Source organism: Pseudopodoces humilis, chromosome 2 (assembly GCF_049639895.1).
Source record: "Pseudopodoces humilis isolate 2021_Gansu_Grassland_sample_001 chromosome 2, ASM4963989v1, whole genome shotgun sequence".
In the NCBI taxonomy this organism is placed as follows: Eukaryota; Metazoa; Chordata; class Aves; order Passeriformes; family Paridae; genus Pseudopodoces; species Pseudopodoces humilis.
Window position 1 is genome coordinate 29,835,079 of NC_142201.1, and position 144,179 is coordinate 29,979,257.

At 41.8% G+C, this 144,179-nt stretch overlaps 2 protein-coding genes and 1 long non-coding RNA gene across 4 annotated transcripts; all 3 read left to right on the plus strand.

Moving 5' to 3' along the window:
* Positions 1-14,318: 14,318 nt before the first annotated feature.
* CHST10 (carbohydrate sulfotransferase 10) lies at positions 14,319-32,584 on the plus strand. The gene is made up of 6 exons (XM_005516536.3): positions 14,319-14,422; positions 19,214-19,348; positions 22,135-22,232; positions 24,869-25,103; positions 27,312-27,417; positions 29,258-32,584. Exons 2-6 carry the CDS (start codon positions 19,249-19,251, stop codon positions 29,793-29,795), a joined length of 1,077 nt encoding a protein of 358 aa, XP_005516593.1. The 5' UTR covers positions 14,319-14,422; positions 19,214-19,248; the 3' UTR covers positions 29,796-32,584.
* Positions 32,585-38,226: 5,642 nt separating this feature from the next.
* Positions 38,227-52,388, plus strand: LOC148184827 (uncharacterized). The gene is made up of 5 exons (XR_015772063.1): positions 38,227-38,463; positions 46,668-46,832; positions 47,688-47,842; positions 49,649-49,776; positions 50,765-52,388. It is a non-coding gene; the product is annotated as an uncharacterized LOC148184827 (long non-coding RNA).
* Positions 52,389-53,098: 710 nt separating this feature from the next.
* LONRF2 (LON peptidase N-terminal domain and ring finger 2) lies at positions 53,099-88,189 on the plus strand. 2 transcript variants are annotated; one of them, XM_088051835.1, is made up of 13 exons: positions 53,099-53,858; positions 68,603-68,721; positions 71,975-72,097; positions 73,013-73,174; positions 73,623-73,848; positions 75,823-75,919; positions 76,280-76,394; positions 77,637-77,758; positions 78,580-78,738; positions 81,703-81,865; positions 83,820-83,969; positions 84,318-84,485; positions 84,842-88,189. In XM_088051835.1, the coding sequence occupies exons 1-12, from the start codon at positions 53,099-53,101 to the stop codon at positions 84,474-84,476; spliced, it is 2,355 nt and encodes a 784-aa protein (XP_087907961.1). In that variant the 3' UTR covers positions 84,477-84,485; positions 84,842-88,189. The 2 variants fall into 2 exon arrangements, with proteins under 2 accessions (XP_087907961.1, XP_014104390.2); XM_014248915.2 differs by having other exon boundaries at positions 84,318-88,189.
* The last annotated feature ends 55,990 nt before the right edge of the window (positions 88,190-144,179 follow it).

A 144,179-nucleotide genomic window follows, 5' to 3' on the forward strand; every position in this document is an offset into this window, starting at 1 on the left:
CATAGCTCCTTTTTGCAGAGGCCCTGCTTTCTACCCAAGCCCATGAAATCCTGGAGTGAAAGGACTCTCTGTGCTTGTTAAATTTGCTCATAAAAGGAGGATGGTGTTTTATTTTTGATGGCAGCGAGAAGCAAGTTTGTGTTTGGTGTAATTTAAGCCAATGTAGTCGCAGAAATGTGAAAGCAGAGCCCCACTAAGTGTGAGTTGGGTTCATCAGAGGTAGACAGTAAAATGAGAGAAGGTAAAGATACTCTGAAAGATTGCATATTTCATATTAACTATCTTCTTTCTGTCTTTCAACACTTTAACCAAACTGAAAATAATTGTTCACCAGCAGTGTTTCCCTCACCCTGCTTATCACAGATCTTGCATCTAAATCACTCCCATGCTGCAGAAACATAGGATCTTAGGGAGCCATTATAGATTCACTACTCAGTCTCATATTTACATATGAGATACCAATCCTTTTAAGTCCTGATCATTTTCTATCTTTTAACAAGAGAATATTATTAAATTATGACCAGATTGCTAGTGATTGTTCACTATAATAGGAGTGGTTCTCTGGATTTCCCTATTTGGAGAGAAAAGCTGAGTCTTCTGCTTTCTGCCTGTTATATGGTAGCCTCTTTCAACTTTTTTAAACACATTTGAGTTTAGGAGTGGGATTTTTTTTTTTAATTATTTTTTTTGGTAATAGCATGTGATCATGTTGGGTAGGTAAAATCTACTTCTACCTTATATAAAACACTGGATGCTTTCCTTCGTCTGTCTCATGCACAATAAACATCTGCTGCTTTATTTCACCCTTTACCAGGGAGTACCCTAAGTGTACTCTGTGCCTTCTTTCAGCAAATTTTGCCTACAGTGAAGCCCATGGAGCTATTCATTTACATCAAGTGAGGCTTAATACTTGAAGATGAGAAAAAATTAACTCATGCAAGTTCCACTAAAAATATCACAACTTATGTCCTAACTGAAAATAGTATTTTATCACAGCTGTGCAGTATGAGAGAAGAATGGGGAAAGTGTTGAAAACTAAAATTTCAAATCTATGAAGGTGTTATACTGTGAACACATTCAGCTTCCTTAAATCAGAACTTCCTTTGCTGCTGGATGTTTCATTTCAAAAGTGTTAGCTGCCAACTGATATATCAATACCAAGCCACATTAATGAGCCATACTTTTACTGCATAAATAAAATTTCTGTTTAAAGTCCTAGGCTCTTTGCATGAAGAGAGAAAAGCAGGACACTTTCAGTGTCCTCAGTGATTCACAAGGAAGTTAAAAATGAAGATTTAGTGGGGGGTCGATGAGAAACAAGAAGATTTTTTTATTGTGAGTAAGGAGACTTGGCATATATATAGCAACAGCAATATTATGACACCCATAATTCTAGAATAAAGTATGCCATGATTGATAAATGAATAAGAGGAAAATTTGGCGTCAATGGGCAAAAAAGGGTGAAGGGCTGGTTTCCTCTTTGTAAATGATTTCTGCTATGAAATCAGTAGTTATTGAAGGCATCAAGGACAAAGTGCAAAATGTCACCATTGAGCAGTTCCTGAGTGCATCTCAATTCATCCAAGCTGATTCTGCTTGCTCATGCCTCTCCCAGCTCAGCAGTACTTCATACAAAGCCTTATCCTGCTCTGAGGGCTTTCAATACCTCACCCATGACCTGTTTGGAAGGATGAGGAAAGCTGCAGAAAATGGAGGGTACTCATTAGGCAAACCTGCCTCAGAGCCTGCAGACATCTCCCATTACTCATCTTCTATTACACATGACAGTGCCTACTTATGTTGAATACAAGGCTGTTTGATGTGGTTTTAGTTAATATTCATTTACCTTTCCAGCACAAACAAGTGGTCCAAACAGTGGGAGCTTGTCTCATTTTTGTTTTTACTTGGGCAAGGCTCTACTTGGCACTCAGAGCTGCATGCCCAAACATCACTTTACCAGCACATATCGCACTTTTGTAAAATTGACATCTGCTATAGGAGCTGCTTTGGTTGTCAGAATGTCAAGTTAATACAGAATAGTCAATCTCATGCTGTTGTTTATGATTGGGTTGCTTTACTTCACAGCTATAAAGCCACAGTCATAAAGATGAGTAGGCCAGCAAGTAAATATTTCAAGGGGATCAGTTAAAAGCCTGTCCCACTGGGCAGGAGTTCAAAGACAAGAGTTAACCAAGAACATTAAAATGGAGGACAGATGTTAATGGTGAACTTAGGGAACTAGACCAGGAATCTGAGTATTTGCATTCTTTTGGATAGTTTGTTGGCTAATTTTTGGAGAAATGTGATTTTATGTCCACTACCTTCAGCCAGAGAAGGGTAAATTCCTCTGAAATGGAGCAATTTGCACCTCCCATGTTGTGCTGTGTGGAAACAGTGCTGTAGCAATGGGCTGTATTTGGCTACAGTGGGATGGATAAAGGATCAGTATAATTTCTAGATTTTGAGACATTTGAAAAGATCTTTAACCTGGAGCTCTGGCTTGGCTTAATTTTATTTAGCGTTGCCCCAGCTGGACAGGGAAGCAGTATGTTCCTTTGCTTAGGCAACTGGTGGGATAACTCAATCAGTATTTGCAGTTGAGCTTTCACCAAGGATTTGTCCAGAATGATTCATTCCTGGCATCTTAGGCCTGCCATAAATTTCCAGGTGGTCTCTGAGTCAAATGCTGGAGTGGCTGACACATACTTCCCACCACCAGCTGAACAAATTTGATTTTAATAGCTGAATTATAATGCTGACACTCATTCATCCATGCCTCCTAAGTCTGAACGATTTAATCTGTAGCTTTAATTTTATTTGGGTATAGCTATATGTAAATCATAATTTTATGTTTATAGAGAGATCACCACAGTCTGTGGACACCTTGCACTGAATACTAGAGTAAAGGATTTAGATTAATATGCGTACCATACATCTCAAATTTCTGGCAAATACCCAAATCCTACATCTCCATTACTAAATGAGAAGAGAGTAGCCGAAAATATATGTTTGTCTCACCAAGAACTGACTACAAGGAGAGCCAATCCCAGACCATTTTTACTACCTGGCCATGTTTCCTCGAAGATCACTCACTCTAAACTCACCAGCCAGAGAGAAGAAATCACTAGACTATGTTCATCCATTTCAGTATCATATGATCCATCAACCCTGTGCTGGTGATATGACCCATCATCTGCCTGACTTTAACATGATACACAAAAACCAACTCATCTGGGAAGCACTCATCTTGAGTGCTTAAATAACTGGAACTCAGGCCTCTGGATGCTCCAACTTATGTGTCACATCACTGAGTGAGGAGCAAAGACTTTAAGCCAAAGCTCTGTTTCCCTTAGCCACACTTAGCAGCATTTAATCCTGTCATATATCTGAGTTGAGTATCATTCAAAATGAGTAAGTACTCAAACAATGCCACTTACAGTTATTGCCAAAGATATCTGTATTTTTCTTCTTAAGTAATTTGACTTACTTAATATGAAAGCAAATAATTTTCTCATTCTGTTTCAAGTCAACTGTATCTTTAAAGAGTATTGCTGGTATTGAAAATTAAGTGATTGCTTCTTTGATATATTAAATGTCATTTGTATCAGCTGTTGTATGCCTTCTGGCTCCTGACTTACACTGTAAGACTAAAGCTAATTTTTATGCTGTCCTTTGGCCAAAGCAGTTATGCCTTCATGCAGACTGGCCTATTTTTTAATCTCAGATTGTATCACTCCACAAAAGCTTTACTGTAGTAAAATGAAAAACTTTTCAGCTGTTAGAGAATTTAATAGGCATGAAAATATTGGAATTGTAAGTTTCATGGAAATGGCCACTCCTGGGTCTAGCAATCAGACCAGACTGTAAACCAACAATAAACTAAGAGCCATTAATACTAATTCTACTACTTGGATTAGAATCCAAACCTGTCTGTCAGTAGTGATGCCTTGTCCATAGCCTCTACTGAGAATTGCTCAGAAGTTATTTCTCTCCACACCCGAGTCCTAGAGCTCTTCGTGTATAGAACACATACATCTTTTCACTGTGGCAAAAGATCTGCCTTGTCTGCCTGTAAGCAGCTGTCCAGAAGAATCACAGGCGAACAAAAGGCAGGTTTTCCTTCAAAGGAACCATTTTACAGTTGAATGTCTTAAAATCCTTTAATCTCCTTCTCAAATAAATTTCAGTGAGGTTTTTTTAAAATTGTTATACTTTCCCAAAGGTCTGTTTGCAGATGCAGAATTAATTTGTATCCATTAACACCCTATTTACATATTATCTTCTTGAGTTTAGTTGTTCCATGTGAGACAAACCTTGAATTAAGAAAGCTCTCCCTGCTTGGGGAAGGACCCCATGAATGAGCCATTCTGCTCACTTGATCTCTGCTTTGGGAACTGTGTGTTGCTCAGCCCTTTCCAGGCCCCACAGGGGCCAATGTTGCAGTCAGTCCAAGATCTAGGCACACCATTAGACATAAATGTATAGAAAAAGACCTCCCATAATATGATGCACCAGCTAGACAAGACAAGACAAGTGAGGGAGAATGATAGTGTGATGGCAGGACTACAGATATTTTGGAGTTCCTATCCTCCATCTGTACCTACTTTCTCTTCTTAATAAGTATTTTTTGACAGCAAAATATTGTGTGGCTTTTGTGGACCACCCTCAACAAAATAGCCTGGTAAGACAGGAAGTTGAGTGTCAACAACACACATCTCAGAAACTCTGAGATGATGTTTGCCCAAACTGGTGCTGCTTATAGATGAAGACCATCACCAGGATTTAACAGTAACCAGGAAATTGAAGTATTTTGAAACAAACCGAACTTGAAAAGAAGTGCAAAAGATGCACCAAATTTTGCAACAGAGGGTAGGGCCCTGGTGATGGAGAAGGGTTGGACAGTGACAGAAGCCCTGCTCAGCATCAGTACTGCAGCACCCATGTGGATTGGGGGACACAGATGCACCAGGAAGGGTGACCCAGTGGATGTAGTGCAGATTTTGAACTTGTGCTCCAACAGAGCTTACTTGGGGGCATGAGGGTCCAGGGAGTGTTGGGAGCAGTGGGGGATCACACATAGCTAAGCACACACACGCTCCAAAGGAGAAGTGGGGAGGAGGGAGCCCCTTACCCTGGAGAGGTAGGCACTTGTCCCTCCCTGTGCAGAATTTGAGCATTTGGGGATTAGTTATACAAGGGTATTAAAAAATTTCTAGTTCAGTAACAGTTTGTGAGTGTCTTTTGTTGATGTTTATCTGTTGGTATGGCTCTTGAATACACTTTTCACCAATTGCTGGTCAATTATGTGCTGTTAATAACTCAATAAACTACTTCAGTCTTGAGTTGGTTTCAACTATGAGCAGTTTTTCTCTGTGATAATCAAGCACCTGAACATCCCTCAGTGCTAACAACATTGTGCATAAAATGCAGCAAGGCCAGCTTGCTTTTCCCCTTTATAGCAATGCATCTTGAGAATGAGTCTTGTCTGTCTTCAGTGGCAATTGCTGTACTATCTGCTGGCTCTGAAGGCTCCAAGTTAAACAAGGAATTACTCCAAAGCCAAAAAAGAAGGGAAAAAAATTGAGAGGGAATTTGAGGGAAATAATGACAAAGAACAGAGTGGAGAGCTTATCCACATAGAAAACTACTTTCTGACTCAGCAGAGGACCACTCTATCCCTCATGTTTTGTCAAATGCAGCCCCTGCCTCTGTCAGCCCTACTACACAAAAATGTAGATGCTGGAGCCTTTCTAGCATGTAAGTGGAGAAAACAGACTTTTTTTTTCCTGCAGTATAATTTGCTGTAAGGCACCCCACTCAAAAGTGAGCAGAGAACTTAGGGGTTTTACCTGACTTAAGTATTAAAGAAGGAGGAAAAGCCAAAACAGGCAGCCGCATCAATAGTTATATCAGGTACTTTTCTCCTAAGTACATGTCACTGGGGAGAGGTTTAGCAGAGATGACACATTGGGACCACATCTCATAATTTGTTAATATAAAAAGATACAGTGCAGTAACTGGCAAATCCTGTTTGGTTTATCATTATAAACCTCAGAGATTCATGATGGCCAGAGGTATGTGACTATCATGAAGTCACATGAAACTGGAGATTATGTTATGTTTATTTCGCTGGATGAATAGTCCTGAGACAGGAGAATTAATTGCATGCAATTCCAATTTTCTTTTTCCTTCTGTTGACAGTTATCATATTCCCAGTTGGCAACAGACTGTCTAAAGAAGATAGTGTTTAATGGAATAGTGAGGAATGATGTAAAGTTGAAATCAATTAATCTATGACAATTTACAGTGAGATAAGTGAGTACAATGTTAAAGAATACAATAAAGAGCATGATAAAGCTTCAGGAGGCATAATAAAGTTACAAAATATTCTAGAGAGTATATTAAATATATTTCCAAAACCCAAGCTATCATTTGAAAAATATTTTAACTGTCCTCTGTTCTACATGAGAAACATATTTGTGTATCAAATTTCTGCTGGTTTTACATTAAAAAAAATACACATTCACTTTACAGTGTTGTCTGGGAGGTTCTAACAATTTGCTGAGTTTTTAGCATAAAACGGTGATGCTGCTGCAGTTCCTGGTCTTCCTTGCAACTCTGAAAGGCAGTCTTGAATTAACTTCTGTATCAAATTACCATTAGCAAGCACTTTTTAAAAGCAGCTTTGTTTTTGCTGCAGAATCAATAATACTTCCCTTATCCAGTTGTAAAATCCTAGTGAGGAAAAAGGATTTTTCCTGTGTGAAGGAGTTGGATAAGATGAAATCTGTGTGCAATGGCTTAAGGATAATCTCATAATGACTACAGTGTGACAATAAAAAAATAATTAAAAAATTTAAAAAAAGAAAAAAGAAAAGAAAAAAAAAAAAGGAGAAATCAAGCAAAGGTCCCTGCCTTCTGTTTAGGGAAAACATGGCCAAAATGAATTTCCCTCTCCTGTTCTAACTCCAGCAATATCCAGAGAAGAGCAGAGGCTGATATGACCCAATAACTTCTGTAACAGGAGCACATTTAGACAACAGCAGTGCAAGGCACAATGTGGCACCATGGGTTACCCAAGAGAATGAGGCTCAGTGTGTTGCTGTTGTTTATGATTCCTGAAGGACAAAGTAATCTGCCCTCGTTGCAGTGGCTGGATCAGCTGGTTTCCTTAACGAGGTGAGTGCTCAGTGAAGATGTGTAAGTTAGGAAATAAGGATGTCACAGCAAAGTACATGCTAACTTCTCTGGTAGGTTTTTTGTTTTTTTTTTTTTAAACCAGGAAAGCCCACTAGTTAAATGATGTAAAATAAAAAAGGACAGAATGTCTAGAGGGAATTGGTAAGTGGGTGGATGGATAGCAGCCTCCTTTTCTGGGGATACAACTTAAAACAGAGATAGTGTTGCTGTGGAAATATGCCTGCCTAAGTGGTGTGATGCTTCCAAATACAGGGCTGGGGTGTTCCTTATACTAAAAAAAGAAAGAGTTGTAATTCTCAAAGATTATTGTGAGCAGAGCCTGAGGATGAATAGAGGATCTAGTGCCCTGCAGCAAAAGCTGACAGCCTAAGAAAGGCTTGGCTCTGAATGGTCAAAAAAGATTGTATTTAATAATAATTTATGATGTTATATGGTAAGAGAGGAATGCTCAATGCAGCTGATATGGGCTACTCACAATGTTTTTAAAGGAACTGAGAAAAGAGTCTGTAAGATCTGTGCTACAAGATGGTGTCTTGTACTCACAATATTTTTAAAGGAACTGAGAAAAAGAGTCTGTAGGATCTGTGCTACAAGATGTACCACTGAACCAATGTACTTTTTATGATAATACTTAGTTCACACTTGAAAACCACATCTCGGCTTGGCTTACTCTTTTTTCATTTAATTTTATCATTTTGAGTTCAGAGTAGATTTTGCAACTTAGAGCAACATCATCTGAAAAAACACATCATTATACTTTCTTAAACACTACAGTGATGAATATAAAGCATTAAATGATGACATTTTTCTTTGGTTGAAGTATAAAGCTGCAAACCGCAATCTTGCCTTTATCAAATACCAATTGCAATATTAACAGGTGACTTCTTAATGTAACTGTATGCTTTGTAACTGAGTATCTTAAAATAATTGTCATTGTGAAGGTGAATTTCATGTTGTTAGCCTTCTTTCATTTAAGTTTAATACATAGCAAGAAGATGTAAAATCATTCTCATTCTTTTTAGATGAAGAAATTCTGGAGATAAAATATAATTCTTTTCATGGTTGATCTATCATGGCTGGTCCTGACATAAGGTTAGATAAATGATTGTTGGTCCCACAATTCCAAATCATTAGCTGCTCTTTGGGTGAGCTAAATAAATGGAGAGGCTAGTTGGTAACCATCAGTTATACTTTGGGAGATGTAAAAGCTTTATATTAAATGTTGAAATCATCTTATATTCTCAAGCCCTTTCCTTGTAGTGAGGCTGAAAGCAATGTCACTAAAACTTTCCATATTTACCCTACCCCCCCCATATTTTCAGGGTTCTTTTTGGTCATGGTTGCCATAAGTGGTTAAACTACACTTATTTTAGAAACAGGCATTTTCAAATAGACAATCTCCCATGTATTCTCACCTTAGTGATTTTATTGTTGCAGTGCATGACTGGCTGTACGCTACTATCTTGGGAAACATTACGCTGAAGGAAATAAAATTTGCCACAGAGAATCAAGGTAAAGCTAGGTCTTGTGGGCCTGATGTTTCTGTTTTTCAAAGGCAAGAACCTTCAACATAAGTTTCACTCCAGGACAGGGACTGAAGAGCTCACCTCAGGGTTGCAAATCCAAAGGCCACATTCTTCAGAACAATCCAACTTCTCCCTTTTATTCTTCCTCACATCCACCAACATAGTGGCTGGGGAAGCTCCTTGTCCCTTTATTTCTTTTTATTATTCTGGCATCTGAACATGCATGGTAAGTTCAAGGATACATGGTAACATAATTAACAGCTCATTTTCAGAAAGGCAGCAAAAAAAAATCCCCTAAAAACACAAAGAATTTTCATCCTGTGTTTCTGTTCTTTTGGGGTGAGGGGATTTTTTCTTTTTTTTTGGCTTTTTGTTTGTTTTTGAGAGTCAAGGAAGCTATGAAGTAGGCTCCAGATTCTGTAAAATGATGGACTCCTAGTTTCCACTGGAAACAGTCACACTGCAGTGCCTTGGTCAGGAGGACGTGCCAAGAGCTGTGAACTCTCACCTCTCATAGATTTGCCCTCCTGAGTTTGGATTGTAGCACAATGCCTGTCATTTTAGGACAACCCTTTTAGACTTCTCCTTGAATTTCTGGCACAAACACTTTTTTCTTGCCTTCACAAGAGTGGTGCAGTTCCTAGTTATTTATTAAGATATAAGGGTATGGGAAACAAATGTTCAGAGTCCTCCTGATAGATACCACATCTGCCATCTCCCAAGAGCCAGCCCTAAACAGCAAGTTATAAATTATTTGAAGAACTGTGTCCCTGTGAAAGCTGTTCCACTTAATGTAAAATATTCTAATCCTACATACATTCATTAGGAAATGGAACCCAGATTCTGTGCCTGCCTCCACCTTTCTTTTTTTTTTAAACTTACACCCCCATGACCCAAGTCACCCCTCGGGTGTTTCTGCTTACCCCAAAACTGGTCAGTTTTCTAACCTGTGGATAATCAAGCAGAAGACAACAGCTCTCCCAAGCCTTGTTTCAGCAGCACAACTGGTATCAGACACATCAGGAATTGTGTCTTCTTAGCATGCTGTCCTTAGGTGTTTTTTCAATGTTTTAGAGTGTAATCTCAAACACTGGTTGAGAAAAGTATTAGTTTAGAGAAGCACAGCTGCCTCCACTCAATAATCCTTTTTGTGAAACAATTACAAAAAAAAAATAATAAAAAACCAAACTCAAAAATCTGCCTTAGCTCTTTATCTGAGCCTAGAGCAGCTCTAGTGCTCTCTATCTGTGCAATGCCAATCTTGCAGCTCCTCTCAAGTCAAGGCACAGCACTGGCAGGTGCATGGGTACATGCAGCCTGCCCACACTGGAGCCTAAGTTACAGATGCAACTGTGAGCACCATACTTGCAGGGTCACAGCAACTTTTTCACCTGGAAACAGCCTGGGAATTATTTATCCCTTGGGGAATGCAGAAAGTGAATTTAAGACTCACCTGCTTGCCAGTTTGACTCTGCCAGCTGAATCCAGCTGGCTGATTTGTGCAGTGGGGAAAGGGGAAGCTTAAAAGAGGGTAGCAGGTCACTGTGCAACACAGTAACTTGTTTTGAAAACTAAGTGATTCGGTCAATTGTTTTAATTTCTCTACTTTGGAAAACACCCATAACTGGGACTTAAAATTCAATTGTTATTTCAGATTTTTATTTAAAGAATTGACTTACCTTGCTACATTGACATGATAATTTGCTGATTGGTTGCACTCATTTTATGACCCATATAATTAATTTTGAATCATTAGGTTCAATTTTAATTGACATTGATTTGATAATTAAATGTGTTTCTTAGCTACGTTAGTCCATTCCTAGCAGCACGTTTGGTTTTTTCTATTAATAAACTTCAGAGATTTGTTTTCCTTTTTCAGACTATCAACTCAGACTAAATGTCTGAAGAATATAAGATAAATTAGATGGTTAAGTTAATTACCTACTTACCTCAATCTAAACTTTTTGTCTCCTTCTCAAAGGGCAATCAAATGGTGTAATGATCTGCAAAGATTTAAAAATTCCAAGGCACCCATCATGAGGAAAAACTTGCTTCTAACCCAAAATAAAAAGTTAACTTAATCTTCAAATGAACACATCTCATTTTCTGCTTACAGATCTGATTTTACCCCTACTACAGCCAGTGTGATTTTGATATAGATAATACAGATGGCCATAAGTCCCCCAGTCCCTCCACACACCTCAATCTTTCCTATGCAAGAGCTGTGTTTAATGTGCACTTTATGCTTTGTTAAAGTTACTTTATGAAAACAAAATAATACAGGAAACACACGCTACTTTATATATTATATTTATGCTGTATTAGTAAATCCTGTGTCTGTATGAGGCTGTACCTCCCTGAATTCATTGGCCTGCCTTTTGGTTTTTTTATTTCCACAGTGTCACTTAATAATGTAGAGGCCACAAAATATTCTATATGTTCTATCTTGTATCAACCCAAACTACATTTAAATAGGCTACTCTAAGTTCCAGAAAGCTACAGAATCTGGTGATGAAAATCACACCCTAATAAATGTATTACATACCAAAGGTGCCATGTCTGACCTGTAAATCAAGTATCTTGTAAAAATCTTGTATACAAGAGATCTCCTCTGGTGATCAGTCATGCCTCAGAAATGCAGTCTTGAAGCAGATAGATTATTTCATTAATAATGGCACTGCACTAGGAAAAGTGTGCCTTCCTGCTAATTTAAGTAAGATTTATTTAAATCTTTGTGAGTACTTGAGGCTGAGCAGGTGACTTGTCTTAAGGTCAGCTCTTATGGAAACAAAGCATGACCAAAAAGGGCTACCAAGACTAATCCTAGTAACTGGCATTGGATTAAAACATGAAATAACAGGAAAAAGCAAAAAATAAACATAGCATAAGTTTAACAATATGGGCAAGCCTAGGCTTCTGCTGAATAGAATGAGCTTGGAAGGTCAAAGAAAATGAAGGTTCTTTCAGTGTGATTAGGCTGGATGTGTTCAAATGTAAACTACAGTATGGATGATTACTTATCTTGTCCAAGACAGGGGCTCATTTAAACATTTTGGTATGCTTAAATGCTATTTAGAATTCATTTATACTAAGGGCAGTCAAGACAGCAAGCCACTGACAGATAACAACTTTTTGAGATGCTTGAATGAGCCACACCTGGTCTTCTCTGACTGGCCAAGCTGCAAATGTGGATCTTTTGTAAGACCTTACCAGGAGAAATGTCAAAGCTGGAATAAAGATACGCAACAGTTATTAGGGCATACACCCCTTCTTTCAGTGGCATAAATATTCAAGATGTTATTAAGATGAATTTTTTAGGTTTGGGCACATATCTTTACATAAAAAATGGGTATATCACTTCCATTTGCTTTAGCATCATCTATCCGAGAAAGATATTCTAGAATATTCCAGAGAGAGCAGGGTGACTTTTCACCAGCTCAATTATCTTTTACATTGCTCTGGCAATGTAAAAATTCCCTAGTATTAAAAAGAACCCAGACCCACACATTAATTTTGCTGCCTATTTAAAGCACTAAACCCCACTACAGCTTAGCATTATTAGTAGCAAGAATCCTGTTGGCCTGAACTAGCAACTGTATAATCCAACAGTACAGTTGCCTATGAAACACATTCTTCAGCTTCATCAGACACTTTCAGGCCCGATTACTGACAACAAAGCTTATTAACTGGGCTTAATTTGGAAAATTGGTGTCTTTTGTACTGGATTAATTATTATACGTGTCAGTAACAACATACTTGAAAGGTTAAAATTCCTAGGTTGAGCCTGATAATCTGGTAGGAATTGGTTCCACAGCTGGAGACTGCTTATTAATAAATCTGTGCATAGCTGCAACTGTAGTTATCACTGAAACTTGAACAAAGGAGCAGTTTTCTATCCTGTGCAAGACTCAGACTGGTGACAGCCATGGATTTCCAATGTGCTTTGCCGAAAAGGTAACTGTCACAATCATCATTTCTGCTTCAAAGGCAGAGAAGAAGGGATGCACAAGGATGTGGTGTCCCAAGGTGCTGATACAAACACAGTCAGGCAGAGAATTGGGTTTCTGATTACTGGCCACTGGTTCTCAGTGAGATCTATATTTCTGCTGCTTCACTGGAGACCAGCAGACATCAGCATAGCACTGAACACATGGTTGCTAACACATATATATTAGCCTGTTCTACTCCATAGGTTGGCCATGGTATCCGTACCAATGACAGAATCCTTGGACTTCCTTGGTCAGGCTTCGGCAAAGTGCACCACAGTAGTCAAGGTCTGAAAATGCGTGGATCAAAGGCTCTAAATTCTCCTCTAACAGGGAGGAGTGCACCGTAAGACTGCAATATGTCCTCAAGAATACCTGTTTAAACAGTTGTTAAAAAGAGGCACATCACCAGCACATGGTTTTGATGGGGTTTGTGGGTATCAGAGTCCTGTAGGTGAGCATTTTGTTTGTCCAGTGAGCAGAGCACTGAGTGCACAGCTGTGTGCAGTGACTGTGTGCACTACGCAGAGCCTTTGGAGGAAATGGAGCCTGGGCTGGGCTACCGCAGCACTCAGACCACACCTGCCATCACACTACAGCTGTTCTTCACAGTGCTTTAGGGCAGCTTTCTTCTCCTGGGGCCTGTACCCAAGGTGTGTGGGCCAGGCCAGGGTGAGGGGTTGCGGAATGCCTGGCTCTACCATCTGCTTTTAGGTGTACTGTTTCATTCCTGCCTGACCAAGGGCAACTTTCCTGCCAGATGGTGGGCTTCAGAAAATGGAAGAAATAATAAGAGGTGTTTGGAGAAACACGAGGGAAGAAGAGTCTCATGGAAAGGGACCCTATTGATCTTTTCAACTCCCTAACAGGAGGTTGTAGCCAGAGAGGACTGATTTCATGTCCCAAGTAGCAAATGATGGGACCAGACGAAAAAGCCTCAAGTTGCACCAAAGGAGATGTAGGTCAGGTTTTTGGGAAAATTTCTTCATGGAAAGGTTGTCAAACATTGGCACAGGCTGCCCAGGGCAACGGTGGAATCACCTTTCTGAAGCGTTCAAAAAACATACGGATGTGAGCCTCGGGGACACGGTTTAGTGGTGGCCTTGGCAGTGCTGGGGGAACGGTTGGACTCAAAGATCCTAGAGGTCTTTTCCAATATAAATGATTCTGTGATCTCCAGAGACATACTTTTTTTAAAACATGAGCGTTAGTGACCTACGATATTTTAACAGTTAAAAAACCCAAACGTAGCACCACAAACACACGCATACAAGCGCATACACACGACTCCAGCTGGAGCGCCAGGCTCGAGGGGAAACAGGGAAGAGGCGGGGCGGACAGGGAAGGGCAGAGCTCCCCAGCCCGCCCTCCCTTCCTCCCGCCTTCGGGCGGCCGGGTGCGGCGCTGCGTCTTCTCGCAGCCGATCCGGGCCGTCCCCGCGGCGGCCTTCACCTTCCTCCCCTTCCCGGCGGCAGGGCTGGGGCCTGCCCGCGACCCCGGGAGGAAATGGAGGCGGCGGCGGCGGCAGCCGTGCCGGGCGGCGGCGGTGGCAGGGGCTGAGCGGGGCCGGGGAGGCGCCCCCGCCGCCCGCAGCCGGGCGGGGGGATGCGCCGGCAGCCGGGGCCGCCCGAGCGGGCCGGCCGTGCCGCCGAGTGAGGCGGGACCCCGCCGCCGCGGGCCGGGGCTGCGGGCAACGGCGCTGGAGAGCCGGTAAGCCGGGGAGGGGCCGGGCAGGGCCACGGGGGAGGCCTGGCGGCCGCCAGCCCCGGGAAGAGGCTCCCCCGGCACCCCGGGTCCGGCGGGGAAGCCAGCGGGCGCTGCGGTCGTGTGTTGTGCGTCTCTGCCGGGTGAGGGGAAGCCCGCCCAGCTTCGTCCTGCTCCTCCAGAACGGGAAAAGTTTATGTCTGTTCATCCCAGGTCCTTGCGCCCGGAGCCGGGCTGGGACTGGGGCTGAGCATTGCCTCGGCTCGTCTCCTGCCGGTCAGAGCACGGCCCTGTCCCCTCCTCTTGGCGGGGACCGCTCTGGTCTTACGGAATGCATGGAGCACCCATGAAGCCTGGCCGCAGGGGAGAGAGGAGCCGCTGCCGTTCCCAGCTGTGAAGAGCGCGGGGTGCCCGCTGGAGCGGGAGCTGGTGTCTGTCAGACAGGGCAGGGAGGTGAGGCAGCGTCCCGGCCTCAGCCCGGGGCCGCGGGATGGGCGCACGCCGGGCCTGTCCCGGGCCGAGGCGGTCACGGAGCTGCGGCCGGCATTGCTGCTGTCCCGGGCCGAGGCGGTCACGGAGCTGCGGCCGGCATTGATACTGCCCTGGTCCATGGTTCACATCCCGATGACAGGTGAACTGCGTGCTCAGGGAGTGCTTCGGGCCCCAGCAGGAGCTGGAAGAGCCGACACACGGGCCTGTCACTTAGTGCCCTCGGGAGGAGGAGAGCCTTGGGAAGGAGCCTGTTACGATGTATGTTACAACGTTTAGTAGCACCACACAACTTGCCAAAGGCAAGTCTGTGATACATATTAATCTGAAATTTCAAGTATAACAAATTGGCCAGGTTTTCCTACCTGTAAGAAAACACAAAGGAAGCATTGATGAAAATGGATTAGTTAGCTTTTGCTTGGCCTTCCTTACCAGTTCCATTTCCAGTGATGTCAGCCATCCTGTGCTGATGAGCAAGCAGTTGGGAGTTCGAGCCTCCTGGTGTGTCACTGCCATTGATGATGTGTGCGGGGACTGTCCTGCCAAGGAGCTCCTGTGCAAGCAACAGAAGCTGCAGAGCAGAGACTGTGCACTGAGTTTTAATGGTGCTTACATATTTCATACTTTGTCCCATCATTCACTTGAAGACATCAGTCTTGTGCAAAGAATGTTTATTCGAGGTAGCAGGTTACTTGCCACCACTCAAGCCTGCAACTCTGTGTCTTGATCTTTGGTTCACGTTTGTGTTGGGTGTTGGTGTGTGTGATTGGTGATCCCATTTTTTCTCATGCAAAACCCTTAATCTGGCTAACCTAGAGCTTATGTGACAATTTGTCTTTGTAGTAGTCCTGAGAGGGAAGGACAGAGGAATGGGTGGGGACAGGAGTTGTGAGACCTTGTGCTCCTAAAGTGTAGAATTGCAGTAAGAGGGAGAAAGTAATCAGAAAGCTGTGTACTTCATTGTGAGAAAATGGACTAAACCTTCAACATTTTTCTTGATTTTGTCTACTTGTAAAGAAAAATTGTGTTTTAGACAACCAGAAGATTGTTGTGGAAGTTAAAGGAGCCTTTTAAAGAGAAGAAACAGAAGCTAGTATATGTATTTACTAGAAAATAAGTGCAGAAGAGGCAACAGAAATGCAACAAGGTTAGAGATAAAATAGGAAAGGCAATTGCCCTATGTGAGAACAATAAAAATATTAAGAGAAACAACATAAGCACATTATTTTTTTAAAAAAATACTGATCATTGCATTTAAGTGAACATAATGGTTGAATAGTTCTGCTTCTTGAGATCAGTGATGAGCTCCTGATACAGATGTACTTTAGGATGCTAGAATGAGTAACAGTGTAGTAACATCATAATTACATTATGACAGAACCTCTGACAAGATTCTTACATTCACGAGTATGGTTGCAGGTTTCCTGTGCACATTAAAAAAAAAAGTAGACAAAACTGCTTAATGTGTTCCTCTCAGCTTCCAGGTCTTGAAGGGTAAAAGTGGTGGTTTTTACAGTTGTGGCTGCAGTTCTGACCCCTTACTGCTCTCTAAACCCTGTCCTTAAGGTGAGAATTGTACTGCTTGTAGGTGACTGGCTGAAATGCTCTCCTGTCCCTACAGCACAGGACCTGGCAGCAGATCTCTCCACTAACTGCATTTCAGGTCAGAGCACACAGGAACTGCATTTCCCATGTGATTTAACACAATTTCTTAGAAATCCAATACATAAATTACATAAGGGGATATAGATCAATAATCCTTACTGAACGCTGTGCATCCATCACTGTTATAGAAGTGGGCAGACTAGCAGGGATGCTATGAATGTTGGAGGCCATTTCTACCCTACTTTATGTAGAACAAATAGACTGGGTTGGGCAGAGAGGTTTGGCCCAGACTTTTCATTATATCTCTGAAAAGCCCATAGCTGATGGTTAAAGATTTTCCTCCTGCAGTGCATTGCATTCTCTGCAAGCTTCTGTCAGTCTGCTGCATTCAGTGTCTTGAATGTTAAATGGTTCTCACAATTTTAGCAGAGCTACCTAAAAAGTAAAAAATGTCATTGCTACAGTTCTGTGTCTTAATATCTGATCTTAATTTTTGTCTTCTGTGAGAGCTGGAAATGAATGTGATGTCTGAGAGTAAAGGTAACAAATCTCAGTGCTTAAGTGGAAGATGGTGCATTTCATGGCAGACTGAAAAATTAGGACCTTTGAGACCTGCTGGTTTTCAGCGTGAATCCTAGGGTAGGTTTACACTAGTGCAGTGGTAGGACGGGAATAACTTTTGAACTACTTAGCTGAAAAGAGGCCAGTCTGATGGAATTCCTACGATATTTGCCTTTCCTGGTCAACAGTTTTCCAGATCATGAAGAATAAACATTTTGGATGTTGTGTGATCAGTTGTCAGACAGGGAATTGCAGCAAAAAACAGGAGATGACAAACACTGTCTTAATGGAGGTCACAGCATCTGTAACTGTCCAAAATACAGTTGATACCAAGTTATGGTGTTTTTGGAAGTACTTAAAAACAGACTCATGAAAGAAGAGGGGGAAAGAAAGGAACTCCCAGAAGCCAAGCTGAAAAATGACGCACTGAGAAGATAAAAGTAGGCCTGAACACTGCCATCCTAGCTATTTTTTTTTCCCCTTTACCTGGAGATACTCAGTTATTTTCCTTGTCTTACCCATTTTGCATACATTGTTTAGGTCCCAAGTCTGTTTTGAACTGCTTGACTGCCTGCACATGCACAGACTTCCAGCATCCCAAAGATGGTCCACTACTGTCAGCTATGGAGAGAATTCTTCCTGAAAACATTTGCATTGCTGGAAGGCAAAAGCTTGTTGGAAAAGCAATTGGCACCTGTAGCAGTAGTAGTGATGTTGCAGGTGGACATGCTGAAACAACATCAAAACCAGGCTTACTTCTGTTATTAAAGCTTTGTGGGAATGAAGAAGGTGGAATACTGGTATATGAGTGAAAAATTTAATAAACACTTCCTTAGAAGTATTAACTAACATTTTTTTTGCACCATAACTGGCAATGAGGGTATTTCTTGTATTCCTTGTCAGTTGATTTAAATGGCTGTATAGAAATTATGGTCACAAACTGTGCAGATGTGACTCAATGAAGTTGCATGTGCCTGCTTTAGGACTGAGTTTGATCCTACTACTAGTTATAGAATTGTTGTGAGGATGTCATCGTATGAGATTTTTGTATTAGATCCTGTTTGGTTAAATGTTCAGATGTTATATTGTATGTGACCTCAAAAGGGAGCATTCACTCTTTTCAGCACCTGAGTTCAGCCCCTCGTGTCTTATCTCTTCAGCAACAGTAGGGACAATAGTGCTGTATTTTTGTAGGTTTTAGATGTAGAGTTTTTTTATTTGCAGTGGAGCTTTCACAGATACCTGGTGTCCACCCCCATGTATATTGCCATCAGAAGTTGGATATTCAGCTAAAGATACAGCTTAAAAATTTCCATTTCTCTTAGCGGCTGGGAACTTCAATCTTTTTTATCATTGGTTTCCTTATATTTGATCTTGCAGTCATAGAAAACAATTTATTAAGATAGCAGTTTCAAAAATTAGGATAGTACTGCGTGTATTCAGTCAGTTCCTGTGAGTGTTTTCTTTGCACATTAAAACTGCAGTCTCAGTTGCTTGGGTAGCCCTTCCTGCACTCCTGAGGAAGTTCTATCTTTGAGGCTTACCTGCAGGGATACAGCTACAGGTAGTAGGCTCTGCTGCAAGGATACTGAAAAGTATTTGGCCAGCTTAAGCTTAGTGTTCCAACTTGGTAGCTTCCAGCCTGTAATTTCTGTAGGCTGGGCAGGGGAAGAATCCTTGTTCTATGTCATAAGTTGACTTGGGATAGCCAAGCATAGTGCTAATGTTATGTCTGCCACTGAGAGCACAGCTTTCTTCATTCTCCCTTACTTTCCTACAATGGGTTGTCTTGCTAAGCTGAATCAAAACACAAACTCTTCTTTTAAAAACTTGGGATTTTTGCTAACTGGCTAGACTAATTTTATGACAAGCCGTTAGTGCTATTTGCAGCACAAGCAGAGGGCTGGGTATGTGTACGTGGGGGTGAAGGAATGAAGCCTCTGATAACAGCCAGTGGTTACATTGCCTCATCCTTAACATTGGTTAAAAATATGGCTGAACAGACAAAAAGTAAAAAGTGAAATCTACTGCTATGTTTTATGACACACGTATTATTAAAGCTTTTTCTTTTTGGCTATGGAAAGTATTTTTCTAAGCTGTAACAAAAATAATTAATGTGTCAATCTTTTCTCTTTCAAACAGGAAGTGCCAACTTTATATGGCTCATATCTGACAACATGCACCACCAGTGGTTGCTGCTAGCTGCATGCTTTTGGGTGATATTCATGTTCATGGTTGCTAGCAAGTTTATCACATTGACTTTTAAAGACCCCGATGGTAAGTTTAGCTTTAATGTTCGATGTGAAACAGAAAATTGAATATTGCTTCACAGAAATACTCTTTTCTATGAAAATTAGTTCTTGGCATGTTATCAGTTCTTCAGTAGGACTGAGAACAGAACAACTAAATTTCTGGAAGTGACAGTGCTGATATCCAGCTCCTTTTCTTTCTATAAGTCTGCAAATCTAACATCACGGGAGATTTTTTTGTTGCTTAAGAGCAGAAGGGATCATGTTTGGTAGTACTGTCTTGGTAGGTCTGCTTTTTCAAATACATTTAGTTCCAGTACTGTCATCTGCTAGGGGTAGAAGTTACGTGCAAAAACAAAAGAGCACTATTACCTGTTCTAAGTCAGAAGAGACTCAGAAGGTACTGAAGAGTTCATTTCTCAATACTAATTTCTGTCTTTTTGTCACTGCTTGTCTTGTGGCTGAGGCATCATGTAAAACTTGTGGAAAGTTTTATTTCATTTGCAATGCACTTCGTCTAGCCACCTCTGTCCTCATTCTTGCATTCAGTTTTATCCCCTGCTGTTTGACTTGTAAACAGCTTATAGGCTTTTGCTTAGCTTAAGTGGCCGAGATATTGTTAAGATGATGAGGAATTTAAGCCGTTTGATGACACCACACAGCATGTTAGTTTTGTGTCTGCTGGGGAGCCACTCTTACAAAGCCATTCTACTGAGAGTTTTGGGTGAAGGTGATGATATGGCTTTGGGTCTGAAGAGATCTGTGTTTCTTCATCTTCCTAAGACATGCAAAAAATATGTAGCTTTTGAAGCACTGACACTTGTGCCATATTTTTCAATAACTTGATAATGGGTAAATATATTAGGTGTACCTTTATAAATAGTATGCATCTATGTGAAGATTTATTCGGGAAGTCTTACAGAGGATAACTGTAGACTAACTTAGCTTTCCTTGGACCCAGCTGTTCTGTCCTGGTACATCTACAAACCAGCTAGTCTTATGCTAGGTAGTTCTATCTTCCAGTATTTCACTCTATGCCAACTCTTGTTTCCCAGCTCAGGTATTCTTTGGGTGGTTCTTTTCATCAGAATTTGTCAGGAAAATTAAAATGTAGTTTAAAAATAATTACTAGAGCATACCCTCTGCATTTATTTGCTTTTTATTACCTTGGCTTGCCAAGTTTTTTTGGTTTTTTTTTTCTGTGCTGAATCTTCCACTCCTTTTGAATAGTTCTCTGAGCAGATGATGCATAAATTCTTAAGCTTGTCCTGCAAAGGCATGACTATGTAAGTGTATGTATGTGTTGGAGTGTTTTTAATAAAACTAACGAAGGGAAATACTTTGAATATGTGAACAGAATTTTGGAGGAAGTCCAAACAGGATGGCAAATCCTGGAGAAGCTCTTCTAGACTTAATAAAATATGACTTGTCAGAAATCTTTCTTATTTGGATGTATCTTCTTAGCAGATAGAATTGAGCAGATGCTCAATGAATCAATGTTCTTTTGTTTAAGCCTTTTACTGATGTCTTGGGTGCATGAGCAATAGCAACTTCTTAAGGAGTAGGTTTTTGTCCATCATTCCTAGTAGCATCTACAGGCATGCTTTTATACAATGATTGTGAAAAAAAATGTAGGTACTCTTTCACTGAATCAGATTACTTGTATTTTTCAGAACACCATGAAGTAAGTATGTGCACAGCAATAATTGCCATTTCTGAATGCTTGAATGCCTACATTGCTTTCAGTTTTAACTTGCTTTTCCATGCATTCCCTTTGTTAAAATCCAGTGTAGGCAGAGTAGAGTGCTCCCTTAAGAAAAGGACATAGGCAGTGCACACATTTTCTCAACCATGAAACAGTATGCCCCTGTGGATGCAGATGAGAAAACATTATTCACAGAAGAATCTAAATGAAGGGAAAAGCAATCTAATATGGATGGAAATAAATTTTCGGGGAGAAATCATGGTCTTTTTGCTTTGTAGTTAGGGAAAGCTGTTTCAAATTATTTTTGATCTTTCTGCACCGTGTAGGCTAAAGCTAAAACCTTGTGTTATTTTTTGGTTTTTCTGTACCGTACTAAATGCAAAAGATGAAAAGGGTTCTTCTGTACATGCTTTAATTTGGTCTCAAACTATTAGCTGCCCTGAGATCACTAAAAAAGAACAAGAATATCAGCTGAGTTCATTGTTGTTGAGAGAATCTCTAAAGAAGGCCATTGGTCCAGTAAAAATGGAAGAGGGGATCTTTCTTTATTTTTGGTTATAGGTGCTTACTTAGAGCTCCACAGAAATAAAAGGGTGTTCATAATGACACTTTTCTTCTTGTAAGTTTAATAGTCTACAAAAGAAGAAACATTTCTATTAGTATAAGGAGAGAGAAGAACCTGATAAATTTAAGCTTATTTGGACATGGTTTGGCAAGTTCATTGAAAAATAGAAATCTTCTATGCAGAAGTCCACATAGTTATACCAAATTGTCTACCAATTGTGGTATTTCGATTCAAGACTTTGGTGCCTCTCTGCACACTTTCTGGAAAAAAACAAAGCAAACAACAACAACAAACCAAGTAAAATATAATGGATATGTTTCTTTGATAAAACTCAAATGAAGTTGCATCCAAAATTCCCACAGAGTACATCCTTGAAAATATTCATAGTCTGTGTCTGTCTTCTCTGGTATCTTTCCATGTAGAAACAAATCCTAATGTTCTGTAAGCTTAAAACAGCAAGTAAAGTTCATGTTTTAGTTGTAAAGCAGAAATAGTTGCCTTCCCCTCACCTTCTGTAATGCTATTATCTCTCTTCCTTCTTTAGGCTATGGTGCCAAGCAAGAGCCATTGATACTGACAGCTGTGACAAAAGTAGAGGAGGTACATGTGCCAGAGGAAAAACATTGGCCTGAAGAATTCCAGGTGCATACTGTTGAGATAAGGGTTATGTGTATTAACGAGTAGAAGAAAATAAGAGATTAAGGAAGGGCTTCCTGTTGTTAAGATGAATTGCTAGACAGGAATTATTTATTCAGACTGTTCTATTTAGATAGAGCCGGCAGAATTCATTTTAACTTCACAAAGCTGGTTTGTTATGGTAACCTGCTGTCTTGTTTCATCTGAATGATTCAACTTAATGTGTTTCCATTTCCAGGAGAAAATTGTTACAGTACTCCTTTATCAAATCAGGACAGTCATTTTTGTTAGCCTTTTTAATATAATGGCCCAGTTTTGGATTACTTTGTGTTCTGTCTTGCCATAGCAATCAGGTTTGTTGTTCTTGAGGGCAAGCCTGTGTCTTCTCTATTCTCTTAGATTTCTGCCCAATCTCTCTGTTTCTTTTTATCAGTGTCAATTTCTTTTTCATGTTTTGTGCTCTTTGTGTTTCACATTTCAGCATTTTTCCAAAGTAGAACATGAACACAATAGTAGTCAATACCAGTTGATCTTTTAGATGCATGGTTCTGTGCTTTCAGCAAATTGACAATGAAACGCTGAAAATCTTTTTGTACAAATGTAAATTTCAGACCAGTTGCAGAGTGGGCTAAATAAAAAAATTTTTTTTGCATTAGTACATAAGTCATCTGATGTTTAAAGTGTTTTTGTGATGCAGCATGGAAGGTAGGTTAGCTGTATAACCATGACTCCTTTTGTTTTCATTTTTCAAAAACATGAAATTTAAGTTACCTTCAAAATGCTTGGGAAAAACACTTTGTTCAGTGGAAGGCTGGCAGATATGTATAGTGAGTTTTAATAGCTTTCTTTACTAGTATGGAAGAGGATAATAAGTTTTCTGATCTAAAATAATTCCCTCTTGATTTTCTGACAATGTGAAATGTAGAATAACAACATTAATTTTGGTTGCATGCAGTAAGAATTGTTTGGACAGATAAAATAATCTGACAGTCTGTTCAGATTACGTTCTGAGCAGGGGGTATTGGAGAAGAGTAACAAAGAGAAAAAGTAGAATTTTTTTTCCCTTATGGAAGGTTGGGACAAAAAGTAAAATAATTCCTTTTTTTCATCTGTATCTTGGACACTATACCTAAAATCATAGAATCATAGAATGGTTTGAGTTGGAAGGGATCTTTGAAGATCATCTAGTTCCAAGCCCTGACATGGACAGGGACACCTTTCATTAGGCCAGGTTGCTCAGAGCCCCATCCAACCTGGGCTTGAACATTTCTGGAGTGGGCCATCCCTAGCTGCTCTGGGTAAACTGTTCCAGTGCCTGACCCTCATAGGAAAAAATTCCTTCCTAATGTCTAAACCAATTTTTTTGTTGAAAACCATTCCCCATGCCTTGTCACTTCGGGCCCTGGTAAGAAGTCTGTCTTTCTTACAAACCCCTTGTGAAAATTGAAAAGCTGCAGTGAGGTTTTCCTGGAGCCTTTTCTTCTCTGGGCTGAAGATCCACAGCTGTCTCCTTAGGAGGTGTTCCATCTTGGACCATCTTCATAGCCTCCTCTGGACCTTCCCTTAACAGGTCTATGTCTTTCCTGTGCTGGGTCTTCAGGTCTGCAGGCAGCACTCCAGGTGGCAGTAGAGCAGAGTACAGGGGGAGAATCACCTCCTTTGATCTGCTGGCCACAGTGCTTTTTTTATGCAGTCCAGGGTGCAGTTGGCTTTGTGGGCTGGAAGTACACACTGCCAGCACATACCAAAATTTTCACTCATCAGTATCCCCAAGTCCTTGGCAGGGTTGGTGTTAATCAGTTCATACCGTAGTCTGTATTGATACTGGGGAATGCCATTCAGTTAATGAAAAGGTGGAAATTTGTCAGTTGAAGTTTAAACTTTCCCATCACCTCCTAATTAGAGAAGGTCCTTTTTCCTTTCACTCCACTAGTTGTGAGGCAAGAGGTGGTTGTGGTTCCTGTCTTAGTGTCAGAAAAATGAGACATGTGAAGCAGCTCATCCTTTTCTGGGGAGAGGTATCCTGCTGCTACTTTTATTTGTCACACTGATGCTCATTGTTCACATTTTTATTCACCTGATTTTATTTCAGCTTGAATAAATGGATGCCTACAGGTGCTAGAAAACAACACAACACCACAGAACTTTCATAATAATTTTTTTTCCCAGCCAGATGAGTCACAAAATATTCTGAGTTGGAAGGGACCGACAAGGATCATTGAATCCAACTTCAGACTGCACAGGATGTTCCCAAGAATCATACCATGGGTCAGCCCCATCTTCTCAGAGCTTAAAGCATAATTTATGTTGAAACTCTTGTCCTAACCTCTCAGAAGCTTTCTTACAGGTTGTTGAAACTCTGTGAGAGTTCCAGTATTTGATCAAGGCATGTTTTATCCACACAGATAAGACCCATCTGCTGTGCAGCAGACTTAAATTGTTGTATGGAAAAGCTTTTACTACTGTATGCTACCATGTAATGCCTTAAGAGTAGGCTACTCCTTTAGTTAATATGTAGGTAGCAACGTTTTAATCATGAATCTGGGAGCCATTAGGGTGCATAGTTTGGGGATTTTTATACTTTAGAATTTGATCTGAAAAATTAAGTCTTTAACTTTTGTTTTTTTCTCCATTTCCTAAAGCCAACTGGAAAAGCTTTTTCAAGAAATCTGATCCACCAACCCCTGGTTCATATGGAAAGACTTGAGCTTCTCAGGAATGTCTGCAGAGACACTGCATTGAGAGATCTCTCTCATACCGCAGTTTCCAAATTCGTCTTGGACCGAATATTTGTGTGTGACAAGCACAAGATCCTGTTTTGTCAGACGCCAAAAGTGGGCAACACTCAGTGGAAAAAAGTCTTGATCGTTTTAAATGGTATCTACTTTTCTGTGGGTGTGTGGGTTTCTTTGAGGAGGAAACGGAATTGCTCTAACTGGGGCAACTAAAATGGATTCTTTCTGCATTTCTGTACACTGGTACTTAATTTCAATTTTATCACAGATGTTTCTAGTCCTTTCAAAACATCCTTTAAAATGAGTTCTGTTCTTTCTGTAAGAATAAGTATTGCTATTACTTGGCTTAAAAGTTATTTGAGTCATGACAGAGTACCCATATGCATATGGTATGTTGGTTTCTTTTCTTTGAAGGGGTGCACTAATTTATAGAATTTGAAAGTATATGATGAGGTAAGTAACATTAATATGAAATTTCTGGCTAAAGGCCAGTGACTTGTAAGTAGAGATTTTAGCCATGAAGGAAGCCAGTTAAAACTTGGCAGCTGTTGTTGGTCTATATTGCTGAAATCTTGTGTGTGTTCTATCATCTTAAGAGTTATGAAGATTCTGAGGTGCTTAACACAATATTTTGGTCGCCAGAGGTATGTTAGAGAAGATGGTGAAAGAAGGAATAGAAGGACTAGTGTGTTTGAAAAATTAGCTAATGAACTGTGTCCCTCAGCAAATTTTTCTAGCAAGGAGTGCTAACATTAAAAAAACTTCAATGTTAATTTCATCCTTGATCTATGAATGTGAGCTAAAACTCTAGCAGAGATATGCCCATATGTGTGTGCATGTTTCTTAATACCTATGAAAGCCACACTTAAAGTACTAAATATGGAACTATATGAGGGCATTTGAAATACCTGCTCTTACCAGCATTTGAGAGATAACATGCAAAGAATGTCTCAGGATGGGCAGGGATGTATTTGCTATGATGAGTGGAGGATAACTCATGTCTTAACAGCAGGGAACTTTTCACCTTGAGTTTCCTAGTTCTGTCATGTTGGATAATGACAGAAAATTCCTTCCTCATAAACACCGGTCTCTTTTGCCTTAAGCTGCCAATGCACTAGCACTTCAACCGCTGATGAAGGCTACTGCTGTGATTGACCTAACTTTCTCCTCTTTGGGTAGTCTCAGAAGGCAGGGCTGATACTTGAGGGGGAATTATTTATGTCCAAATATCTAAGTGGTATTTGGAGGTTCAGGATGGGGAAATGCAGCTGTGGCATTGTGGGGGAGCTAACTCTGCTACTGCTTCTACTGAATGTGTTCTCTGAATGAATGCAAGGTATCAGTTTCTGAGGCTGTCTAATCTGACACCTGTTGTCCACATGCGATTCACCTATGGTACCAAAAAATACAATTGAAAACCTGAAACTGATAAAATACAAACGCAGACCCCACCCCTCACCCCTGCCCCCTCCAGGAAAAAAAAAAAATTGGAAAACTGAGCAAGTGAATGGTGTGTATTATTCCAGAATTCAGTTCTGGAAACGAGAAGGCTGTAGAGGCTTTCACTTAATTGGTTTGTTTCATAGCACCCTGTGCTTGTTGCAGGTTGATATTCTGAAATGATGCTGTTGTGTGAAGGCTTATGCCTAAAGCCCAAGGGGCCACATGAGATTTTTCTCAAGGTCATAAAACTTTCCAGGATCTGAATACTAAAATGAATGCAGCAGAGTTAAGTGGCGTTATTTTTCTTGTCAGCTCATGTGCTTGCAGAAATGAATATCTGGAGACTTCTGTTGTTAATTTTAGTGCCTTTTAATCTGTGGAGTATTCTATGAATGGAATTTTTGTTTCAGCACAGCATACTTGTTAAAAACAAAACTTTATGGATCCTGAAAGCAAAGTACTTTTGCACTGAAGCAGTTTCAGAAGCAGCTCATCGCATTTATTTTTGTTGGTTGAAGCTCAGCCAAAAAGCTAGTTCCTTCTTCTGCATTAATCCTTAAAGTCTTCCTCCATTTGTATGTGTCTCTGCAGGCAGAGGGAAAGAGAATGGGGACACTGACATGTGAGGAGTTACAAGCTTAGACATAATTACTGATGAGATTTGCATAATATGCTTTTCTGAGAATTTTGGGGCCATTTGGTCTTGGACCTTGATGTCACATATCCTAAAGAATTTTAACAGTTTTCAGCTTTGCAATCAGAATTTAACAGTTTTAAACATAGTAACTTTAAATGGTAAAAATAAAGAGAAAGACATAAAACTGTCAGCCAAAGGCACACATGCCTACTCATACTCACTGTTTTTTCCCTTGAATGAATCATTGCTCTCTCATTTTGATTTGTCTAGGAGCATTTTCTTCCATAGAAGACATCCCAGAAAACATTGTACATGATCATGAAAAGAATGGCCTTCCACGCTTGTCCTCTTTCAGTGACTCTGAAATTAAGAAACGGTAAGTGCCAGTGAGTGTGGGAGGGGTTTGAGGTCAGTGGTGTTATGAGCAATCAAGGATACAGCTGAAGTCTGAATCTGAAACTGAGGGTAACAGGGTTTCTGCTCCACCACTTGTATCATGGCACTATTCTGTTATCCTCACAGATGTCGCTGTGTCTGCCTTCCTACTGGCTTTGAAGGAGAACACCAGTGTAATTTGTGATATAGTTAGGTGAGCCAACCAGCTCCCTGGGATATGAGTGCATACTAATGTACTAATTAATTCAGTGCATACCTAGTTGTTAGATAGCTGACCTTCAGAACTGAAGGTTTAATTGGACAGCCCATCCTGATGTCTTGTATTATAAAACCGTACTGCCTACAGGTAAGATTGTCATTGCAGCAGACTTACTGGGATTGAACTGGTTCGGTTTAAATTGTTAGTGCTTCTTAGCCCCAGAATATTTTCCATTTAGCTGAGCCATTTTATCTTCCTGTTTAAGTGCTTCTGGTTATTTTCAGAGCCAAAAAATACTCTGCCATAGAACTTCTACATTACTTTGGTTAGATTTTTCACTGTGCCTGCTCATCTCTACTAGAGCCTATGCCATATATAATCCCTGTAAGGGGTGGCAGCATGGAGAGAACAGGACATAGGATGACAGTGGACACTTGTAAGCGTGTGCTTGCATGGGTTTGTGTGCATTACACCACTCTGAAAAGCCAGCCCTTTATACATGTGTCACATGCCAGTAGAGCTCAGCCCAAGGTATTCCGTTGTATGCGAGGGCACAAGGACATTTATCACAGCTGTGCCTGTAGAATTGGGGTCACTTGATTGTGTTGATATTGTGCAAAGGAAAATATTGTCACTGTTTTCTTGAGAATGTGGATCTGTTCTCCCTCCTTGTGAGCAGCCCTGCAGAAGAGGACTGTTCACCTGGTGGTGAGCCCTAGTTAGGATAAGTTGAATCCATTATTGCTTGGGTTTGCTGCGTTCTGCTCAGCATGGAAGCTGTGCTGGAGGTGTGTAACATGGATTTGGTTGGGATCTGAAATTACTAGAGTTTTAGGTGTGGAAAGCAGGATGGTGTGGATCTGTTGATTTAGTTTGCTGACCTCTATCTAGACCTGCCAGGCTAGGAATAAGTCAGGAGTATGTGAAGTATGATTCAAGTGCTGTACAGGCTGAAGAGTCCATCCACATCCTGTTCATCCTGATTTCAGTGAGGGTTGGTATCTCAATCTCTTTTCATAGCTATTTATTGAAATAAACTTTGTTTTCAATGTATTCCTCATACACATAATCTGACTACATAATATTACATATTATGTATCACAGTAATACATGAAATTCTGTTGAAAACTGAGGTCTCATGTTTCAGTGGTGCTCTCAGCCACTATTGAAAGCATGACAAAACATCAAAATAAAATACCATTCTTAATTTTTTTTGTGTGCTTAAGCAGCAATCTAACTGCCTGCCAGTGAAAAATACAGCCTTTTATATGTATTTTGCTGCACCAATGCACTTTTCCCTATGTCCTTATGTATTTTGCTTTTTGACCTTGATCACATGACATTACAAATATCTTTAACTTGGAGTTCTCAGTGTCTTTTGTCTCCTGTTTGTTGTGCATTGAGATAATATAAGCTCCTCCAATGTGAATAAAATGTGAAAACTAGGATAAACTATGTAAAAACTGCTAGTAAGAAGACAGAAAGTGTATTTCATCCTATAATATTGATGCAGGTGCTCTAAGATTCACGTTGCTGTGTCTATGGTGAGAGTTTATGTACATTTTGTAAGTATATGCTAAACACTTTCCTTAATCCTTTAATTTTTTCTTCCTCTATTTAGACTGAATTTATACTTCAAGTTTTTTATTGTTAGAGATCCATTTGAAAGACTTATTTCTGCATTTAAAGACAAGTTTGTGCACAATCCTCGTTTTGAACCTTGGTACCGGCATGAAATTGCTCCCGGCATCATTCGTAAATACAGAAAGAATCGCACAGAGACCAAAGGGCTGCAGTTTGAGGATTTTGTGCGCTACCTGGGGGACCCTAATCACCGATGGCTGGATGTTCAGTTTGGTGACCACATCATTCACTGGGTAACATATGTGGAACTTTGTGCTCCCTGTGAAATCACATACAGTGTGATTGGACACCACGAAACCCTGGAGGATGATGCTCCATATATCTTGAAAGCAGCTGGCATAGACCACTTGGTATCATACCCCACAATCCCACCGGGCATAACAGTGTACAACAGAACAAAAGTAGAGCGGTATTTTTCAGGAATTAGCAAGAGAGACATAAGACGCCTCTATGCACGATTTGAAGGCGATTTTAAACTCTTTGGTTATCGTGAGCCTGATTTCTTGCTTAACTGACTCCTGGGATAAGATCTGAAAGTGTCCCATGGATTAATTTAAACCTGTGTGAATACCAGCTGCAACACCGGTAGAGCTGAGAATGACCATATGTTTTCTAGCTTTTTGATGTTGCTCCACTTTCCAGTGAAATATTTGTCATATGAACAAGTAGGGGCTTATAGTTGTTGTTTCCTGACCATGTTTTCAGTACATGACATTGCAATCTGTTAGGAATTATGTCTCTGTTATCTAAAATACAGAATTTGACTTCTCCCCTCTTCCCTCAAGGAAAAAAGAGAGAGAACAAATGGGCTATGATCTTCCTCTCCTCCCAAACAGAATGCCATTTTTGAAATGTTGTGAAGTATTTAAAAAGATGGCAATTTCACTGTAGGTTAACCCTGACATGTGGATAAACATAATGATTCCTGCTCATGAGAGTCCTGTAGTCTCCCATGAGCTTTGTAAATGAGAGGCCAGTACAAGACTAGAAATTAATTAAATGCTTGACAAATATAACCATCTAGGTACTGTCATGTGACTGCTACAATAACCCTGATCTAATCTCATTCTTGTTTGTCAAAAAATGAACCTAATTAGACAGAAGCTTTTAGAGATGCAAGAAAATTAACTGGCTCCACACCCCAGTTTTCTCTGTACTTTTGTCAAGTGTTTACTGTATTTACTACTGATGTATTGAGCCTCATAATTCTACTTTTGGTTTTCAAGAGATTATTTAACTCCTGGCTATGTAAGTTATGTGAGAACACCAGCTGCAAGTGGAGCATAGAAGAATACGAAACTGCTAAGGAAACTGTTAAGGAAAATTAATTTAAAGTATCAGTTGTATTTGTGGGAGCACATACAATAATCACAAGATGCTCTCACACAGTTTAACTTGTCTTTTCTTCTAACAGTTAAGATTAATAAAGAAGTTACAAAAGCAATATGTTATATTAAAGAGCTGCTTACTTGGATTAACAATCCACCTTTTTATATCCAGCCTTGCTCAGTTTAGTACCTTGGAGAACAGAAAGTTTATCCCCCCTCTGAAAATACATCTCCCTACTGCTAAAGGAGAGGAGGAGTCAAGATGAATCCCTGATTTTTCCAGTGATTCACTGCCATGGTGTCCCAAGTCAGAAATAACTGGTATTTATGGTATGGACATGGTAAATTGGTTATTTACCAAAAGTTTAAATGCTATCTAAATTTGGGTATCCATTTTATGCATAAAAAAAAAAATAACTGAATTGAGTGGATGCAGCCGTCATACTTACTTGTGTTTGTATTGTGTTTTATAAAGAGCAGTCTCTTGTCTGAGTTCACCAGCAATAAAAACCACTGTGCTGCCACTTCATCCCACAGGCCATGGAAGAGAGAGATAGACCAAATATCTGAAATACAGGAATTGCTCTGTTGCAGTGGGCATGTGAACTGTATTTTTTAAATCATAGTCCCAAAAGATTTATTTTCAGGTTGGCATAATGTTGCTGGCTAGAAATGCTAATTGATGGCCAGTGCTATGGAATCTGCTTTTAAATCCAGCCACTGTATGTTTTTGATAGCTTTCTGTATTAACACAAGGAAGCATCTTGCACTTGGGTTAAAGGAAAGCTGTGCTAAGCTGACATGTGCTGCTACCCCCAAACAGGAAGCCCTGTTGTAGCTGGAAGTGATTTCTGAAAGATCTTGCAGATGAACTGAAATAAAGGAGAATCATTAACTGGGTACTGTTGGAAGAGAATAATCCAGGGTGGTAAAGTTGGAAGGTAGGATATTTTTCAGGTTTGTTTGTTTTGTTTTTTTTTTTTAACAACAATTATAGTCCCCTAACTTGTTAGTTCTTAACCAATGATAAAAAGATGTTAACAGCTCCAGGTTTTTCTGTGGTTTTCTTAATACGGAAACTTAGCAAAATGCACTGATAAATGCATTTTGGAGCTAATAACCTGATTGATTACCTTGCTGCCAATTTAAAATGTAACAGTGAATAATGTATAGTAAATTCAGGCCTTAAAATTTAATAAAGTAGGATTGTTTTCCTCTGAAAGTATAAGCTACTGATCACACAGAACACCAATGTATGTTTTTCTTTTTCTTGGCAAATAACATATTGATTGCTTAAAAATTTCCAGATAGAAAGTGCTACATAAATATTAAGTACTCATAATTTTTTCTGATAGCTTTCTCTGCATTGAGTTCTCTCAGCCATCTATGAACAGAGCTATGGGCTGACCTAAGCAGAGGTGTATAATCCTCTTCTATCTCTGTGTTCCTATGCTTTTCAGGCTGGAACTGGAATGCATGTTACCATTTCTTCAATTCAAATGTGAAGTTTCTCCTTTCAGTTATATGTTCCTGAGCTATATTTTCTTTCTAGAAGTGTGGGGTTTTGTTTCCCCTTAAATGGCTGAAGTAACAATGGTGCAATTTTAGCACATCTCTTGAGGAAACTTGTATACCATGATGGTCCTTGGCAAGGTGTGGTAGGGCTCTCCTTAAACTGGTGCAGTACAGGCAGGATGGTCAGAGTATGCTGTGTTAGGGAAAAGGCTCTTGCCATGCTGGTTATGATAAATTAAATGCTTGTGGTTTGTTTTAGCTTGATTGTACTCTGCACAAGGCTTTTACAAATATAGTCTCAGTGGCATGCACAAACATCATTTAGCTGTTCAGATGTTATTTGCATACCACTTTCAAACTGCAGATGATACTTATGTCATATTTTTGGAACTGCTGGTCCAGATTATTCTTTCTCCTTTCTTATTATTGTTACAGCTTCAGAAAACAAATTCATATCCTTACTTTGTGTCTCTGTTGTCTCTCTTTAGCAGCTTTTGAACTCTTTGGCCCATTTTAACCACATTTAGCAAAGGAAAGTCAAGAGGTAGTGGTAGTGGTCAAGAAGCAATTTTCTTGAAAATAGGAGAAAAAACACTCCTTGTACATCAGAGAGTCCATGCTGTATGTCAGCTTTAGCAAAAGTACAGACAGTAAACAGTTTTACAGTACCTGCTTGTATGGAGCTCCTGGTTTCTAATGGACTTCCTTCCTTAGTGCTCCTTACAGTTTGGCCTCTTAGCTAACAGGCAAAAAATTAAATTAAAGTGGATTCCATGGGTCTGTTATCTTCACATTCCTAATAAAATTGAGCTGACTGGGTTTTTTGAGATATTGGGAGTAAGAGAGTTTGTCTTGTGAAAATGGATTAAGAATTTACTTGCCTGTGAAACAACTTTATGGTAATGCCTATCCCCTTTCCTTCTAACTTCAGCACACAGTGCATTGTCACTGCTGTACTTTCTGATTGCGTGCCATGAAGATGTTTTTCTGTAGTTAAAAATACATGTGTATCTTTTTTTTTTTATTATTTTGGGAACTGTTCTGTCAAAGAAAATGTCTTGAAAATATGTATTCTTCCCAAAAAAAGCATGTTGTTTTCTGATTCATGTGCAGATGCTGCCCTGTTTGTACTGGGAGTAAGGCTCCCTGCTGCTCTGTGTGTCTCCATCCTCAGATTAGGAAAGCCATCAGACAGCTCTGGCTTTTGTGCAACACTACTTTTTTCTTGAGGTGCTAATAACTTTGTTGGCTGGGAAAGCAGCCTTTGATCTTATCTGTGCTCCAGAAAGTTTGCTGAGAAAAAGAGTAATTATATAGGGAGTGCTTAAGCTTATGTTCTCAGATGAAAAAGGATGTCTTGTCAGTGTGTCTGCCTGTATCTGATACCTCATAATTGACAGAGAGAGGGGAAATGATCTTTCTGCTTAATGGCCTTGTAGTGATTTATGCTAAGACCCCATCCTATTTTTTGTTATAGCAGCATGAAGAGGACCTGGAAGGAGGTGTGTAGTCAGCATGTACTTATTTGGAATGTGAGGGTGCAAAGGAAACTCGACATGGGAGTTGGTTGCTCGAGATTTATCGTGTCAAATTACTTGTTACATATCATCTGCAGAGGCTGGTGTGGATTCTTTGTGGCCTGTGCTTGAGAAGATTTTATGCAAGGTAGAAAGAGGCTTTGTGGGTGGTGGAAAATTCCCTTTCAGCCTCAGTTAGCTGTGCGTGTTCCTGGGCTGCTGCCGTGGGGAAGGTTTTAGAAGGAAATGATCCTATTAGCAGCAAAGCCTGCAGTGCTTGGGCTGGTGAACAGAGTGCCTCCCTCCTGGAGGAGGAGTGACTTCGGGCTCACACTGATGCGTGCAGCCAGCTTTGGTGCTGTCTTGTATAAATCTCTATTTTTGTGCTTTTAATGCAGTTGTGTGCAGCTGAGCTGTCAGCTTGGTTTCCTGCATGTGGCAGTAGCCTGAGGTGACTCATCTCTTCGCCACCAGAGCAGCTTTGAAAGGCCTGCCGCCTGTTTTGCTATGCAGTAGGAGACATTCCCCTTATGAAGAGAGCAGCATTAAGCCTTCAGCCATGCAGCTGGTGGCAACTGGCTGGTGTAAGCATGAAAATGGTGCTGTTTGGGGCTTCCTGCTGTAAAATCATCATTTTCCCTTTTAATCCAGGCAGGAGTGAAAGGGAACAAAGATATGTGTTTGCTTTGAGTCACAAAAAGGAGCCATGCTGTTAAAAATTCCAGACTGGTAAACCCAAGGAAGGCAAAGTCTGGGAGAGCAATGCTGAAAAAAGCTGTGGGCAGTTTTTCTTAGGCTCCCAGAGATGCTGAACCTGTTGAAGGAGAGTTGCTGAAGCTTCCTGGGAGGTGTCAGAGGAGCAAGTATGCTCCCTGTAGCATGTACGTGCATGCCAGAGGAGCAGATGCTGATGGGACAGCATGCACATGACAGGCTGAAAGTGTGAAACATCTACTGTGGGTATCTGTTTGAAATCACAGAAAGGAGGAAATAATAATAAAGCGAGTGGGAAGGAAGTAATGAAAAAATAATCCTGAAGGCTGCACCCCTGGAAATGCAGTGCTCACTCTTAACTGCCAGAAACATGCCAACTGCCCTGGATGTGTACCAAAAATTTCTGAGCAGTTTGCAGGACCAAAGCAAATCTGCGAGTGGGAGGGTAAACTGCGATCATAGGGCATCTGTATGTGCTCTGAAAAGTGATCTAATACTGAGAAGCTAGCCAAGGCTCCCAGTTGTGCCTAAGTAAGTGGATCTCATATAGGAAAAATGCATAGCTATAGTGGAAGCACACAAGTAGAAAAAGCTCTTGTGGGATAATTTGCTGTCTCAACAGCCAAGAGTTACACACCTGCTGTGATTTAAGAAATAGGAACATTTTCTCTTTAACATCTTTTTTTTCCTCTTCTCTGCAGCCTTTCTGTTTTTTTCAGTTTACCTTCCTGTGTCCTGAGAAATCTTTGGATGATACACTGCAGTAGGACACAACATTCTTTTGTCAGAAGGATGGAAGAGGCTGTAGGAAATACAAAATAGTCTCCACAGTTTTGAGAAACACAAGAAAAATGCAGTTTTTATCAATCATGAAAGATTTAGTGAAACACTAAATCTGCTAGGCATGTCACTTGAGTTAAAGGCACAGAAACTTGTGGTGACTGAAACATTAAGATTGCATGGGTTGCTTCTTAGATGTTTCATGTGTTGGGCAGAAATCCACTTAGGGAAAAATGATTGCAGTTCTGTTTGGCATCTTTGTTCTTAAGTTTTAAATAACTCCTAGTAAGGTTTTACAACAAGTAAAATTTGAAGTTTGCCATAACACAAAGCTTCACTTTGGATCCACTGATTTTGCTCTCATTCCCCTGTAAGTATTTTGTAGAGTACGATTTGAGTCTGTTCTTACTCCGTTTCTTTGATTTCTGACTGTTCTTTGCAATGTTGTTGCACTTGTGCTTGTGAAAAGGAAATGAGCAAGAAGAGTCACAAATATTCTGGAGAGAGTATTTTCTCTCTTTGGAAAGAGTACCTTTCCAAAGCAGACCTTTATTTGTGTGCTGCTTCCATTTACAACATCTGCTTTCATTATCTTTTCAGTCTAGTTCTTTGCTGTAAAACCTATTGGGGTACATATTTGTTGTTAAACCTACGGATTAACATGTGTAATGTTAATGAAATGTGTAAGAGGAAAGGGATTAGGAAGAGTGTTGCAGCAGGAAAGAAAGAAGCAGCAGGAGGAAAGGGCTTCCACACCCCCTTTTGCAGTTCCAAAGCTTTAGCTCCATCTTACTCTTGTTTGACAGCTTTTAGAACATAGGTTTTTGGCCTTATGGGAGACATAGCGTGTAGTGTAGCTGCATGTCTTGGTTGCATGCTTGCACACACTTGCTCTTCTCTGATAGAATCGGGAAACATTCTCATAGGTGAGACCTTTGTTCCATGAAGTGTTACAGTACTGCCTAGCAAAGATGGAGCAAAGATATTATTTCCCCTTTCTGAGCAGTAACAGTGTGTTCCTTAATTCTCTTGACTACCAGAGAGTATAAACATTATTTCACTTTTCTGGAAGATGACCAGTGATAACAACAGTGTTTTTATCAGGTTTTAATCTTAGAACACCATTTAAATACATCTCGGTGTGACAGAAAGGTACTGCAGTAAATTGTAATTGGTTTTTGTGGATTTAGGGTTGACTTAATAGATCATTGGAAATGCCATTCTGATGGAAAACAACTTAGGTGCATTGCTTCTGTCTCCATGTAAGGACCTGTCATATGATTGCTTACCAGTCAGAGGAAAATAACTTCATTAGATAGCGATGCTTTTTTCTGTAATCCTCTTACTTGTGGATTTGGGTCTTAAAATACAGCATGGTAGATTTGTCTTGTGTACGTACTTCTCTCTTGTTCTAAAGTAGTATTGGCAGAAATTTCATACCTCTGTTATTTTGGCAACTCTTTTCTGTAGCTTCTAGTTGAAACTGTTTCAGGTTTAAGCACTTTGCCTTGGAGAGTATGTAATTGGACTGTGGATACACCAGAAGAACTACAAGCCAGCAGTGTAACATGGCCGTGAGAAAGGTACCACCTGATTCTGCATGCATCCAGGTAAGTATTTCCAGTAGTGGCCATAAATATGAGTATTGTGACTAAGGCTGTGGATAGTTGCCTTGACCCCATTTCCAGTTCTCATCAGCTGTGACTCTGGGGTGCTGGCAGAGTTGCAGAACTGCTGGTCTTTGAGCAGAATGACCAGAACTTGTTCAGCCTAAAGAGAAGGGGGTATAATAGGTATCTAAACCTGTACTGGGACAAATGAAGTAGCAAGAGAACCTCACATCCAGAGAAGGAGGGGAGCCAGAAGACAATGTAGTCACAAAGACAAACCAGTCTGAGCTGGCTAGGAGCCAGCTGAGGCTGGAAAATAGGTGGAGGCTTCCTACCCTGAGGCTTTGTGTTGTCATTTTGGTATCTACAAAGGGAGCAAAATGATAATGGGCTGCTATGCCACTGCCTATTCAAGCAGCAGAGGCCTTGACTTTGTAGACTTTGTTTAGGTTGGAAAAGACCTCTAAGGTCATGGAGTCCAACCATTAGCCTAACACTGGCAGGTCACCACTAAACCATGTCTTGAGTGCCACAGCTTCATGGCTTTTAAAAACTTCCAGGGGTGGTGACTCTACTGTTCCCTTGGGCAGCCTGTTCCAGTGCTTGACAACCCTTTCAGTGAAGAATTTTTTTTTCCTAAAATTTATTCTAAACCTCCTCTGTCAAATTTGAGGCAATTTTCTCATGTTCCGTCACTTGTTACATAGGAGAAGAGACCAACACCCAGCTGCCTACAACCTCCTTTCAGGTAGGTGTAGATAGCAAGATGGTCTCCCCTGACAACCCCAGCTCCCAGCTGTCCTTCAGGTCCTGCCCAGTGACCTGTGAGGACAGCAGAGCAGGGCTGGTGCCTGAGGGCTGGGTGATCTGACTGGGAGGAGAAGGCTCCACAGAGGCAAGGGGGGCCCATCTTGCACGGCCACATACATTCAGCTCAGTCTTGTATGCCATGACATGGGTTATAGATCTGGGGAGATGTTGCCATCTCCTGTCTCCTTTTCTTCTTCAGCACTTCTTAATCACATTTGGAGATGGTGAAAGAAGTGTCAGATTTTGAAAGAAGCCAAGAGCACAGTGTAAATTCCCTGAGATTTTCTTTAGTGGAAAATTTATGGTTCCTGTGGAAAGCTTACGGTACTTCCCCTGTCCATGTTTGAGTTGATGTTTGATAAAAACAGAAATGATAATAGAAAATGTTATGAATGAAATTAGACAACTAGGTCCATTGAGTTAACAGCAATTTAATTAAAAATGAATACAATTTAGTGAATTGAATAGCAATTTGGTATAAATTAATACAATTTAGTAAAAGAATAAGATTTAGTGAATGCATTCAAGTATGTATATATATATATATATATGTATATATATATATATGTATGTATGTATGTAATTTGCCAGTAATTAAGTATGATTAAAACAAGCAAAACCAACTGGGGCACAGAGAGGGCTTCTCACCCTACCTCATGTACAAAACAAAGCAATTCAAACTAAACTTTATATACTGTATGTTATACATATTCATTAATGTTTCCTGTAAGTTTCCTCCTACTTTCAATTCTGCAATTCTACGTCACTGTACTTCATGGCACATGCCTCACTTGTTGCCAGGGGATCTGCAGTCTTCTTTTAGTGGTCTTTGGATGAAGGCTTACACTCATCTTTGTTGTCCTCTGCATATCCTCACAGGTTGCACGTGCGTACTAAGCGTTGTGTTACGTAAGTAAGCATTCTATTCCAATAATTAGCCTTGCATTTCATAGATAAAACCATCATTTCAGACCCTAAGCTTGAAGTCGTCCCAACTTTGTCCATCTCAAGGTCGATTCCATCTTGAGACATTACTTATCTTAAAACTACATCCTGTATCCTATTTTTAACATGTAACATCTGCAAAGGGGTCCATCTACCTTGTAACACAAATTCCCTGTATGGCTTTATAATAATAACTTTCTAAATAGTTACAGTTTAGTTAGCACGAATCATCTTCATTTATCACAGAAAATATGAGGGGAGGTAAAGAGTGTCATGGAGTAAATTCTTCATTTAAAGTTTTTGAGATCTCTGGCCTCTCTCCCTTCCTAATCCAAGGGAGAGGTTGGACAGCATGCTGCAACCAGACTCCAAATCCAGATATCCCATCTCTAACTGGCCAGACTGACTTGAATGTCAGCATGGCAGCGTGCACACAGATGTCATTGCTCAGAAGGACCTGTGCAAGGCATCACTGCTGCAGGCTCTGCTGATCCCACTCATACAGGTATCTCCTCTAGAAAATGAATCATGAATCTTCAATCCACCTCCCCTTTGCTTTCCCTGAAGAGGAGTTTAAAGAGCACTTCCCTGCAGCGGGGTTCTGCCATCATCAGGCATGAAGCTATTGCTGGGGGGGCAGCACACCAAATAAGCTTTATTGATGACTGAACCCTATAAACAAAGCTTTTGCTATTAGGCAAAGTCCTGAAGGTATTTGTAACACGTTTAGAAAAGGTGAAAAGTTCCCGTAGGAGACACAGCAGAACTATAATATTTATGGCTTTATTATTAGCTGATACCTGTAAAAGAAAATTGTAACCTCTGAGTTCAATCATGCAAAATGAACTTAGCATGTAGGCTGCCAGTGCTTAGAGCTAACACAGAATATACAGAATACTGTCAAGCACTTATTTTGATACATGATTTTAATTTTTCCCTGACACATAAATCATCAGGGGTGTCTTTGCAATCTGGAGCTAATGCTCCAGACTGTGAGCAGTACTTTGATTTGCCATCTGAAACTGTAACATGTATTTGAGGGCTTTCTTTGTAAAGCATTATTCTGAAACACACTGAATCTGCCAGGCATTTCACTTGAGGTAAAGGCACAGAAAGATCTAGTGTAGTCTCGACTCCAGCTGAGAGGGCAGAGTGTCAGGGAACCTGGACTTCTATGCGCGTTACTTGAGTTTAGCTTGGTTTAACATCTGTTACTTGGGTGAGTTCTGCAAGGGCAGATCATCCCCTCTTCAACTTGGAGGAGCTTACAAGCAGTTTAGGGCATTTGGCTGATGTAGTTACTTTTACAGGCTGTAGAGCTGATACTGCCAGGTGGAATTAGGTTTCTGAAATGATTTCTTTATAAACCTCTGGCTTTGATTACTTCTAATTTTGCTGATGGTATCTAAGAGCTAAAGTGGTTATGTGATTTCTGAGAATACCCTTAAGTAAAGTTACTTAGGTTGTGTTGTGCCCTTGAGAGAAAAAAATCTTGTGCCACACTGATCTCTTGCAAGGGATGAAGGATTTAAAACCCTGTAAGAAGGTAAGTCACTCTGGTGCTTGAAATGTCCCCTTGCTGTCTGTGGGATAGAACCACTGGAAAAATGACAAACTTTTGAAGAATACGGGCCGTGCAACTTGGTAAAGTCCTAGAGCTTGCTGGCTAAATCCTTCATAGAGGGTATGTCCAGTCCTGGTCTGCACATGATGAAGAAGACTCTTCCATCAATCACTGCTCCTCACTTCAGCAGCCTACTGCAACTTCAGGTGCTAGACCCACTAGTGGTGGGGCAAGGGTTGTTCAGGGGAATTCAGCATATAGACTTGAATAAGGAGAGCACTTAAGAAAGTTTTTTGAGGGGAAGGATAATTGTAGTGAATTCCATCAAGGTGGGAGGTGGAGTAAAAGCCAAGGACTGACTGTGCAAGAAGTCTTGCAGTAGAAGAACTTGGAAAGGATCCTGAGGCTGATGGGACTTGCTTTGCTTTTTCCCTCTTTTTTTTTGGCCAATGTCTAGAAATTTACATTCTAGATGCTACATGCTGAGTTTGCAACAGTTGGTACAAAGGGCTGGGAAATACCAAAATTAGGGACTTTCCCCATGCTCTTCTCCCCCACACTTCTTAGCGCAGAAGTTATTCTCATGACACTGTCACATGCTATTTTTTCCACAGAATTCATGTCTCATTTATTGTACTGGAGAAATGAGGCTCCTGGCTTGAGTAGGTCTTGAAGATGAGTAAAATGCCTGTTGTTCTGCTTTTTTTTTACCTCTTGCAGAAAATAGAAGGTGGGTACTGAGAGAGGGGAGAATTGCATAAAGAAAAACAATCTTATAATCTGCGAGCAGTTGCCACAAAAGTTTTGCATAATGCCAATTATGTGACCAAACCATGAGTCTCACAAATCCTGCCACTGGTTACAGGTTCCTCATTCTTTAACTGCAAACCTTCAGCTATGACTTGTACAAGCCCTGTTTGTTCACAGCTGCAACTGATGTAGAAAAGGCTGGAGCCTGAATAGGACGTTTAGGTACCTCAGCTGACAGTCCAAAATGGATTGTATTTTTTCTTTAGGCTGCCATACAATAGCTTTTGACTTACAAACCCAGACTGTGCTCCATCTCAGAGTCTTACTTTTTGAGAAAGTAAGTACTGGCTAGAAAAAGAAAACATAGGGAGTTTCTCAGTCTTGCTCAGGACAGTGCCTTATAAATATGCCCTGGAGGACAAAGCTAAGAAGAGAAAAGCTGCTCAGCCACGAAGGAGAAGCAGGCACAATACATAGATGTGAGGGGACAAGTTAGGGAGCCAGGATTAGCAAGCACATTTCCTGAGAGACCAGGGTTTCTGGTATTAATGTTGGCTATGAAATCATAGACTGTCGAGAGCACGCCTTTGTAGAAGTTATGAGGCAGGCAGGAGCATTTCTGTGAAATAAAGCTCTTACTGGCCATTCCTTTGATGCTGTTGTTCGAATGTCTTGTTCATGTGGTGTGAGAACTGGGCTCCTCACATGAATGTGAACACCTAATGAGTCCTGCTGAATAGAAACCTCTCAAGTGTGGATGTAGCATACCCATTTAGGGACAGACTTTTTTGTCCATCTGATTAACATTACTTTCATCAACCCCTTGGCGTGCAAGCAAGACACCTTGTAGAATTCCTTGCATTCCAAATCTCCTCTTTGAGACTCAAAGTTAGCTTGGCTGTACTCTTGACCTCCTTACCTTGTTCTCCACCAGCACCTTCGTACCCAGGCAATGTGATCTCCTGTCACACGCTGTTTTCCAAGTAACATAGACTGGGTGTGACATGCTGGGCAGAACACAAACAGCAATTTCACTTGTCAGGGAGTTCCTCTGGCTTGACAGCTCATGCTGTTGACTCACTGGGAGGCTTTTAACCTGGAGCACTACTGCTATGGGCCCCAGTTTTACTGGAGAGCAGTCCCTCTGGCACACCTGAATGGCTCTGTGTGTTTACTGTGCCTTTCAAAGATACACAGTAAGTGTTTGATGGCTGCTATGCATTGCCTCGATTGAAGCCTGACACTCACGTAACAACTGGGGTGTTCAGTGTATGGTGGGAAAGGAAACCACTGCTAGTAATCCTTCTACAGCTGCAGAAGCCGTAAGATATTTGTGTGAAGGTAATGAAATGTGCATGGAGAAAGTGATTGTAAATGGGTAATGATTAGCTCACATCATTTTTACTTATTTGGCCTATCATGAGGGGTTTTGGTCATTTTACAGTCTGGGAGGAGGCCAGGGTCAGACTTCAGAAACAAAGAGAGTATTTTTTGGTAATTAAGAAAAATTATGCTTGAGTTCTAAATTAAATCAGAATACCCTTAAGCTGCCCTGCTGCGAATGCTTTTACGCAGATCATCTGGCACCAAGTCAAGCATTGTCACCGCTCCTGTGCCTACTATTTGTTATTTAGGCATGTATGTGGGGATTTCTGGTGAAGACAGGGCAATATTAATGCTGCTGTGCAAGCCCTGAGTGTAACTTCATCCAAACATGGGCAAGCAACTCCAAGAGAGATTTCTGAACCAGAATGAGTGCAGAGAAGCTTGGAAAAAGTTGTATTAGGGATCTGTGGCTTAAACTGATTCATAGGTTGTACAGAGACTTTGTAGTCATCTTTTCTGACTTTCTATATTACACAGCCACTAAACTGTACTCCTGAGTGGACTCTATTTTGACCACAGGTGCATGTTTAGGAAATAGGAGGAGGAAGGAATTCTGACCTGAATTTACAAAGGTTCATTAATGTAGAAGTCATCACAGCTCTTGGTAAAAGGTCTTAGTCTTTATTACCTTCCCAGCTAATTACCTTCCATTATCATTACCACAGTTAAATGTTTAATATTAATTTCTACTCTAAACTTTCTTCAAGCTTCATATGTTCAGATGTGGGATGCTTTAGTTTGCTACAGGCAGAGATTCGATGTGGTGTCTGTTCTGGCACAGATGCCAGTGAAGGATCCTGCACCTTACCAGAAGAATCATTAGAGGTGGGAAGAACTGGGACTGACTTGTGCAACCTAGTATTCTCACGTACGTCACCACTCCAGTAACCCTCATGGAATAAGGCTCTGGTCCTGGCATGCACTGCAGAAGCACAGTCAGCTTTTCAACTTCTTTGACCTTGTATGTCAGCCCCATGATATGTGGGATCAAGAGAAATTTGCTTTAAGGATCAAATCAAGCTGATGGAGCCAGGAATTAACAAGAGAGGCATTAGGAGCTCGTTTATTTCCTCATGGTGTAAATCTAAACCCCTGGCATGGTATCCAGAAGACATTTAATTTTGTAGCTGCATAGCAGCAGTCTGTATCTTTCTGCAAATCACCTTCATCTATTCACACTTAACAGCACTGTTCTCTTTGACCTGACAAACCAGAGATGAGAGGATTAGGTTTCCAGACACTGTGAGTCTTTTTCATAGTGACCAATTTGAATTTCAGGCTTAAGTGAGCCGGTTGACTGCCTGGTGAGATATGGCACACCTTGGAACTAATGAGGCTTGACTATAGTGGTAATTCATCAGTGACACCTGCCTGTATTACTTTTCCTGGTTAGCTGGCATTGGCTCTGTGGTATGTGAAATCTGCTGACTTTATTGAAGGATTGGGCAGGCTGCCCCAGTTAGAAAACTAAAGACGCTGAAAGACACCATCTAAATAAGGTTTACAGAGGACCTAAGTCAAGAAGTCTGGAAAGAGGGCACTGCTGGAAGAGATCAGATTGGTGTGTAGTCTGCTGATTACTAGTTTAATAAAACCAGAAAATAGATGTGTGTATGTATGCAGGGAGAATTAAGGTAGACTGTGTAGACTATGTAGTGTGCACAGGTTACTTGAGAGTAAGCTGGAAAAAGATTTATTTGTGTAATAATCAGTAATTTAATGGTCAGCTTTAGCAGTCAGCTGTGGCTATCCCATAACACTAGAAGGATGACCATTTAAAATAAACCTCCCCTATAGGTCTTAAAAGTAAGTACCATGTATTTCTGAGACTGAGAAATTACACATTTTTTTTTTATGTCATATGGATAGAAGAATGTGCTTTATGTATAAGCTTCATATGCATTGCATTGAAAGCCATATTTGGTTCTGCATGATTCTACTAGCTGTTCAGAGGACATTTCACTGGAAACCTCTAACAGCTTTCAGAGACCTCACTCTAAATATCTTGATGGAAGACATTCTTAATGCGTTCTTACTCATTCTAATCATGGGTGCTTTTCTTAAAAAAAATTTTGAATGAAAATGGCTACAAACTCCCTACACCTATTTTTGTACTCTTTCCATATACAAAATATTTTCTTGCATGCTAGTTAACACACTTCAATTGCAATTAATCACAGAAGTATTTTTCCCTTCTTGTCTTATTTCTTTCCAGATAATTAGTTTTAATTAGGGAGATGGTGATTATTACACAAGCACTCACTTCCAGTGTTCTTTAGCTCTTGGACTGTGATTCACAAAATACCCATTTGTTGGTTATGGAGCCAATACCTACATGTTGCTTTTGATACACAGGGTTGTGTTCAGATACTTCATTAAAGGGGCTGATCCTTTGAAGTTTTACTATTGGCTTCCTTAGATCTGGATCAGTCTTAAAACTAATCAGTTCTTAGCTGGATTACACCCAATGAATCTGGATGGTGAATAAAGCAGCATAAAGGATATCTTTGTTGCAACTGAGACAACCTATGTGCACATAACCTTATTTTTGGCTGCCAGCTTCCTTAAGTGATCTTGTTTTCTTCAGTAATTAATGATTAATTCCATTGACATAGGTTAAAAAAAAAAATCTAAGCAAGCATTTTATCTTTTTCTCCTCTACTTTTTCCATCCTTCTAGTCGTGTGGCTGAATCCAATCTTTTTTGTTCAAAATGCTCTCCACTTGGAATCTTGCTCATTTCTTTAAGGCTAAAAGACATTTGAGAAGAGATCCCAGCTTTTTGAAAGAGCCTTTTCTGTTTCATCATGTTTCATGGGCTTCATGGATGTTTCATCCTCCCACAGCTCTGCTGTTGTAGAAGCTTAAAACTTCTTGCCTTCTTCAGCCTCTCCTTCCTTAGAGACTGAAGCCTCTCATCTCCTGCTTTCTCTTACCCTTTCCTCATGCTTCCCTTTATCTTCTTACCAGCCTATGTGGGAAACATCACTTCTTGCAGCTGTCACACAACGTAGCACTGCCCTTTACTGCCTGCTGCCCCTCACCTCCAAATGTCATCAATGTGCTACTCGAATTCTACTTTAGGTCACTCCAGTATTTTTTTGTGTCCTACCCAATGTGTTTTTCAGTAACATTCTGTCCTTTGTGGAAACCTTGGGACCATTGCCTCCTGATTCCCTTCCTTTCAGGTCTTCAGGCAGAAGAGTGCTGTCCCTGAGAGCTTTCCTCTCTGATGCCCCTCCGAGCAATGTGAGCCCCAAACACAGCTTCAGGTGTTAGCTTTGTTCTGCCCACAGCTAACTCCCCACAAACAGGATGCATGCTCCTTGGTGGGTGCCTAGCCCTTGGCTAGCCCACTTGGTCACAATCATCAGTATCATTGTATATTTTATAAATCAGACCGGTAATCTTGGCTTCCTATGGTTAGATCCTAATGTTCTGGTTTTGTCTCAGTATTTTTATTCCTGCCCACCCTGCATTTTCCAAACGAGATCTCATGTCTCTTCTCTGTCCTGTATTATTTTCTTGGTCTCAGCCATGCTATTCCCATATGACTGAATAGCCTGTTCTCCCTCTCTGGCCTCTTTTCAGATGATGCTCATTTGTCAATTGTTCAAATATCATTCCCTTCCTGTTTGTTATTCTCTTATTTCTCCTTCAGGTAATCTTACTGCCTCACATCTACCTGAGAAGAAAACCCCCTCAGACTCCTCCAAAGATTTGTTCAGCCATACTTGCCTGGCTTTTTGGCTTCTGAAGCAGTCTGCTCTGCTATGGTGACCCAAAATCAGCTTTTAATTAAAATATGAGAAACCGCTATACTCTTCTTCCAATCCTTGCCTTCCCCGCCCCCCCCCCCCAAACCAACCAACCAAAATAAAAAGACAAACACTCACTGCTTAGGAGATGAAAACTTGCCTTGTCCTGTTTGCTCTTGGCTGGCAAAGAACAACAGACATTATAATTTTGCTCTCTCCGAATTTTATCATCCAACCTATGCATTTTGTAGACTGCCAGACTCCTAGTACCAGGGATGCCATTGAGAAGTTTCTAGTGCTTGAGCTGATAAGAGTAATGTGGCTCAAGGTGACTGGTCCTCTGTGAGGGATCCACATTGAACACTTTATCAGGAATCACTGATAGCTGTAGCAGGGACTTCCAGAGCATTTCTTGAGTGAGAACGTGAAGACAGCGATTAGCAGTTTCCAGGGGAAACAAGGCATGGTACTGCTCCCCACCTGTAAGAACATGATCTCTCCTCTGCCTTAACACTGTCAGCACTTCACAATGTTTTTCCCATCTGATCCACATTTAATTTTGCTAGCATAATGTCTGGGAGTTTTCATGAAAATGTGTCATAGGCTGACTCAGAGTTAAGAAGCAATAAAAACAGGATAAGAAAATCTCTTTCAGCAAAACTGTATCTCATGTATGCATCTAACTGATGTTATTTGCCTTTTTCATACTAGATTGCCACTGAACAAGAATTTCAAAGTTAGGAAAGAAATTTGTGCTTGAGGTCCAGCTTTTCCTTCTGTGAATCCCAGGCATGGAAAATGAAAGCCCTCACTCCTCTGTTAATAAGGGTAGTACCTGGACCTCAGCACACAGAGCATTGGGAACTGTGACCACAGGTAGGATGCTCAAATGCAACACCAGGATGTTCTCCAGTCTCCTACAAACCTCATTCCAGAGTGCAGTATCAGAGAAGGTTTGCTGGCATGTGGTGTCATGCCAACACTGTAAAACTACACGGGAATTGCCTATTAAATGGATTAAAAGTGCTTCATGTCAATGGATACTTTTCCTACTAATAGTAGTAGCCAAAGAAAAAGATAAAAAAATGCCATTTGAAAAGAGAGATGTAAAATTATATGTACTCAAAAGTCAAGTGTGACATGAATGAGAGAAAACATAATGGTGTCCTAGCAGGACTGGGAGAGAAGCTTTTCCCCGACCACATTTTTCTCCGTTGAGAAAAGCTTCTCCCCAGCCACATTTCAAGGCAGACCATCTCCTTGAAAAATGTTTGTGTAGGGCTGCAGAAATGGAAGAGGCCCCTAGATACCAATAGCTGTCTCTTGTCCCCATGGAGATGTCACTTGTGGTGCCTACCATCTGGCTGGATGACCACACCACTGGATGGCTGGCACCAGAGGGGATTTGGGATGCCATGAACTGCAACATGCTATCCTGCTTTTTAGAACAAGCTAAGTGCCAGATGCCAGGAGAGTCCCTTGCCAGGGTGTGTGTCATCTCACTGAAGTTCAGGATGCCCTGGTGCAACATGAGGTGGAGTGACAGTGCTTTCCACCCATGCAGGGTAAATGCACCCTGGCTGTTGCCTTTTAGCCTTGGCCAGGTGCTGTTGCACTTCAGCATCTGCAGCAGCCCAGAGGAATGTGAGATGTGCTTTGCTAAACTACAGCTCAAACAGGGATTGCAAGCAAGTGTAACTTCACCCAATTTCACCATGGATTTGTTTGCAGAACCCCCTCCCCTCAGTGGGAAAACTGACCCCCCAGGTATCAAAAGTTGGATGGAGACCAGTCATCATGAGGACATCCTGCTTCAGCCCTGTGCCTGACAAAGGCCCTGATGGTGCCAGCAACAGAGAGAAACACAGGCCTTGACATTTCTTCAGGTATGCAAACCAGCACAGTGGAAAATATCTGTGTATTCTGAAAATCCAAGCTGATGTTTACTGAACAAGACGAAAAAAATTCCCTGATTCTATGCTGGGAGGAAGTAAAGCAGCTGGGACTGGGCTGTCCTTTAGTTTGTTTTACTTAAGCATGAACAATACCACCTCATTAGATTACAGTGTATAATGTGAACTAATACATAAATTGAAAAAGTTAATGCACTTACTATTCTATAAAGACTGATTGTTATCATAGCTGGGGAAGGAGATTTTCTTAGCAGTGCTTATCTGAGGTGCTATTGGAAGGGAATCCAGTAGTACACTTTAATTGGCTGCTTTTGCATCATAAGATGTGTTAATGATTTGTTGGACAATTATTAAGCTGTTTAATCTTCCCATCAGCCCATGCAGGATGTAGTTATGAATAACATCTTTCATCCACAACACACGTGTGACTCTGGAAAGATGAGATCCATCTCCCTCTTTAAGATCTTGCTAAGAAACATGAAAATCTCCAGAAAGTCCTAGCTCCTGCAATTCACAGCAGCTGGATTAGTGTATTACATGTCTTCTGAGGGAAAAAAAAAAAAGATCTTTGTTATGTTTAACATTAGCAGATTTTAGCTGGCACCTTTTTAGTCACTGGCACTACCCTGCAACTTTCTTACAAAAATAGTTCTGAAAGAATGCTTTCTTGAAAAAAAAGAAAAAAAAAATTTACACTATTGCTATTTCAGTTGGGGCAAATTAATTAAACTGGCAAAGACTTCAGTAGTAATAATTATAGAGTGACCTTTTCTTTTGAAAGCTGGAAAACTTGTAATAAATGAGTCAGTGATTAGGGAAGGAGAAAAGCAGTTGAATGCTGGCTGGAAGGACTGAATTAAGCACTCTGCTGTGGGTTTTCTCTGTGCCAAAGTGTAAGGCATTTACACCATGCCTCGGGAGGTGGTGGTGATGCTAATTGTATAGCTCTTGTTTGTAGAGTGTTCTAGCTGAGGCCCAAACACAGCCTGAAGTCTCAGCACCTCTGTCCAGTTGCAGCCCAACCAAAGGAAGATATACTTCTGAAATAATCTGTATATCTGAAAAATCATATTCTGAAATTTCATCCACTAAATCCAGTACCTCAGATTAGTGGGCACTCTGGACTTGCCTCAATTTCACAGCTATCAGAGGGTGAACTATTATTCCTTTTGACTTATACTCTTGTTGAAAATATAAGTGTGTGCATATTTGTGAATATTCCAGTGCTGTACCCTGAATTTTACAGAAAAACACACAAGGAAAATTATAATTCTGCTACTGCAGCAAAGTATGACTAATACAAATTAAAAGGTGCAAGGGGACTGCACAGTGACCAGGGGGAACATTACAGTTTGGATGCCCATTAATTATCTTCTTTCCTGTGACTAAACCAAGCCAGGCATGCATCCTGAAGAGAAAATAGTATGTCATTAATTAAAATCACATCAGGTTAATGCATGAAGGAGATATTTAATAACCCTACACAGAATTAATTATAGTGTATCCCAATTTTCATGTCTTTGACTTTACAGCTTCTGTAATGTTTTAGCATGGTACCTGTATGTGTGCCTATGCATTGATTATATCCTAATTAACTTACTCTGAAACAATGAAAAACAGATTTCTTTAGGGAAAAAAAAAAAAGTCTTCAAAACAAACTGGAGTTTAATACTTCAAACTACCTTGGAACCAAAAAGTGTTAGAGGAATTAAAAATGCCCTCCATATATGTACATGCTGTCCTTTCAAAGTTACATCATCTTTTCCTTTCTTTTTAAAGCTCCAAGTAAATTCTACCTCGGGGAAGACCCTGTGGAAGCTGGGCCTCAGGAAGAAGTTGAAAATTAGGCTATGAACTTAAAGGAAACCTCATGACAACAGTAAAGTGTGTAACCATGACTCATTGGAGTAAGTACCTGTAATTCTTCCATTGGGAAGTGATTGGACCTCTACACGTTGCTTGAGAGTGCGTGATGAAGCCAGTCATAAGGGGAAGCACAGTATTAACAGAAAAATATTGCTAACAGAGAGAACCTCTAACAGCCTTCCATGGAGTAGCCAATTCTCCATGATGGGGCTTTTTAAAAAATGGTGAAGCCAGAAGCAGTTTTGCCATGTCAGTACAAGAGGTGGTCCTTTATTTCCCATGGTAGGTAACATTTCAGTCCTATGCAGTAGCTATATGCTATAGCTTCACTATTTGAAGCTTTTCTTCAGATAAAAATTATAAATCAACTTGGTGTTTCTGTCAGCTTTCAGTTCCTTTATGGAAAATCCATTCTGTTTTGTGGTTGTTGCAATCAGTTGCTTGTAGTTCATCCAGCAAGAAGCCATAAACCACATGACCACATCATGAGGCACCTGTTCCACTGGACTTTCTTGGCACGAGTCCCCGTGTCACGTTTGCTGTGTGACTTGTAGGCATAGTACTGATAATTTCAGTAAGAAGCATGAGCTTCTTAAGTATACATTTTTAATAATTTTACTTTTGTTTCGTTCCCCTGGTTCTTGCTGTTTCTTAGTCTATCATTCTTTCCTGAAAATTTTTAATACTTTGAGGTGGCTCAAGTTGTGAGTCCACATTTTCATTGTCTCTCTGAGATCTGCAGCTCAGTGAATTCTTACCAATTTTGCAAAAGGCAGCGGCATTAAAGTGGCTTTGTTGCTCAGATAAGGAGAAAGCAAATTTGTGCAGCCAGATGTACAAATGAACCATGTTCTGAAGGAAGAGGGTCTGTGAAAGAACATGGCCCCCAAAATAGGCATTGGGGAGAAGAGTGGCGCAGGTGTGCTCAGGCACAGGTGGCAAGTAATTCTGCTCTTGGGAAGCAGGGAAAAGATGGTACACTGTGCCAGTTTGAACAGCAGTGAGGTAATTTTTTTCCCTTGCAAATAGATGTCTTGGAAAAAAGAAGAGGCTGCGTGCCAAGAGGCTATTGATCACGTTGCTAAATAAAGTAGTACCCTCACTTCACGGGAAGTTCTTCTAGAAGCACCTGCTAAGCATTGATGAGGAAAAGACTGAAGCCATCCCAGCACACCAGCCTGGCACAACACATGCACAGCTGCAAATGGAGGCCAGGTCCAATACCAGCCCTGAGCCAGAGCCTCCCAAATCACCACCCATCAGAAGGCACAGATGGAGCTGAAGGGCCATCACACAGCTGTCCAAAGACACGTGGGGAAACGTGGCATGACAGGATGGACTTGCCTGCTGTCTCCTTCCACAGGAAAGCAAGGAGGGCTGCTAGGGAGTTCCCAACCAAAGAGCCTAATCACCAGATGAGTGGGCAGTCAGCAAAAATGTTTCTGCTCCTTACTGGGGTCATAGGAATGAGAGAATAATGAGAGAATGAGAGACCCACTGTGGGGTCAAGCAGTGAGTCCATATTTTCATCATCTGTCCAAGATTCTATGGCTTGTCCTTGATACCACAGAATAGAATAAACCACAGTGTTTCTGTTCTCTATGCTATGAATAATGTCCCTAAGTGACTTTGGTAACATGCCATCCCATCTTAATTCCAAGTGAACATGTCAAGAAAGGGAATGAAAAAGTACCAAAAGGATGCCAAGGTCATGTTCTGGGTAGAAACCTTGAGCCAAGGAGGATGGTACGATTATTGAAGTGGTGAGCACTGCTCAAAGAATTGTTAGAAACACAAATAGTGCAAAAAAGGTAAATCATGGAGCAACCTAGTGCAAACATACATTACTGTTCTGAAAACCAACAATAGTTCTACAGCCATCATCCACCTGCTTCTTTATTGATCTAGACATCCTGGAGTCAGTCTTGCTACAGCTTTTAATCTATGATGAAAGGTAAGAGGAGGGTTTCACAGAGGTGCTGGAGGGAGTAGTCAAGGGGTATCCTTTATCTGTCATGAGTGGCTTTGAGGATCTGAAAAACAAAGGTACTGTTCCTTGCTGTTAGCTGGGGTCCTTTGGTCATGCTTACTCCACCACGAATACTGATGCTTACTTAAGCCCGACTGTGCTGTATACTACGTCAACCACATACATCTAAAGAAAGTTAACACCATACTATTTAGAAAATCAATACACTTTCATAGTATAAAGACTATTTGGTACAATAGTTAATGAATGAGATTTTCCTGATGTGGGCTGAGGCCATTAGATGGGGACCAGAGGCCTAGCAAGAGAGAGGCAAAGCCAAAAATACCCTTTGCTGTCCAGCTGCAGCCCAAAAAGCAGCTGGACGTGGGTATCTCCCCATTGGATTGACAGGCTTTCCGCTTCTCGGAGCGTTTGTTTACAGCTGTGTCTAAAATAAACGTTGCCTAACTTTTTTTTTCTGCTCCTGTTATTCCTGCGGAGCAAGTCGGATTCCTCGCTGACTCACGCATGATTAACTAACTTCCAGCTGCATTATCTTTATTGTTGCTGCCGATGCACAAGCCAGTGCTCAGCACGACTCGTGGATCCCAAGCTGTGCTGGCGAGGCTGCCACTTACAGAAATGGATTTTTTTTCCTAACAGTTGTGGGGTTTGGGAAATGTTACTATTTTTTATTTGTGTACTTATTGATTTAAGAGACAGCATGTACCGGCTTTCTCGGGGACCAGAGAAATAGAAATAAACAAGCGATAACGCTCTCCCCGACCCTCCCGGTGCGGTGCTGCTGGCGGAGGGGCCGCGCCCGGTGGCGGGGCGCCACCGAGGGGGTCCCGGCGCACGACGGGAGGGGATGGAACAGGAGGGTCCGGCAGCCCCGGCGAGGAAGCGGTTAACACCGGGCACCAGGAAGCGGGAAGGAAGAGGCTGAGCTCGGCAGGAGCCGCACGGCGGAGGCCTCCCCGGCCCCGCTCCCGCTGAGAGCCGCCGCCGGACCGGGCGCACGTGCGGGGCGGGCACGTGCGGCACCGGCACCTGGCAGCGGCGGCCGGGCGGACACGGAGGGAGGGACGGAAGAGGAGCTCCCGCCGCGCCACCGCTGCCCCCGGGGAGGGCGGGCGGTCTGCCGGCCTCGGGTGGTTTTATCCAACCGCTCGCCCCTTACATAAGCCGGGAGCCGGTCCGCCCCCCATCCCCGCCGCCGTTCCCCCTTCCCCCTCCCGGGAGCCGCCCCCCTGCTGCAGAGATGTGACACGCCCCCTCTCCATCCCTCCCTCCCTTCCGTCGCCGTCCCCTCCCAGGAAGAAGCCGGAGTCGGCAGCGCCGCGGGCCCAGCATGGAGTAGGGCGGCCCGGGGCCGGCGGCGCCGCGCGGGCATGGAGCTGGGCCCGGGGCCCTGCGCGCTGCCGCCCGCCGCCGGGGCCGGGGCCAGGGCGGCGGCGGCGGGCGGACCCTGCGCCGAGATGCTGCGGGGGGCGGAGGAGGCCTTCCCCGGCGGCACCTTCGAGCTGGCGGCGGAGACCTCCGGCCCGGGGCGGGCGGGGCGGCCGCAGCCGGAGCTGGGCCTGTGCCCCCGCCGCGCCGACGCGCTGGCCAGGGCCGGCCGCATGGCCGAGGCGCTGGACGCCTACGGCGCGGCGGCGCGGCTGGCGCGGCTCCGGCCCGAGGAGCTGCGGGAGCTGGCGGAGAGCGTCGCCCACAGCATCCGCGACAAGGAGCTGCGCCTCCCGCCCTGGGGGAGCGGCACGGGCGGCGGCGGCGGGGCGGAGGGCGAGAGTCTGGGCGACCCGGCGTGCTGCCGCCCGCCCGAGCTCTTCGCCTGCCCGCTGTGCCGGCGGCTGCTGTGCGGGCCGGTGGCCCTGCACTGCGGGCACACCCACTGCCGCCGCTGCGCCGAGCCCGGCGACTGCGGCCGCTGCCACCGCCCGCGCCGCCCCGCCGAGCCGACCCCTGCCGCCGCCGCGCTGCCGCCGGCCGCCGGCCGCCCGCGGGTCAACGTGGTGCTGGGCAACCTGCTGCACAAGTGGTTCGGCGCCGAGAGCCGGGCGCGGCGGCTCCGCGCCGAGGGCGACGCGCTGCGGGAGCGCCAGGAGCTGCCGGCCGCCCTGGAGAAGTACAACCAGGCCCTAGAGATGGGTGAGTGGCGCCGGCGGGGAGGAGGAGGAGGAGGGGGCGCGGCAGGGGCAGCGCTGCCCGCCGGCACCGGGCTGGCTCCCGCAGCCGGGAGGGGAGGGGGCTTGCGGTGAACGGTGGAAGAGGGCACCTGGGGGAGGTTACGAGCGGGAATCCTGCCAGCGGGTCTCCTCACGCCCGCCCCCCGCTCCAGTGAATGGCTATTTTTGTTCCACTGGTATTTCTGTCCTTGCTCTGAAGGTGCCTGGCGTTTAGCTGTTCGATGCCGATGACTCATTATGCAGTATTTCTAGAAAACCCGCTTTCCTATTTATGGGGAAGCCATCATTCAGTGTAGGATAGGCAGTAGTGGTCGTGTTGAGCCCCGCCGCGGCTTCGTGGAAGAAATGAGTATGTGGATCGGATTCATTCAGCTACGTGCAGCTGCACCTTCAGCAAGATAAAAGCTTTGAAAACACCTAATGAGATATCAGTAAGTGTAAAGGCTCAGAAAATTTCCTTTATCTTGCACTGTGCAAGATCCTTGAGGTTAATCTATGTTTAGCCTTGGAGAGATGGTCCGCCCGTGTTTTGAGCGTAGCCTCTTTGTTGACACGCAGGATTTCTGTGTGCAGGGTGTTCTCTGAAGAGCTTGGCTTTAAATAAAAATGCCTGCTTTCCTCCTCTGCCAAACCGATGGCAGCCTTAGTTTATCAAAACTAGCTTGTTTTCAGGCTCTGCGCCGAGTAGTAGGTGGATTCTTCTCGCTCGGTTGTAGCCTTGTAGTAGTGGATGTATGCGTGCGTGCTCTCGGCTTGTTTGCCCTTGCGAGCGGTGGGGGTGGTACAACACCGTGAATGTCTGAGAGGCGTGGAGTGGGGGAGAGCCGCGATCTCGGCAAATCCCCCGGGATCTGCCGTTCCTCCGGTCTCAGCGTGATGGATGTCCGGTTTAATCGAGGAGGAAGCGGGGAGAAAGCCTCCGTCTTTTTAACGCAGACCAAATCCTGCGGGTAAATGTCTTTGAAAGGCAAGTGTAGGGAAAACTGTGCTGCTCCTCTGTCAATGAGCACCTTCCCTGCATTGACTGAAAATCGTGTTCCTTGATCCTAGTTGTTACATGTAGGGATATATGGCTCTGATTTTTTTTTTTTAATTTTGCTGTAGAGAGAAACAATTTCACCGTTATGCCAGTATTGACTCATTTTCATTTTTTGCCACGGTTTCATGATAGGCATTGGAGATAGAAGAGTTTGGGATGGGATAGCACAGCATACTATCTCCTCACAGCTGATGCTGGCTGTGGAAACCATTACTTCTGCTATTTCTTTCGCTTTTCCAGCTAGATGTGACAAGTTTTCAGTCCTAGCTGAGTGTCCCCATAAAACTATTATGTGGTTTAGCTGAAGTAATCCCTATTAAAGTAGGGCAGGATGGAGCCCAAGACGGAAGGTGAAGCAGAGGGAGAGGAGAGGCTTAATGTAGGTCACTAGTGGATACGATGAGTTTTCAGTAGGGAAGCCTCCTAGTATTTTGGGTTCAGGGTCCTATTGCTGGGGAAATTAGCATCTCATCAATGAAATTAATGTTTTAAGAGATTTTTAGAGAACTATTTCTCATTGTTGTCTCTTCTTCTTGCTATGTCTGCATGGGGGTGAAAGGAGAGGGAAGACTGGTGTGCTGCTTGTGTTCTCACACAGCGTGTCTTTCTCCTTCCTGCCCCTGGAGTACAGTCTCCAGCCATGGCTGTTGTGCATCGGAGTCTCAACTCCTCTGCAGTGTCCTTATTTCTGTCTTCAGTTATTTCCCAAGCAGCCTGGGAATCCATTCAGAAAGTCCTCACTCTGTCAGTAAAATTGAATTTTTTCTTTTTATTAAAATTGTAATTGGAAATAATAACAGGTATTTTGCTGGCTTTTGAAATCCAAAAGCCATAGGTGTACATGTTGTAACTTCCCTGTAGTGGATCCAAATTCCTGCTGATGAAGGGCAGGCCCATGCCTATCATCTGTTTTGATGTTTTGTGCATGTTGGTGCTGTTTCTCACAAATGGAACTGCTGTGTATGAGCCTCATGTTCTTAAATTCTTGCCACATGTTCATCAGGTACTGCTCTTCGGCATGCTGGAATTGCCTTCTTGTTTTCCAGCCAAGTATCATGGTAAATAAGGAAAAAAAAACAAACCTCACAGTTCTTCTCTAACTGTTCAGTATTTAAATGTTAGCATATGGGTGACTTAAATGCACAGGACAGCCCTAAGGATCACACCATGTGCCTGATAGCATTGTCTAAAAATTTCCCAAGCTCTATCAAGCTTGTGACCATTTCCCTGGGGAGCTTGTTCCAGTTCCCAGCCATCCTGGGTGAAAAATCTTTTCCTAAAATCCAACCTAAACCTCCCCAGACTCAACTTCATGCTGTTTTCCTCAGGTCCTGTGCCTGGTCACCAGAGAAAAGAGATCAGTGCCTGGCCCTGCACTTCCCCTTGTGAGGAAGCTGTAAATTGTGATGAGGTGTCCCCGCAATTTCCTCTACTCCTGGCTGAACACACATTTAATGTGTGAGAAGACAAGTGCTTTTTACAACCTTCAAATGCTTCTGTATTGCTGTTGAGTGTCAAGGACCTGGGTATCATTAAAATTTCTTTTCAGCGTCTGAAGGCACACATTGATTATACAACTGTGGTATAAAGTTAGGTAAAATTCCAGGTATCTTGGCAGTGCACACGCTTCTGGGATTTTTTTACTGGTGTTTTTTCTTACTTCATTTGTTACAAATAGCTTTGTGTGATGCAATATTAAAATAAGTTTTCCTATTGCTTTGCTCATTCTGATTGTGACCTCCTGATTCACACTTTAGTTCTTGAGGTGTTTCAGTTCTTGAATTACTTTTCTGGCAATCTGGAATGTCTGGTACATATTTCAGGCTTGGGATGAGGTCTACATGCCTTCAAGTTGTCAGCTTTTTTCAGTTGAATTTGTTGGTCTTACAGACTCGTAATCTTAGGGAGTATATTCACATCTACAACAACACTGCTGCTCCCACGTGCATGTCTGCTGTGGATTCAGGGGTGGTTGAGTGGGGTTTTTTGTTCTTAAGAAAATCAGCTTTGCTATTTGATCCTTCCAGTCCTCTTGAGATGTGATCTCTGCTGTTTTATACAAAGTCACTGCCTTTTTTTTTTTTTTTTTTTTCTGCTGTAGACATTGTAATAGATCCTCCATTATTTTAAGGTATCTAATTACCACAGCTTCAAAGCAAGCACATGTCAAGCCATTTGAAAGAAAGCATTTGTTTCCAGATGGATCATTTTTTTGTGCCAAGCTTTATGCTGTTCAGCCATCATAATATTAAGTATTGTACAAATGTTGCTCTCATGGCTGTTCCCCTAGCTTTCATATGTGTGGGGATCAGAGGTGGGCTTCTCTCTGACACCCCTTCTCTTCTAATTAGTCTTCTAATTGTCTGGACTCTGAGGTTAATTAAACTGAAATACATGATATATGTGTGCAGGATTGTTTTGTTTGTGGGGTTTTCTTTTTGTTTATCTGGATTTGGGTCTTTTTTGTACAGTATGTGCTTTCTGCACCCTTTCTTCTTTCATCTGCTGCTCTCCCTCTGATGGAGATACTCTCTGGAGGGACTGCTTGGGAGGAGTACAGTCATTTCCTTTTGTCCAGGCATACAGACTCTTTAAGCTGTGTGCCTGAAGTCAAAGCAAGCTGGATTTCCATGACAAATTAATGTATTTTGAGGATGTGCTTTTGGGAATGTGTTTTGGTTTTGTTTTTTTTTAAATTTCTCCAAAGCAGTTCTCAGTTACAGAGACAACAGGTAGCTGTTGCTTCATTGGGAATATTGTGAATAGAGCTTTTCCCAAGTACAGCTCTAAAAGAGGTGGAGCTCTCTTTGGGATGAGGGTACATTCATTAGACAACATACATGCAGAGTGTGAGAAGTTTGGGGTCGTCCTGGGTCATGCCTTAAGCCAGAATTTCTCTGTGCTCTTCTTTGTCCTGAGACAGCCTGTTACCATCCTATGCCTTTCCAATAAATAAACTTGAAGATGTCTATTCAGGGATACAAAGCCCAGGGATGTAGGTCCGTGGCTCCTGTTGCTGCTGTTTTGTAGCAGTTCTGTTTTCTGTGTCAGCAGTTGCAGGTCCTGGGTGGTTTCTCAAGCCTGCCCACAGTGCTGTGGGTCTGCTGGGAAGGGATGTGACCTTGCTGTGCCCACCTGACCCTAATCTCGAATGAGCTTCTGTGGTTGTGGAGGGGTGACCCTGCCCTGGCTCCTGTGGTGTGATGGAGCAGCTTCTTGTTTACTTGCTGTGTGATGGAGCAGCTTCTTGTTTACTTGCTGTGTGCTGTACCACTGGGTCCCAGCCCTGAGGGTGGCACACATCCTATCTGGACATTGATGTTTCAGGACACCCTATTTCTGCATGAGACATGTTGGCTTTGGTGTGTAGTTAACCCACTGCTGCAAGGTTTATCAGGCCTGAGAAGATCATTGTTTCTGGAGAGCTCTGAGAGCTTAGCAAACACTCAAAGTGATTGTGTTTACTTCTAGTGTGATGGACTCTTTGAGCAGAAGTATGTTTGTCCTGGGGCAGAGTGGGATAGCTAATACATACAGCCACTCATGTTGGCCAGGATTTTAGTTCCACCCCTGCCAAGGGTTCCAGAATGACCATGTAGGAGATAAAGCTCAGCTGTATCATAGAGTTTTCAAAGCATATTGAAAGATTGAGGATTTAAGAAAAAAGGCTCCTTTGCACATACATGTATGTGGATCTTTGTTTCAAGTGGATAAAGGATGGTGTAGTAAAGGCCAAGGAAAGGAGGTGAGTTTGTTCCAAGCCCAAAGTAGTGCCAGAGGTAGCAGTGCTGCAGGGCAAGCAAGGGAGATGTTGCTGTGTGTGCTGGATGCTCTGTCTCCAGTCTCCCGGAGTGGCAAGCTGCTCACTGACCTCTGGCCCATGTGGTGGTAGTTGTGGTGTTGCTAGAAACAAAATGCAGAAGCTTTCCTGAGCTTTGGTGGAAAGAGGAGAATCTGCTTCTCTTGGCCAGACCTTGGAGAACCCTCCCCCCACATCCCATTGGATGATCACCATAAGTTGGTCTGATCCAAAAGAGAGCTTATTGTGGCCACTCAACACTAATTTACTTGTGTGGTCAAGTAGTTAATGGAAATTTATCTGATGCCTTCCATATTCTCCCTTTGGAGGAATTGAATTTAGGGGGTAGGGCAGGCCAGGAGGCAGGAGAAAAAAGACGCAAAGGAAGCTACAGACCTTCAGTGTGAGTTGATTCAAGAGCAACTGCTGTAGATTTTCCTGCTAGGTAAATGACAGATGGTGGGATTGCACTCCTTCCTGGAGAGCATAACATGGGTAAACTTCCAGCCAAGCATTCTTGAGTTAGACTGAGTGCTTACAACCATGGGATGGGTGTGGAAAAGCATTCTGCCATGCCCCAGAAATAATTTGCTTGGGCATTTTTCTTCTATGTCTGTGTCCAAGTTATTTCAGATAAGGAGGGGGAAAGGATGATCAGAATTTCTTGGTGGACTGGTAAAACAGCCTTCAGGTGCTTTCCTACTGCAGCCCTGACCCCAGTGATGGATTTCTCTGTTAGTCCTGGGTCAGGGTCAGAAGAACCAAAGAAGAGTCACAATCTGTAAAGGGGGTCTACTGAGCCCTCTTCAGAGAGATCTGTGCTAAAATTTTTGTAGAGGTGGCTGATGTCATTGCATGCATTTTATTAATTCTGCCATTTTCTAAGGTTGTACGCTTGTTAATGGTGCACTTATACCAAAGTCTCATTCAAACAAAACTGCTAAAGAGCATCCACATGAACCTGTATGTGCTTTATATGTATTAGAACACTTTAATGGTCTCTTCTTTTGTACACCATTTCTAGAAGGCTGCTATTAGAAGATAAGGTCATTTGTCTTTTCCTGATATGGTAAAAAAGATGTTAGCGAAATCCTCCTTTCTCACAGAGTCTTGGGTACACTTTCCTGTTTGCAGTAGTAAAGAAGTAAGTCTTTGATGTTGTACCAGCCATTTAGCAAAACCAACAAAGAAATCCATGGTAGACAGCTGTCATGACTCCTGCAACAGCAACTGGTTCAGTCATTTTAATAATTTATCAGAAGAATATTTAATTTTGTAGCTCCTAAAGTAAGGTGACTTTAAGAGAAGAATGAGAGGTAGTGTTTCTGAAATTACCTGTGACAAAAAATAGTAGTTGCTTGCTGCTTAGAGGAGTTGTGCTAAAAAAGGAACTTGCCTATCCCTCTGTAAAATCATGTCTTGGAATCTGCTTAAAGTATGTCTCCAAAACCTCTTGCTCTGTTCTACATGGACAGAAAAATGTGTAAAAGTAGGAGTCAAGGTTACCTGGAGACTGTTGCAATAATCCCAGAGTTATTTTTAAACTTGAAATATTTTGTAGAGTTCTGCCCCTCAGTGCCTCCCCCCTCCCCTGTTTTACTGTGAAGTAGTGCTTGAAAAATAGTAGCAAATACTTGGTGTATGTTACCACTGGAAACATGTCAAGCCTTTTGGACAAGAAGCTCCTGTTGCTCTTGGTTTGTACAGAGCTTTTGGTTGAATGCTCAGGTCCTGCAGTTTGAAAGTTTTTGCCTGTTGATTTCTGTTTTGTCTGTTTTCTGATTTGCCTGTTGTTTTCTGCCTTTTGCAGACCTTTGCAGAGGGTCTGCTGAAGGCAGAGGCATTGCCAGGCTACAAGACCAGAGCCAAGGTGGTCAGGAGGCTTACACATCACTGGCAAAGGGAAGGAGGCATCATGCTGTACAATAGACAGTCTTGCTGTGGGTTTTTGGTTTTTTGTGTGGTTTTCTTAAAAGTAATTAGCATTGCTCATGTAACTTACCCCATCCTAAATGGTACACTATTGTACAGTATTTTCCCCTCCCCCTTCATGTGTGTAACCCAGATGTAATTTCCTATAAATAATTGAACTACTTCAGCAATCCTTGAGAATGAACTATGCCTACTTATCAAAGTCTGAAGAATTTTTGAAGTCTCTTCAAACAGCATACTCTTATTTTTTTCTTTCATAAGGTATAACGGAAAGTCTTTTACTTTTGAAGGAAGACATTTATAGAACTGACTTGTGCTTCCTTATCTTAAAATTACTAGGGTATTGCAGTACTCATTCCTTTTTTGCAAATGTATTGAGGGATCTGCTCTGTTTGAGGACAGAAGAAGTGAGGTAGTGACAGAAAAACAAGAGGGTCCTTTTTTGCAAAAGTCAGAAGTTCTGAAGCAAACTTTAGCTGGAAAAAGAGCTTATAGAGACCTGAAGGGTAACTTCTAGAAATGTAGCCTTTGTACTAATCATGTCAAAAAAGGCAACTATGTTGTCACTGGTAAAATAGTTTTATGATAGAATATCTGGCTGTAAATTGATGTTAAATAAACTGTGATCGTGAGAGACCTGCTTGGCTGGTCCTGCTGTGTCTTTGGAGTCTCCTTGCAATCACAGGTTCCTTTGCACCTAGCATCAGTCCCTGTTTCATTGGGAAGATCAGAACTTTTCCTTGGGTGTTTTGAATATCTGGCAGGGGGTTGACCTCTTGATGTGTTTTGTTTTGGTTTTGAATCTTACTTGTTATATCATACTTTGGTCTGTAGGTATCTTGATTTGGGGCAGTTTCTGTACCTGCTGTTTGAGAGGATAATTCTATTCTGACTGAGGCTTTGGAAACCTTTCCCAGCCTTGAACTAAATGCTGGGTGAATTAGTAAGCATTAAAAATGATTATATAGTAAGCATTAAAAAATGAGTCATATTTGTGTACTTACTGCTTTTATTATACTAGTGCCAAGAGGCCATAAATGGACTTGGGGTACATCATGTGAAGCAGCCCAAATGTCCAAAGGGTAGAGTGGGAACTGAAAATAAGGGAGGGTGTATTGTTTCATGCTGTATTACATGGAAAGAGTGTAGACTTCTGAAAGATTAGGATTTGCATAGGAGGGAGTAATGATCCAATACATTACGCCTAGCTCTATGCCAGGACGTTCTTGAATTCAGAACTTTTGCAGCTGCTGCAATTCATGACTTAGGGGTTTGGGAAGAAGGTTATCATTGGCTCTGGAGTTGTGGACATGCAAACTAAAATGTAGGTTAATGTAATTGGTAGTACATTAATTTGTACTAATGTAATGTAATGTAATTTGCATGCTCCTGCCTCATGAGGCCAGAGCTACAGCACAAAAGTGAGGGTGCAAAGTTAGCTGCATCATCTGGAGCAGCTCTTCTGGGTAGCATACAACTTCCTTTACAGTATTTCTCCTGAGTAATGATGGAATAGTGATTAGCTGTGCTTAGCAGTGGTGACAGTCCAGCTTTAAATAACATATGGGGCTTCCTAGCTGAGGACTTACTGAGCCTGAAATAAAACTGAGAATCTGCTGAGAATCTAAAGCATTTTGTTCAGCACACTGCAAGAGCTGTGTTCTTAAGCCTGGGCTTCTGAACAGCAAAATACAGAGGCCTGAGAGAAATTAGTATCAATCTTAAAATTACATCTTCCTAAAAACTAGTGGCACAGGCTCCAAGCGGAGGATGGTGGTGCCCCATGCTCCTCGTCCTCACCACAGCCTATTTCACGAGTACCTAAGGCCATACACTACTGTCTACCAGTGTTGGTCCCTTGATTCCTCAGGGGAAGTGGGTGTTCTGTTTGCCTGCAGGGTCCTGTTCACAAGTGCCTGCCTCCTAAGTGCTGTGGAAGGGTGTTGGGTTGCACAAGTAGACTTCTGGAAGAAGAACCATCTTTTATTGCATCCTCTGTCCACTGAAAGTGCTTGCACATTTCTTCTGGAATCATTCAGTCACTTCAGGAAGATGCCAGTGATGTAAATGTGAGGAAGAAAAACCATGATATTCAGTAAATATGTATACTTTTTAAAGTCCAGTTGTTAATCCAGTTAAGGTGGATTGCAAATATATGGTCATATTTGTTGTCTTAATCAGGTTTCGCAAGCTGACCCTGCTTTTCATCTTTGCTGTGAAATGAAGTTTTATTTTAAAGTCCTGAATGTCTTTACTACTTCTGCTAATTATTTTATCTAAACTGCACCTTTCTCTTTGCCACCTCCTCTTTCCCTGCCAAACAGCTCTGTGTATCCATTTTTTGTGCGTGGACTTGTCACACTTACATGAAGTTGGAGGTGAAAAGCTAATTTTCTATTCATTTAATTACTGAAACTTGCTAATTTCTCACTGAAATGAAAATATATGTTTCATATTATTTTTCAAGCTTATTAAAAGGCTTTCAATACTGAATTGTTCAGAAGTAAATGCATAATGTAGCAAAACAAGCCAAGTTTCTTTCTCCAGGGCAGAAATTTCTTTAAAATGTGAGAGAAGTTTCTGCTGAAATACTGTATAGGCTCTTACAAGCAAGACTGAAAGGTGCTTGTGATAATCTACTTCAGTTCTGCTCATGCCTTCAGGAAACCTGCGTAGTAGTGAAATAGGTGTGAATAAGAAGCAATTTTTTAGGAAGAATTGTCAGATAAGGAGAGTTAAAGAGTTCTACTAACTTTAAATTTGTTCTTTCTATTCTGACTTTCTGGAAGAAATCACAGTGTAGTTTATTGCAGTAACTTCTATCATGATCTACGGTCAGTTGAGAAAATTTTCATAATTTCTCTAACTGCCTTCCAGGCACAAGGAGATTTTGGGCAGTCCTGTTCTTATACTAGTCTCCTGAACTCAACAGAATAGTTTTTTCAAAAACTTGAATGCTTGGGCATATCTAGAAAAGTAGTTTTAGGTGATAGCTGCTGCGTAAGTAAAAGCACAGTATAGCAAACATTCAGATGAGCACAAACATGGTGTGAGAGGAAAATAAAGGATTTTGAAGAAATCCCAGCTGACAATCACTCTTAGGGTAGGCAATATTTGGTGGTCCAAAGGAGGGTTCAGTAGGGAATATACCTCTTTATGGAATATACCAAACATACCTCTGCTCTGAGCCCAGTATAGGCCAGGGTTTTGTCTGGTACAGTGGGATTATGTCTGGGGCGAAGGGAGATGATTGGGAAGACTTCCAGGACTTTTGTCTTGGAGGAAGTCCCTGTGTCCCAGCTGCCCGGAGACGCAGATCCTGGGAGCCTCAGAACTGCATCCCTGATGCTGACAAGGACATAAATTTTGCTGTGCAGCTGTAGATTCCCAGGAGGAGTTGCATTCACAAAATGCCATCTGCTGGTATTGTGGAAACAGTAAAATTTTCTACACTTTTCTTTTTTAATTTGGCCTGAAATAATAAGTCATTTCATAAAATAAATCTTTTTTTTTTCTCTGCTTTTTATCTCCAGAAGAGAGAAAGAATGCATTATTTTAAAATAAACTTTTGACTATTGTGCAGCTTTTTCTTTTAGGGTTGTTTCTTTGGATTTGTTTTATGTTGTTGTTGTAATTGCAAAAATAAGCTTGACAGTTATTATAGTGTAGAATCAAAATGTTAAGAGTTGGAAGTGTGATAAATGGAGATGATTCATGCTAACTAAACTGTAACTATTTAGAAAGTTATTATTATAAAGCCATACAGGGAATTTGTGTTACAAGGTAGATGGACCCCTTTGCAGATGTTACATGTTAAAAATAGGATACAGGATGTAGTTTTAAGATAAGTAATGTCTCAAGATGGAATCGACCTTGAGATGGACAAAGTTGGGACGACTTCAAGCTTAGGGTCTGAAATGATGGTTTTATCTATGAAATGCAAGGCTAATTATTGGAATAGAATGCTTACTTACGTAACACAACGCTTAGTACGCACGTGCAACCTGTGAGGATATGCAGAGGACAACGAAGATGAGTGTAAGCCTTCATCCAAAGACCACTAAAAGAAGACTGCAGATCCCCTGGCAACAAGTGAGGCATGTGCCATGAAGTACAGTGACGTAGAATTGCAGAATTGAAAGTAGGAGGAAACTTACAGGAAACATTAATGAATATGTATAACATACAGTATATAAGTTTATATATAAAAATTGCTTTGTTTTGTACGTGAGGTAGGGTGAGAAGCCCTCTCTGTGCCCCAGTTGGTTTTGCTTCTTTTTTAATCATACTTAATTACTGGCAAATTACATACATATATATATATACACACATATATATATACACTTGAATGTATTCACTAAATCTTATTCTTTTACTAAATTGTATTAATTTATACCAAATTGCTATTCAATTCACTAAATTGTATTCACTTTTAATTAAATTGCTGTTAACTCCATGGACCTAGTTGTCTAATTTCATTCATAACAGAAGGGACCTTAAAGATCATGTAGTCCCATGGACTGGGACACTTCCCACTAGACCACTACATTGGGGTATTCAAGGCATTGTCCAGCCTGGCCTTGAACACTGGTATACTTGTATATTGGCATGTAGCAGTTCACAAACTCTGTACATCCTCAAGCCCTCTCTTTCCACCTTCTGTGACTAGTTATTTTCAACGCAGCATTTGCTGTGGCATGGAACAACTCAGTATCATGATGCTCACAAGAAACTCTGTAGTTATTTAGGCTGCAGCTGAGTATACTTTTTCATCCCACTTCCACGTGGACCCTGGGTTGGAGTCAGCCAGCTGATGCCTCAGTTCCACTGACAAAGAATGAAGTTTCAGCCCATCTAGCTTTGCCCTGGTGAGATGCAGACCTTCCTGGGACAATCCTGCTGATAGCAGGAGGCTGGGAATTAGGGATGCATAGGTTGGGTGTAGAGCCAGGAAGATTTCAGTCTGCACTGCTTGCTCTGTGAGTGAGGTAAGCCTGAATGGATGTGGCTGGGCAGCACTCCAGCTATGGCATCTAGTCTGGATGCTTCATCTCTCTATAGAAGACCTTTTACACTGTGGCCTTGTAAATACTGTTCTCTTTAGCAAAGCTGTTTGGTTTGGTGGGTTTTTTTATCCTTTCTCTCAGTTAACTAAACATTCCTTGCCAGTTACTCATTAAGATGGGCCACACCTTATGCTTTCTGACTGAGTCTCAGTGAACGAAAGGTACAAACTGTGAATACACGTAGCTTTTTCTGGCTTGCCTCCAAGTTGGTTTATTTTCCTTTCATATTGTGAGACCCTTTGGACTGTGCGTCAGGAGGATCTGCAGCCTTTGCCACACTGTTATGCTCTGCAGTGGCATTTTTTTGCTTAAAACTTTTGCAGTGAAGACAAGTTCCTGAAAAAGCTGATGAACCTGTTCTTTCTCTGGATCTGTTGGGTATGTGAACTGTTCTGAAGAGTGCTGGAAAGCATCAGTGTGGTCAAAATGTGCAGTAGTGAACAGAAGCAGCAAGCTGGCTTGCTTTGCCCCCTAATCTCACACTGCTTCCTTTCCCTGTGGTGCCAGAAGGTGTGTTAACTGCCACCCTGCACCCTGCTTTCCTGTGGAGCTCCCTAACTCTGCTTGCTGCTTCTACCCCCTCAGCATACCCTGCACATGGGTACTCTAGAACAGATACAAAGATGGAAATACAAAGTATGAATTCCTTACTGTTCAAATGCAGCTAATTAAGTAATTTAATATCTGATATCTGCTAAAAGAAACAAAAAAACTTGAAGATCTTAGGTTAATTGCTTTTCAATTTCATTTCATTTGCAGTCTTTTTGAAAACTATCAGGTAGAAAAGTGGATCACTGCCTGCAATAGTCTGCATGTGTAATAGTTAAAAAAAATAGTTAAAAATAGTTAAAAAAACCCCACAACAAACTGTGACAAAACCACACGAACAAATAACAGCACAGAACCCCACTGTGTGAGCTTTTGCAGAGCTCTGTAAGTGGAGTCTCTAGCTGTCACTGTCTGACACCAGCAGAGAAGCATCAGCCCTGATATGTCATGATGCAGTTAGTGTATCTGGCATCAGTCCACGCTCCCGCCATAAAAGGCAGCACTCCTTGCTGCTTCTTTCCTTCTCATCCGGTGTCCTGGCACTTAAGTTTGTGTGGCTGTACAGTGAACTAGTTGAGGGGACACCAGTCCTCTTAAACCTTTCTATTTATTTGTTGCAGTTGAATTAACTTTTGGTCAGTTGATTCTTGGCTGTGGTTGTCAGTGCAACCACATGAGCCTGGTTTGCTGCACAAGCAGTAGAATCAGCCCAAGAGAGGGGAGGAGATGGGAGGGGGATGTGATGTTGGGCCATCCCTCCTGCTATGTCTTTGAACTTAGAGTAGAGGCATCTGCTGCACTTGTGCTTGCTCTGTGTCCATGCACATGTGTTTGTACCTGGGCTGTGCATGAGCAATGTGTTCTTACTGAGGGCGTGTTCAGAATGTTGGTGTTGAAGTGAGATCCAAACAGTGAAGCCCAAACAGACTGAAGAGAGCATGAGAAATATGGAGGAAGGAGCCCTGTGTATGAACATGTGTAAGGTGGCAATTGGTGGAAAAGTTTGGATGTGAGTTTGGATGTGAAGTTTAAAATTTGTGGAAACGTGTCTCTCAGTACATCTTGGAGCCTTTGTAAAGTTAATTACCAGTTCTGACAGCTCATGTTTGGGAAAGGATTACTGCACCACTTAGCTGGCAGCAGCCATCTTCCAGCCTTCCAGAGGCCTTTCCCAGTACACGAAGGTCAACAGTGGCCAAAAGTAAATCTCTCATAAATCTCATCACTTATGATGATATAACTCTTCTAGTGACCAAAAGCAGAGCGTTCTTTGGGACTTGGTGTGTGTTTTGCAAGGATGCTGCTGCAGCCTGCTGCCTTCTTGCCAAGCTGGGGACGTTGTGGCAGGGAGGTGGAGAATTGACTGGACCATGGGGCATGAGGTGGTCGCTAATGGCTTGAGAGGTGCTGGGCGGATGGCTGCCAGTGGTGTTGTCCAGGTGTTGGTAATGGGGTTGACACAGTTCAGCACCTTACTAACAGCTTCCATCACAGGCAAGTGCATGCTGCCAGCAGGTTTGTCCCTGACACCAAACTGGAAGAGGAAGAAGCAGTTGCTGGGGGAGAGGTTCAAACCGACAACCTGGGGCATGGGCTGACCAGCCTTGCCTACTTCTGCAAAGGAAATACTCCTGGGACACAATAACTGTACAACAGGGTGGGCTGGACTAGATAGCAGATCTGCAGAAAAGAGCTGGAGGTCCTGGTGGACAGGCTGAACATGGACCAGCCAGTTTTTCTGTGGTTCTATGAAATTAAAATGTGTTCTAGAGACCTTAAGAAAGGACAGAATAATAATGCTTGGGAAGTTCATAATCCATGTGAACTGAATGATTCATGAATTTGTGGAGGCAAGGTGTGTGATCATGAGAGGTTTGCTTGCCCTGGGGAAGGCAAGCAGATATGAAGTGTAAAGGCTGCATGAATTCTTGTTATTTAATGACTTCCAGGAGCGTTTTAGCTGAAGTCCTGCACTGGTGATTTCTTTCTCCACACTGAGGGTAGAAACATTTGCGGCTTTTTTCTTTTTGCTTTCTGCAGTGTCCTGTAAGCAAGATGGGGAAAAGAGCAGTGGCATCCTGTTTGGATATTAAATATGTCCTGCTAGATAAAACACAGAGGTTGCTTCTTCAGGATGAGAAGAACATACTTTAAGCAGGAAGAAATGAAGGAATTGCCTTTTTTGCCATTACAGGAGAGTAATGTAATGGATGTGAAGTAGTGATTTTTTTTGTTACGGTGGCTGGATACAAGGTTATAGTATTTAACATGTCCTAGTACTCTCTTCAGTTAAGTTCCTTGCATCTGTTTTTGTTTTCCAGCTCCTTGCAAGTGTTCATTAATAGCACAGCGGGCAGAGCTCTGTACCTTGATGAAAAACTACCAGCAAGCTCTTCATGACGCGGACATCCTGTGCCGGAACAAACCCCACTGGCCTGCGGTACGGTGCTTGCCTCTTGTAAAGACCAAAATGAAAAGTGCCTCTTCTCGGGGCTTCTCTCTGTGCTGGGAATAATGTTGCTGGGGGTGTTGTTGGAAGAATATTGTGGCATTAACAAGGCCAAAAACGTCTTAAGTTCTTCAAAGAACAGGTCTGGAAGGTCCTCAGAATCTCTCCAGCTGGTGGGATTTTGGTGGTGGGCAGCTGGTGGTGTGGTTTTGTTCATGCTGGTGCCTGTTACCTGTTACAATTTGTGCTGCAGCTAGGCAGCAGAATCAGTCCATAAGGCTCCGGCAGCCCAGGATGGCCTGCATGTCCCTTTTGAATGATGTGTCCTCAGGAAGCAGGTGGCTTTGACAGCCCACTGGCCAATGTGTGTTTCTCAGGAGCCACCCAGACTGTATTTCAGGATTATTTTCTTTCCCTCTTTAATCCTAAGATTTCATATCTTTGATGTCTACCTGTGTCATGGTGTTTCATAGAGGAGTTGGGATTTTTTTCATAACCAAAGGGTGTGCCACAAGGAGCAGTGGGCAGTTTGAAGCAAATATTAGAAATTATGTTAGGAGAGAGAAATGGAAGAAGCACATGGTGCCTGTCATTACTACTGGTTGCCTCAGGCCGGACTGAGTGTCCAGCAGTTCATCCCACCTAGGATTATACCTGCAGTCAGTCTCTCAGTTTATGAATTAGTATTTGCTATCAATAGCAAAACTACAGCACAGGTTTGAGCGGATAAAGCCTCTGGCTGCTTTCTGGGGAGACTGTAGTGTGGGGAATTGGGGAAGGATTTTAGCCAGACATTGTTTTCCTGTGGAGACTAAGGAGGTGTTGCATAAATGCCTCAGCTTCCTGCCTGTGCAAACAGCTAGTGCTCCATTCCCAGCCAGGGATGATGCAGGGCAGGCAGAGAGGTGCTCTCCGAAACACTGGGTCTCCGACAAGCTAAATAATTGTCTCTGAAGGCTATCTGTCCTGTCACCCATTAAAACATTTCATGATGGAAGGCACTTCATAATCTTCCTCTGCATCCAGTTTGCTTCTCTATCCCAGATAATTTCTCATCAAGTCAGGAATCCCATCTCTGGTGATGCTGGCTGGGTTTCTGTGCAGAGGGAGAAAAATTAATTACGCACGTTCAGATGTTTGCTTGAACTGTCTTCTGTTTGCCTGAATCCATGGAAATGTGATGCGTGTCAGTCGTAGGTGGATAAAGGTTTCATTAATCACATCTCTGAGGAATGTTAATTGAAAATGAAATTTGTCATCATGGCGCAACCAGCAGTGGTTCAGACGTACTTCACTTGTGCTTTCATGTTTGTGAGGACATTGACATAAGCTGTGCTGACCCAGAATCCATGTTCTGCAGGAGTTCTGGGCATCTGCTTTGTTTTGTGTATTGCAGCATCTCATCCAGCAGCAGAAATTAACTCAAACATTTGCTGTGTAGTTTAAAAAGAAACAAACCCAACATAAAATTAAACTTAATTCTGGGAGTAGCTCCTAGGATGCAAGTGTTCACCTACTGGTATCTTTTGGCTTATTGATAACTGATGAGTTACTGGTGAAACTCCTTGGTATGCTGTAGTCATTGGAGCATGAGCAACTTGATTAGTTGGTTTCTTTCCATTTGCTATGAAAACTGGTTCCTTGGACTCTGTAAGGCAGAGAGAAGTTTCCAGTTGTGTTTTTATATGGAGGGTGGACAGAGGTGCCCTCCTGCCTCCTGCTTGTGTTTCTGTTTGGATCTCCCCTTCACTCCAGTGCTTGTCAGGGCATGTGTAGTATATGAAAATAGGAATGGGAAGGTGGCAGTCTCTGAAGTATAGGGGCCTCTAGTCCCCAGGCCTAACCCCTGGTGTTGGATCTTTAGGTACTTTGTCTGTGGACAGCCCAGCACATTCCTCCCTTGCAGGTCAGATAAGGACATTGCTCTTCTGGCCCTGAAGGACGAGTCCAAACAAGCTTGCAGGCTCCCCAGTGCAGTGCAGTAATGCTGACAGTGATGGCAGGCATGTAAAAGGTTTTATGGAGGCTGTGCAAACATACAGGTAAGAAGGTCAGGGTCAGGCCTCACAGTATCTCTCTTCTTACTGCATTGAGGAAAAGAAAAATGTGTCTTGCCTGGAGAGAATCGATGTGTACTGAGACTTCTTGTACAGGTCACCAAATTATAATTGTGTTAATTAATCGGGCATATGCAGTGCTTGCTACTTGCTTTTGGCATGAGTGTCCTCCTTCCAATTCCAGTAGAATGGTAAAGATCTTAACAGGTCTCAGCTTGGATTGCAGTATTGAAAGAATGAGGGAATTTCCTGCTCAGGAAGATTATGTGATACTGCATCTTTCAGCATTATGATGAAGGAAGAAAAGTGGATCTGCTTATCTAGCCAGTCTCTTAGATGAATGAAGCTGTACATTCAGTACAGCCTAGAGCTGTTCATGTGGGTCAAGGGTGGACTTATAGAGCACGTTTCTGTCTAATATATGAGAAGGAAGTGTTTAAATGCACACTTAGTTTCTTTTCATTGTAAAGGAAGAGATTTCCATAGTCAGATTAGAATTGTAGTTTGTTATCTGCAGGTAAGTTCAGAGGCAAGGCATTCCTCTCTTGCTACTAGTAACAAGTAAAGTAGGATTTATTCCCAAACTGGCTACCATAGCTGTTGGCCATGGATGTGTTACTCTAGAACATGGGAGAGATAGGGTGGGCTAAAATGCTTCAGTTTAAGCATTGGTACATTGCCCTAAATTCATTATGTTTTTGGGCCAAATAAAACAGGCGAAAAATTACCTCTGTTCTAGTAAGACACCCAGGAGAAGTGACTTATCATGGACTCCCTTAGCTGCCACTTCCAGACTGCCCTGTGCCACTTCCTTTTCTGTGCAGGTGCATTACATTTTAAGTGTGTCCTGGTATGTTGAACTGTTCTCTGGTGTATCCAAGCACAGTGGGATGTGTAGTAGACTTTGTCCCTGGTGGGGAAAAACACCCCTCCTTATTCCCAGCTCTTCTCTCAGGAAATGAGCAATGTCTTTGGCAAGGGATGATGAAGCAGAGGGTTCCTGGGGAATCTTTCTTCACCAGAAGGGACTGAATTTCTTTCAGTCACTCATGTCAAAGAGGTTGTTACCCAAAAAGCATCTTGTTCTTCACCTGCAGAATGACTTGAACTTTCAGGTTTGTTTTCAGGTTTCTTGCTGCCACTTCAGAAATGATCTCTAGATTTGTATGTTTCCTTTGTGTGAACAGGGCCATTATGTGAAAGCAAAAGCTCTTTCTGGATTGGAAAGGACTGAGGAAGCATTGAAGGAATTTCTTTATTGTGTTGCCTTAAATCCTGAATGGAGCTCAATGAAGAAAGAAGCCCAAAAGGTATAAAATGTATTTACTGGCTACTTGGCCACTGTGCTGCTTTTAATCCCACAGACAAGCAAAATCCGTGGTATTTCAGGTGATTGTAAACACCCAAAGGATAGTTTGATTCAGTAGGTTCTCCAGTAAACCTTCTTAGCATTATGCTATGTAAGGCACCTCTTGGGTTTGGTTGATGCCTCAGCCAGAGGGATTATATATTTGTGAATTCCACTGCGTAGGCTTGAGCCTGCTAATTTTAGTACCCATCAAAAAATGACTTCTATGTGGGAAGTGACAGAGGATTGAGAAGAGGAAGCTATGTGCTGCCCTGTCCTGGAAAAATCATGCAGTCTTTGTGGCATTTTGTTCTTGATAATAGCCCATCATCAGGTTCTCTGTGACTATCCATATGGGCAGCTTTTTATAAAAATAAAACAAGGATTTGGCAAGATGCTTGGTGGGGACTGGTCAAAGGGAGAGCAGGCTCTACACGGCTTTAAGCTAGGGGTTAAATCTGCTTGAGGGTGGAGGAGATGGATGAGGAACACAAGGAATGTTTAAACACATCTCTGTTAACTGGTTTTGATGGGAGAGCTTGGTCTGAAGACTTCTGGAGGCAGGGTCTGAGTGTCAAAATAGAGATGCGTAGGATGAGGAGAAGGATGCAACAAACTGCTGTTCTGGATGCTCTTGGGGAACAGAAGCCTTTGTTAAGAAAGGTGGGCAGCAGAAGAGCACCTTGGAATGTGACTGTGCTTGTGGTGGGCACTGCCATTCAGGTCTCCTGTGGGCATTGGGGAATGCAGGATGTCTTGGATGTTGCAAGCATTCTGGCATCTAGAAACCGTGTTTGTGCATCTGTATTCACACAAACATAAATATCTATGTTGTAATTATTACTTTTTCTTCTTTTTTTTCTCTCTAATTGGCTAGATTATGTGTGAGATGTTTTTCCCAGCCTTTGAAAATGTGCACGATAGTCTAACAGCACCTTTCTCTAGTCGAACATCCCATACAAGATTGAAACCTGCATTTCTGAGTAGCATAAACACACAGTCAGCTGTGGAAGATAACTCTGTTGCTGGGTCCTCAAAGGTAAAGCAAAAAGTGTTCAACATCAAATTACCAAAACTAGCACATGGATTTTTCTCTGATCTGTGTGACATTGTCTTTACGCTTACTTTCATGGTAAGCCTGTTCTCTCCATTGCTATTGGATCTCTTACTGGGTCGTACTTCCTCAGAAAAATAAGAGAGTGAACCCTTTTCTTCAAAAAGCAATGTGATGCCTTCATGTGGGGGTCAGTTGTGTTTGTGGTTTTTTCTACTGAGGATTTTAGTATGACAGGAACATAATTTCTAGAGACAGGAGCTGTAGGGAGAGGCATGGGCCTACTTCATGCAATTGGGAAGTGACCTTTGATACAGACCTTTCTCCATTGCTAGGCTCCTTGTGGGAACATTGCTCTATTGCTGATGAAACTAATAGATAAAATTAAACCAAAATGGTCTCATGCTGGATATAACTGTTCTTATTTTTTTAGGATACCATGTTCAGGTTAACAAAAACCCCGTCCCAAGAATCTGATGTATTCAGAAGCACTGATTCTTCTGTTACCCATCATGTTCTGGATCTCTACTTTGATGACAACAAAAAGTCTTTGGGAGCTATTCTCTCCAGTTTACCTGGGGTTGGCTTAAAAAGAAAGCTGTCCAGTGATATGAGGGATTTGCAGAGCTTGGATGTCCCCAATAAGATTCTTAAAAAAGGTTTGTGTTGTAGCTTAGAAAAGCAAATTTATCTTGCACATACTGAAAAACTGTAAACTTTTTTACTCCTCCCTTTTTATGGGTATCAATAGAACATTCTCTACAGGAATTGGGATAATATCTTTTCTGCTCTAACAACCTATTTACCTTATTCCGGAGCAGTTGAAATTCATTGAATGAAAACTGTATTTTTCTTTCTCAAAGGGGCCATTTCCATTATAATGTATGTGCAATCCACTCACCGTTTAGTCTTCATGTTGGTAGTGCCATTTCCATTTTCTAGATCTCAGGTATAGCTGAACTTCATTGTCTTTCTATATGATTGAAAGATGAAGTAAGCCTGGAAACTAATCTTTAACTAGCATTAGAAACAGTCACATGCAACTTTACATGAAATTTTCCAAGCAAACAAAGAAGCCTTTTAAAGGGTAATAAGTCCCCACCCCCCAGTTTTCTGTTACTTGATATAGCTGTGCTTACAATTTATATGCTTCTCAAGCTTCTAACAAAGACCTCCAGACTGGCTTTAGGAATCAGGGCTAAAAATGCTGAAGGCAATACTTCACTGTGTAGTGAAGTATTAATTGGTTAACATAGACTTCGAAAATGTTACTGTGCTGGTGGGAATTTTTTCCCTTAAAGAAAAAAAAAAAAAAAGCCCACACCTTGAGAAGTTTGACTTCTGCCTGAAAATGTTACAAGTTTTCAAGTACCACTGGCTGTCTGCAACCCCTACAAAAGATCAGTATATGGCCAGTTTCTGATCACGTTGCTGTGGAGGAAAAAAACCTGTACTTGCCTGTGAACTGCAGACTCAGTAAATAGATTGTGAAATCTGACCCACCTGTATCTTCACAGGGAAGGCCAGAGATCGTGTTTTACCCATAAGCACTAATTTCTGGTCTCTGCTAGGTCCTAGTGCCATGTTACTATTTGCAGAATTAACACAGCCAGGTTCTTGCAATTACTAAAGGCTAACATGTGAGATGTAGGTTAAAGATAGCACTGTTTTTCTTTGTAGGCCACACACTACCTATCCTATCTGTGCTTGAGATAAACCAGATGCTGAGCATAAGTTACTCTTTAACAAAGCATCCTAGTGTTTTAACTTAATATAAAAAGCAGAGCTTTTTAACGGTCAAGAATTTGGTTAATAAAAAACGTGTGGAGGCAGCAGTCATGGCCCTGTTGCAACTCATCACAAAGATGCAAATTGTAACACAAATTGCAGAATTTGCTTGTGTAAATGTCTACAAAAGCTAGAGCTGATAGCTTTTGAGCCTGAATAGTGCTGCTGTGAAGTTTGAAGTGCATACCCTTAAAGTGAGTTTAACCCAGAGATAGAAACCACCCCCAAAAATCAATCTGGGTAGAATTTTAAGAGAAGTGTTTTGCCTCTCTGTTTGCAGATTGTTGAGCTAGTAAAAGCTGTGTTAGCTAATACAGCTCCAGTAGTCCTTTCAACTTTTAAGCTGTTTGAAATTTGGGATTTCTACAACAGCCTAGTCTAGAAAAATGTAAGCCTTTTTATATTTGTAAGAAAAATTACCCCTGCTGAGAAATCTGTAATAAACAGTGATGAAATATTTTGACTGTGTGTAAACAAATTAAATTTTGGACTTAATGTACTTGAAAACATCTGGCTTGGCTGATGTGGGGGTGGTGGTGGGAAAGCAATAGCAGAATATTTTAAAAACTAGTCTAGAAAAACACACAACACAATAATTTTGGGGGAATAAATAATGAGTATTCAGCTGTAAAGTGTATTCTCTGGCCACAGACATCATCCTCTGCTCTCCAGAAGATCTCCTGCCAAAAATCTAAAACTTAGATGGGGAGTATGTTTGTTAGAAACAAAACTTCAGGAAAGAAAATGTATGAATTAGGTTTTTTTGTGGAGAAGTTGACAGTGTAAAGAACACTGGAAAATGCAGTAAGGCTTACATTTTTACTATAATCTTCTTGACTACTTAGATGGAGATGTTTTACCTGAAAACACCACTGACCCTTCAAGTGAAATACCAACAACTCTGGTGGATGCGTCAGACTTCGAGTGTTCCCTCTGCATGAGGTATGTCGGACTGTGTTGACCTGGAATTAACATAACAAAGCCTCTCTAGCTTCTGAAAAAGTTGTCATGGTATGAGAAATCTGCTGGAGTGTGTCTATATCATTGCCCTGTTCCTTTTTGCTGAACCTTACATCTGGTGAATCTTTACAGATGTGGCTTTGTCCATTATGTATGCAGTTTTCTGTTGTTTACCACTTGTAAAAATGAAAACTTTTTTTGTATCCTTGGATAATGCTGTCACCTGTGCTTTATACAAAAGCAGAAGGGAAAGAAAGAGCTAGGACTAGTTACTCCTTTCCACACACTGGGAATTGTTTTTGTTGGCAGCTTAGCTTTTCTGTTCCATGTTTTCATGTTAAGGTTGTTCTACGAACCTGTTACCACACCCTGTGGACACACCTTTTGCCTCAAATGCCTTGAGCGTTGCCTTGACCATAATCCACTTTGCCCACTCTGCAAGGAAAAGCTGTCAGAAGTAAGTATGTCCTTGCCCCAATTAACAAAACTGCACAAACTTGTGTTCTTCTGAAAACATCTATGTGGAGATTTTCTGTGCTCTTGTGATTTTCATCCAAAGCAGCATGGCCAGCAGGGTGAGGGAGGGGATTCTGCCCCTCTACTCCTCTCTGGTGAGACCCCCACCTGGAGTGTTGCATCACCTCTGGGGTTCCCAGCACAGCGGGGAACAAGTCCAGAGAAGGGCTATGAACATGATGTGGGGCTGGAGCACCTCTCCTATGAAGAAAGGCTGAGAGTTGTGGTTGTTCAGCCTGGTCAGGAGAAGGCTCTGGGAAGACCTGATCTCAGCCTTACAGTACTACAAGGGGGTTCATAAAAAAGATAGGAGCAGACATTTTAGTAGAGGGGTAATGCTTTTAAAGTGAAGGAGAGTTGATTTGAAGAGATTAGATATAAGTAAGAATTTTTTTGCTGTGAGGGTGATGAAACACTGGAAGAGGTTTCCCGGGGAGTTGGCAGATACTCCATCACTGGAAATATTAAAGGTCATGTTGGATGGGGGGCTCTGAGAAATCTGGTCCATTTGAAGATATCCCTGCTCACTGAAAGGGTTGGACTAGATGACGTTTAAAGGTCCCTTCCAACCCAAACTTCTATGCTTCTGTGAAACCGGAACAAGGCAGTACTGACAGCATCAAGCTATGCACAGACCTCATTTGCTCAAGGATATGTTTAGCATTCATTGGAAGCAAGTGATTTTGCTGGTTCTTAAATAAATGGAGGCTTCCAGTATCACATCAGGCTTGTGCCTGGGGACCCCAGCCATAGCAGTGTTCATATCAAATTTCCAGTTTGTGTGGAAACTGTGGTGTATGAGGAGTGGTTGCTCCTTGGTCAACACTTGTCAGCAGCAGACATAAGGTATCCCATACATTGTACTTCTTGCATAGTACTTCAGTAAGCTGACAGCTGTAGATGAAAAAGATACATGTATCTTTGCAGAAGTGAGGATAGACTGCCTTTTCTTCCTGGTAGTACAGCCTCTGCCACAAAAGGGTTTGGGGTTAGAGTTTAAAAGGACAGTGAGGTGAACCACATAGGCTGAAGTGGAAGTTGTGGTGCCTGGAGGCTGAAAAGGGTGAGGAATCTGTACAGTCCTAACTGATGTGCACTTTGGCCTCAGGGAAGAATGGGCTGGGAGGAAGAGATGTTACTTGTCTTCTTGTTACCAGACTTAAGAGTTGACTCTTCTTTGTAGTTTCTGGCAAGCAGAACTTACAAGAAGACCGTCCTTACAGAAGAGCTGATAGTCCGTTACTTGCCAGAGGAATTATCTGAAAGGAAGAAAGTTTATGAGGAAGAAATGAAGGAATTGTCAAAGTAGGCTCCCTTTATACTACTGACAGCTGTTACAAAAATGTGTTTTTCAATCTAAATTACTGAAGAAGATTAACTTGCTTATGAAAATGCACCAAAGGAATGAATTTGTAAATGAACCTGCCAGATGTTTTGTATTTTTGACGTGTATCTTGCAGATAAACAAGTAACAATGTGCTTGGATGGTAGAGAGGCACAACAATATTCTTAAAAAAAGATAATTGCTTTTTCCTCTGAAACATAATAGCTTTAGAAGTTACAGTGTGGGTTTGCTGGGAGTGGAATTCAAATTATCAATGGGTTATACTTCAGGTCAGGAGAAGTTCAAGGATCCAGTTTTGTCAGTGACTTGTGAATGTTGTGCTATAACTCAGCAAAAAAGTAAAACAAAACATGCAGTTAATCCTGAGAAAATTAAGTGGATTAATGGGCTTTGAAATCAGAGGGGTATACTGAGTTTGGGGGTTCTCTGCCATCTTGCTTTGAACATGGCTAATTCTTAAGTACTTTGTTACTGTGAAAAGTTGTCACCAAAATCATGCCATGTGTACGTAAGATGTATCGCTATGCATGTTTTTGGGAAATTGGCTATTTCTTGACTTTTTTCCGGTATGGAAGTAGGTTAGAGAGATTGTTTACTTGATGTATTAAGGAAAAGAGTCCTGATATATTTTTTGTCTTGTGAAAATGGCAAACCTTGAAGAGATATGCATTTACAAAGATTGAGTCTAAGGAAGTAATTTTTCTTGTGTTAAGGATATATGATGAATATACCAGCACCCAGAAAAAAAGGTGATTTTTTTTTTTAAACAATTTTCTTACAGTTTGAATAAAGATGTTCCCATCTTCGTATGTACCATGGCCTTTCCTACCATCCCTTGTCCACTCCATGTCTTTGAACCTCGTTATCGCCTAATGATAAGAAGATGCATGGAAACTGGTACCAAGCAGTTTGGCATGTGCTTAGCTGATGAATTAAAAGGGTAAGGAGATGGGCTAAGAATGTCCTGTTTTTGCAGAGGCTGCTGTGAGCTAATGGAATACTGCAGCACAGTATACTTGTCTCCCCAAACCACTGTGTTTCCTTCCAGTCCTGTATGAACCAATACTAAAGTTGCTTACTTCTTAGTTTTGAACTTTAAACATTCCTTTTTACACAAAAATGTAATTTTATTACTCCCCTGTTGGATAATAGCAAGAACGCAACTCATCCTGCTACTACAGGCTCCAAAAATAGCATTTAATTGGCTGTGTGTTTGGAAAGCTTGCTGGCCTGTTTGTTCCAGTGAAAACTGACTGTCTGGGTAAGGTTCCCCCCGCCCCTCCCCCCCGCCATCTACTCAGTTTAAAACAAAACAAAAATAAGTCAAAACATTCAGACCTCCCATAGTTTTCCTGAAGGAGTGGTATCATTTTAATGAGACAAAGTATACCCTTGGCTGAGAAGTCTGTTTTGCTGCTGAATGTTGAATTTGAATGTTTGTCTACTGCTGTGTTGCAATGTCTAAACTACCTGCAGTGAGTGGGTTGCATTGTCTTTCTATATGATCATATCTTTCATTCATTTTTGTGAATTCTGACACTGGTGTTTCCAGCTCCCTATGCAGAGACTGACTAGATTGAAGGTCCCTTACAACACAAAACTATTCTCTGATTCTACAAAAGCCTTCAAGTTTAAGTATTTCACAGATAATGGGGTTTTGAGACCATGCTCATGGGAGAAACGTGAGGTGATCTTGAGAGGTCTGCTTTATGAGATGCAATAGTTGCTGACTTCAGAAGCCACCTTGGCAGGCTGTAGAATGGATGACGAACATGGAGTTTTTAAGAATGCATTAGACAGGCATCCTCAGGGGCAATATTTTTGTATGTGATCATCATTGGAGCTGAGAGGGGGGCAGTCATTACTGAGGCTTAGCAGCCTTTTCTTGTCCACTCCATGCTTCTTTGGGGGGAAGTTTTATTTTTCTCCCAGACTGGACAGTAAGAATACTTAGCTGTAAGAATACAGGAGGTGCTGCAGCTTCCAGTCAGCTGTGGCTGTGCTGCAGTGCCATTTGGCATGCTGTCAGTACTGCACTCAGTGGAGTTCAGACTCCAGCAGCAGCTGATGTACCACAGTCCTTTTCAGGCCTATTACCAATTTTCTGAAAGTGCATACTTGTGACAGTGAGGACAGAATTACTGTAGAACTTCAGTGATAACTCTTCTTACAAACCTGCAGGCTTGTGGAAGAGCCAAACTTATCTGGAATCAGGTATAATAATACAGAGGTCCAAGGCATTGCAATCCCCAAAACACAATAATTGGTTTGTTAGGTAACTTCATGAAAGATATTTTAAAATGCAACAGTCTGGTTAGATTTCTACGTCCTGTCTGTTTCGAGTTACTAAAATAATTAAACTTCTTGAGCATGATGACTTAAACCAAACATTGAAGTGCAAGAAACCTTCACCTGCAGACACCTGGCAGGCTGTTCCAGCTTCTTACACAAGTGAAGAAGTTCTGTTTATTCAAAGTTGCGAAATCAATTAGGGAATGCAAGAAGTGGGGAAATTTGTTTTGCCTTGTCTACTGAGACATGGATACATACCTCCCTTGAAAACACAGTGACAAAGCATGTTTATAGTTCATTACCTTTTTCTGTTTTATTTCTCCTTTTTAACTTATAATTGGTAAAAGAATATAAGGTCTTAATGTTGGCAGATCATTTTATGCCTGTCTGCAGGTGCTTTATTGTCTCTCTGATACAGGTCCCTGTCTACCCAAAAGTAAATCCTCTAAGAGCAAAAAAGAAAAAATCATCACTTCTACAATAATTTCTAATCCAGTATGAATGTCACTAAAATCATTCATTAGAAACAATTTTTATGTAGCTGTTTAAATAGTGTATAGTGTAATATTGCTATAATAAACTAACAGACTTGCTTTTTTTAATCAGTCCTAGTGGTAGAGCACCAGGACTTACCTGTCAGCAGCTCTGCTCCTCCTGCTCTTCCTGATTTTTTCCTGTACACTGGCAGGGAGAGAGCAGTTGTTCACAGTGGTGAGCTTCCCTCCCACCCCTTCCAAACCCATGATTTCTGGTAGACCAGAAACAGGAGTCATTTCTTCATCACTCCACTGTAAGAAATGGCCAAGCCCTAGTAAAACAAGCATATCCATGATAAAGAATTTATCAGACCCTGCAGGGTTTGGTATCTTGACATGAGACTAGATACAGTGCTTTCTCCTGCTTAACAGTAGGCTGAGGTGTAGACCTGCAAATGTGTTGTGAAGAGCCATTGTGCAATCAGCCTGTCTAGTGAAGTCACTGCACCACAAAGGTAGAATTAAGTAAGCTTGATAAAGTAAAAGTTTATTGTATGCCTAGTTCCAGGCTGTGATTAAAACCTGTGCCTACTTTAAATATAATGGATATAAATGTGCTTTTGTGAAGAGGATATTTTGGGTCTGATTTGACTTTTTTTTAAAAAAAAGAAAACAAATGCAAAAAAAGACTTGCTATATAGAAAACCTTTTTCTTCTAAACCTGCAGTCTTCTGCTTACAGCTTGGAGTAGGGGGATAGCCCTCACAGCCATGCATTTGTTCTTCAGTTTCTGTATTTCCTTACAGTATCTTTACCTATCTTGTTTTCTTTGCAAACCAGATGAATTACCACCAGCAGCTGGCAACTCCCAGCATGAAACATGCTTCATGTAGTTTTCTGTCCCTTTCCAAACCTCCCACCCCACAAACCTGCCCTGAAAATGCTGCTGCCCAGGTCCTCTGAGGGAAGGCAGAAAGGGTGGGGGTTGTGTGGCTTACGTGAATAAGCAGAAATGTATTGTCACCAAAGCTGAATCCTCTTTCAAATAAGAAATGGTGAATTAGGCCCAGTATTTGTCCTGATGTCTATAAACACATGTTGATGACTTCCGCTTTTATGCCCTTCTGTCATTTCAGATTTGCAGATCATGGCTGTATATTAGAGATCAGGGACGTAAAGTTTTTTCCTGATGGACGCTCAGTTGTTGATACAGTTGGTGTCCGTCGTTTTAGGGTCTTAAGCCATGGCCAGCGAGATGGATATAACACAGCAAACATCGAGTATCTTGAAGATAAAAAGGTGATCTATGGTGCAAAGTTATTCATACCCATGTATTGCTGGATTCACTTAAATAGCCTTTCCTTGTTGCATTTCAAGCTAGCTATGCATTATTTTTAAGCCAATATCATTACAGATACACTCAAGCTCTGTTTTAAAAACCATGGAACAAACTCTGTATCTTCTTTCCCTTTCTTCCTTTCTTCCCTTATAATTATCTTTGCTTAATGTGTTACACTCCTTTCATGGATCTCAAAGTAGCTTCTAGGATGCTGAGGTCATGGTATGTAGGTGAGGTTAAAGTAACATTTTAAAACTGGTACAGAATTTAAAGCCTTCTAAAAGCACATGGTCCTATTGGTAGAGAATTGAGTGTTGTCTTGCACTGAACAGACAGTTGGCACACTTTGTATGTCCTCCAGGTTCTCATTTACAGAACAGGTCCTCAAATAAATGTGGGAGTCTGCTCTTAAAATTATTTCTTAGGGACATGTAGTTAACCATGCCCTGTACAAGCATCTATTAGAGCTGACTGAGAGCAGAGAAATGCAGAGAGGGGAGTAGCTTTTAAAAACAAGTCCTCTTAGTAAACCTGCATCGAGGCAGGTGTTTGTGATGGGTGTTGGCCAAAGGCTGAATTTTTGGCCATGCTTTCTGGATCATCTTCAGACCGTGTCTATAAAATCTCAGTAGCTGTTAACATTGAGCTTAGCAGTAATCTCCTGCCAGTTGATGACGTCATTTGGTCATACAGCTCTAGCACACTCTCACAGTTAAAGTCTGTAAAGCCTTAGCAGTGCTGTTCTAACCTGTGCAGGGTGATGCAGTTGTTTGCCAGGGCACAAAAAGTTGAGCTCATGGGGGTGCCCCTGCCGGTGAAAGGCTGGAATAGGCAGTCTGCTCAGAGCGAGGTCTGTGCTCTGTTTAAATCCCTAGTGAAGAGTAGTGGAACTCAGGTGTACAGGCATTGTTTATAGATACTGCCAGAGATCCATCTCTTCATAAATTAGAGTGAGATTTACCTTGTCTCACGTTGGAGGCTGGTGTCTGTTCAGTGCCCTACATCCATGATTTGTCTGATGGTCAAAAATCTCAGTCCAAAGATACCCATTTTATATGCTCTTAGATACTTACCTTATGATGAGATTAATTGCTCTCTAGAACTGCTTCTCCTCAATTGTGAAAGGCATCTAGAGCAGCTAGATCAGAAATGTATCTGAGTGAGTAGGATAGGTGAAACCATCTAAGTGATGTGCACATGTTAAAGGGGAAAAAAACCCCAAACAATCCCAAACAAAAATCCAGAATCAAATCCCCTCAAAACCCCACATAAATCACCAATTTGTAGTGTTTTTTGCTTATGCTTTTTTTTCCCCCCCTAAGAGCTAATAGTAGGCCTGTGCAACTAAAACACTCTGCTTCTATGAGGGTGTTTCTCTATGGCTGTTTCTGGGAAAGCATCACTTTCCCTGCTTCCTGCCTGGTCAGGTGTCTACCCTTCTTCTCCTTGGCTGTCCTACCATGGCCTTAACACTTCTATAAAATAGTGCTGGTCTCTTAAGTGCTGTAGCCCCCTGTCTCTGTGCTCGGTGGCAGTAGTGTTTGTTTTGTTTTGCCAGATGATGTGCCACTGTCCAGAAGCCATTCTGTGACAGGGACTTGAGGTTGTGGGTTTGAGATGACAAATATGTCCCAGGATTAGAGAGCATATTCTTCTATTGTGCCAGCATTTAGGAATGGATACTAGTGAGGCAGTTACTGCTCTAAGAAATACCACTTCAGAACACCTAGGGGAGGGTAAAAAGAATCCAGCATCACAGGTTTGAAATCTGAGACTTAGGCACAGTTGGCTTAGATAAGGACATTTGAACAGCTGTAGTCACTGCATTATTTTGCTTCGTTTGCTTCTGGGGAAGCATATGGATTCCACAGTATCAAACCTGTTTTGTTCCATCTTTCTTCTTTTAACAATAAGGTTGAAGGACCAGAATACGAAGAACTTGTCCGCCTTCATGATTCAGTCTATGATCAAGCTGTTGCCTGGTTCACTTCTCTTAAAGACAATATGAAAGTGCAAATTCTCAATCATTTTGGATCTATGCCAGGAAAAGAACCAGAGCCACAGGTAATAAAACCTGCCTACTTATGCAGTCTTAGTCTACACATAATTTTAACACTAGCCTTTTTTTTCTGACAGATTTTTGCTGTGGTTTTATATATTCTAGAATCTTATTTACTCAGTTTTGGTCTGTTGGCATGAAGCATGGTAAACAATATACCTGTGAAATTTGGTAGCTGTAAAGATAAGTCTTAATGGTGTATACAGATAAAGAGAACACCTGCAATTAAGTGTTCAGTTGTTGCTTGTTTGGTGGTGACTTTCTTAGCAAATAGAAGGTGAGAAGGAAGGTGATGTTCTTCATGGGGCTTGGCTGGTGAATGCATAACTGCATGCTTTTCCATCCTTTTGCAGAGCAACCCCAGTGGTCCTGCCTGGTACTGGTGGCTCTTGGCAGTGTTGCCTCTGGAAAACAGAGCTCAGCTGGCTATATTGGCTATGACCTCCCTGAAAGATCGTCTAATCGCCATCAGGCGCGTATTGATATTTGTGACTCGCAAAAGACCCAGATAACATGGACTTGTGAGTGGGCACCAAAAACATCTCATGACCAGTTGTTCTGGGGGAGGGAAAAGGGGGAGGGGTTGTTTTTTGTATTTTTTTAAGATTCCTTCAAGAAGGAACAGCCCTTTCTGACTGCATCCTGCATCCATCGATTGTATCGGTTTGTTGTCTGGGTATTCACCAAACCTTGCACACTCTCCTGTTGTCCTGGTGAAAACTGAGCCTCTACAGAGCTGTGCTACATTTAGAATGTAGCTGGTGGATGTGGATAATTTCTTCAACGTACTTTGATAGAATTGATGTTTCTAGCCAAGAGAGTTAAGTACTAGAGTAGTGCCATTGGCCTGCATGTGATCTGGATTTTCACTCAATAGGAAAAGGAAACTGGACTGTGGATCGAAGAGGTGTTTCCTAGATTTTCCTGAAGGTAGTGAACAGAAGAGGAGTTACACTGCCCAGCAGAAGTATGCACAAGGACTGTAACCAACAGTACTATCTGTTAGTGAATTGGAAGGCAGTCTGTCATACACCCACATCTCCCTCTCTCTCTCTTCAGCAAATAACAGTCTGAGGAAAAAACAGGTTAAGCCGTTTGTAGTCAAGGCATCTGAGGATGTTTGTCTGAAAGAATAATAGCTACTGAATAAGCACACTATTTGGTAGCCTTAGGTAATCCCTCCTTTGTGATTTACATGCTGTAGCAGAATAAGTATATACAAAATGTTTGGAAAGACGTACTTTGGTTTCTTTGAAGAGAAAACCCAAAGTAATCCTAGCCAGTCTTACTGCTAAATTCAAACCAAGCCGCTCACTAAAGTATGATAAACACTGCTGTGAAATAATGATTTCACCCCAAGTACGAGGGAGGCATGCTGCAGTTTACTCTGAACACCTGCTCTACGGAGTGGAACCAGTGAGGATGAAAGGTGGGGAGGTTTCCATCTCCCTCCTCCCGTGGTCAGTGTCATGCCGATGTCCCATTACGTTGGGGTGGTCTCTACTGAACGTGTTTCAAACCTGAAAGTATTGTAGTTTAGTACCAGTTGCTGTATGTGATGGAAATCAGTCCACAGTAACGCCGTGAAAGGAGTCACAAACCGAACCTATAAAGGCAAGTCTCAATGCAAGCTTCAGTCAGGTGTTCACCTTCGTTTGTCTGTTTGATTATTTTTTTATGTATTGTTTTGTTAATATCTAACTTTGATAGTTATTAAATTGATCGCTTGTCAGTCAAATGATCAAGGTATGCTCAACTGCCAATGAAATAACTCAGTGTTACCAATTCAATTGGCATAGTTTCCTATAACTAGAACTGATACTACCAACAGGGAAAAAAAGTTGACTTGAATCTCCATGTGCTGCAAGCATAGCAAGACCAATGTAAAGACTTGTTCTTGGGCAGAAGTCTGGTAAGAAGAAATGGCTGCTTACCTAAATGGTCAAAGTGCCTGGTTTCTTTTTTAGTTCTTTTCTCCTTATTTGTCAATGAAGAGGTATTTAAACTTTTTTTTTTCCACTTTGTACATGAATTCTGGAAGAAGACTGCATTAAAATGCAGTGATTGGGATATATTACCTGCTCTCTTTGGGTATTATAGTTATAACCTCTGTGGTCTGGGAAACAAAAATTCAGTTTTTTTCCTTTCAGCAAATGGCTACCACAAATGGTTTCTGTAACATACCCTGAATGTACTGTAACTGCCTCTACCTTGAACACGCCTTTTCTATTTAAGTAGTTTGTAAGTATATTCTCTGAATTGTGAAGTGCATAATGTACAACCAATGATGTCATAACCTCTACAGTAGCCTTCTGCAAGTTCTGCTACCACCACCAAAATACTCAAAATTCAAGTTGAATGCATTTCCTCCAGGATTTGAAGACGATGAAGAGGAATTCACTGAAGTATAAATAAACTGTTGTGTTTGTGGGGAGGAAATGTTAGAAGTCAGTAGGTCTTCAGCCGACTGTCAGCTGAGCTACTGAAGGGTGATTCCACAAACTAATTCTCGGACCAGAAGATGGACTGTATTTGATCTTGCAATCCTTTCTGTTTAGCTTCCTGTTCTTCCCATTCCTTTCCATGCTGTGTATTTCTTCAAGACTCATTCATCTTGCTTGTTTGTGTGTCTGGCCTAGTTTTGAGTATTACTAGTTTAGCTGAAAGAGGTTGCTGATGGTATTTGTGTATTGCTGGTTCCTGATCTTATATGTGCTTAATTTTACAGATAGTGCATTTAAGAAAAAAAAATATCAAGGTGCTAGTTAGTGTCTTCTTGGCTTTGCCTCAGTAAATGTTAATGTTAATATTCTTCTCTGCAAAAGTGATTTTTTCAAGATAACTACTTTTGAGGTACTTCTGACAGAAAACCCTATGAAATGAGAGGTTGTTTACTGCTGTTTTGTAATGTGTAAAGACATTCTACATGGGAAGTGACATTGCTGTGTTCATGAAGGCCTGCATAGTAGAGTAATTGTTATTGAAAAGAAAGCTGAACTGTAGAGGGATTTTTTTTTAGTCAAGGTTTAAAGCGGTTTGTGAATATTTCAGTGACTGATGTTTTGGATAAATGATAACAACAAAGGAATTGTCTGTCAAATAATAATATTAGCAGCCCAAAGCTGACATTTCTTCCAAAACATTGAATGCTGATCAAATAGCAAAGCTTTAATAAATAGATTAAATCACCACTGCCCTGTGGTACTTGCTTTTTAAGGGGAAGTACCAGTTTCATTTTTACCAAATCACCTCTGCCATATAATATCTGCAGCATCCAGTAGTACCTCACAGGAAAAGCTGTCTTGTTGCTTTTTAGAGGAAATGTCCACGTTACAGCCAGTCTGCGCTTAGGTGTAACTTGTTGCCAGGGTACATGTGGAAGCATTGGAGCTGAGCTCCTGGAAGAGATAGACAGGATTTGTTGCCTTTCTAGCTCATTACACTTTTCTTGCTTGCTGTCCAAGCAAGGATGCTGGGATATATGATGAGTCTTTTCACTGTGGTGAATGTGGCCCTTCTTTATACATCATAAAGAGGCCAAAAAGAAAAAAAAAAAAAAAAATCCCTCTACCTCTACACCTGTTGTTCACCTGTAAAATTTCAAGCTACAAAATTATATATATATATTTTAACTTTTTTTGTCTTTCAGAAGCATACTAATTGTTTGCCACTGAGGCCTTTTATCTACTGTATTTTAATATGTTCATTTGATAGTCATCGAGATATCTTTGTACTTCTAACCTGTAGAACTTGTCATGTTTCTTACTGCTCCTTTTTCCTTGTTCTCCAGTCCACTTTTAAATTGATAAATAGAAAGCTGTACACTCTATTCCTGTTACATTTTTCACTAGTGGAACTGGTATTTTGGTAGCGCCTTAATTTTGCAGTTGTGAAATGATTGTATCAACTCTTATCTGGGGCTTCTGACCAGATGTAAATGAGTATGTTTAATGTAGATAAACTTGAAACCATTTTTTACTGTTTTAAAGCTAGAAATGAAATGGAGTGTGTACATATGTATAAATATAAATTATTAATCTGCACCTTTTTGTATCTAGTAAATACAGGAGAAGTTCATGTTCTAACCACATTTGGCACTTCTTGTTGCATAAACAAAGCCAAAACTTTTTTTAAAAATTGCAGTGTTCATTTCATGTGTATTTGCAATATTCATGGGAAATGTGTTTAATTTATGTGATATTTGGAATAAACCAGGTTGAATTTATGAGAGTGTGAGTTCATGGGGAAAGCTTTATCAGTCATGAGGCATTAAGAAGCAGATGGCATCCCAGAAGCAGTGGTTAGATGTTGGGGTTCATAAGTTGCATGGCAATTCTTTTAGCCCCAGTGCAAGGAAGTGGGGGAGGCTGCAGAGGCTGTGGCACAGCGGGGTTTGCCGGGCACCCGGGGCAGACTGCGGCACTGGGTGTGAATGTGAGGGGTGGATTTGAAGGAGGGTTGGAGGGCCTCAAAATAAGGGAGACTGGAGGAGTTGAGGGGCCCTCAGCAAGGGCTGGGTTGGAGGAAGTGAACCTGTAGCTTTCTCAGGAGTGGGCTGTGACAAGGATGGGGCATGATCACGAAGCTGCCTCTTCCTTTTGTAGCTTATTGGATTATTTTGTAGCCCTAAGCATGACCTGACTGGCCCAATAGACTAAGCTCAAAAAAATAAATGGCTACAATGAAGAACAACAAATGCTTTATTGTCTAAGCCCAGTGAAATAAAATACCTTCAGGGTGCTGGGAGGGAGGCAGTGTTCCAGAACAAGGCACTAGCACCAGTGTATCAGGGGATGGGGCACTGGTCAGCAGCAAAACTTCGATGATCCTCATGGGTTTCATCTGACTCAGGATATTCTCTTCTAAAACAGAGTTGTGTGAAGGCAAAAGCCAAGCCAGACTGTGGAAAGCATATCGTATTCCTCAGTTACATCTTCCTGCCAGCTAAACTGTGGAGCAAAACTGCTGTGAAGGCTTTTTTGTAAATACTAGCCCTTTTTTTCCCCCCCTTTTGGTGTTGGATTGACTGACCTTTGTGTCTGTATTCACTAAAAGTCTGAGCATGCAAACATCAGTTACAGGACTGCTCTTTTAGGTTGCAAGTGTGTGGGGGAGTGTCTGTAAATGCTGCTGGAGATGCTTCAATACCCCAGACAACAGCTTTTTGAAACAACTTTCCTTTCAGTGAAGAAAGGTTATCAAGGTTTCCTTTTTATTACCCAGATCCTCGTGCTCCTTGAGACTTGAGAACAATAAAGTAATTGCGTGAAGTTAGTAAATAACTTTTTTCCCCTTATTCTGCATGTCCTTTGCTAGTAGATAGATACCAAGTTCTGCAAAGGCAGCATCTCAGACTCTGCCTGCTTCCCTGCATAATGCCATTCCTAGAGTGTGGAAACCTTAGTGGTCTGTTGTGTCACATCACTAATCAAACCAGGAACCAAAAATAATGCTGCTTAACTCTGTCCAACAGCACTTGCTTGAAGCTGTTACCTATTGAATAATAGAATAGAATAGGAATAAGAAAGATTGGGAGAAAATCTGATACTATCAAGTGAAAAAAAGAATAAAAAGAAAGTGAATCCATGCCAGCACATTGCTTAGTTCTTCTAATGACTGTGCCTACTACACTTGTAGCTAAAAGACAAGCATGTTTTCCATTGCATTTACGTTACATGGTAGGAACAAGTTGTTTCTAAATGGAGATGAATATCACTTGCTGACAACTTTTATAGCTCTGTTCTGCCATATGTGGGGTTCTGCCTTGTCTGCTAAATTTGGGACTTCATACATCCATGGAAGAAATGTCTTCACTTGTAAATGTTTCTTACGTTTTTTCTCATAAACATCTGCTGCTCTTTTTGTGCACCAGCCATATTGGAGCCCTGCTCCTGGGAGGACCTGGATTTTGAACACACAATATTTTGTTGGGGTCAGGCTAGTTAATCTCATGTCAAAGTTAGAGAAACCACTCTTGTCCTCTTTTCCCTACCCAGTATGCTCCAGAGGCAGAGTGGGAATTTTTATAGTCCTGTGTCCATCAAACCTGAGGATGGCATGTTGAGAATGGTATACAGCAAGTGACCAAGAGCATAAGTTGTCTTTAACCATAGCAAAAGCCAAAGGGAGGGACTTCTCTGTAGCCCCTTCCTATTCCTTTTCACAACATCATAAAATCCTCCTACTCAGTTCAGCTCACAAAGCCCTCGTGAGACCCACTGCCCATCCTGAATCTTGCCTGTGATTCCCTGCCCCTTCTCATCACATCTTGTTCTTCCCTTACTGACCCACTGGCTTTTCAAGGGAGAAAAAAGGTAAACAAACAAAAAGCCCAGGAAGGTTTTGCTGACTGGTGGCTTCAGTTGCCAGTTCTTTGGCCAAAGCTATACTAAGAGAGCAGGTTCAGGCTGCAGGACTTCTTAAATCAGAGTAGATCTAGCAGGGAAAGGTTCCTTTAAAGCAAAAGGAGGGAAGAAATATAGTGTTCATCATCCTAAGTGGAGAAATACCCAACTTCAAGCTCGGCCCTGCCCTGGAGCAAGTACCTCATGTTTTCTGGTAGTGCCCTGGAGCAGGTACCTCACAGTGCTGGCTAAGAGAACAGAGTCTTGCTGTAGCTAAGTAGTCATGGTACCAGAAAGTGCCCAATTGTCCTGTGCCAGCTTTGTTTTCTTTTATCTGAAATTATTTGGTTTGGGCAGAAGGAGGAAGAACATCAGTTGCCTGAATGGAAGTCCACCTAGCAAGGGCCCAGCACCAATGTGATTTCCCCATTCCCTCTGTGTTCAGGGAAGGTCCATCACCATGAGGCTGCATGGAGATCTGAACCTGCCACCAACATCTTATCATCAGTTCCAGTTAAACCACCGGTGACGATGTGTGTTACAGAGAATACGTCTTCTATCGAGAGGTGTAGCAAAAGTGGCAAGGTAAATTTGCTTTCTGCCACTTAGGTACATGTCAGCAGAGCCTAAGCTGCATCAGGGGCTTTCTAAAGGGTGACTTAATTTCTGATACCTTCATGCAAGTGCCTGGAGCCCTGCCCATACTTAGAGAAACAGTGTGGAAAGGACACTGTTGTCTACAGGCACATCAAGAGGTGCTTCTTCATGTGGATCACTCTCAAATCAACTTTTTCAGTAAATCTTTGTCAGTGTTGTAGACCCAAAGGTCATTTGCCAGTGGAGACCAAGATTCAAATAGAGGTATTCAAAGAAAACAGAAGTTACTGACCCAGAGCCAGAAATCACTAAGTAATTTCCTGCTCCTCCTGGTTTTCTTTCCTTGGTCTCTACGGGAAGTGGAGGGCAGGAGGGCACAAGAGGGAACATCCCAATCTCAGACACTGAGCTCTGTGGTGGGACCAGAGCAATTCCAGAGGAAAGGTGAATGCTGAATATCCAGCCTGGTTTGCTTAAGGTGCAGTGTTCCCAAAGCTTATGTGTATTTGTGGAAAAACTGGAAGATAGGAAGTTACTTTAGTGTAAGTTGTTATTATCCCTTGCTGGCTGTTATGAATCAACTCTGCCCCCACACCAGGTTTACCTATGAGGCTCAGGATTAAGCTCATTTACACCCAGGCAGAGTAATCTTACATAAGAATTGGATGATTTTCCAAGTAGTCTAATGTTCTTTCTCGATATAGAATACTAGCAGACACTTGAAAAGTACAAGAAATGCTTGAATGGGAAAATGAAAAGAATCTGGCAAGATGTTTCTCCTAAGTCCCTCAATTTGAGTCTTCTATATATCCTGGAAAAGTTCTTATCCAAATTTATATATAGAATTTTAGGGAGGCTCTGACTTTGAGCAAGTAATGAGGCATAATGATGGCATTCATAAAAAACAATCAATTCCTTCTATAATTCTGCAGTATTGGGACCTCAGTACCACAGTGTATCAACACATTGCTCAGATTAATTGTGCATAAAAATCTTCCATTTTTCCTCATTTTTGCATTGTTTGTCTAGACTCAGTTTCTGTTATTTCTGGTATGTTTTGTGTTGCTTAGAGAGGCCCAAATCGATCACGCTTTCCTAAATAAAGGAACTGTAAAAAAAGGTGCCTCCCACTCTTCACACACTGAAGTGTTTTGTTTGCTGTGTAGACAGTTGCAAGGTTGTGTTCAGAGCTCTTATCTGAATCACGAGCTTCTTGTTTCACAGAGGTGCCTCCTTACCAGATGGTGCTTTCAAGAAAGTAATTTTCTTGTTTACTCTGCAGCAATTGACTCTGCCTAAGTGCTGGCTTTGGCCAGATCTTTTCAAATATTTTCAGTATGTGCTAATTCTGTAGTGCAGAGGCTTCTTCATTTTATTGCTGAGAGTGTTAAGGGGTAATTTCTCTTGGAGAACGTGTACTAAAGCATCGGTAAGAGTTGATGTTCTTCCAGTTGTAAGACAGCCTGGGTTTACATCTCTTTTTTAGCAGCAATATCTGTTCCCCTTTAGACAGACAGCTGCTGATTGCAGTTTGCCTTTTGCTCAGCGCTCTGTTCCTTCTGTGCCTAGTGCTGGAAAATCTCTTGGCACAGAGGAGTTAAATATTTCTGAGCTCTTGCTTGAGTCATCTGTCCCCGAGTGGGGAGTGGGTTTGCTTGCAAGCACGTATTGGTTTGGAGCTGCTCCTGGAACAGGAGCGCAGGGCTCACGTCCGACGTGCGCCGCCTGGGCAGGGAGCAAGGCCAGTGCCAGTGCTGCAAACCAGAACACAGCAGCGAGGAGGGGCAGCACAGGGCTTGGGCAGCATTAGCACTGTCACTGTGCCTCCATTCATTCCAGGTGGAAGAAGGAATACAGGGAAAGCAGGGACGTTTTTGGCTCTGCCTCTGTTCATAAGCTGCATGTGAGATTGTTCTCTGGCACAGGCAGTGCTTGGCACAGAAGAGATGTGTGTGTGTCCGCAGTGTGAAATCCTCTTTCCCACCCAAAATACACAGCTTCACACAAACTACCTGTTGGGAATGGTTCCTGAATTGTACAGATTTGAGGAGCTGGGGAGGAAGAGAGTGTAACATTATCTGGAGTCCAGGGAAATACTAATACTTCATCTTTCAGCCTCTAGCACTGAAGAGACTTCCTAAGCCAGATGTGTGTGTGTTCAGAGCGCTCAGTTCATCTCACACCTTTATTTTTTATGGCACCATTTTGAGACTTCTTTGGCAAGGATGTCCACAGGCTGACTGGAGGGTGTGTAAAGGACTGCTTTTTATTTTGGACTGGGATTTTACTAGCTTCCCTTTGCACTCCCTAGCTCTTGCATTAGAAGATTGGAGGTAAACAACAGGGACTTGGTCTTTGAGGGGCTCAGGTGGGTGAGGATGGGCTAGTGAAGGCAGATTTTTGGAAGAAGACATGGGCAGGTGGCCTTAACATCTAATTTCTTCCAATAGAGGAATTAAGAGACACCAACAGGAGGCACCAGGAGCTGAACAAGGAAAGGGATTGTTCCTCCAAGCCGGTGATCTTTCTTTTTTTTCCCCACTTCTGCTGCGCTGATAGAGCTTTATCTGACCAGAGAGTCCAGGATTAGTCTCTCACTTAGATCCCTTCTTTAATTTCTCAAGATCAGCCTTCACTGGTGTAAGACTGAATGACTCAGCATTATCAAGAGAGTCCTGTGAGGGGTGGCTGGGGGAGCTGATGTTGTTTAGCCTGGAGAAAGGGAGGCTCAGAGGATCCTCTTTAGCTCGACTCTCCCTCCACTCTCTATCTACAACTACTCAAAAAGAACTTGTGGTGAAGTGGGGGTTGGCATCTTCTCACTAGTAATAAGCAATAGCACAAGAAAAAACAGCCTCAGTTTTACATCAAGGAAGGCTTCTATTAGAAAAAATTTCTTCACCATAAGGGTTGTCAAGCATTGAAATGGGCTGCTTAGGGAGGTGGTAGAGCTGCCATCCCTGGAGGTATTTGAAAGACCAGCAGATGTGGTACCTGGGGACATGGCTTAGTAGTGAACTTGGTAGTGCTGGGGTAAGGGTTAGGCATGTTGACTTCAAGGGTAACCTCCAACCTAAAATATTCTATTGTTCTATGGTTCATCCAAATGCTTACCTTCTGAAATCTAAGTCTAGCAAGTCTTTGCTGAATTTTCCTGTTCTTCTTTGCCTATACCTTTTCTGTCTTTCCTGTACTGGGATACAAGGAGCTCATGAGTACGGAGGGGGGCAGAGGGAGCCAGAAAATAAGCCAGAACTTGGGTGTTTTTTACTAAGCCACCTCTCTGAGATCCCAGCCTGACTCACTGCACTCCATCACTCACTCCAGCCCCTCCTGGACAGTGCAGGAGGTCATGGAGTTGTGTGTAGCTGTTGTTATGGTGTGCTGGTTTTGGCTGGGATAGAGTTGGTTTTCTTTGCAGTAGCTCATTTGGGGCTGAGTTTTGGATTTGTGCTGGAAACAGTGGTGACAACACAGATATTTTAACTGTTGCTGAGCTGTGCTTACACAGAGTGAAGGCCTTTCTTTCTCCTCACCCCACCCCACCAATGAACAGGCTGGGGGTGCACAAGGGGCTGGAAGGGGACACAGACAGGACAGCTGACCCCAAGTGACCAAAGGGATATCCTACACCCTGTGAACTCAGGATATAAAACTGGGGGAAGAAGGAGAAAGGGGAGAAGTTCAGAGTAATGACATTTGTCTTCCCAAGTCATCATTATGTGTGATGGGGCCCTGCTTTTCTAGAGCTGACTGAACACCTGCTTGTCTTGGGAAGGGGTGAATGAATTCCTTCCTTCACTTTGCTGATGTGCATGGCTTTTGCTTTACCTGTTAAACTATCTTGATCTGAACCCACAAGTTTTCCCACCTCTACCCTCCTGATTCTCACCCCCATCCCACCAGGAGAAGGCAGTGAGTGGCTGTGTGGTGCTTCACTGCTGTCTGGGGTTGAGCCACGTTACACAGCATGCACACAAAACCTTTATTTTGGTTACCACTGGTTACCCAGCTCCCCTCATTGCATAACGTCTGACAGGAACACCAGGTGACTTGTCACCCTATCTTCTCCCACCTCCAGTCACTTCTTTTACTCAGGCAAAAAGGCAGCTGCCTGTGCTGCACTGAGCCAGCCCAAGGGCTGTACCCTGACTCTAGCACTTCCAGGCACCATGGAGAAGGGCCCAACAGCAATCCTCCTTGCCATGCCAGGCCCCACCAGCTCTATTGACAATAACTTTATACCTTCAGGGCTGTACAGATGCAGGTATTCTTTCCAGGCACATTTGTGCAGGAAGTTATTGTTTGTATGTTCTACACGCCTCTGGGAATTTTAGTGCAATATTTATACTTTGGGAAAATTAGTATCTTTACTCCTGGGAGTCAGGAGTTCCCTGCAAGTTCCCAGAAGAAAATTAGGAAGAGCCCTATGAACCTGTTTGTATCCACACATGCTGCTCAGAGAAACTTGGTTCCTGATTGCTTCTGGAAAGAGGCACCGAGACTCCTTCTAATGCCTCATTTCTCGCATTAAATTTTTAGATAGAACACCCTGCCTGAGTGCAAGGTTGTGCCTCTGCTGTCAGCCACACCAGCACAAGATGACTGAAACCAGCTACCTCTCCCAAGAGCTACTGGGAGGTAATTACATTATCCTGCCCCTGCTGACTGCTGGGACTGAACCATGACAACCACTGACAGAGACAGTGTTATGTTGCAACCACTACTTATTATTGTGGTTAAAATATACCCAGAACACATAAAACATGAAGTAATCCTTCCCATCATTCTAGAGGGCTCCAAGTGCTGCTGCCAGCTGGGACAACAACAGTGGGACTCTGTAAGGACTCATGACTGGAGTAACAGTCCTTCCCTTCACAAAGTTTTAAGCTGCTTGGTGATTTCAGCAAGATTTTCCAGTGAGAGAGAAGCCTCAGTTCTTGTAGCTTTAGTGAAAAGTGGTGGCCACACAGAGGCCAGAGGCACTAATTCCAATTCATGTTCCTGCTGAGGAAAAATCTGCATTTTTAGAGATTTATTGATCAAGCAGAAGAAACAAATATTGAGAAAATAAGACAGATGGTTCTGAGAGCCCTGGGAATGACTTGTTTTAGTATTTATCTGTTGTGTTGTCTTGCTCCCTCAGAGCATGACTAATCCTGCAGTACACTGCAGGGGTCTGGCTGTTGTTCTGCCCAAGTGTGACCAGAACAGTGTTTGGCCTCTGGACTCGTGATTAATTCAGGATTGCTTTTATTTTTGTAGGCTTCCAGGCAGGAACCTGATGATCCTGCTGTTGTACCCCTCCTGCCCCCTTAGCCAGACTACCATGGGTTTCCCATTGTCCATTTGCTGTGGGACATGGTGGTGTTTCTCTGACCAGCCTGTCTTGCCTGGGGTGCAGTGCCCTGGTGCTGGCCCTGTGCTGGTGGAGCTCTTCAGCCAAGGAATCACAGGGATGCCGTGCCTCAGCTTCAAGGAGAACCTCATGTCTCAGACACTGCCCAGGACAATTGCATTACTGTAAATGACCATGCATCACTTCAAGGAAAGGTAATTAAACATTTGAAGGCCAGAGACCTGGATTAATGGCAAGACAGCTCAATCAAAAGCTGTGGGAATAGTGTCACTGCCTTGGTGAAATGCTGACCCCTGGCTGTGCTGCTGCCAGTCTGCTGTTTCTGAAACTCGAGAAAGAGGTTTTGAGACCTATGGAAATTTGGAAATCATATTAAGTGATGAATCTCAAGAAGTAATTACAGAAAAAGTAAAACAAGCAAGATGAACAGCATTTTTTTCCCTTCCTCCCCCATGTGAAATGGAAATGGAATATGGTTTCCTGGTGTGATGCTTTAAGTACTCTCTGTCCCAGTTTCACAGTGCTCAGTACAATGTGTACAAAAAATAATATGAGTATGTTGTGGTTAGGCTGTTTATCAGCTATCTGCTTTACTAAGTATGTATTTCTATAAAGGTGTCATTTGCACTATGAATTAGCTATATAAGTAAAGAAAATGAAAAATTTGTTACCAGTAAATTAAATCTCACAGGATCCTGAAAAGAAGCTGCAGGGGACAGTCAATGTCGGGAAGGTAATTTCCTGGGGTTTTTTTCCATCCCTTTTTAAAGTATGACATAGTTTGGGGTGTTTTGGTGGGGGAGGGGGGGGAGGATGATGTTTGTTTTAATAAATGGTTCCTGCATAAAGAAAGCAACTACAGTGTCACCTTGCAAAACTTGTTGTGTCTCCTATCCTCTGCTGTAAATCCTCTGAATATGAGGTTATTGTGTAAAGTTGGCATCATTCAGCCATCATTCCATGCTAATACCTGCAACTGACAGCATGTTCCAAAAGTCCATTAACAAACCCTGGTTCACATTTCTAATGACTTCTTATTTCAGCCAAGTGTGCTCCTTTTTTATTTGCTCTTCATGGAATGGCTTGTTTTCTTACAAGTAAATGTAAGTTGTTACATCTCTTCCATGATGTATATGGAAGGGTTGTTTATTCTTCCTTCTGCTACACATTATTCTGTTTGCAGTCCCTTCAGGCTCCTTGTGTGGTGGGAGGACTTTGATCCTTCACCTACTGCAGATACTGACTGGTCAAAGCAGAGACTGCAAAAGCTTCTAGGCTGAGTTGTTGGTGTATGCTCTGCAGATTTCCCCTTCCATGTCCTCCAGCCCAACTGGAACTGTGCAGAATAATCCTAATTTTCTTCTCCATTTGCTGGCAGGAGCAGGATAGCTTTGTCCCCTTCTCTGATGGTCAAAGTAGCCCATCTCTTCATTAGATCATCCTCCAAGTTCCTGTGTCCTTAATATACATGCCTAGAAATGCACACTGTATTATATTCCAGTATTTCCCCACTTGGATGGGACACACTCCTCTCAAGACTGAATCTTCCCCTTGATGGATCCCAGTGCCACTGGGATCATCATAAGCTCACTTTTTCTCTCTCTCTCTCTCCCTCTTTTCAGCATTTCCAGGTTTCTCTTCCTATCTTCCAGATCATTTTTGTTGCTACTTCCAAAATGTATTTTACATTACTGAGTTTAATTTCCATTCAGTTCAGTCCTGTGGGTGTTCAGGCACATTATCCTTTTCGTCCTCTGTGCCAATGTCTTTCAGCTTTGTAAAACACTTCCATGTTATGTAAACCTCAGGAGTAATTGAACAGGAAGGATTTCTCCCAAGACTAGCCCTTGGGAAAAAACCCTCTAGGTATCTTTTCCCCATCTCCAGCCACATAATTCCTTTTCAGCTTGAGGCAAGGCTGAGAGAGCTGGGTTTGTTCAACTTGGAAAGGCTTTGGGGTGATCAAATTTCATCTTTCCAGGTACCTGAAGGATCTTACAAGAGAGCTGGAGAGGGTCTTTTTACAGGGGTATGAAGTGACAGGACAAGGGGGAAAGGCTTTAAACCAACAGAGAGTGCATTTAGATTAGATATGAGGAAGAAGTTCCTTCCTGTGAGGGTGGTGAGACGCTGAAACAGGTTGCCCAGAGAGGTGTTCCCTGAAGTGTTCAAGGTTGGATGGGGCTCTGTGCAACCTGGTCTGGTGGAAAGTGTCCCTGTCCACTGCAGGGGGTTGAAACTAGCTGATCTTTAAGGTCCCTCCCAACCCAAACCATTCTGTGCTTCAGTGGAAGAGATATTCATGTCCTGTGTTCATTAATCCAGTCTTCCTGCAAAAACCTACCAGTGCTCTACCAGAGTGTAGATGAGACTCAGCTGCTTTGGCACAAAGCTCAGGCTCCTGGGTTTAAGCCCTGCTGAATGCTAACTGCAGACCATGTGTCTGTCTGTGACTTTGAGAAGCCACAGCAAGGGCTAAGCCCAAGTATAAAGTGGCACAACATGCAGCTGGAAACCAGAAAGAGGTAAGGTGCGGAACATCCTGTGACACTAGTCCAAAACCATGTTTTGTGTCTCAAGTAAAAAGACAAATTTGTTAGCCCAGGAGTAGTTACTACTGACTGATTTTGCTCAAACAGATGTAAGGTCTTTAATTGGAAATACCAAAATCTGTCCATGACTTCTGGTTAGAGTAGCACACTTAATTAGTAAACCTCGAGCCCATCCATTCATTTTTTAAACCAACTATTCCTGTTCAATATATGTACTATTTTCCTTTCTAACTTAAAAGATCTGGTACACTGAAATCAGGGATCTAGTTATAAAATTTGTTAAGGGAGAAATTGTTTCTTCTTTTATTAAGATACAAATGTATTAGAAATGCCTAAAAACAGGTCTAAAATTACCAGGTTAAAACAAAGTGAATTAGAAAATATTTTAGAAATATCCACAAGAGGTCACTCTTATCATTAGCAATAGCTAAACAGAACTTGAGGGCAGCGCATCCTTTCTCCCTTAGAGGAAACATAAGGTCGTTCAGAATAAATGTTCCCCCAATAATATCTCTTTCATCTATCTTACAAAACAAAACCAGTGAGATAATAGTCTGCTATTCCTAAATTAGTCCTAAGAACCCTAGATTTTTAAGAAACTAAAGCTATTCAACATTTTCCTTGTCAAAAAATGACCTTTGCAAATCAACTAAAATATTGGAAGGTTTTACAGGGATGTGCACTGTTTAGTTTATGGTTTCCCAGGGTACTAAAGTAGAAAATATAAAAAACTAAGCCTCAAAATTTTGTCTTTCTTAGGTTGGTAGAGGATGGCAATCTCCCTTGGGGGAGAAAGGGGTGAAAAGCTGGGGCCTTATCTTAAAAGGCATGCAGACAGGGAAAAATGTGTGAAAATTCCAGCAGAAGAAAAAGCATCCATCTTTTAATCCTACAATATAATATCCATAAATTTCTTTAGGTTATATGAAATAGTAACCTGATACCCTTAAATTTGGTGGTTAAATAAAGGACATTTTTGCACTGGGACTTCCAGAATGCCAAATTTTCAATTCCATAGAAATACAGGGGCTGCCTGTAAATTCCACCATGCCAAACACAAGGGGAGAATAGGATCCATGTTATTCAAGCATTCCTCTTTTTCAAGAAAATTGCTTTCTGTTACCTTGAAAGAATCACTGAAAAGCATCATATTTGAATGATTACGATGCAGACAAAGGTGCCTTTCCTTTCTAGGTCCTCACATGAAATGGAAAAAGAAAGTAGAGAGGTCACCATAATGTGCTATAGACAGTAATTCATAGCAGCAGCGTTGCCTACTTAGCGTGATTGCTCCAAAGTATTCTGCTGTCCAATGGAGGCAGTCATTCCTCACAAAAACAGCAGTCTGCTTCCTCAGAGGGAAACAAACAGGATGGAAAGGGCAGAGGGATATTACTTTAGGACAGATGCAGATCAAATGAAGCAGTGCTTTGACTCGGGCCTTCTGCCCAAATGACAGTGTAACTGCTGTGTTAATGGAAACCCTGGAGGTGGAATGAATATGGGCCTTTCTCTGGGCAGGCAGTCGCTGGACCAGAGTAATTCTATACTGTGATTGAGGCGCAGATGACAAGAGACAAAAATAGACTTTGCTTTTTTTTCAGCATCAATTTTGAGCCCGCTTAAATAAAATCTTCCATTCTGCTCCTTATTGCTCCTTAACCTCTGGGCAAGTTGGTCTAAGAGCATTTCTAGTCAACACCTCTCCTGACCTTCTCTACCTGAGCAAATTTGCTAGAATAACTGTTAGAGAATACATCATCTCCCAATAGTTGCTTGGGAGTAGTTCTCACTAGGTCATGCTAGTTGAAGGAAAGCCACTGTATTTCCAGAGGGTAGTGATTGGAAATTGGATTCATGGGAAATAATCTTTTCCAGGAAAGCGGAGACCCCCGATGAGCCATTCTACAGCACCTATTGTGGGATGTTTGTTTTGGAACTGCTATTCTGGTCTAAAAAGGCCGGAGGATTACCAGATAACCTGTGGTGTTCACACACACCCACACCCTGCAGCTGGCTGGGAGTGTGCAGTTGAGCACCTATCTACACAATTATGTGGATGTACTACGTGGCCAGGCACTGAGAAGTCTTAGTGGTGTGTGGCCCTTCTTGATCACAAAAGATGCATTCTGTATGCAAGGGGAAATATTGGACAAATGTATTTTTTTCGTATCACAGAATCATAGAATTGGTAAGATTGGAGAAGACCCAAGTCAAGCCACTACCCTTGCACCACCATGTTCACTAAACCACATCCCTGCGTGTTATATCCACGTGTTTTTTGAATGCTTCCAGAGATAGTCATTCCACCACTTCCATAGGCAGCCCATTCCAATGCCTAGCAACCCTTTTGGAGAAGAAATTTTTTCAAATATCCAATATAAAGCTTGACTGGCACAACCTGAGGTTGTTTCCTCTTCTCCTGCCCCTTGTTACTTGGGAGAAGATGTCAACCCCCACCTCAACACAGCCTCCTTTCAGGCAGTTGTAGAGAGTGGTAAAGTCTCCCCTGAGTCCCATTTTCTCCAGGCTAAACAGCCCCAGCTCCCTCAGCTGCTCCTCACAGGTCTTGGGCTCCAGACCCTTCACCAGCTCCATTGCCCTTCTCTGGTTGTGTTCCAGCCCCTTAATGTTCCTCCTGAATTGAGGGGCCCAGAACTGGACACAGGATTTGAGCTATGGCCTCACCAGTGCTGAGTCCAGGGAGACAATCCCTGCCCTGCTCCTGCTGGCCACACTACTGCTGATACAGGCCAGGTGCCATTGGCCTTCTTGGCCACCTGGGCACACACACTGGCTCATGTTCAGCTGCTGTGGACCAGCGTCCCCAGGTCTTTGTCCCCTGGGCAGCTTCCCAGCCTTTCTTGCCCCCAGCCTGTAGTGCTTCCCATGGTTGTTTGTGACCCAAATGGAAGGCACAGCAACATACATGATTTGGATCATATTATGGCTAGAACTGGATCCTCTCAACCTGGGATGCAACACAGTCATGAAAGAGGGGAAAAACAAAATAGGTTGTTAGCAGGCAATGCATTAAATAGACCAAAATAATTCTCAGACAAGCTCTTTTCACATTATAGTTTCAAATAATTCAGGCAAAATTCAGACATTATTGTCATTTCTCAACTCATTATGATTTGGCCCTTGGCTGTAAAATATAAGGCTGCCTTTGTGATTGAGGTGGTGTTTGAGATCCTCAAGTATCTTAAGATCTTTAAACCTCTCTTTTGACAAAGATCATTGGTATATCTGACTTTTTCCTTTCTATAAAGCACTATTACAAACTGTGTCTACCACTATAATTACTTGACAGTGGCATGAAGTATGGCTTGTTTGTGGGCTTGCTTGTGAACAATTTTTGCAGTTGATGGAAAGCACAGCAGCATCTGAGCCCAGGCATTGAAGAGATAGATCCTATGAGTGAGAGAGAAGCAGGGGTGGCAGCACAGCAGAGAGCTGGAAATCCTTTTGTGGTGGTTTTCCTGTGGGAAGTGGAAAAAAGTTCTCTTGAAACACAATTAAGTGAAAGGCAAATGCTAAAATTGGTACTTTGAAAAATGAACGCAGACCTTTCTAGGCCATCTGTTTCCTAAATCTGGGAGGCAATCCAATCTGGAAGCATGTTCCCAAACACCTTTCATGATCAGCAAGGGGTTTCTCCCACCCAAAGCTGAAATTTTTTCCAGGAGTAGGTGCCCTGTAGTGTTCCCAAGCTAATCGTATTACCTTAGATGATATCTAAAGAACAGGAACTTGAGTGACTTTTTTTTCTGATTCAGCTTTAGTTACTATAAGGAAGGGTAATCTGTGGGGTGCACTCAGATATACCTTGTGATTGAAATCTACATCTGTGACACAGTTTGATTCACACTCACTGAATATTAGAAAGGCAACATTCATGATAGCGATCAATATATGTGCTGCATGTAACAATGGCAGTTCAGGTAATTAGGAAGGATGCCTAGAATGAAGCTGGCATCTGAAACCTGCAGGTTTCCCTTCAGAGAAAGGCATAAAGGAGTAAAGCAGGAGGAATTAGCACATTTGGCTTTCAAGCCCTGTGGAAAAATCCTCTTTGCCAGTGGCAGAGGCTCTATCAATCAGAGGAGGAAAAGGATGCTGCCTTTGAACCTCTTTGCTTTCTTACCTCATAGAGCTTTCAATCATATCAAATGAGGGACGTTGGCAAGGATGTGTGTGCACACAACAACAGCAGGTAAGGGCATTGTAGCCACCAGAAAGAAGGATTTCTTCATTCAGCCCTTGTAATCCTTGGGCAGGGCTTTATTTAGATGTTTCTAATTACCACAGTATGTTTAAATAGATACCCAGAGTAATCAGCAGGGAGCAACAGCTCTCCTTACTGCCTGGCAGGGCTGATGATGACAAGGGTCATGTAATGGCTTAATATGATGCCACTTAATATCCTACTTAAGCAGTGTAATTATGGGGTTTATTTGATAGAGCAAGAAGGTTTATCTCCTGCAGAAGGCATGAATGAGATTGCCAGATGCAGGTGCTGCTGCATTATAAGATTCATTTTTTATGTTATATAGTTTTTACAGCCTTGTCCACTTGGGTGATTTTCATTTTCTAAATCCAACGCAGTCTGTCTCTTCAGTCTGTCTCAGTGGTGCCCCTGTATAAATAAGCCACTTTCCTCTAGTAGTTGGCAGCTCTCATTACAAATATTTTCTGCCAGCTGCTCTTGGAAGATTTCTTTATTTTAGCTTTTCACCACAAAATGGAGATCTCAGACACTCATCCCATGTTTTAACGTAGTATGCCTCAAAGGAAGTGATTCAGTCTTTGTATACAGTCTTGGTCGACAGCAAAGTTTTCATGCAGAAACATAAAAAAGAGATTTATGTAACTAATATAACACTGAAAACAAACAAGCCCTCCAACCAAGTTCAAAGCACCAGGTTAACGCGTACTTTCTAAATAAATATGGTGCTTTCAAGTCCGTCTAGACCTCATGATCTAAATCTTGAGATGCTCAAAAGCAATGAGGGGGAGAGGGGGGAGGCTGTGCTAAAATTTCAGAGCCATTGCGGGTTTTCTGAAAGAATTCGCAAACGCTGAGCTCTTGCCACATCTTCTGAAGGACTGTAACAGGAGAGGAGGGTGCCTGGCATGGAGGGCAAGGCCCTCTGGGGAACTGTACCCCCATCAGTGCGACACTGGTTCCTGCAAAAAATACTGAAACAAATAATCTGACACCTGGAAGGAAGCAGGGAAGGAGTAGCTGCCAATGTAGGCTTGTCAAGCCAGTCTTATTTCTTTATGTGACAGGGTGACAGATCTCGCTGACAGAAGCAAATGCATGTCTGGTCACGGCGTCTCCCGCAGAGCGCTCACAGGCAAGTGCAGCGAGTGTGTGGTCTAGACAGATCTACTGCGTGGTGGGCACAAAACAGCCTGGAAAACATTACTCAGAGAGTAACAGCGATTAACTCATTATCAAAATGGAAGTTTTGATCAAGAAGGGCTCAGTGGGAGGCTCCTGTGGCCCTGTGATTGCTCAGTCTTGGGCAGTGCAGCCAGCAGTGCCGATGAGGGACTCGAGAATGAGACTGGCACATTTGCAGACAGCAGCAAGGAGTGAGCACCTCAGTGGTGCTGGGGGCAGGCTTCAAAAGGCTTGATGTATTTCAGAGAAAAAAAAAAAAAAAGGCAATTTAATGCAATCTAAAAGGAAAATGTCCAAAGTCCAAATGCCAGAGAGGGATCAGCTCTGCAAATAAACAAATCTATAAAAATAATTAAAAAGTCTAATGGACTGGTTGTTGAAAGTGAGTCTACTGTGTCATGCTGTAGTAAAAAAGATAAATTCATGTTCCTACATGTATATAAGAATTTGTAAAATAATGCTTCAGCTCTGTTCAGCTCTGGCATGGGCTCAGCTGGAAGGCTATGTCAGGCTTGTGGTACTGCATTTGATGAAAGGTGAGGCCCAAGAAGAAATAATGCAGAAGAGACCCCGGAAAAGGAAGAGACAAAAAAGCAGGATCTGTTTCCCAGGTTTGAAAGACATGGGATTGGTTTAGCCTGAGGAGAGACAGCTAATCCACCTTTCATGCCTCTCCTGGAGGAGACAACTGAACCAATGTTACAGCAAAGATGGGAAGGTTAGACATAATGTAAGCCTCCCTTGCTGAGGCAGGAGACATTGTCAGGCCTCATTACCAGTGGCTGAAGGAGAGCTGAGTCAGGCATCTCTGTGGAGCAGCCCCCATGCAGCAGACACCACGTGTCTGAGGGTGGTGGTAGGTGACCCTTCAAGGAGGGCAGCCAGATCTGCTGGAGCGACCCAGCTGCTGCCAGCACCCACACTTGGGCTTAGACAGCCATAGCTTTGCTGAGACTGGTGGTCAAGGTGGTCACCCTTCTTCCAGCTCTTAAACTCCCCTTGCTCCCTCTGCTAAATGATGAAAAAAATAATGGAAAATGCTACTGAAAGGCATAAAGTCATTCTGGGAACCTGGGAAGTGTATGCAAGTGACCTTCATGTGCTGCCTGCCTGGCATGTGCCTATGTACACATGCCTTTACCTTGAGGTCAGCGGGACAATAACCTGTGTTTGGGTCATCACTTCTCTTCAAATTTCTGTGAGATTTATCTGTATGTTACTCAAATTAACATAAATACAGTTAAAACAAGGTGTTATTTTATCAATGCTATTTAAAGTACTGAGTCTTCTGGAAAAACCAGTGAGTTGTGGGCTGTATGGAGTCCCGTGGTTTGAAATTCTCAAAGATATGTAGGTATCTTGTGGTGAGCTGGAGTGCAGGGCACTAACATCTAACCTTTCTTTAAATAGGTAGTCTCTTGCTTTGCTTCCTGTCTTCCCTCTAGTACAAGGGCATGGCACAGTCATCAGACATCTTAGGCTTTAAAAGAAAATGAAATGAAATGGAAATGAAAATGAAAATCAATGAAAAGACCCTGCTACCATTCTTACCTCAAGAAGAAACAGCTTTTTGTCCCTGGGGAGAACATAGGTTTGTGACAAACTAAGGGGAAGGACATCCCGCTCTGCCTGCCAGCTTTTGAAAGCCATATCATGACCTCTCAGCTGGCACAACCAAGGAACTGGCTCTCTTCATGTCCATGGGGAATTAAGGCTGGCTGAAGGAATGTAGAAAATCTGAAGTGATTCAGACAAGCATGACTCAGCCACCCTGTCACAGTAAGTTTATAATGCTGAGGAAGAAATTTACTCTTGAACATATTTTAATTGACACACCAGATAATATACACTGAAAGAATATCTTTCAAAATAAAAGATGACAGACTTTCAACATCTGGTCTAATTCCCTGCAACTATACTAGCAGATGTAAACTGTTATGTATTCCATTAGCAAATATCCTTCCTTTATTTCCTTTTTCTAAGTATATGAATGCAGATGTATGTATTTTTATTGCAGCTATAATAATCTAACTTAATTTTATATATTCATGCTTGAATTCTGGATTTAAGCAAAAACTGCTCATGGTGCACAAAATTCTGCTTGCTGAAATGGCAACGAGTTTTGCTAATTGCTTATGTGAGGCTAGGATTTTGCTCAATGAGATTATTCATGTCTTGGGAGTTTCCAGAAGCAGTATAAACTGTGAGTCTGAAGCTTAAGTTGTGTTTATAGGCACCATAATTGCACCAGAAAAATTCTGGGGTTTTTGTTGTTGTTGTTGTTGTTGTTGAGCTTATTTGCATTTTTCCTTCTGGAGCTGATTGAATGAGGACTGCTTATGAGCCCTTATTTTGGCTGTCTCACGGTGATCAGAGAATGACAGAGTAGAAGAGCTGTGCCAGCTTCACTCACTGCACCCTGTCCCATGAGCCCTCAGGGAGGCTTTACGGCGATCCAAGAGGCAAGGCACCCAGGCCAAGGAAGAAAACCTGCCAAACTGCTGGTTCAGATTTTTAATTTAATTTTAATTTTAATTTTATTTTTTTCCTGCCTGCAGAAGTTCTTCACAAAGAAGATTCCCAGCTTTGGCTGACCTTAGACCTGCCAGCTCTCTGCTCTGGTGCTCACCACCGAATCCCTGTCAGTCCCAAAAGCTGACTTAGCACAGACCTACCATTTCTGGCTCATTTTCACATGGGTAGCTCAGCTGGTAAATTCAGGGGGTAGTAACAACCAGCAAAACTGTACTGGCAAATAGTGAGGACTGGTGACCTTAGCCACCGGAGCAGAACCAGCTGGGACAGGATGTATCGCATCCTGTGTCCCACTGCCCACTACAGCCAGTGTTAAAATCCCTGCTTTTATTGACCACACAGAATTGTTTTGGCAGGGCATTGCTCAAAGCGTCTAGCACAGCATCTTCCCAGACAAAGTGTGCTAATGGAGTGGGAGGGGGAAGCCAGCCTCCAAAACAGCAGTAGGCTGTCAACAGACACATCATAGTGCTCATTCATCCAACATCAGCCTCTCCAAATATCTGAGTTACAAAGTAAGCTTTGAAGCCAGCCTGGGAGGTAAAAATTGAAGGAGATGAGAAATTTGCATCTTTTTGTGCATTCAGTCAAAACTGCTCCTGCAAAAACACATAAAAGCCCCTAACCATTATGGATTTGTATATGTAGATTTAGTTCTTCCGCTGCTTTACAGTAAGACAGAGGAACTTGTCAACAGAAGCACTGTCACTATGTTCCATTACCATGTATTTATTTACATGACTATCAGAGACCAGCCACTTAAATAAATCATTGTTAGGGAAGTGGTCTACTTAAAGAATGTGCGGCCCATTCACCCATAAAACACTAATTATCACAGCAGCACCTCTCCAATGAATCACTGGTAATGAGACACCATTATGGAAAGTATCAATTTTCAGTGCAACTCAGCCACACTGTATATGGTCAAGTAATTGTACTGAAGTGCCTAACAAATAAAACTTCTCCATGAAAATACATCGCTCTCTGAGCAAAATCATTTTCCGAAGGGGCTTAGCAGGTTTTTTTGTTACTCATAAGAGCAAATAACACCTCGGCCTATGTGTTGCTTGTTGCTCTTAGGAAACCTGGATAGATTACTTCAAACAAGAGAACATGTGTCAAAACCTGTCATCGTCAGGTATGAGGTCATATTTGTGCTTCCTACCAGGAGGGAAGAAGATTTACCAGGCCTTTGAACAGAATGACAGAATGACAGAATGACAGAATGACAGAATGACAGAATGGGAAAGGTTGGAAGGGACACAGTGGGTCATCTGGTCCAACCTCCCTGCTCAAGCAGCATCATTCCAGGGCATAGGATTGCCTCAAATGATTCTTGAACATCTTCAGTGATGGGAAACTCCACAACCTCTCCGGACAATCTGTGGCACTGCTTGGTCACCCACTTAGTAAAGAAGTTCTTCCTCATGCAATGTCATTTTATGATGTGGACATGCAATTGAAAATATTGTCTGTTTGATATTTCTGTCTGCTTCTTGGTAGCATCTAGAGTCAGTGTACCTTTGTCATGAAGCAGACAAAACAGGTTTTTCAGACTTCCTGAAGGCCTTCATAAGACTCCCTCAGGAGCAAATTTCCTTACACTGAGGGGCAGAAGAGGCAGTTTCATATAGGTGTAAAATAAAGCAGGGCTTTCATTCATGCAAAAAAACCCCAAAATTGCTTTCTCTGAAAAGTAGGTATCTATCTCAGATGTTCTGTGAGTCAAGAGTCTCTTCTCTGAAGCAGATGCTCTACATCTCTGCCCTGACAGCTCGCATTACAGAGAATCAGGTCATTGCCAGAGCTCATTGAAACCTTCAGGTTCATTTTAGTGGAAGGATATGGTGCCTCTTGCTGCAAAGTGTCTAGAACAGCTAGAAGGAAATCTGCACAGCAACATGTCTCCCTATATTCCTTTGGAAGGAGAGTAAGTGAGAGGACAAGTCATGTCTGTGCAGGGCTCAGGAGGTGACAGCCTCAGGCAGCGACAAGTTCTCAAAGCAGGTGCCTTGGCAGCGTATCAGATAACCTCCAGTGCTGCTGGCAGAGCTTTCCAGGCCATGGAAGTAGGCAGAAAGGGGAAAGTCAGTGCTGGTGTTAAGCCAGGGAGCTTTTTACACCATGTGAGGCTGCGGTATCAGGATGCCCAAAGATGGACAAAGATACTGTTCTGCCAACAAGTTCCTGAGACTGGCTTCCTCCTAAGTACATCAGCAAGACAAAGCAGGTCCAGGCTGATAATCATGGCTAGCACTTACCATGGGGGTAAAGTATTCTCCAAATAAGATTATTATTCTCCAAATAAATTATTCTCTGAATAAGAGAACATACCATGGTTTTTCTCATTCTTGATCTCACTGAAGGCCTGTTGTAAAAGCTATTCAACGATGAGCACATGGCATCAGTCAATAGAAGGGATTAAATACTTCCTCCTGTCTGCTCCAGCTGCAGTGCCTGGTTTAATTTTGAATGCATTCTTGCAGGGGTATGGATGTGGGAGAAGCCCTCTGAGGACCACAGCTGCACACTCACACACATCACAGTTCTGTATATAGATATATTTCCCTAAAAAAACCAGTTTTCCTGGTTGATCCCTGTGGGCTGTCACTAGCTAGACAATTTTGCTCACTTTTTGCATTTCCAAGAACATCTCCTAGTGCCTGTGGGATGCATTTACATAGCCATGCACTACTTTTATCTTACAACATCTACATGAAGTAGATTATTTTGGAGGTTTGCTCTTGTGAGTGATCCGCTGCTGCCTGGGATGTGGTTGGGAACAAGACAGCAGGGCATTTACATCCTTCTCTTTCCTTAAGCAGCTGTCTCTTCTTGGTTCTCTTGTGTGAACTCAAATCTCCCAGCTCAGGTGTTCACTGCAAAACAGCTTTTTGCTTTCTTCTCTGACATGTGACTGTGACAAGGATATAGGCGAGGATATAAGAGGATAGGTATTGCGTATTTTCCAGTTGGAATGGTACTTAGTGGGCATGCTGCCTGCTTCATGCCAGAACAGGGCAGGCTTGTGAGTGGGATTTTATGGGGCCTGATTTACTACAGATTTGTTTATCATGGATTCAAGCAGCTGGCATGAGGCTGGAGTGGCGGGTGCTTGTTCTCCAGCACTAAGGGCTCTGTGGCTGCAGGCAAAGCAGACCCACAACTCTCACCCAAGTCCTGTTCTCGGGTGCTGCCCATATTGGCTGCTTAATTGCTGCTGCCAACGTGTGATTCAAAACCACTGGTAGGCAGCTCTGGTTTTGGCAGGACAGGAGCCTCCTCTGATCCATGGATCACTTCTGTCTGTTGACTCCACGCATCAGGTTTCTCCCTGTGGAAAGCTCAAGGAGAAGCGGATGTGCTCTTTGTGGGTTGGGTTTTTTTGAACCTTCATTTCTCAAATAACTGCCCCTTGTCAAGTCTGGATCTGGTCCAGGGAACAAGACTTACCCCCACATTCTTAAAAAATATTCTATTCCTTTTTTTTTGAATTGTACACCCAAGTGAGCTATAAACAGAGAGTAACTGCCATCCACAAGAACAAAGGGTTTGCTAAGCAGTGATAAATAATGAATTGCCTGGGAAAAAAAATGCATCCTGTACCTTGGGTTTTATTTTGCTTTGGCTTAGCACAATTTCCACAAAATTTTTGCAATCATGCTGCCATTATCTTTTCATGACAGAGGCCCTAGGAACTTGTCCAGCCCACAGTGAGAGCCCTTTATGTACCTGCTAATGTGCTGGTTCACAGACAGACAGAGGAGGAGGCTGATCTGAATAGCAATCAGATGCCAGCGTACACCGCCTCTCTACAAGAACTGTGGACATTAATAATGTCTCTGGGGAGTGGCTGCAGCTGTAATAAAGAAAAGATATCTGCAGTGTTTGCACAGCTCTCTTCATTCATCCTGATATGTAGTGAAGTGTGATAATAAGGACTTTACAAAATCTGGCTGTCAGTCTTGGGGGGAGATTCATCATGGGGGGAAAAAGACGGAAGAAACATTTGTTTCTGCAAAGCATAGTTGAAACACCGAGATATTCTTAAAAATTACCCTCTTTTCTTTTGTGCTTTTTGGTTTTTGGGGCTTTTTTGGGGGGTGTTGGTTATTTTTCGTACATAAAATAAAGGTCACAACACGGTCATTTCTGAGTATAACCTAAGAGGTTTTGATTTGGAGCTCTGACTGGAAAAATACCACATCACAGGCCTGCATGCACACCATCCACAGCAACAGTTGTGATTAAAGCAAGTTCAGAAAAAATAATTGCTTTTCCTCTGAAAGCCCAGATACAACAACAGATCAGTTACATGGTGAAAAACTAGCTATCTGGTAGTTTTGAAAATATTATAGACCAGTTCCTGTGAATGCAGCTTGTCCTGAATCAGGCTCTTTGTGCTTCCTCCAAGCCATCAGGAGCTAAGTACCAGTGAGTACACCCAGGATAAGCACGGTGGATTTGCACTGCTGCATAACCTCCCGGAGCTTCAGGACCTGCTCACCTTCACAGAGCAAAGCAATGCCTCAGGTACCTTCCTGACAATCACAGGGCTTGGATGCAGTCCCCAGTGTTTCCCTCCCTAGGAAGTGCCAGCAGATGACCACGAGTCAGGTCACAGCCAGGCTCCATGTCTCAGTGTTAAATCATACCTCATCAGAGCTAAGCAAACACAAGGGGAGACTCAAGGCACAGCAAGACTGACTTTGCATTATGTTTACAATCTAACATTTTGCTTTTGGTGGCTTTTAGGCACTTAACTTTTCATTTGTAATGTTGCAGCAGCATACAATCACCTCCTTGCTCCAAAAATGAGAGAGAAAATTCAGAAACACCGAGACAAAAGTGTTGTGCCAACTTAGTGACTCACATCTGACTTGCACACCAGGTCAGCCTGAGCCTCAGCAAAGAATTTCTGCAGCTGTTGCCCAACAAAAGAGATTACAAGGTACCTCAAGGGGTTTGGAGCACAGTTTAAGCTGCCTCAACCTTGGTTTCAGTGCAAAGTCACATTTCCACCAGCAGTATCACTGGGAACCATTAAGAACCTGGGGCAACTCTATGTTCTGTCACAGGAGTGGTTTTGGTGACAGTAAAATGCAAGATGGGAAACCTGTGGATGACAGAAGTGCCACTTAAATTAAATGCAAGAAAACTTACATAAATACAAGTATAAACAGCCACAGTGTCAAAAAATGGAAAACTTAATGTCTCATATCAGAATTGACAGGTCTTTTTACAAGCTTCTGGCTAACTGAGCTTTAAAAAATATCTCTGTTGCTGGAGTCTTTTGATTGTGGAAGGATCTCATCTTCCACTTCAAATACCAGTTGGACTGCTAGTCCTTTTGGCTGAATATAAATACCCTGAAATTATGACTTAGGGACTCAAAAACTAAAAGACAAATTAAAAGAGCTCCACATTTATTAATTTTAAAACACTTTTGACTCTTAATTCAACTGACACTTTAAAGGCTCACATTGCATTTTGTGGAGGCTTCAGTTTTAGCTCATCTGAGCATCTTACACATGCTCAGTGTAAGATATTTCTCCACATAGCGAATATATGACAGGCATAAGGGTAGGAGTAATCCCATATGCACATATTAATGCATCCCTACATTCTCTGAAGATATCAGGAATGTGGATGTCGAAAAAGAAAGTCCCTAAGTATAAAGATGTCAGTGGTCTCTAGCAGGGGGTTTGTTGTTCTGGGTTTTTTTTTTAGTTTATGACAAGCTGAGATGTAGCGCTGGGCACATCCTCACTGCAAGTCCCCAGTCTGCCTTTGTGCTGCCTCGGGGTAGTCTGGGGCAAGAGGAGCCTCACAAAACCAGTTTGAGACAAAAACTGATGCTCTCTCCGAACTGAGTGGCTCCACTGGCCAATGCTCCTGTCTGGATGGCAGCAGCGCTCCACCGTAAATGCTTTTCTTCACTGTCAACGGGCAATTCAGAGAAAAACACGATCCCTCCTCTGCTGGCTCGTGTTTGAGCTGGTTCCAGCTCCCAATTATCCAGGCTTGGCTTAGCTCAGAAAGTATGTCCGAAGCGCTTCAGCAGCCGCAGTAACAGCAGCTGGGCAGCCGTGCTGGGGGAGCGCTGTCAGCCCACGGCGTGGCTGTGTGCTGGGGGCCGTGCCCCTATCCCTGTCAAACATCACCTCCCTCTCCACCACACAGAGGGACTTCAGAAGATGCCCAGCATCGGGACAGCACGGGGTGGGGATATCTAAGCAGCGGCAAAGAGAGCTCTCAATAGGGCGCCATTGGTAGTGAGAATTAATGAAAAGTCAGATATGAACCCATCCATCTTTGTTTCACATTTCCCAGCCTTGGAGACAGGAACTGCTCTAGTGGCAAGAAAGGGTTTGCAGGATGTGTGGCAGAATTGTTGGTGTTTGCTTACACTTATATTTTTTAGCAGGTGAAAGGAGACTGTGCAAAGTTTCAGAATCCCCCTAGTTCCACTTAAACCCAGGCAGATCACAGTGTCTCACTCCAGCTAAATATACCTGTGCTTGTGCAGGTCAGACAGTCACCTTTGTGCGTTCACAGCAGAGCAGGCATCTGTCAATCCTCCAATATGTGCTTCAGGCCTGGCTTATATATGTCTAAGTGATTAATTAATCTCTGTGCAGCAACTGGAAAATGTAAAGTGCTACATAAAAGATAAGTATTACTATTACTAAATCTGTATTCGACGAGTGTGACTTGACATAAAGTGGCAGGTTTTATCTTACTCATTGCCACTATCTGAGAGAGGCCATTGACAGGAAATTTCTGGAGCATAATTTATTCCACAGACAGAGTGGGGTAAGTGGTGCACGCGAGCAACTTGCGCGGCGGGGAGCGCTCTGCCAGCAGAATACGTGATGGGGTTTTCACACATTGCTCCACTACCTGTGACTCAGAGGCCCAAGCGCGGGGGCATCAGATGGGTACGCCGTGCTCCCTCGGGAAATTTGGACTAATAAATCAATTGCGGCATATGGTAGCAGAGCCCCCAGCTCGGGGAGGAGGCTGGGGGTTTGCAGAGTGTGGCAGACTCTAATGGCAGAGGCGTGACTGGAAAGCGGTGACGCCAGGGGGGTGCTGAAGGGGTGCGGGAGAGGATGAAAGGAGAGGGACGGCAGCTGACAGCGTGGATGGAGGGTGGTGGTGCTTAACCCTCCCTGACTGCTGGGCACTTCATACACCACTCATTGGCTGGGGAGAAGCAGCAAGGCGGGGTCAAGAAGGCAAGACTGGTAAATACATCTCTGGATTTATGTCTGGTGCACTTGCGGGGAGCCTGGTGCCCTAGGGAGTTGATTTTGACTATTCTCTCTGGGCCCTATGGTAACATAAATATTTTATATTAATGATAATAATAGTAAAGAGCTTTGAAAATGGAGAACCCTGTAGGAAGTTATTTTTATTAATAGTATGGGCTATTTGTGACTTAATGGCTGCCAAATTTCAATTGCTGCTTTTCAATTGATTTGAGTCTATGAAGCCAACCTGAGCACATGATGGAGGCTAGCAGCTTAGTGCCTCACTTAATTTCTCTGAATTTGGTCTTCATTAAAGAAAAATATCTGCTAGTGTTGCTGGCTTTCATTTGATTTTTTTCAACCTTTCATGCCTCTTGACATCTTTTTTCCAAAATAATGAAGGGACCGATCCTGATGCTCGTGCATGGCGAAACTGCTCACATGAGCATGACCTCTGCCTTCAGCCCTTGACCTGGCTGTGGTCTGTGGCCACAGCTTAACAGCATGCACATGTTTGTCTGATGGAATGTGTGCTGGAGGGTGTAAATCCACCTGGTTAGTGGTTCAAACCTCACTTTCTTAGTAAGTCAGGTGTTACAAGGCTCTGCTTGAGATCAAGATCCCCCCCATAACAGATGCAATCTTTTGTTTCAGCCTTCAGCCTAGCATTCCCTCTGGTCATTTCTGGTTTCCTGGAGTTGTATAGGAAGTGCCTCACTTTTAAAGGGGTTTAAGTTAATAAATGGCAAATACAGCCCCTGTCAGGTAGTGTGTCATAGCTTAAGGAAAAGAGAAAGGTCATGAGCAAACCTCAGACGCAAAATATGTGGTTTCCTTGAAAAACCTCAAATGCACCAGGAGAAATTTTTCTTCTTGTGCCAAGCAAGGTTTCTGGATAAGTTCCCAAGCATCACTTTCTTATGGATCTCTTGCAAAGTCCCCAACCCTGCACTTAAAAAAATTTAGCTGGCCTCTGAATTTGCAGGGGAAACAAAATTAAAGTAGTCGTAAGGAGAAGGGTAAAGAAAAGACCTCTGAGTTTGGCTGTTTTTTTGTTTTTTAATTCTTGTTGAAAGCTACCCAGGGGTGTGAGGAAGTCCCTGCAAAAATGCAGTGAGGACAGAGAGAGTGCCAAATGGAGGCAAATGAAGGGGAAGCATGAGGAAGAAACAAATCTGGGCTGCCAGCATCAGACTGGTATGCTACTTCTCACCATATTCCAATTTTTTCCCCCTCATAATAGCTTATTTGGCTATTATCCTAGTTTTCAGCAGCAATCCCACACAAGCAGACAAAGCTGGCTACACCAGAGAAAACTGTAAAGAAATTTTGTGTAATCCAAAGTTAGCTGATGCATCAAAAAGCATGTGGTGAATATGGTGACCTGGAATCACTCTAGGGCCTTTTCAGGAAAGATGCTAGTTTAACCTGGTGAAGGTCAAAAGGAAAATGGGACCTCAAGCAGAACGTAATCAATTATCTCATTCTCATATCTCATTCTGCAAGATTTTGGGCACAATCCTGAAGTTCATGATAGGATTTAATACAAAACTCACTAAGTCACCTTCAATTTTAGGTGAATTTTGTGCTATGGGTCTCTCATTCTCTTGGGAGATGTGGCTTCAAGCTTCTCAGCCACTGAGCTGGACTGTTGTCCCCAGGTAGAGCTATGCTTGGCCAGGACACTTGTTTAGCAGGAGATGGGGTAATACAAGATGGAAATCAAGAACAGAGCCCTGAATGAGGAGGGGATGGAGAAATTGGGCAACTTCTTTTGTTGGGCATCTGTTTTTTGACTCTGGTGCAAAAATTCCACTTTTGACCCCTTTTCCCTCCTATCTACAACATGTCCACTTTTCCAGTTCTTGGATAAGGAGAGATGATGGGCTGAGGGAGATCACAGTGGCTTTGCTGCCCATGGCAGCCTCTTGCCTGTGCCCATGCCTGCAGCTCTTTGCTGCCAGCACTGCCTCCTGTGATGGAGCAGGGGGGAATGCTAAACTCTGCCTGCAAGCTGCTTACTTGTTCCACAGCCCTGCAACTTCACATCTCTTCAGATGCTGCTCAAGCTTGCACACAGGGGTGAGATTTTTAGCCATCTCAGCATCTCAGAAGATGTTTGGTTTGTGGGTTTTTTTTTTTTATTAGTATTTCAGAAAGTTATTTTTTCACTTCTTATTTCATTGTTTTGTATCCAGTCTCTGCAAGTACACCACTAGCTCTCCATTTGCAGTGGACTGTGAGTGCTGTAGAGTTATTTGATTGAGTATCAAACCACGCAATACAGAATTTTTGAGTAGTCTTGCTATTGAAATAATCCTTTGGTGTCTCTTACATTCCAATACTGGACCTATTCCATTTATTTCTCTTTAGTCCTGCATTTGGAAGTAATTTGGATCTTGGAGCAGCAACCTGAAATTATTGGCTAGCTTTGTGTGTAATGTAATGAGTGCTAGACATTTATAAGCTTAGCAAGTTTGTCAAGAGAATATCAGCTTCCGCTCCTCACCCTATTACCAAAGGTGTTCTGGCTGACCCTACAGTTGCCCCAGAGTTTTAGTCATCTAGAAGTTTTGGCTTGAAAATCAATACAAGTTTCAATGACATTCATATATTTTCAGGCATAGTAGAAATCAGTGGTCTCTGCCGCCATCTGATCCTGGAAGCAATGCTATCTAATAAATGAGAGAGCAGACAGGAGCTGGGCTGTCTTGGGCATGCTCTGCTGAAATGGATTTTGAGACCTTGAATAAAGCATTTAGTTTTTGTGCTTCTTTTGTGGTCTGTAAAGTGTGGGTGGGTGTGTGTCTGTGTGTGTCTGTGTGTGTGTGTGTGTGTGTGAAGAGGACGGAGGAAGGAAGAAGGGATAAACATTTATTCTTCTTGAAAAGTTTCATTATTTTGCACAAATCTCTATATGGGGTGCAGTTGTGCACACAGCAAATAGATGCTGCTATAATAGACACCTGAAAGAGGTTCTGCCCAGAGGTAGAGCTTTGCAGCATTCTTGGAGACCTTTCTGATGGCAGATGAGAGGCCAGAATCTGTTGTAATACATACTGAACAGACATGCACAAATTTCTATAAAAAAGTTAAGAGAAGCTATGACATTTGCTCAAATGCCCACTGAGGACCATATAGCTGAAGGATTCAAGCATAACATCTTGCTTCAGCTGAGCTGCTTCCAGTGATTTAGTGTGCATATATTACATGGGCACCACTTATTTAAAAAAAAAATAAACAAATGCATGAAAAATATGCATGATAATCGGTTCACTTCTCTGGTGTGGTTTATTCAAACTAAACAGATGTGCCTCACTTTTGAAAGGAATCATCATTCCTCATTTTCTCAGTTTGAAAGGTAATTTGAACATACAGCCAAGCCACTTGACGTAGAAATGTTATCAGTGAAACAGATTGGACAGTGTTTTGTTATAATTCTCTAAATATGTGGTAGTCCTTGACCTACAAGCACAACAGCTATTGCCTCAATAAGGTTTTTCAGTAGCACAGATAAATGCTGCAAGTGAAGACTTGGCTTCCATGCTAGGTTCTGTTCCGTTTCCTGGACAGATGATGGCATTGCAGTCCTGCTGTATTCTGCAAACCCAGCCAAGGTATTCCCAGAGCGAGATCTTGATTTGATTGTGCTGTGCACGCTTTAGCAGCTTAAGATTTTGCCTTTTTGCTTTTCATGTCTTCAGTGAAACAGATGAATGCTATAATAGCAGTACTTTCTAAAAGGAAGACATGAAATTCCTACATTTATAATAAAAAAGTGTTACCAACCTCATTGTAATTCAGACTTGAACTGTTCACCCTGTGCACGTCCAGAAACTCATTCTCTAATACTAGATGCAATGATCTCTGGAGGGAAGTTTTCCATCTGTTTCCTTATGATGTTAAGCTGTTAGTGCTGTTCATTATTTATTACATCTACTGGAGTATGTTAAGCTATGATTTTCTTCTTGTCTGGCATTGAGAATTTGACTTGGTTAGTGTAAAAAAAAAACCCCAAGGATTTGCATATTACACATTGATATTTAGTATATTTGGGGAGGAGGGGGGGGGGGAAGTAGGGGGCTGTAATTGCTCCCAAGCTGCTTTTGTGCTTGCAGATAATTTATATTTAATTCAGCAATACAGCGCTAAATTAACCACTTTAAATGGAGATAAATATAGATGTGCTATATATAGGTGGAATCTGCCACCCATACTCTTATTAAGGAGCGTTATCTCTGCTTGACTTCAGTAAGACTACTGCAGGGTAAGGTGCTTCTGATTATGAGCAAGGTAGGCAGAATTGGGCCCATCATAAATACGTATGAGTGTATATTTCACCTATATGAATGAACGTGAGGGAGTGGGATTTATAAAATACGAGCATGCAGTTACCAACGTGCACATTAAGCAAAAGCTCAAGGAATACGGTCTGTTCTCTGTATTTTCACATCTTCTATTATGAGAAGGTGTGGCAGACTTTGGTTATTATGTTGTTCCATGCAGAATAAATGATACATAATAAATAATTCTCTCTTGGGGGTGAGGGATGGTTCAGCCTGATTTTCCATTTCTTCACAAAAATTATTATGTATTTCTGCAGGTAGGTTTCTTATTAAGTTTATCCTATTTTTCCACTGGTTCCATTAAATCCTAACAACAGTTTAGGTGTCCCAACATAGCCAGAAGGGACAGTGTTTGTGCTATTAGCTGTATCTTTACATGCAGCATCTTGCTCACAGAAATATCTTTGAAGATGTACAGAAATTAGATCAGTATCTTATTACACTGTAATTAAAGTATCAGTTCAGGCTGTGAAACACTATCTAGATCAACCATTGAGGTTACTCTTAACAATACTGGTTCTGTTGGAATAAATACATGTGTTTCCAAACTGCATAATGGGAAGTTTTTGCATATCATTCTCACAAGTAGTGTCTTTTGATGTGATGGAGAATTGTAGATGAACTGAAATGTTCGCTTTCCTGTCATGTAGCTGGTTCTTTATCATAATATAGATGTTATTAAGATAAAATCTGTCTCTCCATATTGTAGTATTATAAAACTCAGAATTAGAAAAGCTTTATCATTTCTGAAGAACAAAGACCATGACTACTTTAAGCAATATCAAAGTCATACTACCTTTATCAGGGGGGAGCATGAAGGAAAGCACCAATATTTGCAAAGCATAAATTAATTCTTGTCAGACTTAACACAGGATGTTTGCAATTACCAGGCAGAATAATTGCCAAATGATAAAAAAAAAACAAAAAAAAAGCTTTCCTAGTGCTTTTTTAAGTGGTAGCAGCAGCGGTAGCACCTACATGGGAACAAGATTGCTTGATTATGTATCTGCTCTTCGGACTGTCGAGTAAGATGCTTATGTGGAGTAAATCAATTCTGCTTTGGCACACCAGTGGAGCTACATAGACCAACACCTTCTAGGGTATATCTATAAGATATATTGGTAAATAAGATATATTGGTAAATATAAAGGTCCTATTGAGGTGTTCTGAGCACTGGAAAAATTCTCGGCTTTGCACCCACTGAAGATCACTTGTATAATACTGAACTCATCAGAGTGACTTTGGAAAGAAAGTTTGCGTGCAGTCATTGATAGATAGTAATCTATCTTCTCACAGTGACATCATCCAGTGCTTGATTTGAAAAGGACGTGGAAAAGTGTGGATAATCACCATACAGCCATAAGGCTCTCCTGTAGTCCTCAGAACCTATCTTCTGTGCTCAGGATCTGGAGATCATCTTTGTGATGTGTCTCTTACAAAGACCAGCTCCCCTCCCCACTTTCCAGACAGTTTTAAATGGAAGTTGTGGTACTAAATGAACACTGTTGGTATTCCTCCTCATACATATTATGGCCTTACTGCACTGGCATTCTGAGAGAAGCATGTTTGGTCCACCAAGCCAGTTAGCTGTGCAGTTGTCTTCTTCAGGCATCCTTCCACCTGTTTTCTCTCTAAGGTGGACACGTTCTTTAGTCCTGTCTGGGTATTGCCACACCCTTTCAAGGGTTGCCAGACCAACAGCAGATGCCCTGAGGTTGTTTCTCCATGCTGTCAGGTGACTCTGTCAATGGATAGTCCTATGTGATTACCTGGGTAGTGCTCAGAGGTGGTTCAGACATCTCTGGGTCAGACATCCCCACTGTCCAGGCACTCAGGCAACTGCAGTGTTCATATAATTTCAATCATGGTCAGTTTCTGGATGCCTTACAAGGAATCCTTTGTATCAAACTAAGTCAGGTTCTAGCTAAAATGTTTTTCAGTTTTGTTTTCTTTATATTTTGATAGCCAGTTGGACAGACGAATGTGAATGTCCAAAATAATTAAAATAGCACAGATTTTATTCTATGGTTGGTAAGCTTCTCTTTTTTCACAGAAGTATATCTGTTGAGCCTCACTGAGTTTATCCAAAAACCTTTTAGAATATTTGATGTCAGGAAACGATGTATAAAAGTGTGGAAGTTGCTTCCCTACTTCTAACAGATTTATAATATAACCTATGGCAATTGCTGCATATTGTCCTGTATTAAAATGGGTATGAAGCAATGTGGACTAACCACAAATTAAATAATTTTGGTATTGGTTTGGAGGGATTCTTAACTACCAGTAGAGTTTTTCATTCTTTTTTACAGTCTGTTCTTTAGTATTTTAAGTTCATCCAAAGCATTAGCTCCCAGACTCATGGTCTCTTGTAAAACCACATGACAGTGAAAGAGAGAGGGAGAGAGAAAGAACAGGAGAGAGAATTCTAGCACTTACTACTTCAGGTGTAAGTTGAACGTATAATTCAAAATGTTCCAAAACAGAAGAGTTCTTAATGGAGTCCAAAAAAATTTAAGATTTTTGACTCTTAGAGCTTGCAGTGCTGCAGGCTATACCACTAGGGAACTACACCATTAGATTATTAGGGAACATACCATTTGGGATCAGGCCCATATAGCATGGGTTTAGGAAAAGCACATCCTGCTTAACCAGCCTGATCTCCTCTTATGACCAGGTGACCCACCCAGTGGATGAGGGAGGGGCTGTGGATGTTTTTGTAACATCCTAGTCTACCCAGACTTCAGCAAAGCCATTGATACTGTTGTCCTGGAGAAGCTGGGAGCCCATGGTCTGGATGCTTGTTCTCTTCTCTGTGTTAAAAACTGTCTGGATGGTGGGGTCCAGAGCATGAGGGTGAATGGTGCTACATCCAGGTGACATCTGGTCACTGGAGGGGCTCCCCAAGGCTCATTATTGTTGACAGTCCTGTTTAATATCTTCATTGATGATTTGGATGGTGGGAGCAGCTCCACCCTCAGAAAAGTTCACAGATGACAGTAAGTTGGGCAGGACTGTTGATCTGCAGAGGGATCCAGACAGGCTGGATTGATGGGCTGAGGCTCTTGGGTCACAACAAACCCGTGCAGTGCTACAGGCTGGGGACAGAGTGGCTGGAAAGCTGCCCAGGGGACAAAGACCTGGAGGTGCTGGCCAACTGAACATGAGCCAGGGTGTGCCCAGGTGGCCAAGAAGGCCAATGACATCCTGGCCTGTATCAGCAGTAGTGTGGCCAGCAGGAGCAGGGCAGGGATTGTCCCCCTGGACTCAGCACTGGTGAGGCCACAGCTCAAATCAATCCTCTGTTCAGTTCTGGGTCCCTTACTTCAAGAAAAACAATGAGGTGCTGGAGCTTGTCCAGGGAAGGACAAGGAGCTGGTGAAGGGTCTGGAGCCCAAGTCCTGTGAGGAGTGTCTGAGGGAGCTGGGGCTGTTTAGCCTGGAGAAAAGGAGGCTCAGCTGGGATATTATTGGTCTCTACAACCACCGGAAAGGAGGTTGTGACCATGTGGGGGTTGACCTCTTGTCTCAGGCATTTCTATTTCTTCAAAAAGACATCTGGGAAAACACAGAAATGAAAAGCCTGAAAATTGAACCCCCCAACTCACCCTTTTCTCTCTTGTTTTCTAGGCAGAGAGCATGGCAGAGCACAAATACCATCTCTGCTCAGGCAAAAAGGTCTGATAACTCACAAAATTATGTGAGAAACCTGAATGACCTCTGCGAGCACTCCAGAGCCTCCCAGAAAAGTACACTCTAAGAACTAATAGCAGTGGATTTGTTAACTATATATTTATGCATATATAAAAAAAGTTTATTTATTTTATCTTGTTAAATATGCTTTTAGCAGGTGGATTGCACAGTCATAACAGTAACACTCTGAAACCACAACTAACATGGCACTTACGTTCTAAACCCTTATTTTCAGTCAGTTACAACTTTCTGAGAAAAGTAGCTTTCACATTGATTTATCATACTCCACCTGGGACCAGACACAATCATTTTGTCGAGGAAAGGGAAGTTTTATTAACATCCATCCAGCCACTTAGCCAATTTGGAGTTGTCTGACTGAGAAAAAGCCTTTTTCACTTTTAAATCCAGCACATAAATTCTGAGGGAAGTCTGAGATAACTCCAGACTTCTTTGTTTTAAAAAACCCACCAGCAAACTCAAACCAATTTCACCCAGCTTGAGTAGAGTCTTCATCTGTCCCCTTTCTGAAGAAGAAATACCAAACTTAAAAATAACATAATAACCTCCTGTGAGTGTCCATGCTCACATATCTTTGTGTGTGCATATGTGAGCGAATGTATGGACCAGTTTCAAAACCAAACTGCCACAGGCAAAATCTTCAACATGGGTGCCAGGTATTGAAAGGGTCAAAAACACGTGCCAGTCTTTAATCTTATCCTCTAAACTGCCCACACACAGAAAGTGCTGAAGTCTGTGCTAAACAGGAGTCCTGATAACTTAAAAGAAAGGAGATATTAATTATGGGGGTTGACAAATCTCCTTAGCTTTTTGACTGTTACCTGCACAGTGGTTGATAAAATGTTCAAGCTAATGGTATAAAGAAGTCAAATAATGATATTGCAGACTTAAAGGTTTATCCTGGGATTAATAAATTGCAGGAGTCCACAGTGAGTTGTGTTTGAAGGGATAGCAGCTGGATCCTTGAAAACAGATGGTCTTCCTTGTCAAAGTAGTCTTGATCTTGTCTAATCTTAAAAGCTAAGCAGGTTTGGGTCAGAAAGATCCACTAGAGAATATCTGACACTCTAGGTTGTTACTTCTATAGCAGAAATTGCTGCTCATAATTTGATAAGAAATTAAATGATAATTTTGTGAAAATAAATAAATTAATGCAAGAATTATAGCTTGATTTTATGGTTTTTGTATTATTCTCAAGAGCATATTGCTAGAAATTTTCTGTGGAAATTAAATTCTAGGAATTTAATACAAGCTTCTTTTGCTTTAATACATAATACTTTGTTCAAATGAGAAAATATTACCAGCCTATTGCTGTGACCTGCACCATAAGTTTGAGAAAGATTGTTTGTGAATTAGAGAAAACTGAGAATTCCTGAAAACTCTAGATCCCCTGCATTTACAGTATTTTTTTGTTTCATGGGCATTTTTGGCTGCAGCTGGGTAGGCTGGTTGGTTGATTGCATTTTATTTGTATTGAGTGTGATTTTTTTGCAGATTTTCTTAAAAATTGGTGCCGTTAACAAACTACATGACCTCAGAACACAACAGCATGACAATTCAATCCCGATCACTTAACTTCTATGTGTACAATAATCCTGTTTGAAGTTACCTATTGGTACCCTTGACAAAGGTGGGTATGTCCCCAGGAGACTGCAAGGCTCTGCAGAGACTATTTCTTGCATGCCAAGGAAGTCACAGGAGGTCAGGCTCCACCTCTGGCTCCCAAACCATCCCTGGGAGGGCAGATGCTGCCAAAATGACACGCACTCATCATTAGAAACCCAGTGATTCAGCTGTTGAGGAGCAAATTCCCAGCTTACCACTTTGTTTCTGTGGGAAAGCAGCAGGTACTTGTTGCAGTCAGCAACCTCAGGATCTCATCCAGGGAAGCCACAGGATTCTGGGGACCAGCATCAAACACCAACGAGACAGGCCCCTGGTTCATGAAACCATTCAGCATGGGAACAAAGTCAGGTCCAGAACAGAGAGCCCTGAACAGAGGCACAGCAGGGGTTTTTGAGGGACAGAACTCTCAAGGGTCCCCACCTCTGAGGGTGGAGTTCAGGGTCAGGGACCAGTGGAAGCACACCAAGGGAGAAACCCCCAGGGACTCAAACTCAATCAGAGTACCTGGGCCACCCTTCACAAGGGGTTTGGGGTGGGACAATGTAACTCTTTGTCTCCCCTGAGGCCACTGCCACAGGTACTGAGCTGATGCTGCTTGATTTTCTAAAAGCTGGGATCAGTAAAGATTTTGCCTTTGGCTTTGGTGAGAGCAGCATGAAGCCCTGGGGTAACTGGGGAGCATTTGTAAGTGACCACTGAAGCTGCCAAACACTGGTATTCAAGACTGATCAGATTAATTAGTCTGTCAGCATGGAAGGATCTGGTTTATAGCCACTTGACTATTTGTTATGGGGCTTTTTCTCTGAGCACTGTTAACCAAATATAAATGCTTGAAAATTGCACTATTCATGAATCAAGTGAACATGGAGAGAGTAATTGTCACCTTCTTAAAATGCAACAATTCAAAATGCTTTATATAAGCATCTAGGATTAGAAAAATGCTGTTCTTTTCTGGTAATTTATTTTATATTGTACTGTATGATAGTCAGCATGGTAAAGACCTATATCAATTATAGCATTTCATTACACAATTGCACAAAACATAATGTTGTATAATAGTTTGCTTGCTCGAGAATAGGCAACTCTATCTCAGACAGTAAAACGCCCCTCAGAAATCCACAGTTAAATTACATCAAACATCTCATACTGTTGCAATCAAAAAGAGCATTTTTATAAAATCCAATTGAGCAAAATTAATTATTTCTACACAAGCCAGGTTTCAACAACAGAAAATTTTACAGCGGAGCTGAAATTTTGTGAATGATTATTTTATGCATGTCATAGAATTTCTGATGACAAAAGGAAACCGTTATCTTATAATAGTTTTATACTGAACTCTTAAAAAAAAAGAGTCTTACAAGCAAGGATATTATACAAGTATTTAAATAAATGCAATTCCAGACTTCCTAAGTACATAAGTGCAGATAGATGCTGATGCACAACACACAACTATGTGTGACTGCTTCCCACTGACTGCACTGTCCCTCATAACCCATTTGCCCCACAACATCACTTCAAAAGTTTTCTAGGAATTGTGAGTCTCTGCAGATGGTGATGGCATTATTCCATCTACTAGTCACTTGCAAGACCTCATACTTGGCTTGCAAGGGCCTTTATTTTTGTATTTTTCTTGCTATAACAGAAGCAGTTTTTGCTAAACGTCAGTATTCATAAAACTCATTAGATCCTGCTGCCTGAGGTAATGTGGATTAATTTTGTAATTTTGATATGATTAGATAAATGGGCAAACAATAAACTAGTGGCAAATATTAAATACTCTAAGACAGAATGTCTTATAACTATTGCTCATCTAGGTTTCCGTTATAGAAATGCTTTCACAAGTTTTAGACAAATTACTAGATATGAAAATTGAGTAAAGAAAACTGCGCATTTAATGGCATGGATAAGTCATTACTGGAATATCAAAATTATTCCTCAAAAATAAAATCTTTAGTGATTTTCTGAATTTTCATCTTTATGGCAATACTCAGTAATATGGCCAGCTACAGTTATGACTACGTACTAAATTTTCATCTGATTACAAAGCAAATTTATAAAGAAAATGTTTAATAACAACATGTTCATGTCTTCTCTGTGGGTAAAATGTGACAACAGTCTTTGCAGGAGCCACAAGAAAAACCAAATCACAGCTGTGTTTTTTGCCTCAAAGCAGAAAGACAGGTGACCCTGCTGCTTCTGAGAAAAGCCCTGACTGTAGCACTTTGCATTTCTACAGTGCTCTTCACATCACAGTTTTAAGGGGGAAATAAAAAAGCACTGCTTAATGTATCATCCCCTTGGGAGCTAAGTCTTGTTGCCCCTATTTATGTTTGAGGAAATTTTTGAGTGCTCTTTGGAGAGATTAAACTCCTTTGTTTTTTGGGAGCCCAGCTTAAGCTGGACCAGCCCCTGTGTTGCAAGGCATCAAAGGGGACTCCACCCCCTTCCACCCATAGGAAACGGCAAGTTAAGCACTTCTAAAATTCAGTTTTCCAGAACGAAGATAAAACTGAGGAAAATTACATCTCTAGTCAATTATTAGAAGCAATAAGTAGTGAAAGGAAATACACTGAACCCCCCCTTTTTAAAATTAATTTTTGAGACTTTCTCCAGTGCATCCTTAGTTCACTTTGGAGACTGGTGGAGAAGGATTTCAGACATTTATTGGTCCATAAACTTTTCTATGAGACCAGAATGAGTCCCAGCTCGCTGAGGCAGCAATGTCAAGTCTTGTCAGGACAAAGACGAGGAGGAGGGTGAAGGAGAGAGAGAATTGAGTAATCTGAGGGAGCACGAAAGTCTATCAGCCTGAGCTGAGCTACCCAGAGTCTGCTACAAGCACTGTGTGGTACAGCATCAACAGCTGCATTTGCTGCTTCCCCAAAGGCAGACCTTGGTATACTTGTTTGTGTATTGGTGAAGAAGTCAAATATTAAAATTGACACACTGTAAGAGGGTTTTCTCAACTGTACTGAATAAAAGGGAAAAAAAACCCGAAGGTTTGTCAGGTTGAATAAACCACTAGGATAAAGAGAGCAAAGTGATAAAGACTTAGATCCAAGCTACAGAAACAAGCATGAAAACACTATTTTTTTTTTTTAAAGCAAATGAGGTGTTGGGTCAGCCAGCTAGTGTGTCTGAACTATGCTTTTGAATGAATGTCAGATCTTACAAAAGGAGCTTCCCTGATGGGAAAACAGGGAAAAGCTGTTGCACTTCCTAATGCAAAGCAACTTTGAATGGTAACACCAGTATTGGCATTTTCATTTTATCATAGTTCACTGCAGGGGCTTTTCCTTTCTTAAAAATAATTGGTGCAAAAGAGTACAATAAATGTTTTAAAAACCAGATCTGTACCTAAATAAGACTATTCAAAAAGGTATGCAGCATCATAAAAACATGACTGAATTTGAATAATCATCCTGTGAAATACAATCTTGCTATCGTTTACTTACTTTAGAAGGAGAAGCATATTGATATAGATATATAGATAGATAGATAGATATAGATAATTCAATCTGACATTTATGTAACAATGAATCTCATATATATATGTACCATTTAAAAATGAAAATATGTATTACCTTCCTTAGTTAAATTAATAGATTAATATTAGTAAAATTAATTGATTAATTTTAAAATTTCAACTGGAAACACTGAAACATTTTTCTGTGTCTTTGAAAATTATTTACCAAATAGTAGTAAAGAGTAGCATAGAACAGTTATATTTTCATAGTCTCTTTCTATGCCCTTCTACCTCATAGATTAATTATTTTCTAATACTTTCACGAGAATTGTAACTGTTGAGATAAACTTTGTGGAAAGTCAGGGAAAAAGTTGATTTCAATTGGAGAAAGTCAGTGCAATTTCAAAAAACCCAAGAAATCCAAACTAAACGACAACCCCAAACTGCCAAATCCCGAATATTTCAGAACCTTGTAAAACTTACAAGGTTATTTTTCTTTAATGTTCATGGAATTATACTGTAGCTCTTTGAGATGTAAATTTAGCCTGATGACTCCCTTCTCTGGCTATGTATCATGCCTTTTCCATTCTGCTTTAAGATTATAATTGGCTCAACTTGTACAATGAACTCTTTTTAAAATTATTTGACTTCATAAAAAACCCTCAGTATGTAGCATTGTTTTTTTCTTGCTAGAGCTAAATAAATTTCAGAATGTGTTCCAATGAACCATTTAAGTGGCTTCACACCTTGAAATGCTTGAAGAGCCCTATGGGCTTCTCCTGTCAAGGTTTAATTCATCACTGTGATATTTAAATGCTAAACAAATTTATTTAATAATTTTGCTTTCCCTTTCCATCTTTCCTACCCACCTTCTTCTCCTTCCCCTCACACAGAGAATGATAGAATCATTTTGGTTGGAAAGGACACCTAAGATCACTATTCATAGTACTATGTCTGTTCACAGACTGCAAAACAGTCTATTAGCCAACACAAAATCCAATACATTCGTAGAAAATATTTTGGATCCATGGCTTGGTTTGCTAGAGCTTCCTGTGCTTTACTAGAGGCAATCTCAATCCAAAAGTGCATTTTGTTTGAAGAGCAGCTGAATTCATGTGCTAATCTCAGTGGGGACACTGCAGGTGTAGGATGTATGGTGTACCAAGGAGATGTTGTAGGGGGAGCTGCTGCCTTTTACTGCACGTCACAAACACAGCTGGGAGAAGTGGCCAAGCTTCCAGTCTCTCTCAAGATCCCTGAGACCTCTGCCCACCTTTCCAGTGACAGTTCCCTGTTCAACAGGAGGAATCCATTTTCTCTGTGAGCCCTGCATTAGTTAGATTTGAGGTTGTTCTGGTACCTCTGAATTCTGCCAAGCTGGACCAGCCACTGAGATCCAGGCTAGTACGGGTCTCAAACGCCAAGCAATACTTTGAGCTGAGGTTAAGATGAGCCAGTGCCGTGACAGAAGAGGCTCCTCTAGGCCTAGTTTTCCTTGTGGTACTCAAAGAAGCAACAATAAGGAAGGAGATTTGACACATAATGTATCTCCAAAGGTGTTAAGGCACCCTAATATGATATTACTTTCATAGTGTTCCCTGGAGTTATTATTGGTTCCGCCTACACTAATTCACTCTCATAAAGCCTGACTCAGAAAAGAACTAGTGCTTGTTTCATCTGACAATATCCTAAAAATTAACAAAAATGAGTGAAAAATAGCTGAAGAGGTTATTTTCTGATGTCTACTTTCAATAGGAAAAGGAAATTCCACTGTTTTTTTAACTACATATGGTATTTTGTTGGCTATAACTCTCAAACCTGTTCATTGAAAAAAAGGATATACGTTTTAAAAAAGAATACCGCAGTATTTGGACAAAAATTTGCAGAGTGGAAGAACCACATGCAGCAGTCTTTACTTGGTCTTGATACAAAGGTCATTGTTAAAATGTCAGTGGGGTGATACTAAAAGGACCTATTGAGGGACTGGGTCAAGTTAAGGTATTGTGGCATCCACAAAATAGAACAGTACTCTTAAAGCTCAGAAAAGGCTGTTGAAACTTAACAACCAGCAAGATGTTGTGTAGGTGTGTTTGTGAAAGAGAGAAGCATGCAAGAAAGTGTCCAAGGAAGATGCTTGCCTGGAACTGGAAGCAGATTTAAAACCATGTGGGGCTGACAGACTCAGCATGATCTCAATAATCTTAATAAGCCTGGAAAAATACTTGCTGTACTTATCAAGCCGAATTGACCCCCATTAACTCTTGGTTTATTCTTGTGTACCCGTTATAAAATCCAAGTTTTTCACCCTCATGTCACTGTTAGGATGGAGACACGCTTTATGACAAATTCTCAGCAGCAGCTATAGTACACTTCTTTTCTCTGGCTGCACAGAGTGGTCACAACCTTGCTGCCTATCCACAACGGCCAAAGATAGATTATGTCTGCTGCAGAAAAATCAAATCAGGATCAAAGCAGGTTATTGATTTATTAACAGCACCTAATTAACCAGCAATGAGCGAACAATATTTTAGGGATCAATACCAGCGTGACAACAGATAAACCACGTATGACATAGCATTTACATGACTTCAAGCATGATACATGAATACATCAATACATGAAACCAAGTCTGTTGCTACATCAAGGCCACATAGAACTGCTTTTCCACACGATTTACTTGTAGCTCAGAAAGACATATCAGTTCATGGAAGAGTTATAACCTAGTGGTAAGTCAATCCAGAATTATGAAGATATGCAGAGATGCTTAGAAGATACTTAGATTCAACTTGGGGTTGAATCTGGATATGGAAACAAAACTTTTGGTGCTGTGATCAGCTCTTTCTGAGAGGGAACTACAGTCCTGACCTGCAATTCCTCTGCCCACTTTCAGCCCATTCAAAATGTAGTGTGAGAAGCCAGCATGAGCAAGGGTTGCTTTGTCAAAGAAGCTGGTACAGAAACTTCTTTTACTATTTTTGCTTTTCATTGCAAGAGCGACCTTTCAAAGATACTGACCTGTAAAATTCCAAGTGCAAGCCACTGGCATTTTTTTGAGGGGTGAGGAATTTTTGTAGGGTTCGAGGTAGGATTTCTCTGGAACTGATTTCTGCAGAGCAAAGGGTCAAAGGATGCAAACAATATGGGGAAATTTTGATTGAATTTTCTTTCATCTTTTTCCCAACAATACCACATGTAACTGAGTGATACATCTCAATTTCTTTCTGCATTGGTGTTAAACCTCTTTACCCTTGCTTTTTGCAGTCATTTTCTTTTAGTCATGATGAATGTTGTACAAATAGAGCAAGCATAATGAATTGGTTCTTAATTTCTTCTAGCTGATCTTGGATTTGGCTGGTGGCTATAAGTGAAGCAAATGTACTAGAAAAATAAATGGTAGGTTTTGATTGTCATAGCTGAATATAGTCATTATGAGTGTTAATCACCAAAAGTGAATTCCAGTGTATACTTAGCTGCACACCTGTCTGACATCTGGAAAATTGAACTAATCCATTTTCTGAAAGGAACTCCAACTTGGAAATCACATTTGCGTTTGGCAGCGTTATGCCTACTATTGTTACAAATAGCCCTGAAGAAGATTAGAATGGAAGGAAATAAAGGCAACCTCCTTTGTTTTGCGGGTTGTGTATTTTGTGGTTTTGACAGCACCGGGGGGGAGATTTGCCTTGTTTATCAGCACAGAGCTCACATGCAGCACCAAGAGTGCTCCTGCAATGCTTGCCCCAGGGTCTGCAAGGGAAGAGTTACACAGCAGAGATTTTGGGAAGGCAAAGCTGCAGGAGGATGGGCACCAAGGCTGGGGAAGGGGTGCAACATAGGATGGAGGAGTGAACCCCATTGTTTGGTGTGTTTCTCCACCCCTTACAACTGCCTTGTGAAAGCAGAGCAAACTAAGGGAAGGTTTCATGCTGTGCCTTCCAAAAGTGTTGAAAACTCATTCGGAAGATTTTCCATATTAAAATTGCCAGTTTGTTAGTGGGACTGTTTCAAAATCTTCAGAATCACCAGGTAAGTTTGTTTCTCTTGAGCAAAAAGGGGAGAACTATGTCTCGTGCATCACCCATAGCTTTTCAGGACTCCTTAAGCCCACCAGCATCTAAATACAGGTTTTGCTAGCAAACCATAAAAGTGAGTATCCAAGAATCAATGTGCCAGAGGTTAAATGACCACATTTATTCTAATATAAAATCATTTTATATCAGCCACTTTTTAGTTTTTGTAGCTTTTAATTAATCTAGCTGTAAATAAAAGGTTATACCTTCTATCATTGGGAGTGACAGTTATTATACCACAATTTTGTATTTTCTTTCTTAAAAAAAAATACAGAGAACATTATGGGCCAATATATTTCTTCCATATGTCTTAGTTGTTTTGTCATAACAGCAATACCTAAAAAAAAATAAAATTACACATTACAGAAAATGAATCAGGCAACTGATTTTAATTTTGGATTTTTTTAGTCCTCTATGTCTGTGTGATTGAAAGTTTGTGAGGTGCTCAGTGTGGTTTATAAAACCCTGTCAAGCTTGTAACTTTGGCAAAGAAAGACTTCTTAATACACAGTTTTTAATGTGAAATTACCATATTCTGTCTTAGCAAGAGAGGTCTTTTTCAGCAGCTAAAATTAACTGTTGAAAAACGTTGGAAATGTGCATGGTAATGAGTTCATTCCTGTCAAAATGAAATCATTAATATTAATTTTTATCCTCCTCTGAGTGACTCCTGCACCATTTTTCAAGTTAGGAAAGAAGTTAGAAAATTTGCAAGACCATTTCCAGCAATGCAGGGGTAGGAGGTCTTCCACCATCATCAAAAGACTATTTTAATGTCTTGGCTTCTCCTCTGAAAACTTCTTACTTCACCGTTTAACTTTTCCTCTGATTATTTACATATTTACATATATAACTGTAAGGCTGTTAACTTATAAAACACATAGGATGTACAGACCTTGAGGCTGCCATGAGATGGTCTTCCAAAAGGTTTTGGGGTTTTTTTTTTAGCAGCTAAGTAGAGCATTACATCTCAGTTCAGACTGTTCCCAAAGGACCTGTTTCCACTGAAGTCAATGGAAGAATTCCCATTGATTTCAGCATGCCGGGATAAAGTCCAAAGTTCAGACATTTACGAGAGGTCTCTGAGTACAGCAAAAATAGGAGGATTCACAGGCTCTTGATTCTTTGGAAAACTTCAGCAGATATGTAATCTCTGCTGCTTTTATTACACTTAAGCATGAAACCAAAATTTTAGTTTAGCATGAAACTAAACATAAAATAAATATAAGCATGAACTTAAATGTATTTTTTAAAAAGTTCTACTTATTTTTAAAAACCCCACCCCATGTTACATATTACAGCTGTGCTTACCAAGCAGGCAGGTGACATGGAGTCTCAATGACAATAGCTTTTAACAATAAAAAGGTTTCATTTCTGTGTTAAAATTACAATTTTTACTCCACAGTACATCATAAAACTTTTAAAAGATGGCATTAACAGCAGAATCTTTTCAATTTAAAAATGTCCTGGTATTTTTAACTGGATGTACCTTGTTGGCTTTTGTTTTAATTTGGGGGGAAGGGGAAGTGATCAACTTTTATCCTCGTTTAATGCCAACTAAATATTCCTTAGCTACTGAAGTGACTTAATGACATGAGTATGTGGTCTTATCAAAGTCCCATTATTGTTCTGACAGTATCTCATTTGTATGCAAATCCACTTGCATGCAACTTATTCTTTGGCAAACGGTGCTAGCAAGCCAGCGAGCGTCGTTTTAATTATGTGCATGTCTGTGCACAGTATATTTGTTACTGCACAGGAACATTATGCTGCTGTAACAACTATGGCACCTTATATCACGCTCATGAAGGATGCTGCAGACCATCCTGCAATCTTTATTGTGAGTGATAGACATGCTCTGTCAGTCTCTGTCACCCAAGGGTAATCGCAATACATAAGGCAACCTTCTAGATAAAATATTAATGGGGCACTTTTTTGTGTATTCCCATCTTTTTCATAATGATGCCCACTGGATATCTGCTCAATTGGTGCCTTGCCTTCTCTTATTTTGCAAATTCTTGGCAATTAAGAAAAATTAATCCTGTTAGACACAAACCAAGAGGGAGAACCCTACGCACTTGAATGGTGGAGGACAGCTTCTGCTTAGCAGATGTAGGTTAGTGTCAGAGGATGACTGGTGTCAGTAAATGTACAGGGGGGAGAGGGATGGAGTGTACATGTATACCTGATAGGGGCTATCAACCCAAAAATGAGAGGAATCTGACAGGTGATTTCCAGGGCCCCTTTCTGACACACCTGAGAAGGGCCTCCTGGGAGATCTGGCCCCTCGCTGTGTTTCTGCAACCTCTAAAAACGCCGTCCAGAGGATGGGGGAGGGAAACACGACACTCTCTCTCCTTGAGGCCTTATGGACAAACCCATCCTTCTCTGCACTTCACCTGGCTTGCAAGATAAAGCTACCTCTGCATTGTGCCATGGAGCCAGCCCCATTACTTGTGATACAATCCATGCTAGTGGAATGCTCTATGGGGACAAATATCATCCTGTTTGGAAAGATGACTTCAGAATTGCATGATTCCAGAAAAGAAAGGAGAGTGTCTATATCCCAGCTTCGAGGTAGCAGAGTTTCATCATGAATCTTCAGAGGGAAGAAAGTGAATCTATCAGGAGAAGCATAATAATGCAAAATCAGCCAGCAGAAGCACAGAGGCACAGACAAAGTGCAGCATCCTTCTCTGAATGTAGCCTTAGCTTATATGGTTAAATAAAGGTGGATGTGACTGTGCAGTGCATCTACGTGCAGTGCTATGGTTTGATCTATCTAGGAAGACAGGGCTGGAGGAGCTGTCTAGGTCATTATCTGCAGTGCTCTGCAATTGCATACGCCCCTGTATATGTTTATGTACATCCCTGTGCATGGGAAGCATAAAATCTGCACACCTGCAAAGTAACCAGCATTTAGAGAAACATTTTCTATCTGCTAGGAAAGAGAGGCTCTAGTCGAACCAGACAACAAAACTTCTGCATTTACTAATAAACCTGACAAACTGATTTATGGCTGTTTTCCTTGCTGTGATTTGTTGACAGATTGTTCTTTATGCAAAAATTACCAAGGTTTAAATCTGTATCATATGGCCTCTAATTCAACTGACAATATGTTACCAATTAAATTCCGCTTAAGCTATCATCAACTAGCAAACCACAGACTGTGTTAAAGAGAATGACAGTCAGATAGCCAGTAAAATCATTTGTGCCATTATTCTGAAGGCTGGCCTATAAAGGAGGGACATTAAGTAACTATAGGAAAAATAAAAAGATTTTTTTTTTTTGTAGTGAAAATGAAACTGCTGCTGTTTTTTTTAATTTAATGCATCTCCTGTTGGAGAAAAAGAGATGGGATTCCTGTCCTTGGCATCCCATAGTGTCCTCTCATGCAGAAGGAGAGGCACAGCAGGGTCAGTGGTTAGTGGGAGGAGTATTAATGAAACTTTACTATTTGCCCTTTAATTTGATCTTCAGTTACTCTTTGGCTTAATTCTGGCCTCACCTCTCCAGTATTGTTGTTTTCATTTGTAGGAAGAGAATGCATTTTCTGCCAGCAAAAGTGTAGATCCCGCAGTAAAAAAGAAGGTGTTTCTAAATGAGTTTAATTACCCAAGTAAATTTCTCCTTCACCAAGGTGAAAAAAGGACTCAGCACACAGAATGACATTGAATATCATAAGGAAGAATACAGGTCTTCCCTCCCAGTACTGATCTAGGCAGCACATGGAATTGGGAAGGGCATTAATAACCTTCCTTTGCAAATTCACATAGGCAACCTCACCTGTGAAAGAAATATTTTAAATGTTGATGTGAGATAAAAGCTTCTACACACCAAGGTCTGTGAGAGCTAAAAAAAAACCGCGCAAAAAAAAGAGTGCTTTTCTGAGCAGCCATTTGCTGGATTTGTTCCAGGAGAGGTGAGAACTTCCTCAGAGCCAGAGCTGTGCAGTGCAAAGTGGGCTGAGGTTCGCTTAGGTGTGGAGGTGGCCTGACCGGCTTTCTTGGCTTAGACACCGAAAGTGCCAAAGCCCAGGGTTTAAACAGTGTGGTGGGAGCTTGTCTGTAAATGCTGCATTGTACAGAGCTTCCTGCTGTGAGTATTATCTACCTCCTTATCTCCGCTTTAATGTTGCAGTTGAGTATTTAAGTGTATGTGTGCTCCGGAGAATGGGTAGTAATCTTTGTTTAGAAAATAGAGCCTATCACTATTAACCCTAGTGAATTGAAATGTTACTCCTTTCCCCATTATATCATCATTGCAGTCATTATTTACTCAAGAGCTTTTTAAAGGTTTGCTGTTTTTTCTGATGACTGCAGTGTCCTAGGCAGGGACTAGGATTTGGGGACTACAATTTCGGGATCTAATCGTGAGGCATCTCTAATGAATGCTGAACTCCCCTTCATTTCTGTATGTTGCAATACAATAACATGAGCCAAAAAAACCCCACTGAGAAGCAACTAAAATCATAACACTTTCAAAAATAAAAACATCCCTCTTACCGAAGATTACAACGTAAATCAGGCATCTATTATTTCTGTGTCAGTATAATAATTTAAAAAGAATTTGCACATGATAAGAGGCATCCTCTAAGGATGACAAATTAGGTATAATAAAACAGTTAGAAGAGAACATAAATAAGAAGGCATTTGGGGAAAATCCTCTTCTGCCTCTGCAGTCATACAAATAAACAGTTTGGAGGATATACTTCTCTGCTTACAAACTGATAGCCAGTCCCCGAGGCTCTTACGGATCCCATCAAATCCCTTGTTCCAGCTGTCCTCCACAGAAAGGAAGGAGGGGAGCAGCGAAGTCTTTGGTCCTTGCCTTGCATCATGACCTTGTGGTCACAAATGTAAAGATTACACTGCTATCTCACACCTCTGCACACAGCTGTGCCTGCTCTACAGGGAGCTAAGACAGAAAGACCCAGGGCAGAACAGGCTGCACCTCTAGTCAGCACACCAAGATAATGGTTACACATAAAACTAGATCTATGTATCTGCAATGTCTATATGCATATCAGTGAGGTCTTCATCAGCTCTTGAGTGTACAAGAAATGCAGGAATATTCTGGTGTAAACTTAATTGAACTATGTGTGTGCTCCTACATGAACTAAGAGTCAGTCCCTGTGCTACTCACTTTAACAGCATTGCCAGGATGTAATGTTTTTCCTGGTTTTTTAATCTCACTGGGGCGTCTGTGTGTGGTGCTGGAGAAAAAGGCAGTCCTGCAACAACCTCTTGCCGACAGCTCTGCTATGGTACATTTGTCAGTGTTTTCTGCTGCTCTGACATCTCCTTTGGATTTTTTCTGGCTTATTTTACAGCTTGCCCTGCAGACCATGTGGGAATGCAGATTGCTTCTGCTGAAAAAGATAGTCATGAGGGATGTCACACCAGGAGCAAGGATAGCTTTCTCTTCTCCGTTTGCTCTTTGAGAAGCTGACACTGCAGAAGCCCTGTGAGCCTCAGGTCCCTGCAGCCCCACTCTACCAAGTCTGGCAGACCACACATTGCCTCGAGATTTCTGTATCTGAACTGCTGGGTGGGCAGGAGTAAGATCCAGGATCCTACCGTTCAGATTCCCTCCCACCCTCCAATTTCCCCTCCCACAGAGAAACTCCACCTCATTTACAGCAGAGGAAAGAGGAAAAGTCATCTCACTTCAGTGCAGACAGTGTTTTATTGTAAGCAAGAGGACAGGATGGAGAAGTCATAGACCATTTCCTCCAAAGAGCTGGGTGATCATGAGCAGCTGACGTAAGTCATGACAGACTTCACTGTAAATCAGCAGATCCTGGCCCTGGGATTAGCCATAATGGTCCTTCTCTTGACCTCTGTCTCAGCACAGCATGGGCCAGGTACAGCTCCCCACTTGGGCTCTGGAGAGGAATGTGTGTTTTGGAGTGCTGCTGCAGTGGGATATATTTGTAAAGCCCCAGTGAGAACCTCCCTCCTTGGCTGTTGAACTCCATGCAAGGGGCTCTGCTTGTTGTAGCAGAGACTGCCATGGTTCTTCCCACTCCAGGTCACCCAGCAGATGGAAGAGCACCACTTTTCATAAGCTGGTTTGGTAGTGGTCAGTATTACAATTTAATTTGAATATTTGGGAATACAAAATTGCCACCCCTCGTGATTATGGAATAACGATATAAATTAGCAAAATTTCATGAATACCTTGCTGTCTTCCATTGTAGCTTTTTTACTCCTCGCTTGATTTTTCAGATGAAACTTGATTTTTTCAGAGGCTCTCTGATAGTGAATGCATGTTTTAGTTAGATGTAATGAAGAGCAAGGCTGCATGATACTTTGCAAGATTTCCATTCCAGCTCTACCAGCAAACAACAGAGATAACTGCTGCCTCCCAGATTTCCATGCTCTGTTTCTTTCTGGGCCTGGTCCAACTTGTACTCAAGCTAGTTGAGAAATTTTCACTGATTTTCATGGACTTTGGTCTCGTCCTTTTTTAGAGAAAGAAGTTAATTTAAACCAGAAATGCACACTTACCTAGTGGTGTCAAAGATGCATGTGGACACAGGAAGGATATAGGGAAAACAGGCTCTGCACCATGGAACAGTGGCACCATCTAGTCCCCAGTTACTGTGTTTGATACATTTCCTAATTTCTGCAGGGATTTAACATTAGAGTGGGTCCAGCTCATTGAAGCAAATTTATATGCAGGAGCACTATTTTAATCTTAGACTTAAAATAATTTTAATTAGTAATAGCTTCCTTTTCCAGTCTGTCAACATACCTCCACCTCTTGGCTTTTTAAGAAATAAGGTAAATATAGAAATAAAAGTATTAAATTATTACCAGGCAACCAGAACAAGGAAAACATCAGAACTGTCAAACCTAGAGATGTGAAAAATGACCTAGACTTTCCAATTCCGACCTGTCTCCTCAACACAACTCTACCTGGCTCCATCTTATTTAAGACTTGATAATTTGACTAAATATTGAAATGAAATAATGAAAATACTATAATAGACGATCTCATCCTTTATTCTTTCAGTCACACAGGTGCCAGGTTTCTTTCTCAACCTGCAACTCCTAACAAATATCACCTTCATGACTTTGCCTGCGGTGTTTATCCTGCTGCTGCTATAATTTTGCTTCCTCTTTGCAGGAGACAGCTGCTCTACACGGGTAGCTCTTCTGCAGCACGGTAAGGCATTATCGAAAAGCTTACTGCTGATGCTAATGGAGCTGGTCTAGCTGCTGACACAGAACATATGGCTTTACTGGATTTCAGTTCCAAAATGCTGACCCCCTCTTTCAGGAGGAAGGAGCATGGTGATCTGGAGGACGCGGCTCAGCCACCTCCTCACTGTAGGAGACTGAGAGATGTATGGGCTATTTCACCCCCCTTGGTCTGGAAGGGAAAGTTAGCATGCTTATGCTTCCCTCATCCAATCTAAAGAAAACAAACCAAAAATGCCGTGTTCAGAAACCATCATGCTGGTAGCAATAGGGTTAAAATTTCTCCAGCAGTGTGCCTTTTGGAGGTTTGGAATTTTTTGCTATTACTTGGATTAAAACAAAAATAAAGATAAGACATGTATTTTTCTTTTTCTAAGGCTGTACTCATTTAATGGTTAAACGTGAAAAGAGGATACTAGAAGCATCCTGAATACAGTTTAAATGAGTTTAAAACTCCAATTGCTTATAGCTTACGAAAAAAGTGTCTTAAACCAAATGGTCTCAGTGGGGTGATGCATGGGCAAAATGTAAAATGACACATAATGAAATAAAGTAATTTTATTTGCAAACCTGTTTGAAAGGCTGGTACAGAATGTAACAATCAAGAAGAAGCAGTCTGGCATTTCTCTTGGTGTACTTTTGCAAAATTATGTGACCCAAGAAAGAAAACATTAAGATGTTCTGATTTTACCCTATAGGACAGAGAAATACACTTTGGTTAATGCTAACCATAATTCTATCTACTTGGCTCAGACAGTTATATTTTTATGAATCTTACGTTACTTTCTGTCACCCTCTAGGCAACAATATAGAGTTATTACAGTATAAAGGAAAATGCTTCCTGTTGAGCTTATACTTGAACAAGTCTTAACCAAGTGGAAGCTCTTAATAAAAGGGTAAATATACTAAGGAATAAACAGGTAGAGTGAATAAAAAAGGAATATAGGCTTTATAGATGCTCAGGTTGATGGCACAGACCAGCAAAACACAGAAAACTCCAAGGTAAAGCCAAGCTACATCAGAAATCTGAGGGGGTTAGAATTTTGTTAAGTGAATTTAGTGCTCATTAAGGGATTTGCGGTGTCAGCATTATAAAGCAAAGTCCTCTCTCGCCCTCAGAATTGGAACAGCACAGTGCAGCAATATTAATTCCACGGCCGTTCCCTTCTTGGCCTTGCCAATAAAATTATTACCCAGGGACCCAATTGTTCGGCACTGCTCGGCGAGTGCCTCCTCACGAGAAATTGAGCTGAGATCACCAGCTCTTTTAATGTGGCAGACAGATTGTAGCGCTCTGTGCCATGCCAGGCTTGAAACACAGACAGCTTCTGCCTTTAGTTTAAAGGAAAATATTGTGAATTACTCTTGTTTTCTGTGTGTGTCTCCCTGAAATACCCACACAAATTGTTTCCTTCTGCTTTACGTCTCTCATAATTTCCTTTGTTCTCAGCCCAGTTATTTTGACTAGAAGTTTATTTTGTGCAGCATAGGAAATAGAGATCCACAAATACTAACCAGACATAGGAAAAAAATATCAGTGTGTAGGTTTTCAAATCTGTTGTGTGGAGCAGAGGTCTACTGGTGCAGAAAACACTGGTGATGTGAAAAAACTGCACTTGCTTTCTCTGTTTTGTTTTGTTTTTTTGTTTCGGTTTTTGTTGTTTTTTTTTTTTCTGAAAGTCAGCTAGATATAGTTTTCATTCCATGGAAACTCTTCATAATGAGTATACATTTATATTGCAAACCCTTATTCCCTGTGGCCCCATGTGGCTTTTTAAGACCAAATATAAAGCCTTCTTCAGCATTACCTTATCCCTTCATCCAGACATCATTCAGAGCTACAGCTGATTTTCTAAATTACATCATATGTAAGTAGATTTATTTTTCCTTTTCTGCAGATATAGTTTAATTTCCTCTTCCAATTTGCATGGGTGCACGCTCATAAATTTTAAATATATTTAACCTCTTTTCAAAGAATCCCTTTAATTTCTCTAAGGTCCATGACCTTTAACTTTGATGCACAACATTTTGTAGATTAAAAGCCCACAAAGAGATCCAGAAATAATGCTTAAAACACCTTACTACCTTTCCAAAGGTCCTCTTTACCCCTCATGAAACAAAACATTCCCCTGTATTGTGCTCCTGGTAGCCCAGAAACAAGGGCTTCAGCTGAGAGGCATTTGCTGTGGTTTTGCTGATCACAGAGTTCATCAAGTATCAGATTAATGAGGGAAGATTGGATGGGCCACCCTGGATCCAAACAGGAATCTTGCAAACCCAGGAACTGACCAGCACCTCCGGCTGCTACAGGAAGGCAGAGAACACATTTCCACATGGCAGTGATAGGTTGACTTGCACCCATGGCAAGTCCTTTGTCACCTCCTGAGATGTTACCAGTGATGAAAGGATCCCACCTTAAACTGTGGGGTTTTCTTTTAAAAAAAGAAATTTCTGCTATTTCTGAAGTCACCTTGCCACCCAGGCAGATGATAACCACTGTCATATCCTTTTCCTCACCATTGCATGTCCCTTTCTAAGTGTATTTTCCCTGGGAAGTCCACACCCACACCTGCCAGGGGATGATGCTGGACTATTTCCTTGACTCTAATAAACCTTTGCCATGAAAGGCAAGGAGCAGGAAGCAAAGGATCTTCCCCCCAAGCTGAGCATCTTTGCTTAGTTCTGGAGAAGAGTAAGTACAACCTCCAAGCCCAGTCTGGGTGACCCGTGTAGGACAGCAAGAAGGGACAGCCTGTTTCAAATGCCAGAGAAGATGACCAGGGGATCACAACTAGCCAGCATGGGAATGTCATGTGGGCTATAACTCCATTCCCAACTCATGCTCCTGGCTGCTGGCACACAACCGCAGCTCACAGCAGTACCTGAGATCCCCAGAAAGAACACAAAAGACTTGGTGATTGTTCAGTGAGGATCACCTGCCTCCTCCTTGTTTTGGTTTGCAAATGCAATTATTCCAAATATATCTGTTTGTACACACACACACACACATATATATATATATATTAATACTGTAATCTTTCTCAGATTTCTCAGTACTGGCACTGCTCAGGGCTTGCCTGTGAGGTGTAGGCAGTGGAACAAGCACAGCCTCTGGCACAGTGTGGAGGCAGGCAGGGACTGTGCTGTGCACCACTGCCTTTGTCTCAAGCTTGTCTCTGTTCAGCGAAGGCTGCCAGGCACCAACCTCGGTCACATGGAGGTTTTCTTCAGGGAGCCACTGCTCCAAGAGATACTCTGAAAAGATGCAACCTTAAAGTGGTGCAGTCACTGAGAATTGTAATTATGGCATTTATTAAAGCCGTTTACAAGGCAGGAATGTAAGACAAAAGCAAATAGGTAGTAGTCACTTAACAGAATCTGACAACACTCACAAATTCAGAAATCTTTGGAGGAGAGATGGGGGATAGGTTAATAACCTTTCTTTTTTGGGTCCAAGGGGCATTGTGTGCTGCCAGCAGCAGTGACCAGCTTGAATGTCCCTCCGCCGATCCTCTGGCCACTTTGTGAGCTGGCCCCTGACATCTGTTGGGGGGTGACTGGCTGGCATGTGTAATTGGGAGCTGTCACTGGGGACACCCTCTCTGCTGCCCCGCTGCCCCCCATGCCTGACCCCAGCATGCAGACCCCTGGATGGGCTCTGGTTTGGAGGGTGGCGTGTACCTGCCGTGCTCATTGCCAGCAGGTCGTGCCCTCCCCATCGCCGCAAAGCCACCATCCAGCAAAAGGGCTTTGTTCGACCTGGACCCCAGGGAAAGCCCACTCATAGCACTGGGTTCAGTCCTTTTGTTTCCAGGTTAAAAACTTGACCTACCCCTCCCCTGAGCCTGAAACAGCCCTCACAGCACTTCTGCTCAGCAATTACATTTTCTTTTTAAATCTTTCTTTGGGGCTCAGGTGACAAAAAGACTTTGATAATATAAATAGGTCTCCAAACCTTTTGTGTGAGTAAAAAATTATAGGAAAGAGAAAAACAAGAGGGGAAAAAAAAAATCTGTGTCTCTCTAATTGGCATAATTCCATCAGCCCTGGTTTATAATTTAGGATGGATCAATTCTGCAGTTGACATGATAGATGTTGTCATCAATACTTGGAAACAGCAATTTATATTTCTTTGTTTGGAGACACAGGCATCCACCTACCTCCATGGGGGTATTATGTGTGAATCAAGAGAAATATGTGACCAGTAGACTAAGACTTGACTTAGACTTCCAGCCATGCACCTTATTAAAATAATAAATATTTTCATTATCCAGAGAATCCATTATAGTTCTCTGTTTTAGCTATTGTTAACTAATAATTTGGATTAATTACCAACTTAAATTGTTAAAAATTAAATCCATATATTTTGCTTCTTTAAAAGAGTGATAGCTTGCAACCATTTGTGTATTATGCATGTTAAGTGGGAGAGTGATGAAATATGTTGTGTTAACTTAACTTTGACAGCATCTGTATCCATGCCATATTACACCCTGGTCTTATCAAATCTCAGAATCTACAGTGTATAAATAGACTGTGATGATATTTACAGGAGAGAAATCATTCACAATATTTTTGGCATCTTTTGTAGTGACTAGAGAAGAGCCACCTAACGAATACAATACACAATAATGCAATAAAGGGGTGTATAAGAGCATAGAATCAAGGAGCACTTATACCTGCTGAGTCAGTTAAGGTTAGGCATATGTTAGCCATCAGGCATAAACACAAGTTTCGTGCTAAGGAATTTCAAAGCAGATTGCAAGTTTAAATAAACAGAGCTCATTTCTCTCTCTGCTGAAGCAACTCCAGCCACTGTGCTGGAACTTAGCACTGATTTAATGAAACATTATCTGGTTGAAGACATATAGATACAGGGAGAAAGTAAAGTTATTTAGAGAGAAAAAATGTTGCCAAATGTACACTTTATTATGTTAAGAGTACTAAACTATGGACTGTGCAACTGCTCAAACTGCAAGTTACTGAGCTCAATATGAGAAGAATAGTGACACTGGATAGGCTGTGGCTAGACTAGATAATCCAGTGGGTTTGCCTTTGCTGTAAACTATGAGGTTATGAAAACCCACTACTACACTGAAAACTCTTTACACTTAAATGTGTAAGTATCTGCAGTGAAACACTGCATTTGAATTTAAATAGCAAACCTATTATAAAGTATACTCATTAGACTACTTTAGAGACCCCTGGAAAAACAAAACACATTCGAAAGCACTGAGGGACCAATTCTTCAAAGCTGGCTCTAATTTAGGATCCCTCTCCCCTGTGGAGCTGGTGCCCAGCAGAAATAGGTACTGCTCAGAATGGTGATGAGATGCTAAAGCAAGACTAAATAATGCTGCTTGGCTTTTCATCTCATGGAAGAGACTCATGTTGAGGCGTTATGTAAACACTCGCCAAGTGACACTACATGTGTCCTGTCACTGCCTGTACAAGGGCTCAGAGCAGTTACCAGAGCTGCCCTGGGAGCACTGCCTCGCAGTGAGAGGTGGAAGTGCATCACACACCAAGAAATGTGTGATTGTGCTTGGTAACCCTCCCTGCCAAGCAACGCAGCAGTCTGCCCTCTGAAGGAATTGCTGATGGATTAGGCTGTTGGGACAAGAGCAGGCATGGATTTACAGAAGAGATGTGGTGAGGTGTAACAGTTCCCACTTTGTCCCTGAAACCACATGATGTGACATGCACTGTCTAATCCAGGACCATGCTGCATGCACACAC

What these genes read in the sequence shown, in the direction of transcription:
- CHST10 (XM_005516536.3), top strand. Translation starts at nt 19,249, where the DNA reads ATGCACCACCAGTGGTTGCTGCTAGCTGCATGCTTTTGGGTGATATTC. An exon ending in GACTTTTAAAGACCCCGATG is followed by an intron (nt 19,349 to 22,134) that starts GTAAGTTTAGCT and finishes TTCCTTCTTTAG; the next exon opens with GCTATGGTGCCAAGCAAGAG. An exon ending in GACTCTGAAATTAAGAAACG is followed by an intron (nt 27,418 to 29,257) that starts GTAAGTGCCAGT and finishes TCCTCTATTTAG; the next exon opens with ACTGAATTTATACTTCAAGT.
- LONRF2 (XM_014248915.2), top strand. Translation starts at nt 53,099, where the DNA reads ATGGAGCTGGGCCCGGGGCCCTGCGCGCTGCCGCCCGCCGCCGGGGCC. An exon ending in CAACCAGGCCCTAGAGATGG is followed by an intron (nt 53,859 to 68,602) that starts GTGAGTGGCGCC and finishes TTTGTTTTCCAG; the next exon opens with CTCCTTGCAAGTGTTCATTA. An exon ending in TGAAGAAAGAAGCCCAAAAG is followed by an intron (nt 72,098 to 73,012) that starts GTATAAAATGTA and finishes CTAATTGGCTAG; the next exon opens with ATTATGTGTGAGATGTTTTT.